The sequence below is a fragment of the Microtus oregoni genome, unplaced genomic scaffold, assembly GCF_018167655.1.
Source record: "Microtus oregoni isolate MIOR12 unplaced genomic scaffold, Mior012 000028F_ref0000031, whole genome shotgun sequence".
Lineage (NCBI taxonomy): Eukaryota > Metazoa > Chordata > Mammalia > Rodentia > Cricetidae > Microtus > Microtus oregoni.
In genome coordinates this window covers 4,768,239-4,882,385 of record NW_024543087.1, presented here as the reverse complement: position 1 = coordinate 4,882,385, position 114,147 = coordinate 4,768,239, and the positions used below count along the sequence as shown (strand labels likewise).

The window sequence follows — 114,147 nt, the reverse complement described above, 5'->3', positions numbered from 1 at the left end:
TGTGGAGAGCTGAGGATAACCCCAGGTATCAGCCCTAACCTTCCTTGTTTGAGGTGGAATGCCATTCACCGCAGTGCACCAGGTTAGGTGGCTTGTGAGCTTCAGGGGGTTCTGGCTCTGCATCCCCATTTTGCCTTAGTGTTGTGATTACAGACTGTGCTGCCATGTCTGGCCTACATGTGTTGCAGGATTGACACTTGTGGAATTGATGGCTTGCCCAGTGAACCGTCTCCCCAGCCCTGGAAACCGTAATTTAAAAAGAATGGCGCATGGAAACACCTTCCAAAAGCGAAAATAGTTTTCTCTGTTGAAGAGAACTTTGTCCTTTTTTGTAGGTTATTGCATATATTTTTGTGGGGGCATTACATGTGCATATGTCCTGGTTTCCTTTTGATATTTCTCTTTGTATCAAAGAAACTGTTCAGCTTAATAAAATTGTTTTTCTGTGGTTTGTTTAATTAAAAAAAAAAAGGAGGATGTGACTGTGGCAATCAGCCAAGGCTGGCTCCAGGCTGCCCCTGTGTCCTCACCTTCCTGCAGAGACTGGCTGCAGCCCGAGGGTCCTTTCAGTTTGGAAATTCACAAAGACCTTGGGGCAGCCGACTTACACGCTTGTGTGCTGAATTACGCTCGTGTGCCAGACCCTTCACAGTAAAGCCCTGAGTGTGCTGCACTGAGTCCAGGGCATGGCTGACCGCACACACGCTCTGGTTTCTCACCGTATGTTGGTTCGTGGGGACCCTTTCTTTCGGGTCTTTCAGGGCATTGCTGGCCGCACACATGCTCTGGTTTCTCACCGTATTTTGGTTCGTGGGGACCCTTTCGGGTCTTTCAGCCTATCCACTGTCGCATCAGCCTGTCGCCTTGTGCTCACGTCAGTCTGGGCGTCAAAAACGGGGACCTTTTTTTGTTTGTTTTTCGAGACAGGGTTTCCTTGTGTATAGCCTTGGCTCTACTAGAATTAACTCTGTAGACCAGGCTGGCCTCAAACCCGAGAGATCTGCCTGCCTCTGCCTCCCAAGTACTGGGATTAAAGGCGTGCGCCACCACTGCCTAACTACAAAGGGGAATCTTATATTTGCCAACTGTGAAGATTTCCTTGTTACAGTTTCTGCCCGTCTCCGACAAGTTCACATTCATGATGGTTCTGATTTATTTAGCCAACTGACATGTTAGCTGTGCCTCTCAGCTTTGACATTGCAGATTGAATAAACAGGCTTTCAGTGTGTTTGTTAAAAAACAACACTGATGGAGACAGAAAAGGGAGAGATCCTGTTGGTACAGAATTCATTTTACATAGCATCCCCATATCGTATTTCTCCCATTTCATGTGATGCTGTGCTCTGTTAAGTTCATGTTTGTTTCTTTAAAAAGGAAAACAATGACTGGGCCCTGCTAATGTGCTAGAGGCAAACGCTTAGTGGAGCTGACTCCTTTCTGGGGTTCCCATGGAATCCTGAAGATAATAGCATTACCTAGCAAGTCAGCAAAACTGAGCGAATCCTGTTGAGTCCTAGTGTCCATGTTCTCCAGTGGGGACCCAGGAATGCTAGAGACAATTGAGGGGCACTAGAGCAGCAGGCTGTGAGACCAAAGTCGAGCATCGCTGACCCTGTAACTTGAGTGTCCATGTTCTCCAGCGGGGACCCAGGAATGCTAGAGACAATTGAGGGGCACTAGAGCAGCGGGCTGTGAGACCAGAGTCGAGCATTGCTGACCCTGTAACTTGGTCCCTCAGTCACCATGCTTTAGGCTCTGCTGAGTGCCATCTCTGGCCTGAAGTGATCCTGCGTGGTGGACAGACGGCAGGAAGGTGGTTGAGTGTACTGAACAGAGCCCTGTGAGTGCTACAAGCCGAGCTAAAGTTAGATCTTCCGGCTGTGTGCAGGTGTGAAGCCCCACCCTCTCTCCTGCCCCTAACCTGGATCTCACAATGTATCTGTCCTTGTCCCCCTCCAGGCTCCCTTCACACAAGATGAAATGTCCTGCCTCAGCCACTGTCCGAGCCTTTCTATGGAGATGGCCTCTAGGACTGTAGGGGTGGGGGCAGTAGTGGTCGGTGAGCTCTGGACAGCTGGCTCCTGTTTGGTTATCAGGCAGCACAATATTCTAGTTCCCTCCCGCTGTCCATAAAAGACCCCTGCCTTCCACCGTACCTGCTGTGCGTCCCTTCCCCACTCTCAGCCACCTTGGAGAGAACCTTAGACCCTTGCCAGCCATTGCTGACATGGGAAGGAGACCTGCCCTAGTCTGTGGACAGATGGACACTGGCTGTCCTGTCCCAGGTTAGCGGAGCCAGGACTGCGTGACATCATTGTGCTCTTCTCCCTTCGTGAGTCTAAAACTCAGCCGACACAGTAAATGTTTAGCTGTGTTTGTCATCTGATTTCAGGTTAGTTTCCCTGCCTGTTAGGTAAGGAGATGGCTTAGACAGCCTCAAGGGAGCCTCCCAACCTGGTGCTCTTTAGCCACACAGGACAGAGCCTTCCTGGGGAAAGGCTGTCCGTAGGGGTGGTTGGCAGAGGTGGCACGGTGGCGCAGGTGGAGGCTGCGGGGGCCGAGTGGCTGAGGGCCTCTGAGGAGGTGTGAATGAGGGAGGCAGAGCAGGGTTGGTGTGGACAGCCCTGTCCCGGCCTTATCTCCTGTCCGAGACACCCTCTCCACACCCCAGCCCTGATAAGCAGGTGTGAGCCATGGCTGCCTTGTGACAGGCCCTTCGGCAGGGAGGGTGGTGGCGGGGGTACACTCCACTTCTGCACTCGGACGTCAGCATCTTTCTCCCCTCGCTCTTGTTTCCCTGCAGGACTAGGCAGGCCCAACGAAATGGCGTCATTCCTGACCCTCAGCTTTGACTCTTAAGATGTCTTTTTCTGCTGCCTGAGGTTCAGCGAGAAATATGTCTGCCCCAGATTTTTTGGCAAACTGCCAGGGGGTATCATCCCATCCCCCACCCCCAGGGACTGTTCCTGCAATGACCCCTGTTGCTGGGTTTGGCACATTCAGCATTTCTTATCACCTCAATGACCGGTCCTCTTGTCTCCTCAGTCAGCTGCCAGCTAACTCCCAGCCACTCTGTCTGGGTCCACATTTTCCTCTAAGGCCCTAACTGTTGCTCAGAAAGCCATTATCCAAGCCCAGCGAGCTGGCTCAGCATGTATCAAACCTGACAACCTCAGTTTAGCCCCCAGGATCCATACGGTAGAAGGGGAGAACCAGCCCTCATAAGTCGTCCTCTGAGCTCCACTTGTGCTATGACATGTACATGTGTGTGCATGCGTGTGTGCATGCTTACACACACACACACACACACACACACACACACACACACGAAAAAGATCAAGGCCCTTTCTTTGCTGGTAGGTTCATGAGAATGGACTGAGTAAAGAAGTCTTATAGAAAGAAACAACTTTGGAGCTCTAGAGAAGATGACGCAGGAAACCCTCAGGACTCAGGGTCTCTCCAGGCCCCTGTCCCCCTATGCTCTAAGCCCCCAAGGCTTAGGCTCTAAGCTGAGTGTTCACCTTCTGAAAGCCTCAGGTCTGAAGATTATCTTGATCTTTCAGACTGCAAACATTCTGCACCAAACATCTGTGTGTTATGGGCATGTGTGTGCGCACTCATGCATGGGTGTCTGTGTATGCCCGTATGTGTGTGTGTGTGCATGAGTGTCCACGTGTGTCCGTGTGTCCATGTCTGTGTGTGCGTGTGTGAGAGAGAGATTCATGCATGAGTGTCCACGTGTGTCCGTGTGTCCATGTCTGTGTGTGCATGTGTGTGAGAGAGAGATTCATGCATGAGTGTCCACGTGTGTCCGTGTGTCCATGTCTGTGTGTGCGTGTGTGTGAGAGAGAGACTCATGCATGAGTGTCCACGTGTGTTCGTGTGTCCATGTCTGTGTGTGCATGTGTGAGAGAGACTCATGCATGAGTGTCCACGTGTGTTCGTGTGTCCATGTCTGTGTGTGCGTGTGTGTGTGAGAGAGACTTGTGCATGAATGTCCATATGTATCCGTGTATGTGTGCATGAGAGAGAGGGAGAGGGAAGGAGGAAGAGGGGGAGGGGGAGAACATGGGAATGAGATCTGCTCTGAGTGCTCTGTGTGTGGCTCCATGCTCAGCTTTCTGCATGGCTCAGGACACAGTGCAGTGGACTGGCCAAGAGCACAGACTCAAGCCAGATAGGCTGGCGTGGTGTCCCTTCCTAGCTTTGTCATTTCAGCAGATAGGGAAGCTCGGGCAAGTAGCTTAATCACTGTGTGCTCTGTGCCCCTGTGTAAGCCAAAGCACCTGATTTTAATGGGGGTGGTGCTGTGTAAGACCACGTGAACACCAGGTGAATGCAAACAGCCCTCATGGCTTGCCCCATGTGACCTGGGCTACTAATAGTTTAGTACATTTTATTTGAATGTCACGTGCCTTTTATGCCAGCCGTTTTACTTGCTTAAGATTATCATTTTGTGTTCATGTATGTACATAGCATCTGCATTACACATCTGTGAAACAACATGTAATACGATGGCATACACATTTTTTCCTGAATTATTTAAGAATATGTTGAAGATAATTGTTTCTGTCCCCTCTAAATTCCTCATTACCTGTTGGTAAAGGTGTACCCTTGCAAAGCCACAGTTGCCCAAATGAGGGATTCTAGCATTGATCCAACACTGTCATCTAGCCCATGGTCCCTGCTCACACTCATCAGTCACCTGTCTTTTCTCCTTGACGTCTGTTACTCACTGTCCCCGGTCACCCATTGCATTTAGTCGTCATGGACGTCCAGCCTCCTCCAATCTCGGGATCATCACCCGTTCTTTGTGTCTTGCATTTGATGTTTTGGACAGCACAGGACAGCACTTTGGTAGAGTGCTACTGCCCAGGTTCTGGTGGTCTCAGGCTGTGCATTTTGGGTAAGATTATTGCGGAGGTTACGCTGGGTATTTCTGACGTCAGGCAGCACGTGGTGTCCTTTTCCACCCATTGGAAATTCTACCATTGGTTGCTTAGTTTCAGTGGCATCTGCCGGGTCCTCTCTATACAGCTCCTTTTCCTTAGCACTTCATTATGGGGAGCTGTGTTGATATTCCCTTCTTTCCCAACTTCCCCACTGTTTCCACCCCTGGTAAGTTCCTACTTGGCCCGTCTGAGCTGGCTCCTGTGTCTTTTGATGTCTCCATCAGTCTCTCAGTACTCTATGTTCTGGCATAACACAATGTTCCAGGCACGCTTGGTGTCTTCTCTGCTTTAACCTGAACTAACCATTTTACCGAGGAGTTCTAGTTCTTTTTAGTGGACAATACTGGAAACCAAGATTTAGGTGTTGACATGGTGGTCGACACTGGCGTGTCCCTGCTTCTGGCTGATGTTTCTATGTTTGTTAGCATGCAGTGGTGGGCGATGACTAAAACTGTAGCTTAGGAGAGGAAGGTAAAGGAATGAGATGGCCGTGTGAGGTTCCCCGTCCCCTGCTTCCCTTCCCTCTTCTGTCTTCATCGTGACCTCATCTCCCCTTTCTTCATCAGGCGTTCCCGTGGGCATTCCAGCTGTGGAACCCTCTGAAGCCGTTTCCCCGGCTGCATGTGTGCTATCAGAAGCAGACAACTATGTGACCTTTCTGTGTGAAGAGCCAAAGGCAAAGATAATTCCTGAGAAAGTTTGTGCTCGGGACAATCTGGTGACAAGGTGGCTGGGAAGACACATTTGGAAGGTTTCCACCTGGAAGTGTTCCTTTCTTCTGCATGAAAGTATTCAGACCCAAGCCCATGCTGAGGTTCCGAGAAGCAGCCAGGAGAGTGTCCATGCTGGCAATCACTCCCCTACCCACAGGTAGCAGGGACAGTGGAGAACGGAGGCCATTGGAAGGGTTTCCTTGTTATCTAACTGTGGGATGCTTGGGTAGCTGTGATTTCATCCCTGGTTAACTCTTTTGAGTTTGGACTCAGAGTTTCCTCTCTTTGAAGTCCCTGGCACGCTAAGCCATGGTCCCTGGAACAAGTGGACAAGGACCCAGGAGGCTCTGGGAGGAAGGCTGTTTTCTGGGATTGCAGTGAGGAGAACTGGGGAGACAGAGCCAGGCATCCACAGTAGATGCTCTCAACCAGGAGTCTTGTGTGGTGATGGAGGTCAGCAAGGGCCCAGCCTTGTTTCCCACAGGGCTCATGTTGAGTCTAGAGACCCCCCAGTGTTGAGGTCGAACTTTGTGCGTCGACTGTATAGTTCACAGAAATCCTAGAGATGAAGTGAAGTGGGGCTCCTGGGCTCTCGCTGCCTGTCTTCTGCTGTGTGGTCTGTGCTAGACCCAAAGGGAGATGGAAGTACTGGATAGACCTCACCCCCCCAGTATGCGCGTGTGTGAGGTTGTGCGCGTGTGTGCATGCCTGCATGTGTGTGTGTCAAAAGGCACCTTGCAGCAGTCACTGCTTTTCCACCACGTGGGTTTTAGAGATTGGACTTCAGGTCCTCAGGCTTAAGAGCAGGCACTTTTCCCAGCTGAGTCAACCTTTTCTGAATTTTAAACCCACGTTTTCTGAATTTTAAGACATGGGGCTGTGACTGTGTCTCAGGCTGGTTTCAAAATCATCATGTCGTCAGGCTGGCGTTGCATTTGTGGTCCTCTTGTGTCTACTTCCCAAGTGTTGGGCATGCATGGCGGTACCATGCCCATCTCTTGTGGCTCCTTGATTGGCTAACAGAAGACGTTTGCACCTTTATGCGGTGTGATGAGGAGGTGGTTAAAGCGGCTTGTCACCAGGGCTGCACCTGTGCCGCCCCCAACAGGGAACGCCTGCTGTGAGAGGCAGGGTCAGACAGAAGAGACTTCAAACCAGTTCTTAGAATACATCCCCAGTGGCTCACCAATTGCTCTTGCAGTCTCAAGGGGACAGTTGGGGTAGAGGGTCTGCCAAGGAGATAGTGAGGAGGTCACTGTAGCACCTTTTCATCTCTCCTAGGCCTAACCACCACTCTCTCCCTGGAGAGGCTGCTGGCTCATTTTCATCCACCATTCTTGTCTTGCATGATTCCTTTCGTAGACCCGAGGGTAGGTCTTGCCGAAGCACAGGCCTCATGGGCAGCCACACCCCTCACCCCCATAAATGAAAGGATTTACAGGAGTGAATCTTCTCAGCAGCTCCTTGTGCCTTGGGTCTTCTCCAGGCTCCTCGCCTGGCCCTCTCCAGCCGGCACCACCTCCTGTCTGCTGGTTCCACCCACACGGGCCATGCTGCCCTTCTGGAATGGGTCATGTCTCCTCCACCTCAGAATCTCACACTCACTCTCCCGTCTGCCTGGAAATACCCTCTTTAGGTCAGTTCCAACACGACACGTCACCCTGACTCTATCCCTGAATATTGTATCGGTTACTGTTCTCCTCATGACCAAATACCTGGCAAGAAACGGTGTGCAGAATTGGGGAGAGCTTACTTTTGAAGGTGCAGTCCCTCGTGCTGGAGAAGACAAGATAAGAATAGCCCTGAGCAGATCAGGAAGCAGAGAAGGGAACGTTTGGCTCAGCGTTTTCCCCTTTTTCTTTTGTTCAGCTGGGAACCCAGCGGATAGGGTGTGCCGATACAGTCAGGTGTTCCCTACCTCAGTCAAATCTTCTCTGGAAAAGCCCTCCCAGTCACAGCCAAAGTGTGCATTAGCGGTTTGTTCCTTGGGCGCCCTCTGTGGCAGCAGCAAGCTGCTGGGCGGTTACTCATCTCCCTGACTTGACTGAGCTATGTAAGGGCAAAAGCAAGCCTGACTTTACTCATTGTTGTGAGATGCTCCAAACATATTTGCTCCATGAAGAATGGGCAGATGCCTCAGTTTCCTCAGCGAGTTCCATGTTTCAGACTTTATTTAGTGACAGGAGGGAGGGGACCTCTCTGGCTCTGGAGCCTCTGGGCACCCCTGGGGTGGTTGCTAACGTCTTTCCGGACAGTCGGGCTTCAGCTCCACTGCCCAGCACATTCCCACCCTTCCTTCACATGTCATGGTCTCTGTAGAAGAGAAGACGCCTTGTCGGCCTGGCAAGGCAGGCAGGAGCAGAGGCGTGGCCTGGCGGCCCTAACCTGCCTGATCTCCAACTGGGAAGGACATTGTTTTTCAGGGCCTCTGAGGCTAGAGCCCCGAGGCAGTGGGTATTGAGGGTGGCACTCAGGAGGTAGCTGGGGAAGAACAGGGTGTGGGGTTGCCAGGGTGCCAAGAGTCCTGATGGGGAGCTATGGCTGAGCAGGGCTGCCCATAGTCAAGGAGGTGACCATGAGCGTGGAGAGCATGTTTAGTGGAGGTGAAGGGCTGGGAGGGGGAGGCAGAGGTTGATCTCACCCCTGCCTAGCTCTGTTCCTTGCCCTTCGTCTTCCTCACCCTTCTGTACCTCAGCCTGTGGGTGCCTCTGCTTCCCTCTGGCTTGATCATCTAGAGCTCCTGAAGCCCCCGCCTTGGAATACCTTCCTTCTGCAGGCTACCCACTGCACCCCAGCACCCCATCTCCACTCCTCCCTCTCCGGCAGCTCAGGCTCTGATAAGCTGCATATCCTCTCGTCACCTCACCTCCATGTCTGTGGCACCTGGCACCTGCCCCAGTTCTGCCCGTGTTGGTTTCCTACACAGCTGCCCTCCTCCCCACCCCACTGCCCCAGAGGGAGGAGACCCAGCCAGAGAGACACTTAAATTGGGGTTCAGGTTTCCTGTAGAAGTCACATGGGTCTCCACAGAGCAGGGGATTGACTAGAGGAAAGACATACGTGGTAGACAGGCAAGCGTGTGGAGCCTACAGGGTTGGAGGTCAGACTTTGAAAGGCCATTTCGCTTCCCCCAATGCCTTCTCCTTCTCCATTACTCATGGAGGAACTGAGTCCTGGGCCATCTGGGGATCAGGTGATGAAGTCAATTTCTTGCTGCTTTGTGAGCATAGCCCTCGTCCTCCCTGGGCCATGGAAGGGACCTGTTGGGTGTCTCTAAACAATAATTCTGGAACTCACTGGGTGGGTGGCACTGGTTTGGAGGCTCTGCTTGAATAGCTCTCTACCCTCTCTCTGTGAGACAACCATTTTAGCAAGGAAGAGCCACCCAGGAGCTAGCCATGATCATCACCATACTGGACGTTCTCAAGGTGCTTACACGATCTGGGGATTGCCGTGCTTTCCTGTGTGTGAGCAGACAGAGTCACGCACACCCTGTTTCACAGATGAGGAGGAAGAGACAGATCACACAGCAAGCCCCAGCACAGCCACAGAATGCTGTCTCACTTGGGGAGGCTGTTACTTCCAAATGATGCTGAAAGTGTCTGTGTCTCTGTAGAAAGTTCCCGAAACAGTGACAGGGTTTCACCAAAGATAGAACAGCCAATCACTGCATGAAAATAAGCTCAGTCATTAGCACCGAGGAAATTAAAATTCAAAATACTGAGATAGAAAACAAAAACCAGGCTGGGTGGTGGTGGTGCACGCCTTTAATCACAGCACTCTGGAGGCAGAGGTAGGTGGACCTCTGTGAGTTCAAGGCCAACCTGTTCTACAAAAGTGGGTTCCAGGACAGCCAGGGCTGTTACACAGAGAAACCCTGTCTTGAAAAACCAAAAGGGGGGGGGGGAAAGAAAAATGAAAAACACCCCACAACCTCATCCCTAAACAAACAAACAAACAAACAAACAACAACCAAAACCATTTATGATCTGAGTGTGATGTTCACACTCTTAAGCACAGCTCTTGGCAGGGGCAGGTAGACTGAGACTAGCCTAGTCTCTAAAGGGAGACCCCATCTCCAAAACAAGCCAGCAAATAGTTACAGAGACAGACCCACACAAACAGGTAATGCTAACAGAAACAGAGACACAACCTGGAGTGTGAGGGCTGGGGGGTGGCTGGGTAGTAGAGGTGCTTGCCTCCAACCTAATGATGTGAGTTTAACTGACTCCTACAAGTTGTCCTCTGACCTCCAGATACCCAGCTACACACACACAAACACACAGACACACAGACACACACACACACACAATATAAAAGCAGAAATGTTAAAAAGGGTGAATTCTATTGTGTAAATTATACCTCTCTAAAGAAATCTAATTTGAAAACAGTGGGCTGTAGAAGGGGAGAAGATAGGATGGTCGCGGTGTCACATTGTCATTACAAGAATGGAATCTATAAAATGACTTGGAGACTGAAGTGGATGAGCCTGAGTCCCTCAGAAAGCATTCTGGGCAGAGGATCAGCCAGTGCGGAGGCCTGAGCCAGGGGTGCTTGGAAGCCAGCAAGAGAGATGTATGGCTGGCTACAATAGGAAGCCCAATAAGGGCCGAGCAGGAGGTGGGGAGCCATGCCTACCATGCATGACCACGGGGGGGGCGGTCTAGAGAGTTCCAGCGAGCATGGGTATGAGCAGAGAAGGCTGTGTTAGCTGGTCCCCCGCTGACGGATAGGCTAACAACCAGGAACAAGAGCCCTTAGGAGGCCACTGGGAGAATGGAGAGCACCGTGGCGACAGCGGAGGTGTTGAGAACCGCTTGGACTTGGGATGTGCTCTGAAGGCAGAGCCAACAGGATTTCCTGCCGGATTGGATGTGGGGTGTGAGGGAAAGAAAGGAGGTACGAATGCCATCAGAGTTTTTGGCCTAGGAAGCTGGAAATCCAGCTGGGCATCCCCGTGGTGGACACTCAGTGGTTTTAACTGTCTCCTGGTCTGACCTGTGGGTGAAGTCAAGGCAGATGGAGGCTCACGTCAGCCCCTCTCCTGGCTCTGTCCTTGGGATGGGCTGTGCATCCTGGTTATCCCATTACACTTTATTTATGGCCTCATTGGCTTTGTCATTTCTTTGTCTCCTGTCTGGGGTGAAGGCTATAAATGTGATGGATTGGTACAGGATGCGGGAGGCCCAATGATCCCTGCTAAACTGGCCTCTTCTCTCAGGTCCTGCAGTGGAGATGGGGGCTGGCTCTGACTGTCCAAAAGAGGGGTGTTCCCCTGACAGGGTGAGTAGTGGACAGATGATTTCCAAGCAGAGATGGCCTTAAAGACAGATCCTGGAGGCAAGCCTAGCCCTGCTCTGCTCACACTGACATTACACAATGCCCCACATACCTCTGGGCACAGGTTGGGACAGATAGGACAGGACACACTGCTGGTCAGCCAGCCCACATCCGGGCTTCTGCTGGGACCTCACACGCTTCTCAGGCATCCGAGCCAGCCTGTCTCTCCACAGAGGCTGTGGGTGGGTTGTTTCTTGTCAGCAGCAGGTGCCTGGCAGCTGCCCAGGATGCCAGCCCTGTGAGCTGGCATGGGAGGAAGTGCTTGTTAGACTGGCCGTTGCTTGCACTGGGCTCAGGCTGGCTCATCTCTCACCGCTGTTGCCCAAGGTGGCTTGGGTTACCCACGAAGACTGATGCTGGCTGCTTGGCCTTAAGGCCCCTGTAAGATACCCTGCACCTCAGAGAACTGGGCAGCTGTCACCCTCTGTCATTCTGAGCAAAGTCCCCCAGCACCCTGTCTGCTCAAAGTCTCCCTGGCTTCTTTGCTGTCCTCCTTCCCTGGGAAAATGCAGAGGCTTGTGGCCTAAGAGGGTTTGGGATGGGAAGCCTGAGATTCATTCCTCACATTTTAGATATCAGTGAATCCCTGCAGGTGGAGATCCCGCATAGGCCTGTATCTGGCTTTCTTCCAGAAAAACGCAGAGTGGAGGTTAGTACTGCTGGGGTGGGGGGAGCTGGAGACCTTGGGAGCAGGCAGGGCTCGAATGGAGTGGGCCAGGTGAAACCACACGGTAGGTTATGATTGGCCAGGCTGCTGAGTCTGCAGTATCCTCATACCTCATTGTGCTGGGTGCCAGGACTATGGCTGGAGTCAGGGCTGAGCAAACATCCCGGCCTGGCCTGCTGCAGCCTTTAGTCTGGTCAGAACACTGGGGGTAGGGCACAGGGCGCTGTGGCAGCACAGATCCTGAAAGAAGCCAGGGTTGGGAGGCACTGGGGGGTTCCCCTGAGTCCATTAAAGATCTCTGTCACACCCTTGCCTTGCCCTTGGTCACCTCCCTCATTGTGGCCTCTGCCTCTAGGAGGGCCCAGGCATATTTCTCCCTGCCCCTCCCCACCTCCTGGACACTGAGTCTAGTGGCTGTCAGGGCTGATGGTAGAGGGTTGATGGCATGGGGCAGGGCAGCTGCCAACGCTGTGGCCCTGGGGCGAGAGCTGACGTCTGTCCAGGAGCATCTCTGTCCCTGCCAACGGCTGAGATTCTCGGCTGCATGCCTTTCCCCTTGACACAGGAGCTGGCATCTGCCACTCACAGTCATCCACTACCCAGACCCCAGCCTCACCCCCATTTGGCCCGGTGACAGCTGTAGCGTTTTAGTAGGCACAGGGCCTCCTCTCGCAGCCTCCAGCCCGGTCCAACCACAACAACACTCTCCAAGACAGGTGAAGGCTTACCTCAGGGAGCTGGGGAAGGCCCCACATAGAAGAGATTAGGAACCCTAGACTCGGCAGGGCGGTGGTGTTGCATGCCTCATACCTTTAATCCCAGCACTCTGGAAGCAGAGGCAGGCGAATCCCTGTGAGTTCGAGGCCAGCCTGATCTACAAGAGGTAGTTCCAGGACAGCTAGGACTATTACACAGGGAAACCCTGTCTCGAAAAACAACCCCCCCCCAAACAAACAAACAAACAAAACCCTGACTTCAAGAACAGTGAGAGAGGATCTAGCCTGAGGTACCGGGTATCCCTGGAGTGTGGGAGAGAGAAGGCCTGTATAGCCCTGTGGTGGGGCAGCAACCTCAGACTCCTTTTCTTCTCCGGAACTCTATGGTTGGTGCCCACCTTCCACACCCAGCGTCTGAGGGAGGGCTCCAGGACTCAGTGGTGAGGAAAAAACATGAACCCACTCCTGGTGTTTCTCTCATTCTTTTTCAGGACGTATGTCTGTGAACCACATGCGTGCCTAGTGCCACAGAGCTCAGAAAAGGGCGTAAAATCCCCTGAAACTATACTACAGTTACAGATAGTTGTGAGCCGCTGTGTGGGTTCTGGGGATCAAATCCAGGTTCTTGGGAAGTCACGGCTCCTAACCACACAGCCATCTCTACAGTCCCTCAGGTATTTCTTTTAAATTCTGTCCTGTGGAAATTTTCATGAGACATTTATTGGCCGTCCCCTGGCAGGGACCACACAGACACTCCCCTGAACTTTCTACATATGTGAGATAGGCTCCACTAAGTCACATGTCCCCACCACACAGGATGCCATGGGGCTTTGGGTTCTGATGCGGATTAAAAAGCCGGTTGTGGCCTACTGGCCTAGGATGTGGACTGCCCTTTGAAAGGCCCTGGTTGGCTGGAGGGAAGCCAATGAAGGTGACCAAGGGTGACCAGCAGTGTCAGGATAGCAGATTATCGTCTTTCACATGGGATCACTTATAAGGGAATGTCATTCAGACCCCTTAGTCTTGTCGAGGGTGGACAAGAGTCTGAGAAAGCCGAGCTGAGGGTTTCTGTGAGCAGGTTCTTTGGAGAGTCTTATTAGTGTTCTTTGTCCAGAACCCTGGGCCTTCTCTTGAGGAAGGGCCTGGCCGACAGGTGTGTGCTGCCTCCTAAACCTAGGCTTTCCGAAGGGGGCTTCTGGAGGCTTCTTGGGGAACTGTGATGTGTTGGACACGGAGGACAGGGCCTTGCTGGGCAAGCTCAAGTACATGGTGATTATCTTGGCTGGAGGCTGGGTGGTCCCACGGGTACCTAAGGACACAGATCACCAGGGATCGTGACAAAGGAGCATCTTGTGGGAAGCTGCAGAAGGCACAGCCTGATCCTCCTCACAGCCCACAAAAGTGTCCCTAACTCTACAGCTGGTCTGGAGAAGGCACCCAACCACTCTGCCCCTAGCACTGGGCATGCTCACGCCAGATTGAGAAAGTGATGGTAGTCTACTGTTCCCCAGGCAGAAATGCCACAGGCTCTGCTTTTTCTCACCCAGGCCCAGGGAGGGGCTTCCCACTGAGTGAGACAGCGAGCTGCAGTGAGGGGCAATGAGACTGGTTTCTGTTCCATCAGGGGTCCTGTCTGCCCACCACTCCGTAGGTATCTGTAGAGAGGGAGCTGGAGAGGAAACTTCAGGATGAGGGCCTGTGGGGTGGGGAGCTGGGGCATGTCAGGGAAGGCTCCCAAAGAACACTCCTGACCCTGAGAAGAGCGAGGGCTGTTCTGGGTAGAGGGAGCAGCAGCTGGTGAGGCAGGAAGAGCCCGGAGCCTTGAGGGCTGGAGAGATGTGGTTACAGAGGTCAGTGGGGCCAGAGCCCTTGATCCAGAGGTAACAGAAGCCACAGAGCAACTTTCTGCGGGGTTAGTTGTCTTGGACTGAAATATCACCCTGGTCACTGAGGGAAGAATGTGGAGTGCATGAAGTTAGCCAAGGAAATGCTTGGTGGTCTCCAAGAGGCAAGACAGACTCTCTAACCTAACAAGGAAGACAAGTGAGAACTGAGCAGTGGAATTTTGGAGCCACTGAAGAGATGGGGCCCCAAGGCTTGGACGAGGAGTGTTGGTATCAGTGTGGGCATTAAAGATGGCATTAATGGACCTGGGGCGAGGCAAGGGGTCGAGTTCAGCACTAGGTGGTTCTGGAGGGAAGGTCTAGAAACATAGAGCAGGCTGCTGAACACACCGGGCTGGGGCTCAGTACAGAGGTCCCGGCTTCTTCAGAGCCACATGGTCCACTTTTTCTGGGAGGGCGCAGGGATGGGAAGGCACAGCTGAGAGCCCGGAGGAGGCAGGACAACAAAAGAGAAAAGCAAACCCAGTCCAGCAACCCAAGGGTCCGATTATAAGGTCCCAAGGGCCGCTAAAGGCACAGAGATAGGGGTGTGAGGCTGTGGGAGGACCGAGGGCAGGCTTGTCGGACACATGCACGGTTCTACACAATGGAGCGGTCTGGATGTGGACAGTCGAGGGCTGGCGAGATGTTGACCATCACTGAACTACACAGTTAGTTAAGGCGGTGAGCTTAACGCTGTGTGCATATCACCACTGTTAATACATTCTGAAACAGAAGCCGGCCAGACTGACCTGGTTCCCAGGTATGGGAGGGAAGCACTTCCTTGGGCGACCTGCTGCACAGAGCTAGGGGTTTGCAGACAGGACAGAGGGCTTATCGAGTCTAGCCACAAGGAGTCCTGCAGGCTGGCAAAGCACATGGGCATGTGGAGAGTGGGCTGGCAGCATGGAGCCACAGTGGACAGAGGGACGAAGGGAGGAGTGGACCAAGAAGCCAGGGATCCCGCCCTGAGGCCGTCTCTGGCTTGGCACTTGCAGGGTGTGGTTTCCCCTCTCCACAGTGCCCTAGAGCAGGAGGTCCTCAAGGTATTCTCTTCTCCTGGGAGGGGGTGCTGCCCATCTGCACCCCACTTGTGTTGGTTGAATCCCTGCCTCTGTTCAAGGCATTCTTGAGTCCTGACCGCTCTCTCACCGCCACCACTGTCATTCTCCAGACCTGCTCAGGCCAAGGTCTCCACACAGCTCCCTCCAGCCTCTGCTGCCTCACCCCTTCCTTGGTGCCCCCTTCTGCTGCCTCGCCCCTTCCTTGGTGCCCCCCCTCTGCTGCCTCACCCCTTCCTTTGTGCCCCCCCCGCTGCCTCGCCCCTTCCTTGATGCCCCCCTCTGCTGCCTCGCCCCTTCCTTGATGCCCCCCCCTTGCTTGCTGCCCCCCCTCTGCTGCCTTGTCCCTTCCTTGGTGACCCCGTTACACCCCAGCCCAAGAACAGGCACAGACCAGGTCATGTAAGCCATTTATTAGTTTGTTTGAAAAATAATGTATTTCATTTATACACGAAGCTTGGTGAGAAGTGCTCGTTAATTTCAGATAACACCTGACATGTACGCATGTCCCTCCCACCTCCTGTCTATTCTCTTCTCTCCTCCTGCGCACCGCTGTGCCGTTCTAGAAAAAGAGACTGTGCTGAGCCAAGGAGTTGGGGCTAGCTGGCTCCCACCCTTGGCCATCCTGTTTGCAGCCAGCCCCGGGCACCTGTCTTAAGGCTCCGAGGCTTTCCACACACTCAAAACCACAGTGTCCTTCCGGCCAGCTGGGATGGCAGCCCTGCCAGCCCCAGGCCACATTCCTGCCTATGCAGCCCGACACGGGTGCCAGGGAGGGACACATATCTCTCCAAGCCTTGAGAGCAAAGCACAGATCTACAAAAATAAGATTTCCACTCAGAGAAGCGTCACCAGGACAGTTAAAACCCAGCTCTCCCCACACGGGACTCAATGGGGACACTGGATAAGTCTCCAGGGGTGGGTGGGGCTGGGGCTGGTTGCCACCAAGGGAACTGAGGTGGCAAAAAGAAACATAATACTTGACTCGCCCTCAGTGCCGCCCTTCGGCACTGCCACGAGCGTCCAGCCCTCCGACAGCTCGGCGAGGTAGGTAGGAGCAGCCAGCCTGCAGTGGGCAGGTGAGACTGAGGTGGCCTGTGAGGTGGGTGCCCCCCAGCCGAGGGTGGCTCTGCTGGAGAGCTAGACTTGGGCAGCCGAGCCCCTGCTTGCTCAGGCTCCACCAGCCAATCGCATCACCTCCGTGGTTTCTCTATATCGAAAGATTTGCATATGCTAAATAGGATTGTCAGCAGCTGAAGAGGTCACGGGGATAATTGGACAAGTAAAATTATTTTTTCCCTGAAAAAAAGCCTTCTCGGAAGACTCCTGGGATGGTTAGACCCCTGCCCTCAGGGATCCTGAGTCCAGACAAGTCCAGACCCTGTGCTGAGTCCCAGTGCCACACTGCCTCCTTCCCCAATGGGATCAATGGCTTGTCCCCTCCCACGGAACCACGTGGAACCATCCAGGGCCTTTCTCTAGGCAGGGCCAGGCTGCCCTCCTGCTTCCACAGTGTCTGACGAGGAGCTGGAGCCTCAATGGGAATCCTTTCCATATGCAGTCAGAGGCAGAGAGACCCCAGGGGTGCCTGGGAAATGGAGACCACTTCCTTTGTCAGATGGGCTGTGCAGCTGCCATGGCTGGGCACAATTCAGTGGCCCACGTGGATCAACCTTCTCTTCCCTTAGCTTGTGGGCAGGGCCTGCCACAGCCCTGGAGTAAGCTCCGTGCCTGGCTGTGAGTGGGGCTGGCCCTCCTCATATCCTTGGGCTCCAACATTAATACTCTTACAGGAGAGGGACAAGGAGCAGAACCTGAATGAGACCTAGGCTGCTCGTCGGGAAGCTTTGAATTTTCTTAGCACTCAGTGGAGTCTGAATAGAAAGGAAAATGGGATCCTGGGGACAACGGGGTGTGCGTGTGTGTGTGTGTGTGTGTGTGTGTGTGTGTTCGTGCGTGCGTGCGCGCGTGCAGAGTGAGTGCCACAGGAAGAAGCTCACGCTTCAGGGCCAGGGAGAAAAACTTGTCTCCCTTGGAGCAGCTCACACTTGCCCAAGGGGCTCCTGGGCCCCCGTGGCCTGTGTGTGGCCCCAGTGTGTGAAGTGTGTGCACATGTGTGTGTGAGTGAAGGGCTTAGGCCTTCCTGGCTCCTCAGCCCACATGACAGGAACCACATTCCTCCCTTGGGGCATGAAGACCCGAGGAAGCCACACTGGATCCCACTTAGCTTGGAGAGCAGAGTCCAGGCAGCTCCGCAGACACTCTTGTTCAGGGTTAAGGAGAGGCAGTGTGAACTGCAGATGTTCATGGAAAAAGATGTTCTTTGCTCAAGTAAAAAAATATCAAATATAATAAATCTATGAAAGCCTGTTCACAACATGGACAGTGTGTTTTCTATTCCACCTCAGAGGCTGGGAGAGAGATGCTGTTCAGAGCCTGGCCAGACAGGCTCCAAGGGTGTGCCAGGCCTCCGGGGACAGGCCTCTACCAATAGGGGTTCCTTCTGCTGCTCCTGGCTTCAGTGCAGACACAGAACTCTGCCTTGTGGTTCCTCCAACTCAAGGCTCATCTGTCACCTCTATAGTCCAAAGCCAGGAAGGCCTCAGCTGACAGTGGTTTTAACTGCATTCAGGTACGGCACGATTCAACAGGGTGTGTCACGGCCATCGGGGCCAGGCTCACACTATTGATTCTCGGTCCCTATCTGGAGATGGGGGGAAGTCGGCGAGATCCTCACTGCGGCTATAGTCCGATGCTCGCACTGGGAGGTTATCACTGGTGGCTCTCGTGACACTGTCGTAGGACGGGGGGAAGGATGTGGAGGAGATGGAGGAGCTGGAGGGCGGACCACTGCGCCGGGAGAAGTTCTCGTTCATCATGTAGGCAATGAGGCCCTCTCGCTCAGGGGCATCCTCGTCCGAGAGGCCACTGCCCGTCTGCTGGCGGAAGAGGAAGGAAGCATGCTTCACGGACCGCTGCAGTAGGTGCCTCCGGAAGGCCCGCTGGATGACCGTGGCTGACACCTCTTCATGCTTCCGCCGGAGGGTGGTGGTGATGGGCTCGTAGGAGATCTTGGAAGGATTGGCTGCCATGAATTTCTCCTCCATCTGGATCTTCAGCGCGTCCATTTCTCCGGACTCCCCGAGCACCCTCTTGGTGAAGGCGAACAGGATATCCATACAGTGGATGCGGTCCCCGCTCACCATGGGTAAGTCCATGTTGATGAGGCTTATCTGGTTGGGCTTGGCGATGCGGAGAGGCTCGGACAAGGCGTCTGCAAAGTCAGACAGGGCCAAATACTCAATGAACTGGGTGGCCTCGGGGTCGAACTTCTCCCAGATCTCATAGAACATGTCAAAGTCATCCTCGCTCAGGGGCTCCGTGCTCTCTTCCGTGGCCACACTGAAGTTCTCCAGGATGATGGCGATGTACATGTTGACCACGATGAGGAAGGAGATGATGATGTAGGTGGTAAAGAAGAGGATGCCCACCGCCGGGCTCCCACAGTTCCCCCGGGAGCCATTGCTGTTGGGCAGATTGGGGTCACAGTATGGGGGCCCTGTGTTGAGGATGGGGCTGAGGAGGCCATCCCAGCCGGCTGATGTGGTGATCTGGAAAAGGCACAGCATGCTGTTGGCGAAGGTCTGGAAGTTGAACATGTCGTCGATGCCAGCTTCCCACTTGACATAGGCAAAGTTGGCCATGCCGAAGATGGAGTAGATGAACATGACGAGGAAGAGCAGGAGGCCAATGTTGAAGAGGGCGGGCAGGGACATCATGAGGGCGAAGAGCAGCGTGCGGATCCCCTTGGCTCCTCGGATCAGCCTGAGGATGCGGCCGATTCTGGCCAGACGGATGACCCGGAAGAGAGTCGGGGAGAAAAAGTACTTCTGGATGATGTCAGAGAGGACAGTGCCTGTGGGATACAAGCAAGACTGTGGCCACCATGACATCTCTACCCTCCTTACAGCCCAGGTTCACTCAGGGCAAGTGTATCTGTATAGAAGGCCAGGTCAATGGGACAGTCTAGGACTTGGCCTCGGCTTGCTTCTATGATCTAGGAGATGAAGATCTACACTAGATGGCTTCTCAGAGCTGTTCTACTTGTAAGGATGCACCTGTACAATGGAGGTGTGCCGGGACACTGTTACATGTGTTCTGAGGCCAGAGGGTACGCACTCAGCACTGCAGTGGCCCAGCAGGAACCAGAGCTGAAGGTTTTCTGCTCCTCACGGCTTAAAGTATGGGTCAAGGACCAGCAACCTAGGGCTCTCCTGGAGGCTTACTGGAGATGTAAAATCTCAGCTCTACCCCAGCCCATTTCCTCTTAATGCATCCAGACACTGCCCTGCAGCTTCATGGGGCACACTGCCCTGCAGCCCCCTGAGTCACACTGCCCTATGACCCCATGAGGCACACTGCCCTGCGGCCCCCTGGGGCCCACTGCCCTCCTTATCTTCACCTGGGGCCTTGGGGGCATTTCTGAGCCTACTTCATGTTTTAAATGCCTGCCCATCACCGCCACAGCAGGGATGCTTGTCTTAACCTTTGTTTAGATGTAGATGACATTTATGGAGGAAAGGCAAAGGCAGGGTGATTCCAAAGGCAGATGTGCACTCATGGGAATGGAGTGGGGGGCCAAGCATTTGACTCTGAGCCCAGCAACAAAGGAAAATATATACGGTCAAAATTAGACTTCATTGAAGTTAAAACACCTGTGCTCCAACAGACATCACAAAGGCAGGAAAACAAAGGGAGAAAGGGAGGGAATAGTTTTGATTTGTATATTTGATAAGGAACTAGAAAGTTGAATAGATAAAGCACTCTTGCAATTCAACAATAAAAAAGATAAAATACTCTAATTTTTAAAATGAACCAAAGTTTTTGAACAGCTGTTCTCTATGGAAGACAAACGGAAGGCTAGTGAGCACAGGGAAGACTTTCAGTTTCACCAGCCACCAGGGCATTGGAAACAAACGCCAATGAGGAGCACTCTCTCCAGGACGGCTGTAGCCACCGTAAAAAGCCATCATGTGTGCCGGTGAGGAGGTGGATTAATGGGAGTTCCCATCACCAACGCTGAGTATGTGAAATGGTGCAACCATTTTGGAAAATGGTTTGATAATTCTTGCATATTTTAGATTAGTGGTTGCCAGGCGTGGAAGGACAGTGGACGTGGAGAGGGGTTACCAGTGGTGAGAGTCTCTCTTGGGGGTTGTCTAGTACTACACAGAGGAATGGTTGCTCAGTTTGGTGACAATCATGTTTCACATAACAGTTGTCAAGCCAGTGTAGGCCATAGCATAACAATGGTCCTACAGGGTTGTACTGCCCAGTGACCTTGTGGCTGTCTTTGTGTTAGACAAATTCTGTGATGCTCACACAATGATGAAACTGCCTAATGACACATTTTTCAGAACATATCCCTGGTGTGAAGCAGTGCCTAATGGCATTGAAATCCATCCACAGAATGTTCTCCATCAAGTGAATTTTAAGTTAACCTTCTGTGAATTTTATAGTACATGAATCACATCTCAATAAAGCTGTCACAAGAATTTGGGTTCTGAGGCTGAACAGACATGGTGAGGGCCTTGTCTGTTATGCTCTTATCCTGTGTGTTCCTCCGTGGGACTTAGCACACAAGTCAGACTGTAGGATTTTTATCTCCCAGGAATGAAGGAATGATCTATGTCTCCTACACTATCAGGCAATCTACCTCTCATTCTTAGGGAATCGACTTGCCTCTTCTTCCTTCAGCCTGGTTGTAAGCCTCTGTCTGGAGGGTAGGGGAGTCTCTACAGTGGCCACTCCTTCTCCTAGCCTCAACCCTGAAGTGTTCACATAGCTGTGTTCCAGGGAGAGAAGGGTCAGGATGGAGTATGGGCTATCTTCAGGTTGGCCACTTTGGCTTGAATGCGCTCTCCCAGAGAAGTTCTATTCAGAGTGATGTGTACAGCTCTGTGTGTGTGTGTTTGTGTGTTTGTGTGTGTGTGTGTGTGTGTGTGTGTGAGAGAGAGAGAGAGAGAGAGAGAGAGAGAGAGAGAGAGAGAGAGAGAAAGAAGGGGGAGGTGAGGAATATAGAGAAAGAGGGTGAGAGAACAGAGGGCTGGATTAGAAGCATGGCCTGGGCAGGACTTCTCAGTCCAGCCAACTTGCATACGCACCCACGATGGACAGGATGACCACCACGAAGTCGAAGATGTTCCAGCTGTTGGTGAAGTAATAGTGGCGCAGGGCAGCCATCTTGACAATGCACTCGCCTGTGAAGATGGCCACGAAGAGCAGGTTGATCTTAGCTAAGATGTTGACCTTCTCAGGGCTCTGGTCGTCTGTCTCCACCATCATGGTCACCATGTTTAAACAGATGAGGAACATGATGGTCACGTCGAAGGCCTGCTTGGTCACAATGTCGAATATAAAGCCTTGGTACTTGTTCTAGAAGAAGAGGTGAGGGGCTCAGTGCAGCAAAGACCCTAGGAGACTCTGCTGCCAGTCAGTCCAGACAACCTACATCCTACTCACCACCCTCTGAGGACTACAGTCCCCACTGTATCACACATGTAGAGGAAGACACCACGGAGGTAGACCAGCTGGCCAGCCTGCCTAAACCCTATCCCCTCTAGGCAGGCACTGAGGCCCAGTTCTGAGACTCCCCCCTCCACCAGGCCATCCTGGTAGACTTCAGGTGGACCTTCAGGTAGACTTTTATCCTGCGTTTCAGCACACCATCCACTGTGTTGCTCTTTTTTATAAAAAAAAAATTCTTTAACTCTATTTTTATGTGCACTGGTGTGAAGGTATCAGATTCCCTGGAACTGGAGTTATAGACAGTTGTGGGATGCCATGTGGGTGCTAGGAATTGAACCTGGGTCCTCTGGAAGAGCAGTTAGTGCTCTTAACCACTGAGCCATTTCTCCAACCCCCACTGAGCTGCTTTTTAGTATTATATCCTGAAGGTTCAAGGTCAAAGTTAAACTTCAATCCTAGTACTTGTATATGCCTTACAAATTAATATGCTTTTCTCCATGCTTTTTTTGTTTTTTTGTTTTTTGTTTTTGTTTTTCCAAAACAGAGTTTCACTGTAGTTTTAGAGCCTGTCCTGGAACTAGCTCTTGTAGACCAGGCTGGCCCCAAACTCACAGATATCTGCGTGCCTCTGCCTCCCGAGTGCTGGGAATAAAGGTGTGCGCAACCACCACAAGGCTAGTACATGATATTAACCACTGAGCAATCTCAGCTACTCTATGTTTATTGTAAATGAGCCCAGGTTATTTGGAAAAAGAGACAGGATTAAAACTACATTCTCTCTCTCTCTCTCTCTCTCTCTCTCTCACACACACACACACACACACACACACACACATACACACACACACACAGAGTCTCTCTTGCTCACACACACACACACACACAGAGGCATACTGTCTCTCTCTGACACACATATACATACTCTCTCTGTCTCACTCACACATGCACGCACACACATTCTCTCTCTCTCTCTCTCTCTCTCTCTCTCTCTCTCTCTCTCTCTCTCTCACACACACACACACACACACACCCCTCATCTAGCAGAGGACAGAATGAGCAGGGAGGAATCAAATGAAAGGTTTGAAACTCTGGGCCTGTCCAATTTGCTGGTGGTTTAGGGTCATTTCACCAAATTACTTTGAATAGTTCCCTGTCCCATTTTTTGTTTGTCTGTTTTTAGGACAGGGTCTCAGTATGTAGCCCTGGCTGGTTTTGAACTCACAGAGATCCTCCTGCCTTTGTCTCCCAGGTGCTGAAATTACACACGACTCAATTCCTCATCCCGCTTTTTAGAAGAATGGCTTGGTGGGGTCAAAGAGTCAGGCTAGCAGAGAGCCCAGTGCCCACCCTGGCTCTGTTCATAAGGGAAACGGTTCTCTGATTATCGCTGTTCTGAAGATGGGACTATGAGTCAGGGTAGGGATGTAAAAGCTCACTCCATTCCCTGGGAAGAGCCTGCACCCCGAAAGGAAGGAGGGGCTCACTGGAAGTGGCTGAGTCCCTGTGTCACGCTGTGTGCCCTTGGTGTCACTGCCTCAAGCCTTCCCCACTCTCTGTGTGGGTGAGAACCCGAGAGTGCCTCTCAGCTGGGCTGAAGACTGGGGCTCTGGATGGCTGGCTTCGGGGAAGGCTCCCAGGTCTCCTGAGAAGACCCTCTCTAGCTCTGCCAGGGAGCCTAGCTTACCAGGGGCCGCGGGATGGGCTTCTGGGGCTTTTTGGAGCCCAGCTTCTTCATGGCGTTGTAATACTTCTTCTGCTCCTCTGTCATGAAGATGTCCTGGCCCCCTAAGTATAGAAAGACAACCCAAGCATAATTTGGGGGTTCTCAGGATCCTGCCTCCCGTGTGAAGGTGCCAATCTCAACAACTTCAGACCTTCCTATCGCCCCAAATCTGCCTTTCCAGGATCCCTCCCTGTTCCTGTTCCCTGGGAAACCCTTATGGTTTTGTGACCTTCTTCCTTGGCCCAGTCAGCAGGACCTAGGCATCTCTGAGTATCTTGCTCAGTTTGGCTACAGCTTAATCGTGGCCTCTTTGGCGTGTCTCCCTGGGCCTCTGCACGTCCCTACTCTTGATCACAGATGGGGCTGCCAGTTCAAACTCACCCCCAAATCTCTTAGCTGGATGAGGGAAGGCAGAGATGGGCCAGCGTCCCTCTGTTCTCCATGGCCACGTCTGCACCCTCCCCACCGTATCTCCTCAGAATAGAGAAGAGGCTCATCCCCACGAGAGCACGCAGTCCCCCCTGTCCCCCCTCAGGTGGAGCCAGTGCTCTACGTATCTTTTTCTTCTGCTGGTTGAAGTTATCGATTATGACACCAATGAACAGGTTCAGGGTGAAGAAGGAGCCGAAGATGATGAAGACGACGAAATAGATGTACATGTAGAGGTTGTCCTCCCACTGTGGCTGCTCCTCATACTGCAGAGGAGAGAGCAGGCAGGGTAGGCACACAGGAGGATGGGGCTGCAGTGGGGCTGTCGTATATATGCGTGTGTTTGTGTCCAGGAGACTGTCACCATTGCAGGTGTATGGGATTCTGACTGGCTGTGATCAGAGCGGATGTGGTAGCCAGGGGTGAGTGGTAGACCTGTGTGCAGGTGACAGTGGCAGGCAAGGACATCTGGCGTGCCACGCTAAGGGGTGACTCATATTGGCATGTGTACAGTCCCTGAGCCAATGGGAAGCCCCTCTGTCGTCCCTCAGTCATCAGTATGACTGGGCTGGACACAAGGACAAGGACAAACTCATCTCCGTCTCTGCTGCCCCTCTCCTGACTTAGGATGAGTAAGCTACAGTGGGTTGGATCTGAGACACGTTTGAGAATCTGGGGACTCCACCGAAGACCACATGGTCTTGCTGGAGGGCCAGGCCTGGGCATCCCTGGGAAGCTGAACCTGAGGCTGACCTGAGCAAATCCTGCTCCTCCTCCCACGAGGCCGGAAGCCTTAGGTGCTGGTTTTGTTGGGAGCAGCTAGAGACCACCTACCCCTCTGGAGTCCACGGCTGCATACATGATGTCCATCCAGCCTTTAAACGTTGCCTGTGAGGAACAGAGAATGACAGTCACCAGGCTTGGCACGCAGCTTCAGCTACAGAGGAGGGCTGGAGACAGTCTCCAAAAGGCTGAGTGGCCCGGGGAAAGACCTTCAGTGGGGCTAGCAGAAACCCCAAGAAGGCGGTGTGAGGCTCCTCAGTTGAGGCCTCAGGACGGGTAAGGCCAGGAGAAGGTCCACTCAGGAACACACACTTCAGATTCTAACACATCACAAGGTCCAGACAATGGCCTTCAAAGACTGACCCCAGGGCTGACCTGACCAGCTGTGTCCTGCCTGGAACCACGGGATCCTTTTACCCCTGCTCTAGTGAATGGCTAACAACTTGTTTTCCAGAAGGAAAGAAAAAAATCCCTAACATATTTTCCAAATTCTCTGATGTAACTATTCCCACCATGACCTATTCCCACCACTATGGTGTGACCGGTGGGAGGAGATTCAAGAGCCACAGTGTTACAGAACACACACAGTGCAGGCAAGACAGAGGGCCCTCTCTCACTGAAACTGGAGCTTGCTGGTTTGGCGAGACTGGCTGGCCAGCAAGCCCCAGCTATCCTCCTGTCTCCACCTCCCCAGTGCTGTGTTACAGGCACATGCCACTACGTAGAGCTGGTTTCTGATGTGGGTACCTGAATCTGAACTCAGGTCCTCATGCTTGCGTGGAAGAGCACTTTATTGACCCAGCCATCTCCCCATCCCCGTGGGTTGATTTCACAGCAGGTGTTACAGTCGCTGTACCATCCCTCTCATAAAGTAAATGGACATCTCAGAGAACCCGCACATCAAAGATGGATCAAACATGCTCCTTTTGGGGTGGGGTGGCGGTCAGGAATCCAGGGCCTTGCACATGTCAGAAGATGTCCCCATCTCAAGTGTATTCCTTTAAACAGCCCAAGGTAGTTTATAATGGAGGTGGCTGATCACACTTTTCCTACCAGCTCAGTCCCTGGGGACTTGGCCGTCTTTGGTATCTAGCCTGTGCCACCTAAAGAGGTCCATTTGATTGGCAGCTAGGGAGCTGGTCCTGTCCAGCGCTGGCTTGATCCCCATGTCACACACCTTGGACAGTGTAGATTCAATCAGAGACTCTGGGAAATTCTAGCCTCTTTGGGCCCTGAGACCCTACTTCAGGGACCCAGGATGCCCTGCTCCTGCCCACACCGGGGTGAGGGACACATTTCCGAAGCACCAACGGAGGAAGGGGACCCTTGTTCTCCCGTACTCACCACCTGCAGAAGGGCCAGGTACCCAGCCCCCACGTTGTCGAAGTTGACCTTCACCTTGGTCCAGTACAGCTCCCCAGTCACGTTGAAGGACTCACACTCGCTCTTGTTGTTGACGATGGTGTAGTTGAGAGGCAGGTCGCCCTCCGTCTGGTTTATGCACCTCCCAAACTTCCCGGCAAAGAGGTTCACGCCCATGATGCTGAAGATGAGCCAGAAAATGAGGCAGACGAGGAGGACGTTCATGATGGAGGGGATGGCGCCCACCAGCGCATTGACCACCACCTCATGGACAGAGAACGGACTCGGTTCTTGGGGTGGCCTGGAGCATGTGCTCTTTCCAAGACCTCCCCCACCACCCGCTGACTAAACTTGCTGGCCACAGGTGGCTGTGGGGGTGGGAGTGCAGAGTCTTCCAGTCATGGAGGAAGCTGATGCCACAGCCGGAGCTCTGGCGGCAAGTGAAGGAAGTCAGAGAGAATCAAGAGGCCTTTTTATCTATGCCTGAATGCTGAGATAACTCCGGAATACACCAGCCTTTCCTCTTCCAGCCCTCTTTTACTAAATGCTGAGGTAACTCCAGAATACTCAGCCTTTCCTCTTCCAGCCCTTTTTTACTTTCAGCTATGATCTGAAAAACTCAACTTGCATAAAAATGGCGTCTCTGCTGGTTGAGGCTCCCAGGAGTCCAATGGGTAGGACAGGCTTAGAAAGAGCAGAAGGCTTAGGTCCTGTGTCAGTCCTGCTGGTCCTGAGTTCTCTGTGCTAAACTTCCGGTTTATTTTAGGGCTGCCGCTAGGGGAGAGGATGGGTGCCCTGAAGTACACCCAGGGGACCCCTTGCTATGTCTGCAGAGTGCTATATGACTCCGCACACTCTTCTTGAGCTTCCTGATAGATACATTTGGGAAACTTGGGGCCCAATCATGGTCCCAGCTGCCCATGAACCACGAAGCTATCGACCACACAGACAGGTGGAGCTGGGGTGGATTCTGTTGTGGTACCAAGGGTCCAAGTCAAGATAGGGATGACATTCTAAAGCAGATAGCGCATCCCGGAGCAGGTGGGAAACCCAGCTCCCCCAGGGCACCAGGCTTTCCGCAGAAACCCCAGGAGCTTGACTTTGGCTGGCACTGTAGCCAGCAGCCACATCAGAGGCATTCCTGGCACCTAGCATCACTCTGTCCCTCTGGAATCAAGTGTCCTTGGCTCCCAAAGAGACATTTAACTCTGGTCCGATTACTCTCTTGTGGGTGAGTTCCTGCCAGGACTAGGCAGTGCAATGAATTGATGGTGTGGGCAAGGTTCAATGCCATCAGCCAAATGGTGAGTTGTGTGTTAGTACCCGCTGGGGCAGGGGACAACAGACAGAGTTCTCCGAAGCCATGAAGAATTACATATGTTAAAACACACAGGCACACACACATGCTTGCACACGTGCAAACACGCACATACATATGTACGCGTGAGATTTCCTCCTTGTTACATATCATAGCTAATTCCTTTTCAGTGCAGGATGTCAAAACAAGAAGGCAAATACTCTGCTAGAGACACCCCGCCTGCCCTCACAGTTTTTCTTGGGGGCTTTAAAATTCACCTCATAAAAATGGATGGAACTGGAAGATATGAAGTGAGGTGACCCAGTCTCAGGCAGACAAATATTGCTGCTTCCCTCTCATAGTGGATCCAGCTTCTAACTTTCATATATGTCTATCTATGTGGGTGTGAGTGTGTGGAGAGACCTGAAAGGGGCCCGTGGGAGGTGGGGGAGAAGCTTTAAGGGAGAGGTGGGCACTAACAGACAATGTGAAAATGGGAAGGGGACAGAAGGGGACAAGAAGGGGTGGGGGTGGGGAGATGGGAGGGGGGAGCCAACAGGAACTAAGTATACGTAAAAATATCTGTTACTTTGCATGCTAAACTGAAATTATTGTTTTAAAAAAGAAACAGGGCCGCAGAGATGGTCCAGCCAATAAACGTGCGAGCCCGAAAACTTGAGTTTGGTCCCCTGAACCCAGGGTGAAAGGACACAGCCAATTCCTGAAAGTTGTTGTCTGATCTCCACATGCCTGCCATGGCCTGTGGGCCTCCATGCTCACGAGTGTATCACACACACGCACACACACTTTTATAAAGATATTAGAATTTCCCTTATATGCTCACATTCACTGGTAAAATGTGGCACTTTCCAAATGCCTGTGTGATCACAAAAGCATTCGCTAAGCCAGGGATTTAAACTCGGCAATCTGTCATCTGTAGGTGAGAACATGGCCTACTCCACAACACCTTCCTTGGCCCTTGCTACCCTGTCCTTCACCACCTCATAAGGACATGGGGAAGGCAGCCCAGACCTGCCAGGAAGTGAGGGACTCCAGGTCAGCCTGCAGAGTGGCACACAAGGAGGCAGAGAGCCCTGGTGCCTACGGGCCTGGGTGTCGGTGAGACTGTGCTCCGGTTCCACCCTGGAGCTGGAAGAACCCTTTGCAGAATGTTCTAGACCACAGCCTCAGAGGCAGCGGGGAGGCCCTCCCGGCTCCAGGCCAGGCCTCTTGGTCAGGAAGCTAGGGGTGTGTCCCCCTCATTCCTCCACCTGCTAGGGCGGTAGAAGTTCTACTTACCCTCATGCCCTCAAATCGCGACAGGGCCCTCAGGGGTCGCAGCGCACGCAGTGTCCTCAGTGACTTGATGGGACCCATCTCAGCAAAGCCTAAGGTGTTGGCCACGAGGCTGACCAGCGAGACCTAGAGAAGGGAGGGGTGGGGAGGCAGGGACAGTTCCAGAGACAGGCGGTGGACTCTCGGTTCCTCTTAGGCTGGTCAACTTTCTTTACCAGCCTGTTAACTGCTAGCTCAGGCTTCCAGGAGCTTTGAAGGCCTAGAGTAAGCCAAGACCATCCTGTCTACTGGCCCTTCGTCCTGGGACATGTTATCCCTATTCTACCATTTCTGTGGCTGAACAGAGACAAAACCTGGGGTTCTAAGTACAATGTTTGAGTTAATCCTCTTCTCTTCCAAAGAAGTCTATTTGGGGGAAGAAAGGTCAGTCCCGGGTTGCATACAAGCACCAGTCACGGGGTACTCCCTTAACTTTGTAACATTCTGACATCTTATGAGGACGTAGGTGGGGATGGGTGACACTGGAGCCTCTGCTCCCTCTATCCTTTCCCCAGAACTCCCCCCAGTGGACCCCATCATGCTAAAGGTCCAAGAGCCAACACCCTCATTTCTCCACTCCCTAGTGACCACATCCGGAAATGGTGTCTCACCTGGACCCCTGCCTTTTACCCTGTTGCTGCGGAGGTGGGAAGGACCGCACAGGAGCCAAAGCCCTAACACTTTCTCTGTGCTGGGAAGCACTAGGCAGTAGGGGTGGACAAGGGGCATGGAGGAAGAGACCTGGCTAGTCTCCCTCTTCATCCCAAATAAAAGCCCATGTTTTCACAAAGGCCTATGTGCCTTTTCCTCCTCATGTTCCCTCCACCCAGCCACTCTGGGGTGGCTTCTCAAAGATATCAGGCATAGTGTGTAGAAGGTTCTGACACACACCTACGGCGTTAACTCCCCTCAGATCTGTTTGAGTCACCTCAGGGGTCCCATTCCTGCTCGGTGATTTCAAGTTCTGCCTTGCATCTTCCCCTCCACCCTACAGCCTGGTGCCTGTACTTCTAACACCTGCCCCCGCCTCCCTCAACCCTCCGTATTTTCTCCATGCCAGTTCACCCTCAAACATAATACCAAATTGGGCCCCCCACCCCCTCTGTCTTTCTTTTTCCTAGACAAGGTTTTGTTATATAGCCCTGGCTGGCCTGGAACTCACAACAATCCTACTGCCTCAGTCTCTGGAGTCTCTGGATTTATAGGCTGTATTCTCATACCCAGCTAAAGTGCTTATTTATCTAAGAACATCTACATTTACTTAGCATGTGTGTGTGTGTGTGCACGTGCGCGTGTGCATGCGTGTCTGTGTGACAGTGCATGTGTGCATGTGCAGAGATCAGAAGACAGCGTGTAGGAGTTGGTTCTTCCATTATATAGGTTCGGGGGCTGGAACTCGGGTCATCAAGCGCCTTTACTCACTGAGCCATCTTGCCAGCAGCAATGGGGTTATTTTCATTTACTTTATTGCCTGATGTCACTCTACCTCTAGGTGGGCTGAGACTTCCAGACCTAAGAAAGTCCTTGAACATGGGCCTAGGACCACCACCTGGGACCTGGGACCACCTGGGACCTGGGACCACCGGAGGCCTGGGACCACCTGAGGCCTGAGACCAACTGAGACCTGGGACCACCTGAAGCCTGGGACCACCAGAAACACACACACACACACACATACACACACACACACACTGGGCTCCTGAGAGTCCCTAAGCGCACAATACCTGGGCTACCGAGACCCCTTTCCCAGGGATGCACACATACCTGGGCTCCTGAGACCCCCCTTCCCAGGGACGTACACACACCTGGGCTCCCAAGCCCCCATTCATATGGATGCACACACATCTGGGAATCTGAGCCCCCTTCCCTCACTGAAAGTAGATTCAGGGCTGCTCCTCACCCTGAGCATTGTCTCCCCCCAGTTCTCTCTGCCCCCCAACTTGACCCATCTGGCCTAAACTCATCCTGCAGTGCCCTGGAGTCCAGGAAGCTTGGGGAGAGGGTATTCCCACTCCATCTGCCAACTGAGAGCTCAGAGAACATGCTCGCGTCTTGGACTTGCCATCCCAGGACACACCCCGGGGCAGACAAGGTCTCCCAGTGGTCCAGGGTTCCATACAGCCACAGTACATACTTCCTCCTGTTCACACGACATGCCCACCGTATCTCCCAGGGGTCTCTGCACCTACGTCTACCCTTTATCCTCCCACAACCCGAGTGGGTCTGGAGGTCTCTGCCGGTCCTCAGTCTAGGGGACCTGAGTCGCTGCGGTCCACCCTTGGGGAGGATTTCCGCACAGAGGTCACCCTGTCAGCATGTCTGCTGTTGCTCCTGGCCCAGACAGGAACAGATCTCCACTCTGGATTGTCTCCCTCAGGTAGGTCCTGCTCTGAGGCAGGCCTCTGCTCTCAGCGGCCCTCTTCCTCCCAGACCAAGGTCTAGGCTTCTGACGCTTGGCTTCCTTCTGCTCCCCGGCCACACGACACAGCCGAGCACCCCACTGCTGCACGGTGATTCCGCCTGGCCCTATGGCTCCACCCTTTCACACGCCCACTCACATCCACGATGAGGAAGTCTAGCCAGCACCAGGCATTGGTGAAGTACTTCTTGAAGCCGTAGGCCACCCACTTGAGCAGCATCTCCAACACAAAGACATAGGTGAACATCTTGTCGGCATACTCCAGAAGAACCTTGATGGTCTTCCGCTCCTCCAGGTAGATGTCCTCAAAGGCCTGTGGGCAGGGCACACGGCGGGGGGGGGGGCTCAGAGTCCAGATCGCTGCCCAGCAGTTCACTCTGCAGGGGACATCGTTTCTAGCAACACCTGCTGCTTAGGAGCAGGGGCATTGAGGTGTGTCTCTCTATCAGTCATGGATGGGCCAGGCTGCTGGTCCTCACTGTGGGTGGAGAGCCGGGTGTGTACTCCCTCTACGCTAAGAACAAGTGTCAGTTCTGGGCTAGCACACTTTAGGGTCATGTTCTTGGCAGGGCTGGGTGCTGAAGGCCTGTAATCCCAGCTACTTGGGAGGCCGAGGCAAGAAGAAGACCATAAAGCCTGTCTTAGCTGAAGAGACATAGAGGGGGAGAGGGGATGGGGAGGGAGAGATACCAAGGCTAGCTTGGGGAACTTTGTGAGATCCTGCCACAAAATAAAAAGTAACAAAGAAACAAATGCTGGGTTATGCCTCTGTAGTAACTGAGCATGTGTGAAACTCCAGGCTCCATTCCCAGTGCAGGAAAGGGAAAGAAGTAAATAGTTTGAATTAAATAAATAAACAAGATAAATAAAACAATTAAATTAAGCTTTCCAAGACTTGCCCATATTAAGCCAGAGAGAGGGAATAGGCACTCAGCTTGCAGCCTTCCACCGGACAGTGTGCAAAATGGCTCCGGTTTTCCCTCCACTTTGTATTTATTGTATCCTGTGTATTTACCATTTTCCATGGGAATTTATACTGGACTCCATTCTAACAATGACTAAGATTTCCCTTATAATGAATACACTTAGATAAACAAAGCCCAGGAGCACTGGGCCTGAAGCAAAATTTCTGTCTTTTTGAAATACAGATATCCAGACATTCCCCCAAATACCAGCCACACGGCACTTATTATTTTTTTAATTGATTGATCGATTGATTGATTTCTTGTTTTGAGACAGGGTCTCACTGCATTACCCTTTCTGGCCTAGAATTTGCTCTGTAGACCAGGATATCTTTGAACTCACAGAGATCCACCTGCCTCTGCCTCTCAAGCGCTGGTATTAAAGGTGTGTGCCACCACACCCAGCCAAAGCAGGATTTTCAGAAAAATGACTTCAAACCCTCTGGGCTCTGACATCCACGACAAACAGGCTCTCCACAGAATCTCGGAGTCAAGTGTGTCATCTCAGCCTGGAGCTCCTGCCTGGCACGGCTGAAGCTCTGGCATCGCCTGTCCCTAGCACACTAAAGACAACAAAAGATTTCCCCCCTTTCCTCATTCCTGCCTCTACCCAGCATCCCTCGGGGCCACCAGGGACACTGCTACATTGCCGGGGCATCCGGCTGCCCTTCCTCCTCCAGCTACCTCTCCGACCAGAGCATGCTCTGAGGCTCCCTGTCTAGGCAACATGTCACCAGGGAGCCTGGGAAGCTGCGTCCTTCAGTCACCCCTGGGTCCCTGTCTGACTTCAGGGCCTCTGATGTAGTCCAGGGATGAGTACGGTGAGCGGTGCCTGGGGACACACAGCTGAGGCCTCTGGATGGCTAATTGGGCCTGTGTAGGCAGCACATAGCACAGTGCAGGCCCTCAGATGGACTTGGAGGCTTCAAAATAAAAGTGGGGATCTAGTCATCTACTTATGTCTATGTTTTTATTTTTTCTGAAATAAAATATGTGCTTCTTATAAATCAAACAAGGCCTGGGAATATAGCTCAGTGAGAAGCATGAAAAGACTCTGTGTTCAAGCTCAGAGCCCCAAACAAATACACAAATAAAACGTGTGCAAGCACATATACAGACACACCCACTCCCAAACAGAAATTATCAAAATTGGCATTTCTAATTTCACAATAAAAACAATGTGATTTTATATGATACATTAAACATTTGCTTTAGAACTGCTTTTTAAAAATACCTTATTTTTTTAATCATGCATTTACGCCTGGGTATGTGCATGTAAGTGCAGTGCTCCACGAGGCCAGAAGATGGCATCAGAGTCCTTGGAGCTGGAGTCATAGTTGGTGGTAAGCTGCCAGACATGAGAGCTGAACTCAGGTCCTCTCTAAGAGCAGTACAAAGCTGGGTGTGGTGGGTGCCATCCCAGAGCTTGGGGTGGTGAGGCAGGAGGCTCACCAGTTCCAAACTAAGCTGGGGCTACATGTAAGACCCTGCCTCAAAAACCAGCCAACTGGGCTCTGTAAGATGGCTCAGAGGATATGGGTGTTTGATATCCTTGGGACCTCCATGATGGGAGGAGAGAACCAACTCCTGTCAGCTGTCCTCTGATCTACACACACACACACACACACACACACACACACACACACTCCACGGAATGTGTGCACACAATCTATTCTGAACCTTTACTTTTTTTAAAGTGAACACATTAACACCTGCCAGGGGCAACACTAAAGCCAACAATGTGTCTGTCTGTTGAGGACAGATTTCTAGACTCCTGATGTCAGAACAAAGGTGTGGTTTGGGGACAGACTGTGAGCAAGCCCCCCCGAAGAGATCAATTTACAGCCCACCCACTAGCACCCTATTCTGGTTTGCTGTGTGCTCTAATCTCGCAGATCATAGTTCATTATCACAGCACTGAATACAGTTATATCATTGGTTACAATATCCACTTAGTACAGTCTTTGATATTGTATGAAGAAAGCCATCGCCGGGGTAGAAGAGATGCCCCAGTGGTTAAGAGCACTGGCTGTATTTCAAGAAGACCTGGGTCTTGTTCCCAACACCCATATGGTGACTGACAAACTCCAATAACTGCAGTTGCAGGGGTCGAAATGCCCTCTCCTGGCCTCCGCAGGCACCACACACACACAGTACATGCATGCGTGCAGGGAAAGCAACGAACACAGAAAGAAAAGTCTTTTGAAAAAATGTCCTCACCTATTCAGAGACTAGAAAAGAATCTTCCTTCCCCTGCTTCAAAGTTTTGTGGTTTGTTTTTATATTGTGATTTCAAAAATTCTTCTATATATTTGGTAAAGAGTAAATATACATTTTAATAAAAATTTCTCAGTGGCTTGTCAACTGCCCCAACATTTTATTAAAAAAATCCGCATAAAATCCACTAATCAGAAGTCAATATTACTGTATGTGACATTTCTCTGTTTGCTTAGCTCTAACCCAGGCCTTTCTGCTGTGAATTTGTTTTCTTCCTCCTGGTGCTGGGATGGAACCCAGGGCCTGATCTGTTTCTAGACACATGTTCAGTCACTGAGCTATGTCAAGCCCTTCCACTGTTCCTCGGATACTCTCTGTTCCCCTGGCCTTCCTTTCTTTTTGGAATTTTTCTTTTTTGTTTGTTTGTTTGTTTTTCGAGACAGGGTTTCTCTGCAGCTTTGGAGCCTGCACTGGAACTAGCTCTTGTAGACCAGGCTGGCCTCGAACTCACAGAGATCCACCTGCCTCTGCCTCCTGAGTGCTAGGATTAAAGGTGTGTGCCACGGCCGCCTGGTGGTTTGGGGAAATTTTGAAAATAAATTTTACTGATATTTTTATCAAACTCATTCAGTTCTATTGTTGGAATGTAGTGCTATTTTATTCTTTTTTTTTTTAAAGAATTACTTTTGTAATTTGTGAGGTGGGGATGTGGGCTGCCATAGCGCATGTGTGGAGCTCCCCACAGAGGACCTGGTTATCCGGGGCGCTCAGGCTTGGTGCAAGCACCTTTGCCTTTACTGAGCCCTCCTGCCAGCCCCGCGTTACCTGTCTGGGGACTAATCTGGAGCTTTCCTACCTGAGACCACAGTATGGAGTCTGTCTGTCTTCACGCCTTGCAAGATTCCATACTTACTGAACAGACCTCTCTTACACTCTGTCACATTTGTTACCAGTTATTTTTATATTTTCAACAACAGGAAAAGAATAAATAGCAGAGAAGTATTACAGTTTCCATCATATACGACAGCACCAACGTAACAGCTCTTCGTATCTGGCTTTACAGTTGGCTGTTTTTTATAGATGCAATTTCAAACTCCTTTCTTCCATTAGTTAAAAGAAAGTTGTGTGTTTGTGTGCACGGTATGTGTGCGATGTGTGTGTGGAGTTCAGAGGATGCGTCAGTGGAGCGGTTTTCTCTCTCCGCCTCTGCACGGGCTCCGGGAATTGAATTCAGGTCCTCGGCTTGCGTGGCAAGGGCTTCCTCAGCTGAACCAGCTCCTTTGCCCATGTAATGTTTTTAATGGTATTATACTTTTCCCTGCATGATTATATTATCCACAAGTAATATTATTATTAATTTCATTTTTTTCTTGCCACACTGAGAAGTGAACTCAGGCTTCATGCAGTGCTGTATTTCTGAGCTGCAGCCGCAGCCCTGCCTTCTACTGCTATGATACCTTTTATTTTTATGTGCACAAGTATTTGCTTGCATGTGTGTCTATGTACTGCATGCATGCCTAGTACCCTCAGAGAGCACATAGGATCTCCTGGAACCGCAGTTACAGATGGGCACTGAGAATTGAAAACAGACCTCCCGGCAGGAGCAGCAAGTGCTCTAACCACTGAGCCATTTCTGCAGCCTTGTCAGGATTATTTCTGTACCTTGCACTGTGTGTGTGCACTGTGACTGTGTGTGTTTGGGTGTTGCATGTTCATGTGTATGAGTGCAGCTGCACACGGAGGTCACGGAGATAACCCTGGGTGTCAGCCTTCAGCTTCCATGTTGTCTGAGACGGGGTTTCTAATTTGCTGCTGTGTGGGCCAGATGGCCCGCGAGCCTCAGGGGTTTTCCTGTCTCCACTTCCCATCTTGCTGAAGAAGGGCTGGTATCAGAGATGCGTGTAACACATCCAGCTTCCCATGAGTCCTGGGAACCCAAACTCAGGTCCTGGCTCAAGCACTCCACCCCCTGAGCCATTTCCCATTCTCTCTCTCTCTCTCTCTCTCTCTCTCTCTCCCTTTCTCTTGAGATAGGGTCTCATGACGCAGCTCTGGCTGACCTGGAACTTGCTATATAGAAGAGGCTGTTGTGGAACTCACAGAGACACATCTGCCTCTGCCTCCTGAATGCTGAGATTAAAGGTGTGCGCCACCATGCCCGGCCTCAATTCTTGCTTTATAGTCAACTGATTCTCTTTAAAATATTTAATTAAATACACTGGTAAGCATTTAAATATTATTATTATGATTAGTACTAGAAAGCAGTTAAATGGTTTTTCCATATTCTTAACTTTAATGAAAACGCTAAGTGATTTAGCACTAATGAGGACAGAAACTAACGATAATAGTTGACTTTTTCAGTAAATTAAGAATATGTTTTATTTCTATCGTCATCGGATTTGATGCCTTCATTTAGATAATTGTATGTTATCCTTTTTTTCTACTTACATAAAATAGATTTTGGAACATTATCAGCATTTTGACATTTTAGAATATATACATGATATATCTAATCTTTAAAATCTACTACTGGGTCCGGTTTGCATTTTACCAGGTATATGCACCATTATTTCTAAGTATGGAGTCTGAGGTCTGAAAACTGGTGTGTCTTCTTTTCAATATTCTGGAAGGTTTTGTAATCAGCTTTAATGTTAACAGAAATAATATATATATATATATATATTCTCCATTTTTTCCCATACTTAGTGGTGATATTTTGTTTGTGCTCTAACAAAGAAAGCTTGCCTGAAGATCAGAGGGTGGAAATAGCCACTGGTTAACCATGTAGGCCAGGCAGCAGTGGCAGACACCTTTGATCCCAACACCTGTGATCTCATGCCTTTGGTCCCAACACAAGGAAGTGGAGATGGAGACAGGATCTGGCCCCTTCCGGCTGAGAATTCAGTAGAGGTAAGAAGTCTCTCTAGTGGCTTGCTCCTTTCTTTCTCTGATCTTTCAGCAATACCCCCATATCTTGGCTCTAGCTTTGTATTATTAAGACCAATTAGAATTCATGTTGCGTCACATTAGACTATTTTTTATATTTTTATTTTTTTAAATATTTATCTTTTATTTACATATGTGAGCATTTTGTCTGAGTCTGTGTATGTGCACCATGTGTGTGCAGTGCCCACAGAGGTCAGTAGAGGGCATCGGATCCCTGAAACTGGAGTTACGGATAGTGATGAGTTGCCACGTGGGTGCTAGGAACCGAACCTAGATTCTCTACCAGAGAAGTGAATACTCTTAACAACTTAGCCATTCCCTTGGGCCCTATTTTATTTTATTTAAGATTGTGCATGTGTGCATGCACGTGCATGCGTGAAGGTACCCGTGGAAGCCAGAGGAGGGCATCAAATCCCTCTGGAGTCAATGTGTTTGTGCAGTGCCCATCATGAGGACTGGGACCCAAACTCTAGTCCTGTACGAGAGCACAGATGCTCTTAACCACTGAGCAGTCTCTCTCCAGCCTCCACATTAGAATATTTTAAATAGCAAAGAAATTATTTTCTTCTCTCAGATTTTGAGAAACTCCATCCTAGGAAATATGAGAACTTAAGTTAGCTAGTGATTGATGACTCTGTTTTCACGGAATTAGCTATAGAATTTTATGCCAATCTGCTATTTATTTTCTAATTCATAAATTTATATTTTTATTTCACTGATCACATCCTTTGGTTTGCTCAGAATTGCCTTGTTCTTACATTTCTATTTTTTAAACAATTTTATTGACTGATAATCGTGTGGGAGAGGGGGTTGGTGTGCTCTGGTGTGTGTGTAGCTCAGAGAACAACCATATGGCGCTGTTCTCTCCTTCCACCTTCACGTGGGTTTTGGGGAAAGAACTCAAGTTTCCAGGATTGTGTGGCAAGGACCTTTAACTGCTCAGCTATGTGTCTGGCCTTGTATTTCTAATTCCTTGAATCAAACAATTAATTGGTCACTCAAAAATCTTGAAAAAAAAAACCCTTGATGTTGTAGAATATTAGTTGAAGAGGTGTTACATTTGTTGATGCTGTGGTACATTTGTTTAATGATGCAAAGATGTGCTGCATTCTTTTATGCTGTATTTGTTTAACTCTGAGAAGCTCTGCTACTTTGCCTGTCTAAAACACCTGATTGGCCTAATAAAGAGCTGAATGTCCAGTAGCAAGGCAGGAGAAGGATAGGTGGGGCTGACAGGCAGAGAGAATAAATAGAAGGAGAAAAAGATAAAAAGAGAAACCAAAAAAGGAGAAGGAGAGAGGTGGCCAGGGGCCAGCCACACAGCCACGCAGATAAGGCAAGGAAGGAACACAGAAGGGAGAAAGGTAAAGCCCAGAGGCAAAAGGTAGACAGGAGAATTTAGTTAAGAAAAACTGGCTAGAAACAAGCCAAGATAAAGCTGGGCATTTATAAGTAAGAATAGGTATGCATTTATTTTTGGGAGCTGGGTGGTGGGCCCCCAAAGAGTCAAAGAGTTAAAAAAAAAAAGCCAACTATACCTTGCCAATAGGATTCAGTAACAGATTTAAGATACTCATTATATTAGATATATCCTAAAGTGTCTGAATGGTGCCTTGTTAAGAAATCTATTTATGTGAACAAAACAAAGATTTTTTTAAAAAACACATTATTATCTCAATGATTGTGAAAATGCTTGTGAAAAAACTGATAGAAAAAAATTCTTAATTATTTTCATTTACTGATAAAAATGTCTCTAGGAATTGCCCTTTGATTGCAGCATTGGCGGAATCCCACACACTATTCTCAGCATGTTCTATCCAAGTTTGCCACCCCACAGTGTTTTTCTCATGTATGTATGTATGTATGTATATATCCATCTGCCTGCCTGTTTATCTATGTGTCTATGTATGTATGTATGTATGTATGTTATATCCATCTGCCTGCCTGCTTATCTATGTGTCTATGTATGTATGTATGTATGTATGTATGTATATATTCATCCGCCTGCCTTCTTATCTGTGTGTCTATCTACATATGTATGTATATATCCATCTGCCTGCCTGCTTATCTATATGTGTATGCGTGTATGTATGTATGTATGTATGTATGTATCTCCCTTGCTCTGTCTCTGTGTTGGGGATCAAAGCAGAGTTTGCATATTCTAGGCAAATGCATCCCGGCCTCTAGCTTTGGTATCTGTAGCAGCTTCTTCACCTATAGAACTGTCTTAACAGTGGTGCTCATTCCACAGGGCTCCTGTGATAATTAACTGAAATTAATATTTATAAAAGATTTAAGACAGTGCATGGCACGTACTTCTATCTATCTGAGTCTTAATTATTTTTTCACTTTTTAAGGGTCTTTCGCTGCCTTGTTCCTTTTACCCGTCACCACCCTGTCAGGGGGCAATCTGCACCCTCGCACTTGAATGTTCTTTTCTGCGTTCCCTCAGTGATTTTTTCTTTAGTTTTAATTGCTCTGCAATCCCAAGCAATAATCATAATAGTTGTATTATTGATTTTTAAAAACTATTGTATTTATTTTCCTGTGTATGGTGTTTTGCCTTCATGTGTCTGTCTGTGCACAGCTCACATGTCTGGTGCTTACACAAGATGGAATCACATCTCCAAGATCAGGGTTACGGGCAGTTGTGAGCCACCCCACGTTTGTGGGGGAACCAAAATTCCTCCGAAGAGCAGTCAGTCCATGCTTTTAACTGCTAAGCTGTCTCCCCAGCCCCAGTAGTTGTATTTTAATCGTAGGTTGGGGCCTTCATTGCCTTATTTCAAGCTTTTTAGTTTGAATTCAACATTGTTTAATATTAACAAACCAACAAAAATGCCCTGATTTCTGTTGTCATGTCTGTTAATAGAGAGAAAATAATTTGTTCTAAGAAAAGAAAATAATTCTATTGCTATTCAAAATGTTTTAATGCAGGCAGGGGCGGGAGAGGTGGCTCACCGTTTGCAAGCATGCATTGCTCTCATAGAGGACCAGAGTTTGGTTCCCTGCACCACACTGGGTGGCTCCCAACCACATGGAACTCCAGGGGGATCTGATGCCCTCTTTTGACCTCCATGGACACCTGCACGCAGACACATACATGCAGTCATGCACAGAAAGACGCACACATACATGTGCACCACACACACACACACACATACAAGATCTTCATTGTTAAGTGGACTGGATCTAAAATTACCACAGACACATCTCTGGCCACATCTGTAAGTGTGTTTCCAGACAGGACTAACTGAGCAGTTGATCGGCTCACTCTGGAGTAAGTAGCATTATTCCCGCAGGTTGGGGGGAAAGAGAGAAGGAAGATAAAGCAAGCTGAGGGAAAAAAGTAACCTCTCTGCTTCCTGATCAGCCCAGATGTGGGTAAGCAGCCTTGTGCTCCAGCTACCGTGCCTTCAGTGCCTTCCCAGTCACGATGAACTGCGCTCTGACGTGGTGACCCTAAACCAGACTTCCCTCCCTTAAGATGCTCTTGGTCAGGTATTTTGTTATAGCAAGGAGAAAAGCAACTAGCATACACCCCTAATGCAAAATAAAATAAAATCTAAAACTTCTTGAGAGCTGATATGACACCAAATTTCAAATTTTGTACATTTATGGAATTTGCGTTCAGGCTACTCAACTGGTTATGCAAATAGTCCCAAATGACCAAGCCTCCAAGATCTGTAACACTTCTGGACTCAAGCATTTTGGATAAAGGATATTCAACTAGCTTAAATTTTGTTTCATGTTTAGTATTTCTGAGTCACTTTTTCGTACAAGGCTGATACTTTTCAAGAGCAGAGTCCTTTTCCTTTTAAAAAGTGAATTTTATCCAGTTACATTTATTATTAAAATATGCTTGTGATCTTGCTTGGCTGTACTGTTTTATGTTTTCTATACTTCCTTGTTGCTTTTTTTTTTCTTAAAATCTCTGTTTTCTTTTTTTTTCACCCTCAGCACTTTGGAAGGGATATATGGTTTGCTTTCTCTTAAACAAGCTCAAACCTTTAAAATAACACTTGCAGACTCCTTTTTCCCCCAATATATCACTGACATGGTTTTTTAGCAACAGTGCTTGGCTGTCTACACTGATTAGATTCGCCAGATGCTTGCCAAAACTCCTCCTCACTTTATGCCAGCCTGAGGTTTTCCTGCATCGCCCAGACTAAATGGCTCTGGCTGCCCTCCTCGGTGGCTGTTTAAAAACAAAACTTGTTAACATATTGTCAAATCATACTTCTCTCAAACCTACGGAGACTTGGCTCGAGCTGCCCACGGTAAAACAGCAGGCAGGCTGCAAGTCATGGCTCCAGGCCCACTCTAAAGCAGGGAGGGGGAGGGGCGTGCCAAGTGCTCCCTAGGAGGGTTCTCATGTTGCCAACAACACAAGGGCTCGCTCAGCTCCGCACTGCCTCTGGTTTATTCCCATTCCTTGTCACCAGCACCTTCCAGAACCATCGCCAGGGCTGGCCCATCCCTTTGTAGAAGACCCACAGGCTCAGAGCGGTGTGTTGCAAGCCAGGTGGGGAATTTCTGGAGGCTCTCTCTGCTCCTCCTTGGCCAAGCTCCAGTGTGAGCCTCTAGGTGACTTACTCCAGGGAGTCTTCCCTAACTGCCCCAGCTCTTGGGTTGATCTTTGATATCTCAAATCTGCTGAATCTGGTTTCTCCAACTACAGTGGAAGACCCTGAGGCCAGAAACACAGAGTGCTTAGAAAAAAAAAAAACCTACTAAATAAATGAAAGGTCAAGACAGCGGACCTGGGAATCCGACTGCCTGGGGACCTAAGGCTCTTGAATGGTGGAGCTTTGGGTAAGCCACTGGTGTTTCCACAGAAAGTGTGCCCTACACGGTTCTGCCAGGGGCCCGCGGAAGGCATGGGTCATGGCTGTCGTCTAATGGCCTCACGGCATGGCGGATGCAAGGCAGGTGGACGATTTCCAATGTGGGAGGCTGAAGAGCCAGAGAAAATAATCTCCCTTTCGTGGAACAAGGCAGTGGGCTGGACACAGGGCACACGCCAGCCCTCTCGCTCTGGCCTCCGTACATGCTGTGGGTGTTAGGCTCACGAGCCTGCCCAATCCCACATCCCCAGGAGGTACCAGTGTCCCACTGCTTTAGATGGAAGCCTGGCCCAGCTGGAGGCCACGGAGCCCGGGACCCGGTTTCCCTTCCCAGCGCCCAGCTGGAGGCCACGGAGCCCGGGGACCCCGGTTTCCCTTCCCAGCGCCCAGCTGGAGGCATTGAGCCCGGGACCCCGGTTTCCCTTCCCAGCGCCCAGCTGGAGGCCACTGAGCCCGGGGACCCTGGTTTCCCTTACCAGCGCTCCACTGCTGAGCAGGATCATGAAGATGATGAATGTCTCAAACCAGCTGTGCTCCACGATGCGGTAGCAGGTCTTGCGTAATCGCCACCAGACCTTCCCTGGGGCCTGTGTGGTGTCCACTGTGCAGCAGGGACAGCGCCGGACACAGCCTGTAGGGGAGGGTGACAGGGCCCGTGAGCACTTGGGTCTGACGGCAGAAGGTTGGTTATTTGAGGGAAGGACTGAGAGAGAAGGGTTGTGACAGCATGGTACCAGGCGTGAGGGATCACAGCGTGGGGGGACTCTGGGTGCTCTCTGCAAAGCCACAAACTCAGCAAACGCTCTGTGCAGAGACTGGCTGGACTGGGCCGTGGCAGGGCTGGTGATGGCATGGGGGTCAGCCCGTTCCCCTCTGGAAACACTTCTCTCTCACAATCTACCTCATCTTCGCAATGTCTGAGCCTAGGGAGTGGCAGAGCCCTAAGTGACAGCCAACATTGCAGCGGCACGTGATGCATTCCAAGTGTGCCTGTCAACATGCTGCAGATGTGATGCGAGACCACAGCTGCACTCTAAATGCGCCCGTTGACACGCTGCAGATGTCAGTGGCCAACATGGCCATATACCACCCCCACAGGGGTAGAAGGGAAAGAGTCCTAGATGTGGGGCATGGAGGACCTGGGTTAAACCGGCACCACAAACACGGGGCTATCATCCTTTAGTGATGCTGTCCAGTCCTGCACCAAGGGCCGACCCACTATGACCCACATTGCAGGGGACTGGTAAAGGAAGTCTGACTTCAGCTCCGGGGTGAGGCACGACATGCAGAGGAACTCCTGGTCCCCTGAGGCTGAGGGCTGCTCAGTACCTTCAGTGAAGCAGTCTTCTGGGTCCTTGACATCCTCGCCAAGGTCTGGGATTTGCTCCAGGAGGTCGGCAGTGTTGGTCATATCAGCGGTGCTACCCTCTGAGTAACTGTCCTCAGGGGCCTGTGGGAGAGGAGGCGGGATGACCACGAGCCGAGGACAGCCTCCAGCTTAGCACCTGGGGGAACCTAGGGTGGGTCCAGATGGAATCTGAGGTGGAAGTGGTTGACACTTCTCACAGAGCCCTTAGTGAGGATGGAGTGAGGACCTGGCTTCAGGGCGCTTGGGTGTGTGGGTCTGGTCTACTGGATTGAGGGCTGGGATGTGGGAGAGTGAGGAGCTTTGGGAGAACTCAAGTAAAGAATCTCTTCTAGCTTGGACAGGACAGACACGGTGGGGAAGACAGCGGGAAGCCCGGTACACAGACACACATCCTGAACAGAATCCAAACCAAGACACAGGCACACAGCAGCAGGTCAGACATGCAGAGAACATGCCAACAACAGCCCATGCTCCCTACCCAGCTTGCATAGGTGTTGGGGTGGGGGCAGAGCCTGGGGTGTGTCTGAGAAAACGCTGGAAACTTCCCTCCCTGGCACTAAACCTTGACAACCTACTTGGTTCCCGGGGAGGCTCTAGGTTAACAGTTCCTGACCTGAGGGTTGTGACTCCTTTGGAGTTGAACCACCTTTTCATAGGGGAAGGGGTCACCCAAGACCATCAGAAAATACAGATATTGATGATTTGTTGTAACAGTAGCAAAACCACAGTTAATGAAGTAGCAACAAAAACAACAATTTTAAAATAACAAACATAAACAATTATGTTTGGGGGTCACCACAGCATGAGGGTGGCAGAATTAGGAAGGTTAAGAATCTCTGCTCTAGGGTATCAGATAGCGTGTGAGCGGCTGGGGGTAATGCCAGCATCTGTGGGTAGGGAGATCACCCTGCGCTAACACGGTGAGCCCTGTGGCTTAGCTGGCCCCTCCAGAACAGTTTAGCTGAATGGCCAGCCTGGCAGTTACCACAGGCCTTACGGAGGGACAGCACAGGAGTCCAGCTTGAGGCTCTGCAGCTCCCCACTGGCCCAGGCCGAACTGCTCCTGAGAACCTGCCTTTGGCCTTGACCTAGCTCACTTCATCTGCTTCTGGTGTCCCTCCTGGCCTCTCTGGGGAGCACAGCCCCCAAAAGTCCTCATCCCTACCTCTGCTTCTGGGGAACAGAACTTTAAGACCAAAGAATCAGAAGGCTTCTGTGGAGAGAGGAACCCCCACCTGCTTCCGCCCAGTCTCACTCCTATCTCAGCTCCCCAGCTGGCTGCCTCAGGCAGGCCTAGGCGCAGGCTCTTGACTGAATGCCAGGGCCTGACTGTGTGGCTCCCACTGCCTTCTTCCCCTTCCTTGGATGAGTAACCATGCCCATATCTGCGCCTCCTGCTTTTTTTTTTTTTTAACTTCTGAGGTTTATGGCAGTAAAGAACTAGGTCTCAGGGGAGGAAAGAGCCTGCTGGAGTGGACAGAGGGTTGGGGCTCTGTCTTGCGGTCTCCATGCTCTTGAGGCTACACCAGGCAGGGTCTTGCAGACATAGAGCTATCAGGCAGGAGAGCAAGTTCTCAGGATTCTACTGCAGGAGGGAGGAAGCCTCCCTTTCCCGCTTCTCTCTCTTCTGAGAAGGGTCTTGTGCAGCTCGGGCAGCCTCGAATTCACTGCACAACTGCCGTTGACCCTGAGCTTCCAATCTTCCCGCCTCCAGCCACGGGTCACCCAGCTTGTGTAGTGCTGAGGATCAAACCCAGGGCTTTGCGAGTGGTAGGTGAGCATTCTACCAATCCAGCTACATGAAAAAGTCCTTCCCCTGGGAACATCCTAGCATTTCTCTCTCCCTTGTCCAGAACCATACACATCTGAAGGGAAGACACCACAAAGTTCCGGGTAATTTCCCACTCCCTCCTGAGGCTTTGTATCCTGAATCCTCCAACTTCACATGATGTCAAGTGTTAGACCACCCAGGGAGGGGGCTGCGACCTGCAGTTGGGACACGGTCCGCCAGGGACTCACGCTTCATGACTGGCCATGATGGTGAAGCATCCTAGGGCCCTTCTTACAGGACCAAGATCACAAGCACTGGGATGCAGAGTAAGGTCAGATTCAGGAAAGCAAATGGTACCCAGCACTCTCTGAACGCATGGTTCCCCTTCCACATGCCTGAAGCAAGTGAGGCCGAGTAGTGTGACTGGCCATGGCACAGGTCCCTGGGCTTGGGGGCTCAAAATGCATATGTGCAGAGGAGCCGGGCAGGCCACATATGCAATCAGGAGGGTGATGTTAGAACAAACCGGAAGGCTCCAGCCCGAGGCTGGGGCATGGCTGCCACCTGTCTACAGCACGGCAGCACCACTGTCAAGTTTTCAAGCCAAACAAGAGAGGTGGATTTTATTTTATTTTTAAGAGAAGTGCTCCCAAATGTACTGTAGAATGTTAGTTTAAGATGTGTTACATTAATTTATGCTGTGGAAGGTTTGTTTAATGATGCCAAGCTGTGCTGCATTCTTTTATGTTGCATTTGTTTTATTCTGTGAAGCTGTGTTACTTTCCCTGCCCAAAACACCTGATTGGTCTGATAAAGAGCCAATAGCATGGCAGGAGAGAGAAATGGGCGGGGCTGCCAGGCAGAGAGAATAAATAGGAGGAGAAACGGAGGGAAGGGAGCGAGGAATGAGAAAAGGAGGAGAGGAGGATGCTGGGGCCAGCCACAGAGCCACACAGCCACATAGCCAGCTATGGAGTAAGAAGGAAAGAAAGACATATAGAATAAATAAGGTTAAAAGGCCCAGAGGCAAAATGTAGTGAAAGAGAAACAGGATATTTTACATTAAGAAAAGCTGGCTAGAAACAAACCAAGCCAAGGTTGGGCTTTCATAAGTAAGAATAAATCTTCGTGTATTTATTTGGGGGCTGGGTTTCAGGCCCCCCAAAGAGTAACAAAACCAACTGTACAAGCGGGTGGTAGTTAATTCAGAGTAAAGCCTGTTTGTGGCCACAGAAAACCCTGATGGCAGGCTGGGGTCCCCTCTCCCCTTTTAGCTTTTGCAGGGAAAAGGCAGCAGGTGATCAATGCAGCCAGGACAGTCCTCTGTGAATTGGGGAGTCACAGGACAAACACTTGCCAAACGGCACAAGAACACAAGAACAGAGTGCGCGGGGAGGACGAACACACGGGATGGAGGGCTTAGTCCTGCCTCAGAATCCTGAGCTGGTTGGTTCCACAACTTTCCTGTGGCCTTGGGATGGGTACCATCTCTCCCTGTTGGGACACTGGTTTACCACCCTCCTCTGCCATGGGTCTCCATACTGCCTATGACACTGACTGTGGTTCCCCTTAGCAAACGCTGAGCCTGCGCTGTGGCCTCTCACAGCCTGGCTTTGGCCACAGCAGCAGAGCCCACTGTTACCTCACTGCACCCCGGGGCCCGGGGATCCGCTTCCCGTTCTTGCTGCCAGTCTGCCTGAGACGTAATGGCCTCAGCTTCAGAGGACGCGGTCTCTGACACCTGGCTCCAGGCCCTGGGCTCCTGAGCGGGCTCTTGGCCACCAGACACAACCTGGGATTCCTGCTGAAAAGACCCCATGAGAGCCTAAACACCCAGGCAGAGGGTCTCCAGGGCCCTGGCTTTGTGGATTTCAGTCTCGGCCCACTGCTTCCTGGCATCTTCATGAACCTCCGTCTACTAAAGACCCTTCGTCAGCTGACTTTGGTTAGTCACTGAGAGGTTCTTGGTAAGTACGGGTAAAGGACCCTTAGCCAAAGCTCAGCATAAACCACTCCTCTTCAGACACCCTGAAAGGGTGTGGCTGGACCATGAGGCCCTACGAGTGCTGTCACCTCTACTCAGAAGGTCGTGCTGACTTCTCAAGTCCCCAAGATACTCCAGTTTGCTGGCACTGATTCCCACAAGTCACACACAGACATGTGTGCAAGCATTCACACATGTGCACGTGTGCAAACACAGCACACATACACGGGGCGCGCGCGCACACACACACACACACACACACACACACACACACACGTATGCACGCACTCATGCGCATTTGTGCTGTTTCCAAAAGAAAGGGAAAGGGAAAAATAGCCAGAATTCTGTTCCATCTCCTGTGCAGGAGATACTGGAGACTGTGGTCCTAGTACCCCCACCCTCCCACCCTCCCATCCTCAGCCACGACGGTCACCCCCGACTCTCCCACCTTCAACCATGATGGTCACCCCCTACCTTCCCACTCTCAACAATGACGGTCACCCCCACCCTCCCACCCTCTACCACAAATGGTTACAGTCCTACAACTTGGCTAAAGAGCCAAGACAGGACTCAGGCCATCTGAGGCAGAACCACGCCTAGCTGGAAAGGGCCACTAACATGGAAGGGAACCACTAGGTATGCTTGACCCAGGGGCCTAAGGAACAGCCACAGAGCCCAGCTCAGGTCAAGGGAAACCTGAGGGGCAGACACTCTGTTTTGGCCAGACTCTGGTCCCAAGTGTTAAAAATAACAGGTTTGGAGATAAGATAGTGCTGTCCCTGACACCTTCTGCTCAGGGGTGCTTATTTTTAAATCTCAGAATTAGCCTCAGGCATGGGAGGAGGGGAGGGACAGTTGCGAGGTCACCAAGCCATAGCCCTCTCTCACCCAGACACTTGTCCCTGCTAGTCTTGGTGCCAGACAACCGTTAGGGTCGGGGGTGGGGGAGACAGAGGCTTTTGTGAAGGACGCCTGTCCATGCCTCACTTTCCCAGGGATGAACGCTGACTAGTAGGGTGGGTGGACAATAGCTGGACACGGACCTTTCTGAGAGGCCAGCTGTTGTGGGGCTGGCCTGTCTTCTCCCACCGTGCCACTGCTGAGGTAGTCTGGTTGAGGCTAGGAGCTGTCTCTGTATAAGCAGGTGGCTGCCCCATCAGGACACGGGCTTACCTGTTTGCTGGATTCTTCGTCGGAGCCAAGGCTGTCCTCTCCATCCTCCTCCTGGTCGTCGGTGTCTGACTCAGCCATGGCGATGGGCACACACACGGGCTCCGAGTCCCCAGGAGTGCCCTGACCGGGTCGCTGGTCTTCCTCAAATCGTGTTTCCTTGCGGGCTGGGGGTGCCTTCTCGCCCTCTGGGGGTGGTGGGGACCTGGGGGCAGCGATGCAGCTGGGCAGCTGGCTGTGGGTGGCAAGAGCCACCGGTTTCTTGGGTCGCCTCCGCAGGAGCCCACAGCAGAAGTCCCAGGTGGTCCGCTTGACAAAGCGCAGACCCCGCTGGATGCGGGCCAGGGCCAGCTGGAGGTTGTTCATCTCCCCATCCTCATCAGGGGCGGTGAGGTTGTCCGCACTGAAGGAGCTGAGCAGCAAGGCCAGGAAGAGGTTCAAGACCTGTTGAGGCAATGGGTCAAGTTCACCCAGGCTCTGCTGAACCATGGAGGGGAAACTGAGGCCCTAAGAGACTCTGAATACTGCTGACGGCAAACAGAGGCACCGGGCCCTGGGCTCTCACCTACCCATCTCCTTCTCCTGCATATGGGAGCTTCTGAAGAAAAATGAATTCAAATTCTTCCTGCCAAAGGCTCAGATAACCAGAGTGAAAACGTTCAGATCCCGGCCCCTTGTAGCTCAGGGTCAAGGAGGGAGCTACAGATGGCAACAGGGTGGGACTTGCCTGGGGAAAGAGTCTTAACCAGGCAGCAGCAGCAGCCTCCACAAGGGCCTTCTTCTACCTCCCTCTTCCCCTCTGGCCTTTGGACTAAGTAGGTGGGGCACAGCGGGGTGTGATGGCCCAGGGATCCTTCCTGGGAAATGGGGAGTCAGAGACAAGGCAGAGGGCCCCCAAAGAAACTACTCCAACCTCTAAGGGCTTCGAAAGGGCTGAGTGTGTGGGTAAAAGGGAAGTGATTAGCTTTGGCTCAGCACAGAGCGGGCTACAGCTGGGCATGTGTGGCTGCTAACCAAGCAATCTGCCCATGTCTTAGGATGGTCATGGCACCTTTCCGTGTGAGGGTCACAGGAAAGGGAGCAGAGAAGGCATCAGCATTCAGATGTCCCAGACCAACTGTGTGGCGTGTGACAAACTTGAATGGTGTCATGGGAAAAGGTGTACTGCCTAGCCCCACGGAGGAGAAATGAAGACGGCACCTTCTCTCAGTCCCCAGGAAGGAGCTCAGCGGAAGGGGCCCTTGAGCAGGGTGACCAGACGCCTCGCTCTCTCAACTCTTCGGGGATGTACCCTGCCTCAGGGACTCCATATCTGCCAGAATACTGGGGGTGAGCATTCTGAGGAAGGTGAGGACCAGGCCTCTGTAAGAAGCCACTGATGAAGAAAGCAGCATCTGCTCCCATGGCCAGCAAAGGCTAAAGGTGCTTTCTGTTGACTCTGGAGACGTGACCGCCTCTGACACCTGGCCGCCTTTTCCATGTCCTCACCAGGGACCGGGGATTCAATATTAATCAAAACTGCTGTCAAGGCTGACCTCTAGCCTGGTCCCTGGCCTCTGTTCCTGCTGCCCACTGAGGGTCCTCCCTGTGGCCCATATCCCTCACCCACGCCACACAAATCCAGACTCCCTAAGAGTCCTGGGTCCAAGCTCCAGGCAAGGCAGGAGGCCTTGTCTACCCACGCAGGACCCAAGGGCCTCCCGTCTCCAGCTTTGGAAATTCGTTCTTCTGGGGCTTCCCCGTCAATCACGTGTGGCCCTGGCCTTGCCCATTTCAGCAGCAAGCTTGCTTCCACCCACGCAGCTGGCCCCAGCAGCAGCCCAGTTCCCAGGCGAGGCGGCAGCGTGGGTTGGCAGCTTCCCTCCTCCAGAGCCTCTAATCTTCTGTCCCCAGGCAGATCCGCTCAGAAATGGCAGGGCTCTGGTGAGGGGCGGCTCAGCCCAGCATCGGGCTGAGTGCTGGCAGCGGCTGAATACTGGGCACATTTGCTTTCTTTTTGGAGCTGAGTCTGGCAGCTCCTGGAGCCAGGTAGAAACTAGGTGAGGCTCTGTTCTGATGGGAGGCTGCTTTGAGGGGACGGAAAGGGATGATGGGGCTGCTGACGCTGTGTACGCATGCTCTGATTCCTCTCCGGGCACTGAGCTTTAGGCTGGGGACTGAGGGATGGGCAGTATGCTGGGCTCTATCCTGGCCTGGCTGAGGCACATGGATGGTGAAAACAGGCAGGTCAGGGAAGTGGAACCAAACCTCCCTGTGTGCTGGGGTGACACTGTGCTGCCCATGAGGGCATGGTATTCACAACGGGGCCCGACCATGCAAATGTTGGTCCTATGTTGGTCTCTGATGTATCCACTAAAGAGGTTCCTGTCCTGAGCCAATGAGTCACTGTGACCTTGTCCCTTTTGGGCTAGAAACCTTCCCTAACTACTCTAGCTGGGTAGGAGTGACACTCATGGGCCCTTCCTGAGGGGCACTGACCAGTTGTTTCTCTCTGAGGGTCATTTCTCCACATCTCTCAGGCTCATGTTCACCCACCAGCATCTGGGCCACGCCATGCAAGTCTGAGCAGAAAGTCATATCGCCATTTGCCGGTCACAAGGGACGAGTCAATAAATGAATTATTAAAAACAAGCAAAGCCAGCCATGAACACCCATGCAGACGAGTGTGCAGATAGAGGGATGAGCAAAACGCAGAGAATGAGGGGTGAGTGGAGGGGTGGGTGAGCCGGTGGCTGAGTGAATGGCTTGTTGATTGATGAACTGGGTAGATGGGAATGGTGAACGCAGGATGTATGGGTAGGCTGATGGGTGAGAGGATGGTAGAGAAGAGAGCAGGTAGACAGGTGGGGGATGAATGAGTAGGTGGGTGGGCATGCGATCAGGTATGAGTGTGTGTGTGTGTGCACGTGCGCGTGAGAGAGAAAGTGAGAGAGAGGGAGAGAGAGAGAGAGAGAGAATGGGAAGTTGGTAGACAGATGAGTGACCGGATGGACGGGTGGGAAAGCGAGTAGATATGGCTAACGGGTGAATGACTGATCAATGAGCGAGTGGACGGGAGGACTGGTCACTAAGCCGACAGACTGATGAACAGGCGGGTGGTGAGCGGGAGACCAGGCGGGTAGACGGCGGGATAGGTGAGCACACTGAAGAGCAGACAGAGGCAAGACTGAATGGGTGAATGATTAGGAAGTGCTTACGATAACTGCCTGGGTGGACGGGTAAGCGTGTGCACAGGGGCATGAGCGGGTAATAGAGCAGAAAGGGAGAGATGGGGAAACGAGCCCAGGAATGAATGGTCGCCGGATCAGCGGCTTATGGGAAGGTGGATGGTTTCCTAGGTGATTGGCTAGAGAGAAGGAAGTGGAGATAAACGGATGGAGGGGTGTCTGGGTGGGTGGGTGGTCAGTGTGCATTACGAGGCTATGGCTCACTCACCACAAGGTTGCCAATGACCATGACAAGCAGAAAGACCAGCAAACACAGCGACTGCCCCGACACCTCCATGCAGTCCCACATGGTCTCGATCCACTCCCCACAGAGGATGCGGAAGATGATGAGGAAGGCGTGGAAGAAGTCCATCATGTGCCAGCGCGGCAGCAGGTTGGAGCCGCTGATCTGGTGCCTCAGCTCTGAGTAGTTCTTGCCGAAGAGCTGCATGCCCACCACAGCGAAGATGAAGACGATGATGGCCAGCACCAGCGTCAGGTTGCCCAGCGCCCCCACTGAGTTGCCGATGATCTTGATGAGCGTGTTGAGGGTGGGCCAGGACTTGGCCAGCTTGAAGACCCGCAGCTGAGAAAGAGGGGAGAGCAGGCAGGAGCCTTTGTGATGGGGTGTGGGTCACACCGTTATGTCCCCAGCGCCTGCCTAAAAGCCCTGAGAGGCCTTGTTTCCAATACACACCCAACTAATTTCTCCTAGGGATCAATGCTGAATTTTGGCATAGTCATTGAAAGTCTCCTGAGCTCCAGTCCATCTTTTCCGCCTTAGCTCTTCTCTGCCCCCACACTAAGCTCCTACCTTCCTCACTCTCATTTCCAGGGAATGCCCAGTGGATTCTCCCCGCCTGGGGTGCCCTTCCTCTATCAGACCTGTTCCCCCCAGAGACTCCAGGCCACCTCAAGCCATCTGACTCCTCCAATCTCCACCATTTTTCTTTCCTCTCAGGAAAAGATGGCGGGCACTTCCTATTTATTGGGCACCCAGCGTGTCCCAGGCCTGTGCTTAGGAGGGATTGACTTAATGTGAATTTCAACATGCAAGGTTGGCATGGTTACCACCCTCCTTTGGTCCTTAAAGGTCAAGTGACTTCTCTAAGTTCCTTGGTGTATAGGAATGGGATCAGAATTAGAACCTACAGAAGGGCCCTTCCTTACTGCTCACACATCCCCACCAGAGCTGCAAATTCTTCCCCCAGGAAGCCTTCCCTGGCCACACTACCAGCCCCAGGAAGTCCTCAGGTATTCTAAGTTCCAAATGTGAGCCACACACAGACGATTCTGCGACATCTGAGACTCACTGAATCTGCCTCTGGGGTTTAGCAAGATCCTAGATCATTTAAGCACTTCCAAGTTTTAAAAGATGCCATTCAGCAGGCAATGCTCTAAGCGAGCCACCCACAGACCTGGTGGTGACTCTTAACTAGCCATAGGACCCCATTCTCGGATCTTGCTAGGGCCCGAGATACATGAAAGCCGTGCAATGGTCAGTTGTTCCCCGAGGAATGTCTTCCTTGTTGCCCCCCTCCACCAGATACCTCCACACTGTGCCAGGCACCCATTGCCAGAACAGGACGGAGCCAAGCAAGGTGGCTTCCTCCCTCTCTGCGGTGGGCGCATGCGCGTACCAGGCGGAAGGACCGCAGCACCGACAGGTTGCCCATGCGGGACAGGCCCAGCTCCATGAGGCTAAGGATGACAATGATGCTGTCGAAGATGTTCCAGCCCTGCTGGAAGTAGTAGTAGGGATCAAGGGCAACGATCTTGAAGGTCATCTCCGCTGTGAAGATCCCTGTGAAGACCTGGAGAGACAGAGCAGGGGTCAGCGGGTCCTCCAGCGCTGGCCAGAGACCCTGGGCGGCAAGCACCCTGCTTCCTGACTCTTGTCCTGTAGGTGTCTCCCCCGCCCCGCACCTCCTCCCCGGGCCTCTGGGCTACTCTCCAGGCTCATCAGCTCAGAAACAGCCCACATTCATCATGGGTTCTGCAGACATGATATTTAACGGCCACCCGCAGGGGAAGCCGGGGCAGTTACAGCATCCTCACAACACCCCAGGAGTTCAGAGTCTTTGCTTCTGCCCTTTCTCCTCGTCTACAAGCCGACTGCCTCCCTGTACTAACCTCCAGCCACTGCTTCCCCAGGGGGCTGGCACTGTGCAGGCATTGCTCTAGAGTACATGTGGCCTTGTTTTTAATGTGTGTGTGTGTGTGTGTGTGCGCGTGCAGGGGGGGGGGGCTGTTACGTGGTATACACACGTGTGGAGGCCAGAGGACATCAGGTATCCTAATCTACTGCTCTATTCCCTTGAGACAAGATCTCTCACTGAACGTGTAGCTAGGCTGGCATTCAGCAAGCCTCAGCCATCCTCCTGTCTCTGCCACCCACATCACTGGGGTTTTAGGTGCATAGGGCCACACCCAGCTTACATTTTTTTTTCAGATAAAGATTCTCACTATGTAGCCTTGGTGGTTCAGAACTCTCTTTGCAGGCTGACAGGGTATGGTCTCCAGAGGAGGGTATGTCTCCTGAGGTTAGAGCTGTAACCTCAGGGGTCCATAGGAGCAAGCTTGGCCATGGTGAGGAGATGGTGAATGGCCCAAGGAGACACTCAGGAGGCTTCTGGAAGGGGAGGGCGGCAGGCAGAGTACCCTGGGGACTGAACCAGGCCCGCAGCAGGCATGAAGACATGGGAGCTACAGGTACAGCACTGGGGTCAGCAGTTAACAGGGAAGTCGTCTGGCCTGGGTACCCTCAGGGAACTCTGCTAGAAGCAGACACTGTCATGGCTTCCCATCTCTGCTCAGATGGGGCTCTGAGGAAGTGGGTGAGGGGGACCTTGCCACATACCAGCCCCATCTGCAATGTACAGAAAAAAACGTTTCTCCGAGGGAATCTCAGGCTCCACTAAAATACACGGGCTGTCCTCTGCCCCTCCCCCAGCACACAAGCCCGTTCCGCTATTTCTCCATGTCACAGACCCCCTTGAGGCCTCCTCATCTCTCTACTCCACCTACAACACTCATCCCTTTAGGCTTGTTCAAAAGTCCGAGTCCACAGCTCCCTGACATATGGAATAGGCCACTTCAGACACATCACTTAGTCCCTTCCCCTCTCATCGTAAGTACCCTGTGGGTATATGTATGGAGTCTTCTCTCTTTGGAATACGGCAGCAGTTAGGTTTTAACCTGAAGGCTACCATGTTCCCCATCTGACACCACTATGCTCATTCCCATGCCTTGTGGGAGCCTTATGTGCCCAGCCTTGGTCCTCACTCGGCTGTGTTCAGACACCTCATAAAGTGCTCAGCTTCCCTGAAAGCCCCTAAGAGCAGCCACTGGCTACCCCCTCTGTCAGCACCCAGGCTTGGACTTCCCTAGAGCCTGCCTGGACACATGAAGAGTAAGGACATTTCTAAGGCCTGTCTGATGGGCTCCCGAGTGTTATTTCCTCAGCTCAGGGAGTGGTGGTTACTGTCAGCAGCAAGCACCCTAACTCCCACGTGGGGCTGAGAGCACCTGGCCTAGGCAAAGGCTGCTTCAGATCTGAAAAGCTCTGGGTGTTCAGTGGGTTCTGAGGATGACTTCCTATTACCCTATCAGTACTGATGGAAACGTCCCAGCAAGTGGGAGACTTCTGGGGAACCTTAAGCAGTGGGGTTTGGGGCTTGAGAGGTGATTCTACTTATAAAAGCACAGACTGCTCTTTTAGAGTATCAACTTCAATTCCCAGCACCCAAATGGACTGAGCAATACGTCCACAAAACAGTATTCATTATGGCAGTCTTTCTAAGAGAGGAAATTGTCTGTCGTGGAGAATTGGTTAAACTAGCATGGCTAATCTCTGCCATAGAATAACAACAAGAGCAGAAAAGGACACTGGATCGTTTTAGTTAGCATGGAAAGGGGCCACGGTGTCACATGTTAAGCTCAGGTTTACAGGTCTCTAAAAAGAGGTCAAGACTGGCCTGGGCTATGTGAACCCCCTTTAAAAACTTACAAAAAAGTTTTTTATCTTTTGTGTATGAGAGTTTTGCCTCTCTGTCTGTATGTGTACCACATGTGTGCAGTTCCCAAGTCGGCCAGAAGAGGGCTCAGATCCGTTGACCTGGTGTACACATACAGACAGAGAGGCAAAACTCTCATACACAAAAGATAAAAAACTTTTTTGTCTGGAGGACCCTTGTATCCCTATTCTCTCCAAGGTGGGCAGTCCTTGGGCTTCCCACAGGTCAGGGAACCCTGATTGCTCTTCGAGCAGATGAGGGAGGGGGAATTGATCGGGGGAGGGGGAGGGAAATGGGAAGCGGTTGTGGGGACGAGGCAGAAATCCTTAATAAATAAATAAATTTAAAAAAAAAATAAAATAAAAAAAAAATAAAAAATAAAAAAAAAAAAAAAAAAACTTTTTTGTAAGTTTTTAAAGGGGGTTCACATAGCCCAGGCCAGTCTTGACCTCTTTTTAGAGACCTGTAAACCTGAGCTTAACATGTGACACCGTGGCCCCTTTCCATGCTAACTAAAACGATCCAGTGTCTTTTTCTGCTCTTGTTGTTATTCTATGGCAGAGATGAGCCATGCTAGTTTAACCAATTCTCCACGACAGACAATTTCCTCTCTTAGAAAGACTGCCATAATGAATACTGTTTTGTGGACGTATTGCTCAGTTATTTCCACCAGGTAGTTTTAGACCTGAAATGGTGTGAACAGCCATCGTTAGGGATTCTGATGTGGCTGACTGATCCACAGAGACAGGTTTTAACCAGTCCTGCGAGCAGTGGAAGACAACATTCTCCCTCTAACTGCTCATCCTGTGTTTCTGTTCCCAGCACACAGCTGGTTTATCAGCCATTCCTTTATTTTTGTATTTCTTTTTTGCCAAACCTGCTCTTCATAGCCTTTGCTAACTGTTATATTCCAGTGTTTGTTATTTTTGAACTGTATATAAATACACTTTTTAGATTAGAGATGCTATATGTCCTGCTGTGACTTTCCTGGCTTGTCATTTATTTTTATTTTTTAAATTAAGAAATACTTTAGGACTTGGGTATGATGGTGCATGCCTATAATCCCAGAACTGAGCAGGGAGAAGGATCAGGAGTTGAGTGAGTTCAAGGCTAGCCCAGGCTACATGAGACTCTGCCTCAAACAAAACAACAAAACATTGACATCCTTCGTACTTGCTCCTAATGCTGTTTTACTCGATCTCACACAACAGCAGTAGGAATGGCGGAACTGACGTTTGCTGTACGCTATGGCAGGCATCCTTACAGTGTCTCTCCTAAGTTCCACTGTTTGATCCCCACAGTAGCCCTATGTGATATGCAATGCTTATTATTTCCATTGTGTAAGTAAGAAAACAGATATAAGACCCAAAGGACGGCTCCCACTGTGGTTTGGGCTCCCACTGCCCACACAGCTAACTCACAAAACCACCAATCGTGGTGCAGTCGCTCCAAGGTGATCACTACCCCAAATATGGCGTGTTGTCTGTCGTGTTCTTACATAGTAAATAAATTGAGAATATATCATATATTTTATTATATTAAACTTTATGTAAATGGTTTGTGTGAGTGTTCTTTTTTCAAATATATATATATATATATATTGTGTACAATATTTTATTGTATGAAGCAGATGTAATTTATTTACCATCCTGCACCTTGGGTGGTTTTTTTTTTGAGACAGGATCTCTCTATGCAGCCCTGGGTGTCCTGGAACTCACTGTCTAGACCAGGCTGGCCTCAAACTCATCAGATATCCGCCTGCCTCTGCCTCCTGAGTGCTGGGATTAAAGGAGTGCACCACCATGCCTGGTTTTATACACCCATCTCTTGAGTTCTTTTTCTCCGTTTGGAGGTGTGGTCTCCCTGTAGCCCAGGCTGTCCTCTGCTTCCGTCTCCTGAGTGCTGGGACTACAGTGTGACCCACTGTGTGCTTGACTGCACCGACTCAGGCTTTAGTAGATAAGACATTTATGTTCATTCTCACTCCCCTCTAACAAGAAATGTGAAGAACTTCCTTGTACATGTTAATTTGTACCCATGCATGAGTCTTTTTTTAAGGATTTATTTTTACTTATGTGTATAATGTCCGTGAGTGTATAAACATGAGTATGTAGTAACCACGGAGCCCAGAAGAGGGCGTCAGATCCCCTGGAGCTGAACTTACAGGTGGCAGTGAACCACCTGATGTGGGTTCTGGGAGCCAAACAAGTCCTCTGCAACACCTGCAAGTAATCTTAACCACTGAGCCCTTTCCAGCCCCCAACGCGAGCTTTCTTAGGATCTCTCTCTCTCTCTCTCTCTCTCTCTCTCTCTCTCTCACACACACACACACACACCTACCTGACATTGTAAACATCAACATGAACTGTCTCCCACGGTGGATGTATAGAAACCACACTCCCAGAGTTGACGTCCTAATGCAGAACCTCATTTTGATTCTTTTGTGTGCGGGAAATAGCATATTAATGTAGCTTTGATTCGTATTTATCTATTTCTCTTCATATTTATAACCACCCGATTCATCTGTTAGTTTCTTTCTTCGTGTTATGGTTGTTGTCTTCCCCACACCCGGAGTTACCTGAGAAGGGTCCCTCAATCAGGTGTGTAGATCGGACTGGCCTGGGAGCACGTCTGTGAGGAACAGTCTCGACTGTTAGTGGATGTTGGAGGGCTCATCTCACGTGGGCATCACTATTTCTGGGTTGAGCACCAGCCCGTGTGAGCCATCTGGCAGCGTTCCTCCATGGCTCCTGTCTCCAGGTTTCTGCTCTGACTTCTCTCAACAACGGATTGTGACTTGGGAGTGTACACCAGTCAAACCCTTTCCTCCTTGTGGTGGTTTGAAAAAGAAATGTCCCCTGTGGGCTCATGTATTTAAATGTTTGGTCCTCATTTGTGAGGTTGTTTGGTGAGGTTATATAGCCTTTAGGGGTTGGAGTCTTGGAGGAAATACATCACCAGGGCAGGCTTTGTCCAATTTACTTGATGTGCTTCCTGTTTGTGGGTAGAAGGGTGACCTCTCAGCTTCCTGGTCCTGCTGCTGCCAGGCCTTCCCTGCCATTATGAGTATCTAGCCTACAGGAACCATAGGATAAAATAAACTCTCCCTTACATTGCTGTTGGTCATGTGTTCTGTCACAGCTGCAGAAGAGTATCTCATACACTCCCCACCTTGCTTTTGGTCCAGGTGGTTTCCACAGCAACAAAGCGAAACCAGGACCGATGTTGACTGTCCTTTCCCTTATTGATGTGTAAGGGTTCACTATGGCCTGAGTTCTGTGTCCTTCTAGAAGATGAATGTGGTAATGCTAGTGTCTACAGTGTACTAGTGACTTCACCGGGTTTACACACAGAACCATACATTTTAATGCAAGCAAAGCGAGCAATCTTCTTAGGTATTGAAATATATATAATTATATATTGAAATATATATAATTTTATATATAATAATAAATAAATTATAAATTTATTTATTTAGGTTTTTTGAGACAGGGTTTCTCTATAACTTTGGCTACAGCCTGTCCTGCAATTAGCTCTTGTAGACCAGGCTGCCCTTGAACTCACAGAGATCCTCCTGCCTCTGCCTCACAAGTTTTGGGATTAAAGGCGTGTGCCACCACTGCCCAGCTTGAAATATATTATTATCTGCCCTTCTTACATATTGCTATGGTTCTCTGTCTGTCTAACTATCATCTATCTACCTACCTATCTATGCACTATATACATAAGCTCCAGAATGGGGACTCAAATATCCGTTAAATGTCTGAAATGTGAATTACGTATAACCAGTCTATGTGACATCAATCTTGTGAGAATCCTGACCCTGAACAACAGCAACAATAAACTTTTACCTTAATCATTCATCTTCCTGCTGAATAAAAGGTAGCTGAGGATTTTAAAGGCAATGTATTAGATTCTCTGTTTGAAGTCATGGTTCACGTTGGGGACTCTTTAACTCGGCATTTGGGTTGCACTCCCTCCACATATACCAGATGAGCTGAACCCTGATGCCCTGGTCGATGGTTCAGAGCCACACTTTTCCTTTGGAGTTATAGCAGATATTCAATATGCTGATTTGGAAGATGGATTCAATTATCAAAGAAGCAGGTGGAGGTACTACTGACACTGTCTTGTTCACTTAAGGGTGCCACTGAAGACTGGAATAAAGAAAGCAGCGTGCCCTGCTGTGTCCTGCAACTCAGAGACATCGTGGATGGCTCCGATGCACAGTATAAAGTATCAGAAAAGTCTCTAGAACTTGTTGTGGACACATTCAAAATGCACAAAACCCCAGTGCACCACACATGGGGAAACCATCAACTCTGTAACTTCAGTAGCGACTTCTTAGCTAACTCTAAACTTGACAGCAAGTTTCTAGAAGACCAAACTGTGCAGCACCCTGAGACCATGCCGTCAGAGAACTCTTAGCTGATCACTTTGTACCACTCCCTAACTTACAGTTCACTTTACTGGATGCTTATGACCTGAGTGTCTTGGCCACAGATCAATCTTCCCCAAAGCAGGAGCAGTGTATAGTTCAGTGTTAAAGTCAGTTCCTCAGTGTCTAATTGGTGGGTATGGCATGAAGTAGGAATCGAACTTAAGTTTCTTCCATGTAGATCAACCACCGTTCCCAGTATCATGTCTGGAGTAGGTCATCCTTTGCGCACTGATTTATATACTGTTACCAAGTCCCCAGTAGGGTTGCTTTATTTCCAATATTTCAGTCTTAAAGCACTGATTTCATTTAGATACCATTTTTTCTTTCTTTAAAAATAATTTATTTTTATTTTATTTACATTGGTGCTTTGCGTGCATGTGTGTCTGTGTGAGGGTGTCAGATCTTAGAGTTATAGACAGTTGCTAGGTGCCATGTGGGAGCTGGGAATTGAACCTGCGTCCTCTGTAAGAGCAGACAGTGCTCTTAACCACTGGGCCATCTATCTAGATCCCATATAATATGTGGTAGAAAATTTGCCACCTTATTATTTTTCCTCAAGATTATCTATCTATCTATCTATCTATCTATCTATCTATCTATCTATCATCTATCTATCCATCCACCCACCCAGCCACCTGTCTACCTATTTATTGTGTGTGTGTGTGTGTTATGTTTGTGTACATGCAGGTGCCTGCAGAGGCCAGAAGGAGGCAGATCCCCTGAAACTGGAGCTTCAGACAGTAGTGGAAACAGAACCAGTGTCCTCTGCAAGAGTACTAAGTGCTCTTAACCACAGAGACATCCCTTCAGCCCCAGCCCCAATCTGCTGTATTATTAATTCTTTCATAAGGGAGACTTTTCAACCTATCTTCTCCAGATTTTGCCTCTGATTAGGTAATGGGCTGAGCAGTTTAGTCTCCCAGTCTTCTCTTTTATGGACTCTGTCTTTGGAGACACGCTTGGAGAGTCTGTCCCCAACCAAGATTACCCGCCTATGCTTATTTTGGTGATTTCGTTTCTTTACATTAATATTTAAACCACCTGGACTATATTAAATAGAATGAAATAGAATTATCATTAAATTAATTAAATAGAATTAAATTCAAGAAAATCAAAGCCTTACATTGTAGCAATAAAGCTATCCAAACAGCACAAAACACAGCTGTTGCCAATAACCGAGTGACAGGTTTGGTACAACTGTCATTCAGTCACAAGTTAAGTTTGGCAAAGCCACTTAAACCTTTATCACATCCAACTGCTGCCCAGTCCTACCTAGGAAAACTACACTCCACTTAAAGCCACAACCACCACCTGACGGCTCCTTAACACCCACAGGTGCACCGTGAGAATCTGCATGCTGAGATATGCCAAAGACCACCCAATATTCCCAGCTGCACCATGAGACTGCATGCTGAGATGTACCAAAGACCACGCAATACTCCTGGCTGCACCACAAGACTCTGCATGCTGAGCTGTACCTCCCCCTCAATTTGCAAGAAGGAAAGTACAAGAATAGCCAAATGGGCTCAAATGATTAGAAAAATGTTGGGAAAAAAGTCTGCAAATGACCACTTAACATTCTGGGTCTATAAAGCAGTAATGGAAGAAAATATCCACAGACTGCAGTGTGTGTGAGACCTACCTGTCTGTGTGAGCCACCTGAGAAGCTGTGAGACAGACCCAAGCCCCAGCTAGTGGCCTCCCCACTGGCCAGAGCAATGATCCCCGGGGACTCTGGCCAGTCCTGCTGAGGGCCCCTGGCACGGAGCTGGCTGTATTCACATGTCAGGATATAGCAGATGAATACCTGATTTCATGTCCACCATTCCACCCTTTCTGCCTCAGTTTCTCCATCTGTACAGTGAAGAGGCAGAACTCAATGTGGTTTCAAGAAAATTATCCGAAGGAACCCAGACATCTTGACTTCTGGGATCAGCTTCTTTAATAATAACAACCACAGCACAGCCCCCATCTCTGCCGAGGACTTGTTCACGCAGGCTGGAGGAACGCATGATATGGACATTATCTTATTCGGCCTTATTAGCTTCCTACGAGGCTCACATTGTCTAATTCTTGCATTTATTAAATTCAGAAAATACTTATTGTGCCAATTACCAGGATTAAGTGATTTGCTTGAGGTATCTAGTTAGTAAGAGTTGAGTCAGAATTCAGATCTGGTTCTCCACATCCTTGATTGACTCACTGCATCCAGTTATCTGTAAGTCCATCTACCCACCGATCCAGTCAACATCTGTTCATCCACCCACTAACACAGACATCATCTATCTACCCCCACTGACCCAGACATCATCTATCTACCCCCACTGACCCAGACATCATCTATCTACCCCCTACTGACCCAGACATCATCTATCTACCCCCTACTGTCCCAGACATCATCTATCTATCCCCTACTGACCCAGACATCATCTATCTACCCCCACCAACCCAGACATCATCTATCTACCTCCACTGACCCAGACATCATCTATCTACCCCTACTGACCCAGACATCATCTATCTACCCCCTACTAACCCAGACATCATCTATCTACCCCCACTGACCCAGACATCATCTATCTACCCCCACTGACCCAGACATCATCTATCTACCTCCACTAACTCAGCCATCATCTGTTCCCCATCCACTGACCCAGACGTCATCTTTCCCATCCAAGTACTAACCAGGCCTGACCCTGCTTAGCTTCCGAGATCAGACGAGATCGGGCGCGTTCAGGGTGGTATGGCCGTAGACCAGACGTCATCTCTCTATCCATCCCCTGACCCAGACATCATCTTTCTCCCCATCCCCTGACCCAGACGTCATCTCTCTATCCATCCCCTGACCCAGACGTCATCTCTCTATCCATCCCCTGACCCAGATGTCATCTGTTCACCCACCCTTTTCTTCCTCTTCTATTTAAATGCCCGCCTGCCTCCCACTCTCTAATCACCCACTTTCATCACCTACATATCCATTTTTCTTTCTCTGCCCCCGTCCTATTTAATTATCCATGCCTGTCTCTCATTCCACATCTCTAATCATCTGTTCATCGTTCTGTCCTCCTTTCCTCTCACCATATTTAATTATCCATCTGTCCTTTCTTTGTAGTCTCCTCTCTAACCTTCCTCCCACTCATCCAACCATCCATTCATCCACCCATCTCTTTATCCCTCACGACCTCTTCTTTCCAATAATCCATCCATCTCTCTATTCTTCCCTTCTTTCCCTACCCAGTCACTCATTCTTCCTTTTCCCCAATCGACAACATGGATGCTCATCTGTGCAACTCTCTACCTTACAGCAGCCCCATCCTTCATGCACTTCCCCTCCATTTATTCACCATCGAGGCTCGCGTCTCCACGCATATCAGATGCCCCTGCTCACTTCGGTTTCGTAGCATGCTGACAAATGCAAACCCTAGTCTCCCACTGCAATCCTACACACCTTTGCTTCCCTAAACCTGACTTTGAAACTTTCTCCTCCAAGACATCTTCCATGACTCACACCTTCAGAAGCCCTCGTGATGTTCAGAATGCCCTCCCCGTGAAAGCCACGGCCTTCAGAGATGCCCCTTTGAGAGTCAACGGCGTGTGGTCCTTACCAGGTTTCCGACCTGCAGCATCTCCTCAAACTCGACGGTCATGTTGTAGTGCTCCAGAGCCATGAAGAGCGTGTTGAGCACAATGCACATGGTGATAGTGAGGTCGGCGAACGGGTCCATGACCACGAACTTCACCTTCTGCTTGATGGACATCCAGAGAGGGCAGCACTCCCAGATTAGATAGCGCTGGGCAAAGCGGTTCCAGCACGGTGGACACTTACGGTGGGACTCCTCCAACTCTGAGAACAGTCAGGGAGTTAACGGGCTTTGCTGATCAAGTTGTCTGCATCTAGTGACGTTCTAGAAAGGTCTTGGGACTTGCACGGGGGAGATGGCGAGGTGCTAAATGACAGTGGTACGATGAGGGAAGGCTAGGGCGATGGGTGGCCTGTGTCTCATTCTTTGCTCTGGCAATATGGGAGGATAGGAAACTAAGATGGATAAGGGGAAATTAAGGATATGACAGATTATGACGAATGTAGGTTCATGTAAGCTAATCGCCTCTCATAGATATGAGAAGGCTCAGAGCAGGACAGGCTGCAAATGAGGGCAGGAAGCAGAATAGCCAAGTTCTGATACAAGGGTACACGGGACAGACTGGGATGGGGTACTGGGATAGGCTACAAAACATAAGCATATACACCTGGGACAGGGTGACACAAAACAGGGGACCCAGTCTGGCTTGGAAGGTGAGTGGAGTTGCCTTGCCTAGTGTGGGACCAGCAGAGATGGATGCAAGATGGCCGTACTAGTCTAAGTGGACTCAGCTGAGAATAGGTTAGAACAGGAAGGACATGCAGGAGACAGGCTGGTTCTTGACAGACTGGGGTATGCTTGGGAGAGGGGTGGGTGAGATGGAGAAGGGCCTGGGTCAGTCCAGAACGGATGTGGGAACACCTAGAAAAGAGGGAGCAGAACCAGAGAAGAGCCCGAAGAACAGGCACTAACGTTCACAGCGGGACAGACGTTTGTGTCGGAGAGGTATGGGGTCTGAGGGTGGGGCAGACACAAGACAAGTCTGGGGGAGGTCAGGGGTTCAAAGGTGGAGACAGACAGAAGTCTGGGGGAGGTCGGGGGCCTGAGGGTGGGGCAGATGGAAGAAGACATGTCTGGGGGGGTCAAGGGTCCAAAGGTGGAGATAGACAGATGTCTGGGGGAGGTTGGGAGTTTGAGTTTGGGGGCAGACGGAAAAAGACATGTCTGGGGGAGGCTAGAACGGAGGTAAGGTTGCTGGGAACATGGGGGTTTAGGACACCAGAGACACTGACCTTCCAGGGCGCTAGTGAGGACACTGACAGCACTGAGCGCCCGCTGCCGTGCTCCGGGCTCCTCAAAGCCATCTGCACACGGAGCCTGCGGGGTCAGCATCTGGGGACCACCTGGCTCCTCTGATGGCGTGGTCTGCGTGCAACCAGGAGACATGCATCAGCCTGGGATGGGGCTCAGGCTGGGCAGGACTCAAGAAGGCACAGCAGAAGTCTTGTTCTTGTGTTCTTTCAATTTTAAAACGGCATTTATTTATTTGTTGACTTAATATGTGTGGCACATACAAAGGTCAGTTCTTTCCTGTCAATGGGTTCTCAGGGACTGAACCCAGGTTGCAAAGGCTGGCAACCATTACCTTTACCCATTCAGCCCCTCCCCCCTTTCTGAGACAAGGTCTCACATAGTCCACACTGGCCTCGACATGTAGCTGAGGATATTCTTGAACTGCCGATCCTTCTGCCCTTACCTCCCAAGTGCTGCTGGGGGTTACAGGTGTGTACCGTCACGTCTAGCTCATGCTGTGCCGGGGATCAAACCCAGGGCTCTGTGCACGCTAGGCACACACTCCAGCCACTGTTACCATGGGACTACATCGCAGGCCCAGGGATGGAGGTCTTGATGGGATCCTGAATCCTGAGTAGGAATTGGAGAACTAGCCCTACTCCAGCTAACAATTCCCAGAGCCTCGTTCCTCTGTCTGCCATCATCTCCTTCTGTGTTCTCAATGTACATATGCCATATGGGCCCTGCCAGTGTCAGAGGCTGCCACAGAGTACACACACACATGATCTTAATTAAAGTTCTCTAGAGTTAAAGGTAGAAGGAAGCTGGGGAAAAAACCAAACCCTAACATATGCTTGGATGACATTCATAGAAAAACCAAAACAGCATGGTGCTTAGCTGAGAATGGTGGCAGACCATGTCCCTCAGAGGAAGTGTGGCTGTACCTACTCAGAAACCCTTAGTTTTTCATGATTATTATTTTATGTGCATAAGTGTTTTGCCTGCATGCGTGTGCCTGTGCACTGTGCGTGTCTGGTGCCTATGAACACTAGGAGAGTGTTGGAGTCCCTGGTCCTGGAGTTACAGAGTTGTGAGCCTCCACCCAGTTGCTGGAACTCATCCGGAAGAGCAGTCAGTGCTCATAACCACTGTGCCATCTCTCTTCAGCTGCTAGAGGTTCTCAAATGGTCCTGAGAATCCTCGTCTTGTCATCTACCTTCATAAATACTTTCACACGCACACCAAAACTGCAGAGAAATGATGTTCATTGCAGCACTGTTCCTAATACCGAAACTAAACAACCAGTCAACAGGAATATTATTAAAACCAATCATGGCCACAGACCAACCCTGACCTCTGATACAGACAACAATGACAAGCTGGCCTGGGTACACTCCCATGTTAGACAGCTGTGAAAGACAAAGATCTGGAGGATGAACGCCCCGCTGTTAAAGCGCTGACACGTGTGGAAAGGGACACACAGGTCCCTGTCACTCTATGAACTTTTGCATCACTGGGTTGCCTTCCAACAACCGCTTGCAAGAAGAAAGACGCTGGCAGCAGAGCTGCAGGCTGTCTGAGGGCAGCAGCTGGCAGGCAGGCCTCTCTGGGCTCATCCAGAGTCACCCTGACTGAAGAGGGCTCCTCCTGCCTCCCATGCCGCCTGGACCACTATGTACCCAACATCGGGCTCTGTTTGCAGACTAGAAAGGGGCTCACTGGGGACCAGCTAGGAGTGGGGAAGGCACTCCCAGGGGCTTCTGCCTGCTAATCCCTTTGACTTTTAAAATGTCTCCATCTTGGTCGCTAATTCCTTTAACCTTACAAACGACTCAGTCTTGGCCTGCTAATCCCTTTAAAGTTACAAATGGGCCCTGCAGAAGTGAGAATGGGTGAAGTCAGAGTTCCCGGTAATGAAGTGTGTGAACTTGGATTCCTCCCGACATGTGCAGCACAATGAGATGATTTTCTCCCTAATGGGATTAGGAAATTCTATTAGTGCTCCTGGCTGCTGAGCTCTGCCTGCCTGAGGCTGGGGCTCCAGAGCCCAGGGCCTGCCTAGCTCAGAGCTCCTGGAAGCCAGATACCCTGCTCTCCAGGTGATCCTGAAGGTCACTGATCCTGAAGGTCACAGAAGACTCTGCAGCCCTCTCCCCCCCCCCCCCCCGTCTCGAAGTTCCTCCCCTTCACTTCCTATATAAGACTTGGATGCTTGGCAATGTATCCCAGAAGCCTCTGCTCACTCACATCAACAACACACAGGAACAGTGACATGCTCACGAGGCGAGATCTGGCCTAAGCCCTGGATCTGTTTCAATTCTCTTGGTCCTACCCCCTGCTGACGTACATGCAAAGTCTTATTTCCACTTTGCAGGAAATTGAGGCTACAGATGGTTAACCGTATAGAGTCCCATAGCTAGTGGCCATGTGGGCCGCCACCCCCCTTTACACCTCTGCCGTCCTGACCAAGATTCCTCAGACAGCCGCTGTCCTCTGTCCTGGACATGTGTGAGACACCCTTCACTTTGCTGAGTGGGCTCTTCAGGCACTGTATGTGGAGCGACAGGGGCCAGCATGACCCCTGTGGCCAACTGGGCAGTCACCAGTGTGCCACTGACAGGCCTCTCATGACTAGTGCCTTGCTGACAATGGCTCTAAACATGTGCTTCCTCTGCTGGGAGTCATCACTGACCTCACGGTGCCACAAGCCAGACAGGCTCTTCCCCAGGCTGTTTGCAACTCTGCTGTCTGTGACACACTTTGGGATTGATAGCACGGCACGACGACATTTTAACTGTGTCAACCGTGTCCTATATGCCTTTAATCCTGTCCACCATGAGCCATTTTCATATTCCCAATGGTCCCAAGATGGGTCTTTTTCACCCACTATACGGATGAGACACCTGAGGTGCAGAGGAGTGAAAAGACTTGTCAACAGCCACCCAGGTGGCAACCTGCAATCTGGAATCCAAACCTAGGTTAATGCCCGGGGCTTGGGCACTAACCACTCAGTGCACCTGTCCTCCCCGCTGTAGAAGGCAGCCTGACTCCTCCTCTTGTAGCCACTACTTAAGTGCCCCCTAGCAAGTGTGTTGGGAGTTCCTCTCTCCTTTCCCTGCTCCCCACTCCCAATACTTATGACCCTGGCTGCCCTGAGTTACCAGTTAGCCAAGCGCTAGTCAGTGCCCATTTCTTACTCACCCAATAGCTGCCGTCTAGAATCCTCTGAGTGCCCCTTTGCCACCTAGCCCGGATTGCTTGTTCCAGACCCACAGATCCAGAAGGCACCCGAAACAGTCCATGGTCTCTGGAACACTGGCCTAGGTCTACTGTGGCATCCAGAAATTGATACTCCATCAAGTGTGAAATATCCAACTCCCTTCTCACTATATCACCCTATGGGTTTATATATACATTTTTCTTTCTTCCCTCTCTCCTTCCATTCCCCTCCCTCTGACTTGTCTGCCTGCCTGTTGGCATGGAACTATGCGGGGAGAGATGTTCTGGGAGTGGGGCACACAGTAGGTGTTTTATCAACATTTAGAGAGTAGATTTGGAACCTCGCACTCATCACCAGTTTGGGAGACAAGTCTGGGCTGATGCCTGGAGGCCAGGGGTGGGCTCACCGTGTCTGGGGGCCGATCCAGCACCGTAGGGCTAGGGCGGAGAAGGTGGCTCCCTGGGGAGGTGGCCTCTGCATCACCTGCCCCCAACAAAGAAACTACCCCATTGCAGTCCACGGTGCTATTCCTTTTCCCATTGAGGACATGACCAGGAGCTGAGGTCCCAGGGCTGGGCTGTCCCTGGGCACTGGGACGGCGCAGGGGCCAGGGCACCAGCAGCGATGTGCGGTGGCTCTCGCTCTCCCCCGCGGTACTGTTTTCATCGTCTGCAAATTCCGCCTCGGAGCCCTGGTCCCGTCTTCGAAAGGTGAAGATGCTTCCTCGGCTGGAGCGGGCCTTCATCGATGTCCGGCTAAGCCCATGGGCAAGGCTGAGTCGATTCTGGGGGCACAGGGAGGGCGCTGTAACCCACGTGGCTCTGCCTACATTTGCGCCTAATTCTCAGGGTGTCAGCACTGCTCAGATTCTCAGGGTGTCAGCGCTGCTCAGATTCTCGGGGTGCTGATGTTTTTGCTGGCAGCAGCGCAGCAGGTGGACGAAGTGGGTGCTTGGGAGGGGTGGGGGTGTCTTCTGCATCGCCAGGGTCTCTACCGACTTCACATCTGTATCTCTGGGCCTGAAGGGGACTAGACTAGGTAGCAAGAGATAGAACCAGCACCAGGGGACCCTATCACCCACACCTCAGCCCCACCCCCAGACCTGACCCCCATACTTGAGCACTAGCCCCAGGAAGGAGGCACTGACAGGCAGACTCCCCGGCTCTTCTCCACTTTAAGAATGACTATGGGAAACTGGAAGGGTTGGGAGGGGTTCAATGGTGCTTTTCTTGGAGACCAAGCTTGGGGCTGTGACCATGCCAGGGGCCCACCATGATGGATTTTGCAAGGGCCAGGACCACATTGGGATTACCAAAGCTCTGGGACCATCTTCCGAGTCAGATTTGGGGAGCCGGTCATCCCCACCATCCTCTGTCCCGGAAGACAGTCGTTTCCTCCGCTTGCTCCTTCTCTCGTGGTTGGTGACTGGGGCCAATGGGGACATCTCCAAGGAGCTACGCGACACAGTATCCACACCCCTGATAGTGAGAGCCTGGGAAAAGACGGAAGGAAGGGTGTTTCGGTCATGGAGAAGCCTAGAGTAGCTGCAGGCTTAGGTTAAGCCATGGATCTCTCAGTGTCTTGGTGGCAGACTCCCATACTTGACTCAGATGGGAGACACCTGGAGGTCATCCCAGGGAGACCCACAATGCCTTGAGAAAGATCAAGAACCTGGAAGGGAGAACAAGTACCAGGGACTGGATTCAGATCCCCATGCTTGTGTGGCAAGCACTTACACAGTAAGTGAGCCATTTCCCCAGTCCCTTTATTTTGGTTTCCAGCTGCTTCCGACAGCTGCCATGGGGGAAGATGAACGTGGGGAGCCAGGGCAGAATGGCCAGTGGTCAAGTCTCCAGCCTTGTGCTTTATTCACGAATCACCAGAAAGAATCCTTGGACTAAACCACCCGTGGACGCGGACCTTGAACCAGACATGTGTGGTGCCCACAGAGGCCACATTTACTGAGAAGCCGTCCATGCACCCAGCTCCCACTAACCTTCTACCTAGAAAACGTGGTGGACATAGGGAACAATTTTATCCAGCGTACACCACACTAACAGGCCAACCTTGCCCAGTAAGTACAAAATGCACCATCTGCTGGCCTTACCCAGCATGCACCACACCTCTGGGCATGGCTCACTCACCTCGTGTTCTTTCTTGAGCATCTCCATGGCCTCCTGGAAACGCTTCTCCTTCTCCTCCGTCTCAGCGATGGTGGCTTGGTTTTGCTCCTCATAGGCCATGGCCACCACAGCCAGGATCAAGTTCACCAGGTAGAAGGAACCCAGAAAGATGACGAGCATGAAGAAAATCATGTAGATCTTCCCCGCGGACCTCAGGGTCTAGAGGAGCAAGGGGACACAAGTCACCCTCACGGAGGCTCCTTCTGGGTTATGGCATTTCTAAGTCACTGGTCTGGCTATGCCAGGGGCTCCGTGTCCTACAGCCCGCAGGTGGAGAAAAGCATGTGGCAGGGCATGTGTGAACCCACAGGAGAGAGCCCCGCTTAGAAGGAGGCAAGTAGCTCACCTAATGGGGAAAATGTTGTATCTAAAGAGAATCATGCAGGGTGGAGGAATATTTCATCCGCAGAGTGGAGCATCCTCTGTAAGGACTGGAACTTAGTCACCAGCCCTGTCCTCTGTCCCCTCTGGAACTCTCACCAATGGAAAGCCACTGGGAATGTTCCTGGCTAGTCATTTGTGCAGCCTGACCTGGAGGCCATGCCTAGCTCCCTCCACCAGCCCAGGCACCCATGCACCTGCTGGTAGAGGCGTTCCCAGCAATCCTGTGTCATCAGGCGGAAGAGAGCCAGGAAAGCCCAGGCGAAGGAGTCGAAGCTGGTGTAGCCGTGGTCTGGGTTCTCGCCTGCCTTCAGGCACCGGTAGCCCTCAGGACATGTCCTGTAACCAGACATACACACTCTGTCCCATGCTGTGAGGGGCCCTGGCTTGTTTCCCTGGGCAGCCCAGCCTGTGACTAACTGCTCTGAGGCTGGGTCACCAACAGTGCCAGGCTTCTGGAGCCTGTCCCCAGGATCTTGCTCTTGCCATGTTCATGGTGGGCCAGGTTGCCATCTTCCTCTCTCCTAGACCCATTGGAAATCTCTAAGGCCCATATTCGGTTCCCTTTGCCCCACGGCACATCCTTCCTGGTGGCTGCTGTTGTTTCTGCTGTTGCCTCCTCCCAGGGAGGAAGTGCAAGTTCCTTCCTTGGCCTATCACTCCATGGGGATCTGAACACAGTGGGAGCCCCAGAGGCAGAGGACAACCAACAAGGTTTGGCTAAGTGTAGGCAGAGGTAGGGTCACTGGGTGAAGCGCTGGATGGGGTTACATCTGGGAAAGTGCCTGTTTAACACAACACACACACACACGCATGCACGCACGCACGCACACACGCACACACACGCGCGCGTACAGAACTACGGTGGGAGAAATTGGTCAAATGCCAGGATACTCCTAAGGGCACCTGAGCCTCATACCAAGAAATCCCAGATATCTCTCCCATGGTGGATGGAGACAGCAAACACGAGCCCAGGGCCTCACACCAGAAGCAATCCCTCCCACGATGAGACTGTGAACCCTCACCCTGTCCCAGACTGCCATGCACACCCTGGGAACTGTACCCAGAGACAGGAAATGTCAAGGCACCATAGTCAGGCTGCAGGCTCGCGTTCTGTTTGGGCTTGAACAAAGTCCAGCCACTAGACTGAGCCCACACTCGCCCCTGAAGGGTGGAACAGCTGAGATGGAGGCCAGGTCTAGTTAGGATACTGCACGGTACCGTGGGTGGCACCTTATCCCAGCCCATCTTTAGGGCTCTCCTGAGCCCACACTCGCCCCTGAAGGGTGGAACAGCTGAGATGGAGGCCAGGTCTAGTTAGGATACTGCATGGTACCGTGGGTGGCACCTTATCCCAGCCCATCTTTAGGGCTTTTCTGCTCCTCCCTGCAGATCTGTCCCTGGTCTTTCTTTCCCAGCTATCTCCTGTGGCAGGGGAGGGGTATGGAAGCTTCCAGGATTCTGGCCAGGAATGAAGACCACGAAAGGTGTCGCTGTCTGGGGCGTCACCAGATGAAGCAGCTGGAAGAGAGCCAAAAGCCGTTCGGGGAGGCGTCCTACCTACCCGGCGTCGGAGCTGTTCCCACACAGTAACACGTCAGAGGTGCCATTCTTGAGCAGGTAATTGTCTGCAAGGAAGAACCTGGATGTGAGCAGCACGGGTAACCCCGCCTACGGGTGCCTGCCTTACCCTGGGTTTTGGGAAAGTCAACGTTGCCGGTCACTTTCCTTCCTTCTCTTGCCACGGACCTAACCCCCGTGCCTGGCCAGGACTCAGTGGCCCTGGCTGCTTCTCTGGACTCATCCTACATTCTTTCTTTGCCACTCCCCTGCCAGGGTCTCACACACCCCTGAAAGCACAGGAAGCCCCGGGCAGAGCTCAGCTGTTTCTATAGGCAGTTTCCGCACCCTGCTGGAAGGGCAGCACTCAGGGGGGTAGCCAGGGCCAAGAGAGGCCCTGAGCCAGGAGGCAAGGGTCTGGGAAGAGCTCCAGCTTGGCTGCTGTGTCACTGTGTGGCCCACTGCCACACCACAAACTGGAGGAAGAGATGCCTGCCGATCGCCATGGCAACAGATGGGGCTGGGTCCAGAGCAGGTGAGACATAGGACACCTGCCCTGGTCATCTCCCCATCGGTCACCATGAACCACCTCTGTCTTGGGAAGCCTTTATCTAAGTGTGGGCCTGACCAGTAACATTAGAGTCCAGGAATGGGTTGGGCCATAGCCAGCTACACTTGACTCAGAAGCAGGCCAGTGCCTGTAGTCTGTTTTCTGGAGCCTTCCAGGTGACTCTGGTATAGGTTGAAGTTTGGAACCATTCATTTCTATGAGGCCACACCTGGGCCATACCCACTTCAGTGACTGAGCCTTTGGCCTGCTCGTTTTAGGGGTGCTAGTGTTTGTATGTAAGGAGCCCTCACTTTACAAGAGCCCTCTGTATCCTGCGGCCTGACATCTACCTTTGATTTAGATGAACGGGGTTTAGGGAAGAAGGTGGCACCCAGGAGCCTGGAGAGGCTGAAAGGGAGGGTGCACACAGCCACACAGGTCAGTTCACAGCCTTCTCGAAGGACCCCAGGGTGTGTGCACACTGGGTTAACAGCCTGGGCACTCGGCAAGGGCACTGAGCCGAAAGAGCTTAACCAAGCATGGTCCACTCAGGCCTCACAGGCGTCCAGGGAAGCTGGTCTCCTCACCATTGCCAAACCTGGACTCAGCCTGTGCTCAACCATGTTGCTGGGTGGTGTGTGTGTGTGTGTGTTTATGCATGCACGCTCTTGACTGTCAGGTGTCTTCCTTAACTGTTTCCCATTTTTCTAATTTTTTGAGACAGCCTTTCTGTGAACCTGGAGCTCTGGTTTGGAGAGTCTGGCTGGCCAGCAAGTCTCAGGGACTCTCCTGTCCCCACCTCTCCAGTGCTGGGATTACAGGTGCATGTTATCACAGGTGGCTTTTAAAGTCAGGTGTGGGAGTTGAACTTGGGTCTTTGTGCTTGTGGCAAGCACTTCGCTGACCAAACCATCTCCCTACCCCTAACGCCATCTCTCCAGCTGGCCTGAGAGCCTAGGAAGGTAGACCGCTGGCCTACTTCTGACCTCCAGCTGGCTCGAGCCCCAGCAGTGGCCGGGTGGTCCTGGAGGACAGCCTACCCACTGGTGAAGTCTGGAGGGAAGATGCCCAGTTTTGATGGCCTCCCAGCACCCTCTCCGAAGGCACAGCGAATCCATACCTGGGTCGTTGAGGTAGAGGTCCAGAGAGTCCCAGACTTGGTCGTTGGACATCACAGAGCCATTGGTGCCATTGAGCTCAGTGAAATTACGCACACACTTGTGCCTCAGGTTGCCCATGAAAAGCTGCAGGCCAATGAGGGCGAAGACACTGAGGCAGAAGACAGTGAGGACCATCACGTCAGCCAGCTTCTTCACAGACTGGATCAGGGCTCCCACGATTGTCTTCAGGCCTGGGAAAGTGAGGCAGGGTCACCCACAGACACTCTGCTTTATGGTCCTCTGGGTAGAGGCTGGGCCCGTAGAAGGGCACCGAGCCTCCTGAGTCCTGCACTGAACAGGGCTGGGGACAGGGAGGGCGACCACAGTCAGGGACATAGTGAAGGTGGCTTTCTGGGCCTTGAAGACCAGTGATCACCTTTTACAGCTGAGTCCCTTCCTGGCTGCCCAGGGCAAGGCAAAGCCCAGCTTTGTATTTCTGGAGGGACTTGAAACTCTTTATTCTTCACAAGACCAGTATAGGAAATGGTGTGCCCTAAGGACCCCACTATGGCTGGCCCCAAAGTGTACCAGGTCTGGCTCTTTTTTTTTTTTAATATTTTTATGGTTTATTTAACTTTATTTTATGTGCATTGGTGTGAAGTGTCAGATCCCCTGGAACTGATCTACAGACAGTTGTGAGCTGCCATGTGGGTGCTGGGAATTGAACCCGGGTCCTCTGGAAGAGCAGTCAGTGCTCTTAACCACTGAGCCATCTCTCCAGCCCCCAAGTCTGGCTCTTTTAACATAGCCCACAGAAAAGGAGGCTGAGGCCCAGACCCATTTTGAGGCTATGCAGGGGCCTCAGTCTGACATGGAAATGGTAGACACAGCTGCTCCTGGCAGGGGGTCTTCCTGCTCTACTGCTGGGGCCAGCTATCTTGGAGGATTTCACACAGGGAATTGCCACGATTCGAAGGAAACTAGGGAAGCCAGGGTCTGGCTTTGGCTGGGGCTGATTGGTGGATCGGGTGGATACAGGGCTCTGGGGGAAGGCAGGGTGGAGTCATGGGGTGATGCTGTGGGTTTGGAACCATCTTTGGGGAAGGTTGCAGGCAGGGGCTCGGTTGGTCTATACCCCTCTTCTTCATTTGCCCTGACCCCTGGGGTCCTCCCTATCACTCCCACTTCCCCAAAGCAGAGTGATTGTGATCTGTTAGTCGCATGGTCCAGCTCCCTGCAGAAGCCAGTGCCATACAGCGGAGTGATAAAAAAGCAGTGTGTACACACCCCTCTGACCCTCGGCTACTGTCCTAGGGCAAGTGCGCAGAGTGTCAGGAGCAAGGGGCTCCCCTGCCAATGGCAGGGCCCCGCCCTCATCCCCACCCCCCAAAGCGGCCAGATCTCAGGTTAAGCTCCATCCATCCATCGTCCAGCCTGTTACAATGTTAGGAGCACCTGTGACTACTGCGTCCATGGCCCAGAGATGGAGAAGCAGCGATGGGCAGACAAGAGAGGGAAGGGGGTGGCTTCCCCACAACAACGCCATCACTTCTGCCTGCCCAGGGCTCTGGCACTTGGCACTCTATGGAAATCATCCTGGCACACGTTGGCAACTGCCCAGTGGGTGGGAGAGGGGGAAGGAGTCATGGGTCCTCCTACTGGGAGACACATGGGGATCTGGTCCTCTAGCTTGGAGACTGCTTCATTCCAGGGATACATGCCAAGGACGGTGGTTGTAGCTTGGATGCCCACCTTGGACTGTACCTCAATAGTCAGGCTAAAGGATCTTGGGGCCAAAATAATCTATGCAAGGCCAGGAAAGCAATCCTGCTCTGGTCTGCGGAGACAGCAGCAAAGGTCCCCCACTCTTTAAAGCCTTCCCTCATAGTAAAGACAAAGTTCACTTAAGTCAAGAACGGATTCAAGCACATTGCAGGAGTTTGGGGTCTGCCCACTCTGACTTCACTCCTGTGTTATGAGAGGAGACAGAGGCCCAGATAACTGGAGATTCTTAGGAGGCAGCCCCCAGGACTCCTGTAGGCAGCATTCCAACAGGCTATGAACGGACACCACTTTCCCCAGACCCTTTGGGGCTGCTTTATTCAGCCTTGCCTAGGGACTGGCAGCTTCAAACGGCTTGTTAATATATTTCTGCACCTTGTGCCTTTCTATAGTACTAGGGAATCAACTCCGGGGTCTTTTGATATGCTAAGCAAGCCTTCTGCACGTATCTGTACCCCAGTTCTTTTACCTAATTTAAATTTGATTCAAGGCCCTGGTCTGGCTTTGACCTCATTCTGTAGCTAAGGAAGGCCTTGTCTTCCATCTCAGTCTCCCAGGAGGCGGAAACTGCAGACCTCGACCCAGCTGGTGACACTTACTTTCATGGGAGCTCCTGAGGGACTTCCCAGTCACAGCAGGGATCTGGGACACTCGTGCAGACACCGGGAAGGTATGGTTCTCCCTGTGCACACACTAAGTGGGTTCAGAGGCCAGGAGAGACATTCGAAGACTTAGTCTAAACACAAGAGGATCAGGAGCTATGCTTATAAGATTACTAACCCATGACTCTGGTTTTCTGAGTTCAGAGCTGGGCTCCTGAGGCCTTGAGGGTAGCAACAGGTCTGGGAGTCACCAGCATTGTTCTCTAGGAGTAGAGACAATCATTGGTCCAGAGAGTTCTTCAACTTTGCACACCTATGGACGCAGAGGCAGTCCGACGTCCTCCTCTACTGCTCCACACCTTAATTTTTCAGGGTCTCTTACGGAACCTGAAGTTCGCCATTTCTGTTAGACTGGCTGACTAGTGACTCCCCAAGATCCAGCCACCTCGCCTCTCCAGACTGAGATGGCAGGCACATGTCATCATGACCAGGTCTTCAAGGTTGTGCAATAAGCACTTTGCCCACTGAACCATCTCTACATCTACCTTCTGAAAAAGTCCTTGCCCAGTCCTGAGGACAGTGAGTGTATTCATAGGGGCTCCGAGGTTCTGGTCACTGTTCCTCCAGAACAAGCCCATAAAAACTGCTTGAGCTTGCTGGGAAGTGGTGGCACACACCTTTAATCCCAGCACTTGGGGGGCAAAGAAAGGAGGATCTCTGTGAGTTCGAGGCCAGCCTGGTCTACAGAGTGAGTTTCAGAACAGGCTCCAAAGCTACAAAGAAAAACCCTGTCTAGAAAAAAAACCAAAGCAAAACAACCCCCCCCCCCCAACAATCAAAGAACCAAAAACCTCAACAAAACCAAAAGCTGTTTGAACTCATGCTAACCTGGGAAGAGTGAAGTAAAAGGAGGAGGTAAGAGGCTCCAGGGGTCAGGGTGTGCAGGGTGTCCCCTTTTTAGCACCAGCCTTGCACACAAATGGGCTTCCGGGTACTTTCCTGCATAGGTAAGTGGAATGGGCTTAGATATCCTGGGGAGAGTTGCCAACATCTGTCAAGGAGGATTTCTTGCCGAGGCTACCATGCACGGTTCGCTACACCTCTACTGCGCCATGCAGCGAGGGCTGGTAGACGCCAAGGCCCGATGATGCCTGTCTACAGAGTACACTTGGTGTCAAGATAAGGGCCGAGGCTTCCACGTGTCACCGCAGGGGACACGATGCTGGGATCTGGCACTCAGTCACAAAAGACCACTAGGGGTCTGCCGAGTTCCCTCCAAAACGATCCTTTTTAGTTTCCCACATTGCACATCCCAGCTTTCCAGGAGGAAAGCAGCTGGGCTCAGTTTGGAGAAACAATTGAATATTTTGAGAAGAACAGGGGATCAGTCCCATCTTGTCCTAGGTTGTTCTGCGCTCCTGGTGTCTGAGAGTGGGCTTAGCTGGGATGGACAGCCCAGAGCCCATTCTAAGGTTCCAGGGCAATTCTTCTACCACCCCGACCTCTGGGAAAGGTATTCTGGTGACAGGCACATCTGAAGGGCCTTCCTGGGGGCAGCCATGGCTCCCAGGTTCCTGGAAAGGCCCAGGCGTGTCCCTCCAGCCTTGGCGTTTAACCTGTTGTTTTCACCTGAAATGACTGATATAGTTTTCAGGGCCCGGAGGACTCGGAAGGTGCGTAAGGCAGAGACATTGCCCAGGTCCACAAATTCAGTTGTGTATCTGTAACAAGGGAGATTCACACACGACACAGTGACAGCAACACCAACAGGAGACACGGTCAGAGGAGGAGGGGGTGGGAAACAAAGAGAGAGTCACTTGTGGCTGAGGTTGGTAGGCAGCCCTGCTCTTACCTGGAATGACCGAAATAGTTTTCAGAGCTCTCAGGACTCTGAAAGTTCGCAGAGCCGACAAATTGCCTAGCTTTATATTTTCTGATACATACCTGTGGGACCAAACCAGTTATCGCAAGTTACAAAGCGGAGAGCAGTGTGCCCACCCTCCCCTCCCCCTTCTCCTGCAGCGTGCCCACCCCTCCCCCTCTTCTGGTCCCACTGTGAGGGGGGGTGAGGTGGCAGGCTTGGGTCCTCCCCTGGCTTTTCCTCTGGTCACGTGATCTCAGCCCGGATGTCTGAAGGATGCTCACAGCAAGCTTCCAGATGGCTTTCTCCATGATGGTGCTAGCAGGCAGCTACTCTGGGGATTGAACACGAAATTCCACGGCCAGGTCTGAGGCTGGGGATGCACGGGTGTGCACAGGGCAAGGCTCCAGGAGGCGATGCTGGAAGTTTGTGGGCTCGCTAGGGTCACCAGTGTTTCTCTGCCTTTCAACCTCTGCCCTGTGCTTAACCGACTCTGACGCCCCCAGGGAGGCTACTTCCTTTTCCTAACCACAGACCTCTCTATGTAGGGAATAAGTAGAAACTGTGGAAACCATTCCTGAGATAGAGTTGTTAGAAGAGGGAAGGGAGGCTGTCTCCATAGGCTCTGTCCTGAATGGGTCTGAAGGATGCATGGCAGAGTTGAGAAGCTCTGAGACTCCTATCCTGAACCCGGACAGTGGTTTATCTCTGATCTCTAGAGGTATAGGAGGCACCTGTCTGCATAAGGCAGGGATCTGCCCAAGCAGGACATGAGGCCATGCATGCACTGGGCAGGTCACATGACCACAAAGAGATTGGAGAGGTGAATGCACAGTACGTGACCAAGGCCATAGGGACGGTGGCAAATGATCTGTGATATTTAACCAGAGGCCTCGCATCCAGGGCATCTGACATTTAACTGAAGGTGTCTGGTGTTTAACAAAGGATGTCAAACTCGGGGTGTCTGATGTTTAACCAAGTGTGTCTAGCCCAGGTGTCTGGGTGGTGTCGGGCCAGGTCGCCATCCCTGCAGGCCTTGGTGAGTGTCTAGTCTATTCACCCCCCCCCCAATAGTCCAGACCTGCAGAAGTCACACTTCTGAGCTCCTCCCGGGCTGTTGGTGTCTACAGGTAAGGCTGTGAAGAGACTGCAGCTTGGCCCAGCTCTGTTCATTCTTGGGATCCACCATGCGGACGTGTCTGCTTCCTTTCCTGGGGCATGGCTGCCATTCCACTATCCAGTCTGGTTTTAGTTTACAAAATTCCAACGATCCCGTCATCCACGGGGGAGCGGAGGTCACCTCCCTCGTTCTGGTCCACATACACAGCGGTTAATTTGATACAGACTCTTCCTCTTGTAGCTTCAGAATTCCTCCCTTCTCCTGCATAGTTCAGATTCGCCAGACCTCTGTCTCCATTTTCCTTCTCCAGTCTCTGTCCGGATTACCGCAGGGCTTTGACATTGAACCTGAAATCCTGCTGATGTCGTCCTTGCGTAGAAGATGTGGCTCAGATGATCAAGAAACCGGTCCCCACCGCTGGTGTCCTGTCAGGCCAGCTCCTCTCCCTCCCCTCGGTGCTTTTGAGGCTATGTCTCCTGGTTACAGGGAGTAAGCAGAGCAAGTGTACGAGGCAGAGAGGGCCAACCACCTTGCTTTCATCCTCCTACCTCTGAAAGGCCTGGTTTGTCTGCCGATGTCTCAAGGAAGGCCCTGCCTGCCCTGCCTTCAAGAATCCCAGAAGACAGTGAGTGTTGAGTATGAATGAACCAGGACCCCGCGTGATAAAGACAGGCTGGCGACCGCATAGGGGCGCACAGCTGTGCCCCTGGTAGGCTTGCCACCACAATATGGCTGGAAATGAAGCTGCTGGTGCATCAGCCTGGGGTCAGAGGAAGTCTGGAAGGAGGAAACAGAGCTGAGTGAGGGGCAGGTGTGTCTGGGACAACGGTGGCTCACGGTGGCTACTGGCTGATTTCACTCTACCTACATAGAATTTGGCTACCTCCCACCAAAGACCAGCTTTCCACTAAGGCTTCTCCTGGAGCTCCCAAATGTGGCAGAACAAGGGAGACCCTTTCATAGCAGACAGCCGGCTTCATAAGTGATGTGGATAGAATGGGTAAGGGGTGGGCAGAACTCTCCCCGAGCTAGCTAAGTGGCTGGCCAGTGGCAGGCAGCTGGGTATGAGATGGGCCTGACACAGAAAGAGCAGAGGGTGGCGGGTGAGAGTTCTGCACTGTCACATAGGAGGCTTTCTGGGGGCCGAGAACCTCCGAGGAACAGCACATACTGGCCTTCCTCCTGCCCCACCCTTATCCCGTGACAGTGGAGCCCACGCTGTTAGCTCCTGTGGCGACTGGCCCCCTCCTCTGTGCCCTCCCTCCTTTCCCTCCAGGTTTGGTTTCCATAACAACCCCAGAAGGTGGGAGGCTGTTAACTGGCAGGTAATGCCCAGCTTGGGAGGGGGCAGAAAAATCTCTGGATGTTGGGCTGTGATCTGAGTTTGGCAAGGTTCCCAGCACCCCCTGCACCAGCTTCTAAACTGGATGGGGTGTCAGAGGGAAACCTGGTAAGGAGAGTTAGTGGGGGAGGGGGTCTCCCATCCATCCTTGGCAAGGAGCTGGGACACCAACCTTCAGTCCCAGAATAGCTGCTGACTGTATCATTATGAGCAGGTGGGTTCTCTCTGAGCCTCAGTTTCCCTGAAGGAAAGGGGAAGTTTGGATTTTGTTTCACGTCATTCAACTTCTGCACCACCCAGGACTCCTTTGATGGTCCCGAGGGCTCGTTTTGTTATAGCGGTATATATCTCGGAGGTGGGAACTCGTTGGTTTTCATGAGGCAGAAGGGACATCAATTGAAGCTGTGAGGCAGGTTTGGCTAGTGACAGGAAGCTGGCATTCCAGCAGTCTGTGCAGTCCTGGCAGAAGTGGATAGGCTATTTCTCAAGATGCTCAGGAATGTGCCTATACAAAAATCGAGTCTGGTTCCTCTGTCATGACTGTTCTTGGCACAGGTGCTGCTCTGGCAAGGGTCCCCTGCTAGAAAGGATGGCTGTGGTGAAGGTTTGGCTCTTATCCGCTCTTGGCACAGGTGTGGCTGGGTTCATTGGGACGCACAGCAGATTTTCTTCATGGCTCTGAGAAGAAGGAGTGCTTGGCCATGGAATCCATGGGGGAGACAAGAACATGCCAGGGACAGGAAACCACACAGAGAATCCTCTAGACACCAGGGCTGAGCTTGGGGCGAGCTGGTCCTGGGTGCTGGCTTTCCCTTGACCACAGTATCTTGGTGGTGATTCTGCAGGCTCCAGGATGGGGAAGAAGGAGGGGCCCAGGCCGACGCTGACCACTTCTCTGCCTGACGTTCTTTATGCCCTGTAGATTGCTGCTCGCCCCACATCCTACAGAGACCCCCAGGCCCAGCCTGCCACCACACTCCGAACACCAGGACAGTGAAACCTCTGGTCTGACAAGTGCTCCCTCTCAAACCCCAGCCTCCCCACTCATTCTCACTGATGATCCGACTTCTTATTTCAGAGAAGAGGCAATCAGATGAGAAATTCCTTCCTCTCTCTTCATCAGCTCTACCAATCTACCTCCAGCCAGAGCTCTGCCTTCGCGAGCTGAAGGTCAATGCTCCACCTCAGCACCTGGATTCCCGCTTGCTGAGGAAGCTGAGATCCTCAGTGCCACCCCTCCCGCCTTCATCAGAGGCCCCTCTCTTTAGGATCATTTCCATCAGTCTCTCTTCTTTGGAAGGCCTTTCTTGGCCCTCGTGCCCCTGTGGCCACCATGTCATTTTCTGTCTTGTTTCACCAACACTCCATGAATTAGACACCTGTATTTCACACGTCCTTACCCACCCCAGACGCTCTCTCCCCAGATGCATAGCCTCCCACCCCACTCCTTGTCAGGGGCACCAATGGCCATTCACAGCCAACAGCCCATCTGCTGTTCGGTCTGGCCATCTGTCGTAACCATCACCAGCCTCCTCCTGGTATGTTCTACGTGGAACTTTCTTCCTTGCTGGCCTTTGGGTACCACTCGCCTAGGTGTCCTCCCTACAGCTAGCCAGTTCCCTCCAGTTTTTGTGCAACATTCCTACTTTCATGCATGTGTGTGTTTTGCTCATATGTATGTCTGTGTACCATGTGTGTGTCTGAGGCGCCCACACAGACCAGAAAAGGACATCAAATCCCCTGGAACTGGAGTTACGGACAGCTGTGAGTCTCTGTGAGTGCTAGAAATTGAACTTAGGTCTTCTGAAAGAACAGTCAATGTTGTTAATCACTAAGCCATCTCACCGATTCCTCCGTTCCCCCCTGCTTTTTTAAAAAAATATTTACTTATTTTATGTATGTGCGTGTGCCTGGCTATGTGAATGTGCACCAAGTGTGTGCAGCGTCTGTGGACACCAGGAGAGGGCACCGGGTCCCCTGGAACTGGTGGTTGTGAGCCACTCAGAATGGGTGACCTGAACCCCATCCCTCCTTCTGAAGAGCATAAATCTTCCAACACTCCCCACCCCCATTTCTTGACCTCCAGATGCTGGCATGTTCCACAGAACAATCTACAGACGTGTTCGGACCTAGGTTATCTTGTCTGGCTTTCAATGTCTTCAGCTCCCCAGCCGCTTCTAATCGATTCCTCCACCTCGATTACTTTCCCAAACTCCAGACTGGAAGATCCTGCCACCCTTCCACACTTAGGACACCCCCAACTGTGTGTCTGACGCCCTCCTTCCTTCAGCTGGCTCCTCCCTCTGAGTCTCTATTTCCACCCATATGTTACAAGCAAAATCCCTCAGTCATGCCTTCAAAACACCCACCACCAACCAGGGCTCCTCTACCCTGCTCAGACACCATCTTAGCCACCCCTCTCTATGAAAGCAGAGTGTCCGTCTCTGCTCATCCCATCTCCAGTCTGTGGTCCACGCAGGACCCAATCATCTCAGCTCTGCCAGCTCTTTTCCCCTAGCGGGTCTCATCTTCCTTGGATCACACGTGACCTTTGAGGACAGACCTTGAGGACAGACCTTTGAGGTCCCAAGCCACCACTCATCACCTTCATCCACTATTCTATCCTTTGCTCATTCAGCTCCACCTGGGTGTGAATCTACACTTCAGGGAGGTCTGTTTCCCGGTCTATAAAGCGGGAGGCCTGCAGTCAGTTTACAAACAACTAGAAAGAGTCTCAGATAAATTTCCTACCCACCCAGCTCCCCATCTGGCCTGGAAGTGTCCCAGAGCAGCCTAAGAGCCCAGCTCCTCTTTCAGCTCCCTCTCCCCTACAGCATAGCTCAGGCACATTCAAGAATTCAAGACAGCGAAAACTGAACGGAGCTCTGGTCCCACCGCGCTCTTCTGCACCACGGAAGCCAGGATGTGCAAGGGCATGGAGTACCAACTCCCAGTGCACGCTCTCTGTTGAGGGCAGAGCCCAGTTCAGCACACACCGGGACTGTAGCTCACATAAAGGGTCTGCCAGCTCAGTTCCGGACCAGGGTTTCCATACAGCAGCCCTGTTCTGATCAGTTGTCCACTAGAGACGGGCACCTGGTCTATGACATCCTGTGTGGGGAGCGCCTCAACTCTGAGAGCTCTGCAAGTATCCCCTGGGAAAGGAAATGAGGCCGTATGTGGACTACAGTAGGCCTGGGAACACGATCACCTGTGGTGGGCTCCCTGTGTGCCCTGTTCCAGACACTAGTCTTCTTGCTGGTGAAATGGGACTAAGAGAGACATCTAAACCTACAGGTCATGAGGCTGCATGCTGCTGCATCTGACCCAGGATAATAACGGATGGGGCTCAACAGAAAACTGAAGACTTTCTTAAACTATCAAGACAGCATGGTTTGGAGCATGTGCTTTATAGATGACTATGTCATCTTGCAAAGTCGAAAGACTGCACACGGCTGGTGGTCTCTAGTGTAATCCCTAGCTGCTGGGAGCCTCTGAGATGGGTCAGTGGCTTTAAGAAATGCCAAACATGAGTTCTCCTGGCACAAGTTCTAGCATAGAGGATGTTGAAGCAGAATCAACACCCCCCCTGCCCTGTCTTCTGAGGTACAGTCTTGTTAAGACAGGCTCCCCTCAGACTCACTATGTAGCCTATGTTGATCTTAAACTCATGGCAATCTTTCATCCTTAGCCTTCTCAATGCCCAGAGAAGATCCTTCACTTGATCGTGCCCAAACACCAAGATGTAGAATATTAATAGTAATGTTGTCCCTTTAACACGGGTCTGTCATGGTCCCCATGTGAGCCAGGGTGCTCAAGCACTTTCACTCCCTTGCTAGAACGAGCTGACTTCAACTTGCCATAGAGCAAGGCAGGGACCGCTCTGTGGAATGTGTAGCTCACATGGACCACAGCAGAGATGCCCAGAAAGCCTGGAACATGGGGCACCAAAACCCTACTCCCACCCACACAGCCGGTGTGAGGCGCCCGGCGCGATACGCTGGATACTTACGCCATGACTATCACGCTGAAGTCTAGCCAGTTCCACGGGTCCCGGAGGAAGGTGAATGCGTGCAGGCAGAAGCCTCGAGCTAGAATCTTCACCAGAGACTCAAAGGTGTAGATGGCAGTGAAGGTGTACCTGGGGAGGAGAGGTCAGCGGGGGCTCTTAGGGGGCTGGAGCCCACGGACTGGGTTCATAGGCCTCCCAACATGCTGTAAGCCCTGGGGAGACCTCAAACCACAGCCATCACAATAGGCTGCACCCCGTGATTAAGCTTTAGGAAGGGCTGCAGGTCTGTGGCAAACATCTAGCTAATAAGTCCACCAGGCCATTTGCTTTCAAGAGACTATCACATGTCTAAGGAACTCTTCCCTTTCTCCTTTGCTGGAAGACCCTGACAGACTCCTCACTCCACCTTGGGGTGGAGTGTTCACAGGCATATGGTGACTACCAGGTCTGCATCATGGGACATCAAGGATAGAGAGAGCCACTGACCCTTACCCATGTTTGTGGGCTCTCCATGGGGACCAGTGACACCCTCAAGTACCTGCAGGGCCAGGGTTCTAGCTGCCTACCCTGAGTTGAAGGGAATTCAGACCTTTTAGTATATAGTCCTGGTGGGTGCTTTCAGCCTTCGGCCGGCTGAGGCATCCAAAATGCCTGTGTGCTGGGGCTGGCCCATGGGCTGGGAGAGGGTGGTATCTTAGGCTTCAGAGCATCTAGACACAGCCATGGCAACACCAGCCCTGAGTGGTCCTCTGTGCAGGCCACTCTTGTAAGAGAGGCTGTTGCACCTTCTAGTTCTGTAAACCAGGAGCTGAGTGTGGTACGGGTGTGCAAGTCTGTTGAGACCTGAAGGAGTCGGACACTTCAGGAAGGGAAGACCCTAAAGAGTCTTCTAAAGCTGCAAAGGGTTATGGGAGGCAGGACTCAGGTGGGCGCCAAGGCGTAGCAGGGACTGCCTGTCAGGTCAGCCAGACTCCAATTCTCAGTGTGTCCATCTTCCAGATGGGGCAGGAGCTGTGCTGACCCGTCAGGGGGGTTAACGGAGAGGCTGCTTACTGATCTCGTGTCAGTGTCTGGCATATCGCTCTTGAGGGGGTGACAAAAATTCCCCAAATCGCCAATCTGCAGAGTTTCCACCTCTGAGGCTACAAACTGAGAACAAGCAGGTGGCGGGGATGAGAACACAAGAGGGCAGAGGCTAGGCAAAGGCCACCCTCCACAGGGTGGGACGACAGGCATGGCACAGTCTCTGTCTCAGACAACTCCAGGATCGTGGCATAGGACAGAAGAGGGAGGAGTGGGACCCAAGGAGGGCCCTCGAAGATACTCACTCAACATATTTGGTCCAAGGCGGAGGGTCGTGCTGGGCCATGAAGACACAGTTGGTCAGGATGGTACACATGATGAGCATGCTGAAGAGCGTGGCACCAGCGTTAAGGAAGCCACGGGAGGGCTACTGACAAATCCACACGGGGGACCCACAGAGAAAGCCGTGGAAAAGAACACAAAAAACCATGGGAGAACTCTACCCAGAAAGCCACAGAAGGGGCTCCCATAGAAAGTCATAGGAGGGGCTACAGGAAGCCATAGCGGTCTCATCCAAAAATCCACAGAGGGGGCCCAAAGAAAGCTGTGGCAGGGGCCTCACAGAAAGCCACAAGAACGAGGGAGCCAAGCCGCCACAGGCGGGGGGCGGGTGGGCTACCCACTGATGGGCTGGCTGGTGTTGTCACTGCCAGGCAGGCTCTGTGACTCTTCTATACTCCGCCCTCTCTACAGAGCCGTTTGGGTCCCCTCCAGGCTCTTGCACAGCCCACGCTTTTCCATAGCTCTTAGCAAGCACCAGATAAGCTGGAGACCATGTCTTCCGCAGGGCTCTCTGTGGGACCCAGGATGGAGTGGAGACACCCCAGACTTAGGGTTGACTCCAGCCCCAGGTCATACGTGAGGGACACAAACTTTACCAATGGCTCTGCAGTTTGGGGCAGGCCAGGAGGATAGGCAGGGTCCCAAGTTCTCTCTCCTCAGGCTTGAGCTTCAAAGTGCACACCTGGAGGTAACCTGCTAGGTGTCTGTGGGGGAGCATTTCCTGGGTGCTTCTGGCCATTGTACCTGCATCTCAATCTGGTTCTATGCCCTGAACTTCTTGCTCTTCAAATGTTCCCTCAGCAGGAGCTCCCAGCCCTCACAGACCACCCCACCCTTGGCTGTTGCTGCTTTTCACCCCCAGCCGCCAGGTAATACCCCTTTTAGCCTGTGGCTTCTCACTGAATGACAACCATCTGACTTTTGCCAGAAAGGGGGCACTGCAAACACTAGCACTGAGTCCTGGTTATCTTTGTGGGACCCTAGGTGTTATCTACCCTGCCCCAACTCTGGCTGTGTGTCCTTGCTACTGCTTCAGGCTGCACAAAGCTCTGTCTGATCTCCTCCATTCTTTCTCTTGCCTCTGCAAGATGGAGGAGCAAGGATCACACCCTGGGCCTCGGAGGGGCGGGTATCCCAGGGGCCTGGCTGCACCGACCACTCCCTATGGCTGCCTCCAGGCTTGGGACACCACGGCCCAGCCACAGCCCTGAGCATACAGCTGCCAAACAGAGATTCCCAAGGGCAGCCCCAGCCTGACTGCAGGCTGGCTCTTAGTGATGCCTGCTCTGACTGCAGAGCATATGCATGGGGATCCAGCCAGGTGGACACCCCTGCTGCCTCCAGGCTTCTGGAAAACCCAGTTAATTAGAAAAGCAGCCTCCTGTCTATAATTAATTCTCTAGCCTCTGATAAAAAAATGAGAAGTGATTGGGCCCCTTTATCAACTCAGAGCTGCCTTCAGGAGTGCTCAATCCAGGGAAGGCAACTCTCCAGGCCTGGGGTTCCCACCTCAGGGTGACATACAGCTGCTGCAAGGCCTTCGTGATGGTCAGCTTTAACTGTCAACTTGACATAGCCAAGCCATGAGAGGAAAGCCTCAACTGAGGAACCAAGATCAGACTGACCTATGGGCATGTCTGTGGAGGGCTGTCTTGATGGACCCGTGGTGTAGGAGGGCCCAATTCACTGTGGACAACACCATCCCATGGGCAGATGGAGGTCCTGGGTTATATAAGGAAGCTAGCTAAGCAAAATCTGTCTGCAAGCCAGCAGGCAGCCTCCTCCGTGATTTCTGCCTTTAACTTCCAGCCCTGACCTCCCTCAGTCGTGGACCATAATGCAGAAACTAAAACGAACCTGTCCTCCCCTAGAGGAGGTCAGTGTTTTATAATAGCAACCGATCAACTAAAGCAGTTGCCATAGCCAGGCCCATCTTCCTGTCCTTCAGACACTCATCTCGACATCCCATCCCTGTCTCTGACACATCTCCACGTCAGGCTCACTGGGAGAACCATTTACAAGCTCCTCAGTCAGCTTCCTCCATCTCCAAGGGGTCACTGCTGAACCACAGAAAATCACAGAATGTTTCTGAAGTCCACACGGGATGGTGCCCAGAGCAGATATCCACTGGGCCCCTCCTAGGAACCGGGCTCTGTCCATGAACCAGTCTGACCCCTAAGAGCCCCAAGAGGTGGGACCTTTGCCTCCATCGGGAGAGATAAGAAAACTGATGCCTGAATCTCTGGCCACTGTCCCTCTGTTTATTTACATGGGCTAAGGCATTGCAGATCTGATTCAGTTAAGTGGGAAGCACGGTTTTCCAGAATTACCTAGTTAGGTTCAATGTCATCACAGGGTCTTTATGGCAGAGAGGGGCAGAAGAATCTGAGGCCCCTGACTGGCTAGTGCTTGCTTACAGACAGAGAAGAGCTCAGGAATGTGAAACAGCTCTGTAAGAAGAAAAAACTCGCAAACCACCTCACCCCGAGAGCCTCCACAAAGGAACAAAGCCCCGCTGATCCTTGATTTCCACCCAGCGAGAGCCTCCAGAGCTGTAAGATGATAGATGCATGCAGTGTGAAGGGAGCGTGTCTGTGCCCACGGATCTCAGCGGCACCAGGAGCCACCGACCACAGAGACACGGAGGGAGGATGGCGTTGGCCCCGTTTGCACCGCATCCCGTGTTCAGGGGCCACCCCTGACAGACTTTCTGCAGGAGGAACTCAGCTCTGGTCGGCTCTCTGCCTCTAGAATGGAGGCCCTCGTGTCAGTTTGGGCACCTCGACCCTCGCTGGACGACAAATATGTTAGTCCTGACCTGCCACCCACTGTGCTGTCAATCAAACCAGGTGGCAGGTGGGAGAGTGTCACATGGGAGGGGCAGGGGAATAATGCCAGTCTGTGTATGGCATGCACATGTGTGTGATGGTATACGTGGGCATGTGCAAATGATCATAGGATGCATGTGAACTAGGGGACTGTCTTGGGGGACACTGCTAGGTTTTCCAGATCCAGTGATGAGCTGGGGTGGGGTGAACCAGGCTCCTGCCCTTCCCTTCGACATAGGAAAAGTGTCACCCGGCTTTCTTGTCTTTGGAGATGGCTCTGACGCTACTCTGAGTCAGCTCTCTGTGTGCAGCGCAGCGAGAGCCATTGCTCCCTACCTAGACCAGGATCCTAGTTTTCAGGCCTCCTCCCTAAGCACCCAGGACCCCAAGGAGCCCAGCATGGCCAATGCCAGACTTATAAGTTAACCAAATCCCTGGACAGGACACACCCATTTATACCACTTGCTAGTTTCAGGCCAGTATCAAGCTGGTCTTCTGTGTGGGCAGCAGCAAAGGCCAGCTCTACAGGCCTGTGTACCGTGGAACATCTTCAGTCCTGTTGTGTCATTATCCCAAACACCCACTCCCAGCCTCACAATTAACACGCCAGCAAAGGCTGCCTGTTACCAGCAGAGAATGCCTGACACTTGGGCCACTTAAGTCTCCAGCTCTAGGACTCCAACCTCCCAAAGAGGAGGGAATTAACCCTGGGCTGATATTGTCTTGGGTTTGTGCTATTCATTGAACACGCACACATGTACGCACGCACACACACATACACTCACGCTCACACACTCACTCCTAATTTGATTGCCCATTTGAATCTGGTAGAGAAACATGGGAGGTTTTGAGAGCAGATCCTGGGCACTGCGAAGACAAAATGCTTCTTGGCATGGGCATGAGGTCTCTCTGAATGGGGCTGTGGTGGAATCCACAGTCCCATTAGTTTCTTTTATTTAATCACAACAGGGACACATTCTGCAGGGCTATAACAAAAACACATAGGAACAAACCAATTCTAGATGTCCATATTCACTCTGCCAGCCTTTTGCCAGGGATACACCACAAGCTCGTAACAAAGACCAGAGCCAAACAGAACGATGGCACCAGCCGGTCACACAACAAGCCTCAACTGTCACAGGAGACCAGGCTGCATTCTTTCCTCTCTATGTTCGTTCGTCTGTGCCCAGCCCGTCCACAGACCATTCTGTACAAGCACAGACGGAGTGGGTATTCGAATCGATGTGAAAACTGGAGCATGGTGCACGTTCCCCATTGAAAGTGTGAGCTAAGACTGCTCACTGCGAGCCAGGTACAGTGGCCCATGACGACCTGGCACTCCAGATATGAAAGTCAGGTCAACTCTGAGCTCTAGGCCAACCTGGGATAGATAGTGAAACTCTCTGCAAGAAGCTAAAACCCTAACAGAACGGCTTTGTGTTTCAGGGAATGGTGGATCACATCTTTAATCCCAGCATTCGGGAGACAAAGGCGAGTGGATCTCTGTGAGTTCGAGGCCAGTCTGGTCTACACAGTAAGTCTCTGTCTCAGAAAGAACTGCACTATGGTTGCTAATGGACACAGGCTCGGTCCCCTTTGGGGAGGGGGGGGTTGATGGAATCTTCTTGATGTAGGTATTGGTGATGATTGTGCAGCCTTACAGATACATTAAGAACAATCACTGAATCACACACTTTAAAACACGTTTTATGGGCTGGAGCCATGGTTCTTGCAAAGGACCCAAGTTCAGTTCTCAGCACTTACACTGGGCAGCTCACAACCACCTGTAACTCCAGTTCCTGGGGGATCTGAGCAGCTCACAACCATCTGTAACTCCAGTTCCTGGGGGATCTGATGTCCATAAACACACACACATACACACGAGAGGGGCAGCAAAGAGAATTAAAAATAAATCTAAAAAGTTTTACGATATGTGAAGTAGATCTCAACTTTTCAGGAGTCAGGGGAGAGCTTTTGAACTCCTGGGTGTCTAGCTGGTGGCCCTGGTCTAAAAAGGCCTAAGAATCTGCCTTCTAAACAAACTTCCTGGGTGAGACGGAGTGGAACAATGGAATGCAGGTTCTGAGGTGGGTCCTGGGGGTCTTCGGTTTCTACAAAATCCTACTCCTGATGCTGGAAGGCCTGTGGGTACATCACTCTGAGGGGACTGAGGCCTGGGGGGCGGGGGAGAGGTGGGCTTCCAATTACCACAGATCTCAGCCCCTTCTTCCACTAGGTGGCGCTGTCAGAGATTATCATGGCCACTCCAGGTAGTGGAGTACTACAACAGCTCCAGGGCCTAGGGTAGGGCCTCTCTCACACAGATGCTCCCCTGGGGTGGCAGCGGGGGCGGGGGGGGGAACGGGGGGAACAGGCAGGCAGGCATCAATGGCTCTCAATGCTGGTCTTGCCAGATTAACAATTCACAGCTGCAGAAACACCTCTCAAGGCACCCTCTAGGAGAGGACCCTGGTTGAGGATCCCAGCATCCCTACTGTCTTCCTCATCCACCTGCTATCTAGCCCCTCATCGGCCTAGTGAGTCCCAGCCCAGCGCCTGGAGAGAGCCATGGGACCCAGGCTGCATCCCGGGAGATTTTCTTGGCTGCCAAACACTGTTGGGTTGGTAAGCTACTTGGAGAAGCAGCCCCGAGTGAGCCTGGAGGATGCTTCGGGGTGGCCACACCCCTAAGGCAGGTTAGAGACCAGCTGAGCACTAAGGAAACCGTTTTTTTCCCTCCTCCTTCAGCTCTGCTCTTCCTACAAAGCTGTGACCATACTCTGGAGGGAATGGCAATTTGCTGGCTGTTCTACCATTCTTAGGGAGCTCTCTGAAGGAGGTATGCCCATTCAGAGTGGGGGGAGAGGTGGCTGAGGGGGGCTCGGGGGAGCTCTGCCCAGCTAGTTCAATATACCCACAACTGGTCCCAAGCATCGTCTGGAGCTCAGCAATGTAAATGAGATTCACAATCTCTGGGCCTTGGAGTTGGCTCAGTGGGCGAGGGTGCCATGTCTGACCACCTGAGTTTGATCTCCGCATCCACCTGGTGAGAAGACTGGCTTCTGCCCCCTGACCTCCACATACACACCATGGAGTACACATGCTTCCGCCAACATCACATGTAAATAAATAAATGTAATAAAAATAATAATCTAACAATGACAACTGCAGAAAGCTAAAACTGACCAACCAAACAATGGCACCGCCTACAGCCATGCCCTCATCCAGGTCACCAGTGGCCACAGATAGGGCTTCACAGGTCCTCGTCGTAAAATGTGGATGCCTCTGGCTTGTGGGCAGTGCCATCCCTCTCTGTGATTCCACAAGTCCCTTCTCCAGAGACGACTGGGCCGGTGAGCTGGCGCAGTGGCAAAGGCACTCGCTGTCAATCCTGACCATGTTTGATCCCTGGAGCGCACGCAGGGAAAGGAGAAAGGTGACAGTCTGCAGTTTGTCCTCTGACATCCACACTCCCCACACACATAAAAACACGGTATGTCGGGGCTGGAGAGATGGCTCAGTGGTTAAGAGCATTGCCTGCTCTTCCAGAGGTCCTGAGTTCAATTCCCAGCAACCACATGGTGGCTCACAACCATCTGTAAAGGGGTCTGGTGCCGTCTTCCGGCCTGCAGGCATACACACAGACAGAATATTGTATACATAATAAATAAATAAAAAATATTTAAAAAAAACACGGTATGTCTCACTGAATGAAATGCAGAGATGGGCTGACACCCCCAATTCGGGCGCTGCCTGAACTAGGACCCCGAAGCTGGTTTGGCGCTCTTGGTCCCACCGCTCCATTCCAACAGCTCTGTCAGCAGGCGGGAAGCATTTTTAGGCTGCGGTTTATGTAATTGGACGCTAACCAGAGTTCTCTGAGAAGCTCTCAAACTGCAAACATTTTGTCAACACCTAGTTCAGAAGCGAGCGCTGCTTCCTTCGAAAGATGCCCACGTGAGAAAAAAAAAAAAAACAAAAAAACGAGAGGCCTTTTAACCAAGGAAAGGCTTTTCCTTGGTTGAACCTCTGCAAGGGGCAGCAGGAGGTGTGTGTGTGGGGGGGGGGGGCAGGGGCTGTGGTGGGTGGGGACGTTTGGAGCCATCAGAGAGGGGAAGGTGAGGATATCATTTCTTCTCAACAGACTATTTTTCCTCTTGAAGAAGCAGAGGGGATGGAAGGGCTTCTCAAACGTCCTATACCTCAAGAACCCCCCAGGGATCTTGTTAAAAAGCAGGTACTAACTCAGCACATCTCGGGTGGAGGTCGGGGTTCTACTTTTCTAATCTGCTGCTGGCGGTGACCATGCCACTTGTCCCAGGGGCAGTGAGGGGCTCAGCACCTGTGTTATGAGCCCAGGACAGATGCAGACGACACGATTACCAGCAAAGGATATGAATGTACTAGAATCTTCACAGCCGCTCTGCGCACGGGGTGGAAGGGGCTGAGGATGTACAAGGCCTTGGTGGCGCTGAACCGGAAGATGGTTTTTCCCTTGTTCAGCACGATGAAGGTCTGTGGACAGAGGGAGACAGCTGTCATCTTACAGCCCTTAGGTCATGGCTAAGGGGTGGGGAAGGAATAAAGAAAGTGGGTCCTCCCTTTCCTGTGGACCCCTGTGCCTGGGCCACAAGTGGTGAGGGGCCAGGTGGAGTCAGGGGGAACATCAGGCTGGCTGAGATTTACTTCTGTTTCAGAATTACCATCTCAACAAGGGGCTTCCAGCCGGGTGTGGCAGCACACGGCTATAATGGCAGCCCCTGGGAGGCCTAGGCAAGATGATTCTTCTGTTCCATGCTAGCTGCTTCTAGAGTAGAAGCCTGTAAGACCCAGGGAGGTTTCTTCCCTTTCCTTCTCCCACACTGCATGGAACTTTAGCAGAGAAGGCCCGCTTAAAGCCGGGCCAGCGCTGACATACAGGTGGGGAGGGAAAAGAAAGTTAAAGAGTCATCCAGGCTTTCCCTGGGACCCAGTCTGCCTGAGGTCAGCCAAAGGTCAATCTCCTTCTGGCACACAAGCTAGTGTCTCCCTCTTGGAAGGTTGTGAACAGCCTAGGGTGGCCTGGGCTTGGAGGTCTCTATAAGGTATGTGCCTATCTGGCATAACAGGGCGGGAAGGTTGTGAGCAGCCTAGGGTGGCTGGGGCTTGGAGGTCTCTATAAGGTATGTGCCTATCTGGCATAACAGGGCGGGGCGGCCGTGAGAGCCTGCAGAGTGGAAGCCAAAGGCAGCCAGCATGTCAGAAATGATCCGAGATCGCTCACCTTCTTGGGCTGAGTGGATGGGACGAAGCTCTATAAACATTAAAATTTGGGCTAGTGGGACAAAGTAAGCAGACAGATTAGAGCCAGAAGTTCCATTGGGGTGCCTCCCTCAGCCAGGGTCAGCAAGGGGCACAGGATGGAGTCTGGGGCACTAGGCAATCTCTGATCAAACATTCCTTGGCTCCGCCCACATGGGGCTGCTGGAGGGGCAGGGCTTAGAGACTTGAAGCCCACCCAGCCTGGAACTCCATCCTTAGGCTCATCTGACTCCAACCTGCTTTCTGCTCCTCTCATAGGGACATAGACTCTCTCCCGGCCGTGTCCCTGAGCCCAATCCCACTTCTCTCCATAAGCTCTGACCGACCGTGACCAAAGCCTAACCATTCGCTCACCTAGATTCCACCTTCTTGCCTAATAACTGTCACACTCACGCCCAACCCTGACCCTGCTCCAGTCACTTGAATCAGCGAGTTCCGGAAGCCTCAGAGGAGGTCAGCTTTCCTGACTTGTAGATTGAGTGTGTGTGGGCTTCTTCCCATCCACAGCTGATTACACATGAAGCTGTGTGTGTGTGCATACACACAGACAAGCATACTCGGGCTCTTGGTCTCCCAAACACTGTCTCACACCATGGCGACCGACACACTGACACACATTGCCTAGATCCTCACACTGACTACAGTTCCCTTTCTGGTCCCACAGGGGTTGCTCTGCCTTTAGCTTGGAGCTGAGCACAGTAACCCAGCAGCCTCCTTGGTCTCTGGTGCCTGGCCTTCAGGAAAGGCCACGCCCTAGATTCCAGTCTGTCGTCCCACTACCAACCCCTACAGTTAGGCCCAGCAGTGTGGACAGCGGAGTGGGGATCGTATGCCTCTCTAGGATCTCTGCATGCCTGTCACCTTGTTTGGTGCAACATGGTGACCCGTGGTCTGAAGAGGAGGCCAGGACAGGGCCTTGTGGAGAAACAACACTCCGTCCATCTCCCCAGGAGCAAGAATGACAGAACCAGTCTTCCCCACAAGGCCCAGGAGACTATGGCTGTGGCTCAGCTTGAGACAGCTGGCTCTGATGATGATGTCGGCTAATTCTCTGAGCTACAAGAGGGAGGGAGGAGTGCACGCCGCTTTTATTTAGGAGAGAGACCACTCAGGGCTTCCTTCCAAGTGCCCACACATCTGGGGACAGGGAGGAATCCCCTAGAGGTGTCTACCAAAGCATTACACAAGAAGGCAAGAGTTTAGTGGTCCACCCCTCAACTTAGGGATACAAACATCATTATTTATGTCTTTACCCCAGAACTCCAAATTAAGGTGACTGGAATACAGATCAGTGGTGAGTCACTACCCCAAAGCCCAGGGGAGCCGGCCCCACAGAACTCCACATAAGCAGAACCCCATCTGCTGCTGCCCTTCTGGTAGCTACCTAGATGGGTGAGGAGGGTGTTGGGGGGTGGCAGTCACCTTCTGGGTACTGTAGAAAGGGTCCAGGTCTTCCAGGGGCTCCCCAATGAGTTCTCGGGGCGGGTTGCCATAGAGATCCGGAAGCTTTTTGGAGGCCTGCAGGTCCAGCTGGGGCCGGGGAGCCTCCTCCTCTGGCAGGCCCTCACGACTCTCCTGTGATGTGGCCGAACCTCGGGCCTGCTTTTCCGCCATGCGCTTCTCGATGGCCGCCAGGGACTCCCGGGTGAACCTACGGAAGCTGCTAGTGCCCCGAGGTAACAAGAAGTTTGCCATCTTCTCATCCTGCTTCTGGGGGCACAGGCTCTCCTTAGGCTGCCTGGGGGTACGCTGGAAGACACAGACATGTGTGTGATGGGTTGCCACAGACAGAAGGCAGGGTGGTCAGTCAGCTATGCTGGAGCAGGAAAGGACACAATTTACCAGTGGATACAAGTATCCCCAGTTGCCAATCGCTGAACAGGCCACACATGATTGACAGTGACCAGGGGTAAATACCTAAGCTCTCCCCCGTGGTGTGTTCGAGGGATGGCACTGGAGTGGCTTCTCCACTCCTGCCCCAGTGCGTGGGTCTGAACACCAGTGGCCAAGGGAAAGTGTGTCATCGTGATAGTTTTACCCTGCCCACTCTGCACCAAAGAAAACATTCCAACTGTGCTCTTTTAAGACATGTCCCATCCCCTAGCCCGGATGGAGTATAAAAAAGGTTTATTTATTTGGGGAAAAACTCACGGAAAGAGTAGAGATCCGCAGTCCTCTGCATGCACAGGGAACTGGAACCCAATCCAGCAGCCAAGGGGCTCGCACATGCCCCTACATCTGCATTTATAGTACAAGAGACCACGCCCAAAGTGGGCTAGCATCCCAAAGGTCATTGGCTGAAGAAGCACCTCCCCCTTTTGTCTAAATATGATGGCTCCACGGAGCAGGGATGGACAGAGAGGCCATTTGCTTTATACCAGACCCCGACAGAATGGGTCTTCCGCTCCCCCATGAAAGGTGAAACATGCATATGCCAGGAGTTGGCCCTGGATGGGTCAAGGAGTTCTTCCTCCTCTCCAGGAAATACTCCCAGAATAAGTGGTGTACAGTTCCCAGTCCCCATGCCCTCACATGAGACCTGGGCACAGGAGGCAGCAATTGAGAGGACATCAGCGTTTGCCCCAAGGGACCCAGGAAAACCTGTGGGTTTTCAGAAATAGCTGGGCAGTAACAAAGGAGATGGCATCCACATACTGGCAATCCGGTGTGCATAGCCATGCAGACCTCTGATGAGCATCTCGTGGGAATCCCCTGGGGGCAGCCCATCACTAACTAGGCTGATTCCAAAGATGGGAAATGTGAAGGGTGTGCCTCTGGCTCGTCACACTGTCCCCTCTTCCCCCACAAGAGCGGACAAACAAATGCCAGTCCCAAGGGGACAGCAACACCGGAAGACAGTGACCACTACTGCAGAGGACATCCAACAGGCACATGCATGTGACGTCAAACCGGGAGAATGTGGCCCCTGGTGGCCTCAAAAGATTCAGAACCTGGTGCAAACACACTCTGTCTATGACAGCAAGGCAGAAGAATGCATTCCTGACTGCCTCACCAAAACAGGATGTGGCCAGAGGGCTCCTGACTATGACACCACGCCAGGGGGCTGCACTGCTAATTGCCACATCAAACCCGGGAATGGCTGGGCACCAGCTCAAGAAGGCAGACTGGACACCTGCTGGAGATCGCTGCCAGGGACACTCTCCCTTCCTGTCAGCCAAGGGCTTTGCCCTGATCTCACTCCTGTGGATCACGTCATGAATGACCCCTATAAGCTGCTGTGGCACCCACCCCAGCACACGGCCAACAAGGACCCAGGGTGGCCTGAGCACCTTGGACTGCAGATATTCAACCAGGTGGCAGGTAAAACATGAGCAACACAGCCTCAATGGGCACCTTGGGAGCTGTTGAGATGGTTCAGCGGGTGAAGGTCCTCACTGCCAAGCCTGATGACCTGAGTTCAATCCTTGGATCCCCCAAGATTGGGGGAAGCAGAGTTGATGCCTGATGGTCATTCTTTGTCCTCTATGTTTGTTGTGACAACAAAGGCACACGTGAGAGGGGGAGAAGGAGAAGAAAGGGGTGAGAGGGAGGAAGGGAGGGAGGGAGGGAGGGAGGGAGGAGGGGGTAGGAGCCAGGGAGAGCATACATGAGAATATAAATGTAATAAAATTAAAAATCATGGAGGGGGCACCCCTAGGGACTGGGGAGATGGCTCAGTTAGTAAAGTGTTTGCCGTAAAGGCTTGAAGATCTCAGTTTGGTCCCTAGTATCTACATGAAAAGCTGGCTTTGATAGTATCTGCCTGTGATTTCAGTGCCAGGGAGTCATAGACAGGAAGACCCTGGAGTTGGCTGGGCTATCAGCCTAGCCCAGGTCCTAGAGAGAAACTCAGCTCAGAAAACAAGTTGGACGCCTCCTGAGGAATGACATCCCAAGTTGACCTTTGGCCTCTACACACTAGCACATATGTGCCTTTGCACTGGGACACACACAAAGCTGAGTATAGAACACACACACAGACACAAAGCTGAGCATACCACATACACACGCACACACAGACGAAGCTGAGCATACCACACACACACACACAGACACACACACATAGACAAAGCTGAGCATACCACACACACACACACAGAGCGAGTGAGAGAGAGGGTGCATTTGTGTGTGCGTGTGCGGACACACACAGACGAAGCTGAGCATACCACATACACACGCACACAGAGAGCGAGTGAGTGAGTGTATTTGTGCATGCGCATGCACGTGCATGTGTGCATGTGTGTGGACCCTGGGCAAGCACAGCACGAAACAAGCGCCACAGAAGCAGAAGGCAGAGGTTCCTTTTGCCGCTCCCCGGTCTGTCTACAGCTTCTTGTTTGATTCACGTGAAGTTAAAGGACCATCTCTGTTAAAAATAGCAGATGAGAGAGTAGGTCCCCGCTTCATAAGAGCCTCTCCCTGTCTAGCTTCCACCTCTAACCGAGCAGAAGGCTTGGTCTGCAGCACTTATTGCTAAACATGAATGGCGATTTTTTTCTTCCCCCTTGTTGAGGAGAATTTGGGTCATTCTAAACTTCCTTTACACCTTCCCCCATTTCCAGAATCCACTATGATGAACTTGCAAAAACAATAAAGTCGTTATTCATTTCATGTTAGAAACAAGGAGCCTCGCTGGGAGGACAGTGGGGCAGCCCTCTCCGCGGTGAGCAATTGCTCCTTCTGTAAACTGGGAAGCCACCCCTTAGCTTGGGATTATTTGCTAAAAATAGTGTCCTCCGATCGCGGTATCCATCTGTGTCCACACGCCTGCAAGGGTGCTGGAGACACGTGGAGGCCCAGGGAAGTGCACACGCTGGCAGAAGCGTGTGTGTGCAAGCCCGCACCTGCACCTGCCTCAGTGAAGGATGCTGGCAATTTGTATCAAAATCCAGGATTCACGCAAACAGATGCCAGGGAGCACACAGGTGGGTGCATTCTCACACGCCGAACCTCTGTGGTAACAGCGCCCAGATGGAGAACCAGCCCACCACCGCTCTCATGTGACCCTCCAGACAGCAGCAGCAAGGGCAGCTACTCACTCCCTGACTAAGGACGTGGGTGAGTTCTGTCTGTTTATAGAGTTCGGGGGTTCTTGGAGGGACGGGAGAGGAGGAACGGCATATCCTCGTGAACTCAATGAAATATTTTCTTTATCTATGAAGGTAGCCTTAACAGCCATGACCCAAAGGTTTGGTATCACAACCCTGTCCCATCACAGCGACTGTGGGTACCTCAGATATTATTATTGCCCGCAATTTCAACGTCATAGTACTTCCAACTCCTGCTTGCTCCCATTTAAAACATTAGGGAGGCCCACACACTTTGAAAAATCAGTTTGAAGTGTCCCAGCAGCTTTCTTCCATACCAAGAATTTCCCGTTTAATACTATTATTTTGTCTTGAGAACTGGGATTCCAAGCTGAGCCTCTCTCCGTGGGCAGAGAACTCCAAGACTACAACTCAGTCCTTGGTTAGGACTGACCGACCCTGGTGTCCACCCTTGGCTGTGGGTGAGAGGACCCTCTGCGTGCTTCCTGGGGTCCATATTCCTTAGCTGTGGGCGAGAGGACCCTCTACGTGCTTCCTGGTGTCCACCCTTGGCTGTGGGCGAGAGGACCCTCTGCGTGCTTCCTGGGGTCCATATTCCTTAGCTGTGGGTGAGAGGACCCTCTGCGTGCTTCCTGGGGTCCATATTCCTTAGCTGTGGGTGAGAGGACCCTCTGCGTGCTTCCTGGGGTCCATATTCCTTAGCTGTGGGCGAGAGGACCCTCTGCGTGCTTCCTGGGGTCCATATTCCTTAGCTGTGGGCGAGAGGACCCTCTGCGTGCTTCCTGGGGTCCATATTCCTTAGCTGTGGGCGAGAGGACCCTCTGCGTGCTTCCTGGGGTCCATATTCCTTAGCTGTGGGCGAGAGGACCCTCTACGTGCTTCCTGGGGTTCTTTGATACCTTTCCCATGATCCACCACGGTGGGTGTTAGCCTCTCCCTGGCTCACTGGTCCAGGACTTTGGGGCATCCCTGGACAGGGTTGGGGACCAGCACTGCTGACCCTTCTAGAGAGAAGCTTAGCCTGAGGACCTGACGGATTCCATAAGGAGTCCTACTGGGTTCAAGAGTGAGAGACAGAACGCTTTTGGGGAGCCAGGAAACTTCAAGAACAGCCCGAGGTCAGAGGACAGTAAGTTGGGGTGTCCAATCGCTATCATACCTCCTGTCCCCTCCACCCCAAGTCTGGCCAAGTGACAGGGTTTGGGGTCCCAAAGAGGGTTAGCACCCACACCCTAGGGAGGCCCTGGCATCAGAGGCCTGTCTGAAACTAGATTCCAGATGAAGCTTCCCTGCCTCCCAGCAGCGGGGCAGCCTCAGGTTCCAAAGTAAACCTGCCAAGAGTGGCCTTTGTGTCTGGGTTACTCCTAATGGGCGGGCGGACTGGATCGGCTTTCTCTCTTGTTCTCCTGCCTGCACCTGGCCCTGGCCCCGCCCTCCCTTCAGCAGCTCAGAGTCTACACCCTGCTCTGCCTGGTGTACCAGCCCAGCTACAGGATTACAGGCTGCCAGGGTGAGGTGGGCTCCAGAGTGGTCTGAGCATGCCAAGGGTGAGGGGGCATCCGTGGCTGTGGAAGGCAGGAAGGAAACACTGTTGAACAACCAGCTCCCGAAGCTGGAGACTGTGGTGGGTGCAGAGCAGGCAAGGTCCGCAGGCCACTCCCCTGCTCCAGGCAGCTTTCCCTCTGTTGGTGCCCCTCTCTCCCACTGGGCCTCTGGCTGCTCTGGAGACTGGGTAGCTTCTTGTAGCTGACCCCTCTGCCCGGGCACTGGCAGGACTCTTGGGAGTCCGCTCCATCCTAATACATCCCTCTACATCAGATCATAAGGCACATGTCTCCCCGTGTCCCTGCAGCTGTGGAGTTAGTGGGAGCAAATGGTTTGGCCTCCTTCAGACTAGCTAATACTGGCACCCTTTAAGGTCATATGCCCTGCACCTTCACTCAATGCTTCCTCCTCCATTTGCAACAGCCCAGGACAGGCTCCTAACTACCACTTGGATCGCTGGGACTTAACGTTAATAGCGCCAACTTGACAGCGTTCAGAATCACCTAGGAGACATGTCTCCGAGCATACTCGTGAGTGATTCTCTAGACTGAGTCCACCAGAGTGGGAAGACCCACCCTGCATGTCGGTGGCATCATGGGATGAAGTAAATGAAGAAAGGTATGCTGAACACCAGTGCTTGTCTCTGTTTCCTGACTGCGGAAGCAATGTGACCAGTGACCTTGTCTATGCTGCCACGTCTTCCCCTCTATAATGGGCTCCATCCCCTTGAACCGTGAGCCAAAACAATCCCTTCCTTCCTCCGACTCTTTTTTGTTTAGCATTTATCACTGCGGCAGGCAGGCGTCGTAACCACTGCACTGACTGTGTCCCCACATGGCCACACTCCTCTCCTTCCCAGTCTGTGACAGCCATTCCCAAGCGCTGTCTGTGTCCTGTGTGACTGCCTTTCCCCCTCTGCACCCCACAGATGGCTTTTTCCCCTTCTAGACGTCTCCGAGCACTAACAGTTTCTGGGGATAAATCTGTTTAGCCCAGTTGGCCTGAATGTCTCAACTTAGGGCAGGGAAAGGATTCTACTTTAACCTGTGGGACAGGAGTGGGGAGATATGGTGGCAGGGGTGGGGTGAACACCATGGATGCTTGGTGGGGTAAACACCCACCGCACAGGCCTTCCTGAGGCTCATGTCAGTGGCCAAAGATGTCACTAAAACGAACACAATCTAGAAAGCAGATGCGGGTATTGTCCCCCGTCCTTAGGGTAGGGGACCAATGTTAGGTTGCTTGTCCAAGTCTGCACAGGACTTTGCTGGCTCTGGCAGTGAACTCGCAGGATGCCCGCCACGGAGTAAGGAGCCCTTGTGTTGTCTAGCTCCGTGCAGCCCCTCCCTGCCTACTTCAGTCCCAGTGAGGAGTGAGGAGCTCTGGTGTTGTCTAGCTCCGTATAGCCCCTCCCTGAGCCTGAAGGCAGGCTCACTTCAGCCTCCTGCCTGAGTCATGTCTGGCATTTTGGTCGCTGTGGAATCAGAGTCTCTGGAACCCAGCATGCAAAGAATATTCTTTGCCATGTAAATTTATGCGCAGCCCTCTGTGGAAGGGGCTCCCAGGCTTCCTAGGAAATCTCCACCGGCTTCCTTGGCTCTGCGCTCCTTTTTCCTGCTTGGCAGTCCCATGATTGCTGGGCGGATGACCCACCACCCTGGCACCTATCCATCCTACCCAGGTCCATCTTCCCTGGCCCCGGTACTGCCCTTCTGCCTGCACCTGGGTGCTGAAGAAGAGGTCTATGCAAAGGGTAACCTCAGAGAGGGAGGCCAGGGCACTTGTGAACCCCTGAACATGTCCCTTGTCTTCCACTCAAGTGGATTGTGTGTGCCAAGTGGGATGTTCTCTTACCCAGTGGATGTCAGTCACCCCATGACAGCTCCCACCCAAGCCTTGTGGCCCATGCATGCACCAGGCAAATTTGATTCTTCCTTCAGGAGGACATACTAATTAATACCTCAGCTCACTCATTTCGTTGATTCAACGAGCAGGCATTCGGTGCCCACTGTATGCATGTCCATACAGCAGTTTCGGATAGTACTTTCCCAGGTGACGGTCCTCAAGTCAACTGGTGGTGATCGGACAGGAAAGGACGCCACAGTACAGGTTCCATGCTGACCTGAAAGGGCACTGTCCTGCCCAGGTTTGCAGAGACTGGCAATGAGGAAATGACCGTGTCCAGAGACCCCTGACCCCATATCTATCTCTTCCTCTTCTGTGGCTCCTCTCCCCATTCCCTCTCTTGAGAGATTTCCTGTTCCTATATGGGACAAGGAAGTGATCAGAACTGGGTTAGGAAGTCAGCCCACACAGGTGACCTGGACCTCAGTCATTTGCTTGCCACAAGTCCTAGGGTAAGTTAATCTCTGTTTTCCCATCGGTCAACAGTTCCCCGTGGGGCTAGGAACTTTCCCAGAGACAGGACATGTGGTGCATGCCTTTAATTCCAGCACTTGGGAGCAGAGGCAGAAGGATTTTTGTGAGTTTGAGGATAGCCTGGTCTACCTAGGGAGTTCCAGGACAGCCAGGGCTACATAGTGACATAGTGAGACCATGTCTCAAAAAATTTGAGAGAGACAGATAGACACAGAGAGACAGAGAGAGAGACAGACAGAGAGAGAGATCCTATTTCAGAGGGCCGTCCTAACGTGTGAGTATCTTGCTGATCCTCTCCCAGGTCTCAACCACTGTACAAACGCAGTGATCACGAGCTGCTGTTGTCCTCGTGGGCTTTGCTGTCATTACCGTGTGTCCTTTAATCCTGAGGAGCCACAAGAATGACATCACTAGGCAATTCTGTCCTGTGAGCATCAGTGTGTACTCACACATACCCAGATGAAGCAAATCAGTCACTTGCTATGGCCACTCTTTTTCTTTCTCATGCTAAGGGGCTGCTCTACCATATAACAGCTCCTGAAAAAGAATATCCCTACACTCATGTAGCCTCAGTGCAACATGGAGTGGAGACACACACGGACCAAGTGAGGCAGCAGCCTGCTCTTCCTAATCAGGAGTGCACAGCGCACAGCACAGCTGCAGAGGTGGTTCAGTGCTTGAGGGCATGTGCCGTGTGTTCTTGCAGAGGACCTACGTCTGGTTCCTAGCACCAAAGTTGTCTAACTCCAGCTCTAGGGGATTTGATGATGGCCTCTTCTGGTCTCCCTGGGCTCCTGCATGCATGTGTGATCATAACCTCACACAGGCTCATACCTATACACGAGTGATAAATTTAAAAAAAAATCTTAAAAGCACACAAGCTAGTAACGTCGTTACTTACTGTTGTCAAGTATCACACACTATACATAACTGCACCTATACTTTATGCCTGCAATATAGGTTTGCTTCCACAGCAACACACCACACACACACGCACGTACACACATGCACACACACGCACACACAGCAGTGAACTGTGGTGTTAGGATGGCTACAGCAGCATGAGGTGGTAGGTGTTTTTCAGCTCCTTCAGGATCTCCAGAGACTGTGGTCCTCTGTGTGGCTCGCTGTTGCTGGGAACACTGTTACACAGCATGTAACTGCCTCATTGTTCTCATGGAGACCCAGCTCAAGGGGCCTCCTTCCACACCAGACCTCCCTCCCTCCTTCCCTCCCTGTCTGTCTGTCTGTCTCTTTCCTTCTAAGCCCCTGGTTACCTGAATCCCCACATCACCTGGCAGAGAACTGATTTCCACATATACCTCGGCCCCAGCATTCAACATGAGCTTGCAGAGAAGAGCGAAATGGACTGGCTGGGTGGAGGAAGGAATGCAGAGTAAATGCTGTCTCGCCATGACTCTGGCCCCTTTCCTGGGGGTGGACATGGGGCTAAGGGCCACGCCAGAATTGTCTCATGTTCTCTATGAGCCTGGCACACATACACACACACTCTCTCTCTCTCTTTCTTTCTCTGTGCATGCACACACACTCATATCTGCAAGTGCTGTTTGGGATCACGGTATTTTATCTTTGCTACAATCCCGCGAAGGGAGGAGGGAGGGTATTATCCTCTTTCTTTCTAGGTGAGAAACCTGATGCCCAGGGATTAGGAAGCTCTGTCTCCTACCTCTGTGGTCAGAACCAGGAGGAAGGGACATGGCTGGCCTGTAAACACCCATCTGGACCGAGTGTGTGCGAAGGGGCTGGTTCAGCCCCAAGGAGGCTGGCCTATGCTCACACCGGGTAGATGCCTTGGGTTCTTCTGCTGACAGAAGCGATTCTCTGGCAGTTCTCTCAGCTCTGGCACTGTCCAACAGAGTAGCCACTCACTGGCTGTGTGTGGCTATCAGGACTGAGGATAGGGCTACAGGGGACAGACACCCTGTGTGTGACCACCCCCTCCCGTGCAGGCTCAGTAGGAGATACAGAATGCCAAGCGGTCGGTCTGTCCATCATTTCTAATGTTGATTACAGTTAAATGCATAATATTTAACTTGATAAAATGCCTGATCAAAAGAAACATGTTCAGTAACTTGTGACTGACATTCAGGGTTCCTGTTCTATCCTGTTGGACATTGCTCAGCAAGTAGAATCTACACGGCCCTACCTGCTTTGGCATCAGGCCTCAGGCTGGCCTCTGTAGGTGGAGGTGGGGGCCACAGGAGGAACTAAAAAAAAACTTGTCCTGGTAGGCCTCCTGGTCTCTGGCAGTGGTTATGGGCAGCCATGGAGCTAAAGCCACAGGTTGGGATGATGGGGGACCACAGGGGAGGGGTCGACAGCATGTTCATTCGTCCCATTCCGCCCGCCCAGGCAATTATCCGTACAGCTCTCTGGGTTAACTGCTTGGACAAAGGCTCCATGGGGGTGCCAGCTGGTGCCCTGGCCTCTGCATTCAGAGGTCCCTGTTCCCAGATCAAAGGCACATTGACACGTCCTTGCACCCGAGCCTCAGCTAACCTGCTCCCTGCTGGCTCCGCTTCTTTGAGGCTGCTGCAGAGGCATTAACCCTGCCTAGTCCAACACACAAAGAGGAACAGGGCAAGTTTGAACAACACCCTCGCCCCCCACCTCCAAAAAATCTCGGGGAAGTATTGGCCAATTGTGCCCATTCCTCCCGAGGAGAACACGCCCACCTAGCTTCTGGGGATGCCCTAATTTACACACATTTGCATCTCATTTATTCCAACACCAGGCTAAGTCTGCCGACAGGAAAATCCTACCAGCTTCAGCTCTGCAGAAGTGAATCCCCAGGCAGGGACAGAACAGGGCTCCTCTTGAGGACAGGGCTCTGTCCAGGGCTGGGTGCTGGAGTGGGGTCTAGCTTATCTGGTCCTAACTTGGTCTCACCCGCCTGCCAAACACAAACCAAGAGTTCCCTCCTAATCTTGCCTTTTTCTCTTCCCCCTCTCCCACAGCAAGCGTGGGGCAATGGCTCCTTTCCACCAACTGCTTGGCAGTATCTAGACACCTGGTCAGGGGAATGTGGAAGCCCCGGGATTCCCACAATACGCACACTGCAGCACACAGTGAACACAGCACCCTTGCCCCTGCCCAGCTTTCCTCCTCAGCCTCTGCAAAGGCCCATCCACACAGCATCTTCTCTTCTCCAAGGGTCCACTGCTGCCCAGCCTTGGGTCTCCAGAGCAGGGACATGGATGATCTAACACCCTGTGACAGTCACAAAGGGGTGCATGTACCCCAGACTCTGAACAGGTATTTTTCCCTGCACAGTGGCCCTGCTCCTGCTCCCACAGACCCTCACAGTACATGAAACAAGAAGACAGCCACCAGCATCCCAACTCTGCCTGTTCGGTTCCTTCCAACTCCTCTTTCTGATGCCTTAGCTGAAAAAGGCTTCGCAGGGTGCCATGGCAACCGAGACTCCTACTGTGTGCATCAAAGGAGCTATACGTGCCTCCAGGAAACCTGGGAGGCTCTCCCTCTGAGGTCTCTTGTTGCCCAGAGGGAGATGGAATAACCCACAGAAATGATGATCTATGCCACAAAGGCATCCAGGACAATACTATAACCAAACATGTGACACTCTTAATGCGCTTTTGAGCTGAAGTAGAATTTAAACTCAAGCAAACACACTCATCAAGTATGTTCAGTTAGATAAGTTTTGACAACTGCACACACATGGGTAAAATGCCACCCCAACTAAGACAGCAAACATCCCCCTTGTCCCCTAAAGTCCCCCTTCTGTCCCTGCTTAATGCCTGCCAGGTAGAGTCACTTGTAACATCAAAATGCATATGGCTGTTTTAGGCAGGCTGTGGGTGAGCACGCTTTTAAGCTTCCCCTGCACAGGAGCTAGCAGTGACCCATGTGGGCACAAATCCTTAATTCCATCAGAAAGACGAGGACTGGAGGTGCCTGGTGCCCACTCTCTCTGGGGACGGTGGGCTGCAGAGACTCCTTAGGAAGTGCCTGGTGCCCACTCTCTCTGGGGACGGTAGGCTGCAGAGACTCCTTAGGAAGTGCCTGGTGCCCACTCTCTCTGGGGACGGTAGGCTGCAGAGACTCCTTAGGAGGATTTGTGTCTCCTCGCCTCGGACAGATTCTGAAACGGAAGCTCAGCAATTATACATCTAATCGGCACTCAGGCTCAGCGAGCGAGTGGGGGCTTTCCCTGGGTTTCCAGCGCTGTTGGCAACTAGCTGTCGCTTTATTTAACTGGCAGTCTGTGCTGCATCCGACCCAAGTGCAGTGGCAGGGTGGGCGCTGGGCGCCTGCGCCTTCTGCTCAGGTCTCTGGCTGTGTGGGTAGGCCTCTGTCCCTCAGCCTCCCTGCACTTCCATGCCAACTGGTGACCCTGGTCTTGCAAAGGAACGGGCTGGACTTCTGCTTAGCTGGGTAGCCAGGGGCGGTTTTCTGGGTTCCCTGCCTGGACCAACGAGGCTGGGCTTCAATTCCAAGCAGCAAGGACTGATTGCTGAGGCTGGTCCCTCCTATGTCAGGATACCCCTGCCCCAAGATCAGCTCTCTCACCCAGGTTGCCTCAGATTCAGCCTACAAACCACTCTCGTGCCTAAGCTGTGGGGCTGCCTCTCCCTACCCTATGATCTCTTTGAAAACCACCTCTAAAGCTGCTTCTTTCTCTTCCTGGGACTTCTAAGAATCCAGACCTGCCAGAGACCATTTTCTGCCTTCCCCGTTCAAGATGAGCCGCCACTGTTCAGAAAGCACCATTCGAGACCTAGGCGCTGACCGACTAAGGCCTGCCTGTGTCTCTGGTGACCTTGAGACCCTAGGATAGCCAGCACCGTCCCTGGCTCCAGGGGACTCAGTACACGGGGCTCTCTGAGTGGGTAAGAGAGCAACCCAGGGCCACACAGACATTGTAAGAAAGGCTCCATCCCTGGCATCAGCAAATGCCCCTGGGGGGACTCCACTTTCCACTGCCTTCCTGGGAGATTTAAAGAGAAGGCACTGAAGAGGAGAGAAAGGACTCAGCCTAGAACATAAACACTCTCTGCCTACCTACTACTCTGACCGACCACAGGCAGCAGACCCAAGCCCAGCCCTCCCCTGCAGTCTCCAGCACTAGGCTCCAGGCCCATCCCCTCCAGGCAGGCTTCCTCTTGATCAGCCCTGGAGAGGGGAGGCTGGACCTCCATTCCAAGTTTGCCTTCTGCTTGTTCTGGGCAGGTCTTTCTGGCCCTGGAGGTGATGTTGGGAGGCTCCAGGCTCCTCAGTGCCTCTGTCTATCCTTTGAGAGTAGAAAGAAACTGAGGAGTAGATCAAAGAGCCTATGTCTGTGATGCCTGTCCCCGGAAAGTCTGGGGGTCCCAGGCCCCAGGACTTGACATGGGGTCCTCTATAAATAGTGCCAGCACGTATTGATCATCTTCAAAAGACACGGTATGTTCTAGGCCCACAGGAGAGGAGAGCCATATCTAAAAATAGCTTCATTCCCAGGAACTGCTGCCAGCACCAGCCCAAGGAGGGTAGTGTAGGCTCACAGAAGGGGCAGTCCACTGAGGGGGTGGGGTTAGAACAGAGGCTCGGTGTCTTTCCATCCCCGTCCCTTTCCCTTTGCTCCAGGCACAGCGTGCATTCGTGGAGCTCCTACCCCAGGGCCTTTGCACAGGCAGCTCTCTCTTCCATACGCTCTCCCCACATCTGTCCTGTTATTCAGGTCCTAGATCAGTTGCCTCATTCAGACGGTCTCTGGTCAGTGAGGCTACACCGACTCACCATCTCTCGTCAGGAATCCTTCCATGGCACTTGCCACTACCTAAAACGATCCTCTCTGTGTTTCATGACATAGTCCCTCTTCCCCGTTACTACTCAGACTTCACAGGGCAGGGATAAAGCCTGTCTTAGATTCCTAGAATGCGCCACGGCCCAAAACAGATGCTGAAAGTCCCCACCCTCCAGGTTTGACACCCCTGCCTCTGAACTCTTTATGAGACAAGCCTGGCCATCAGACCTAAGCCATTCCTACAGCTGCCCTGCTGCACCCCCAAATGTCCAGTCTCCGTCTGTATCCTCCCCTCTCTCCCTACCTTCCTGTAGTTTAGCCATGTGGCTTTGGTTGCAGCCCCTCTTCTTCAAATTCTGTCACCATGGACACCTGCTCGAGGCAAACCCATCTTGTCCCCTGTCTCCCAAGACAGCTTTCCTCCCTAGAGAAAGAACCCACTCTCCATGCTGAGACAGGAATCGGTTCCCACCATCACCTTCCTCTCAGAGGCTTGCAGGAGCCTCTCCGACCGGCCCAGTGAGCAAACTGTGACGCGTGCGCCTCACAGTTGCAGTTCTGACCCAGAGGCTTCTGGTCCTTTACTTGAGATGTTCCCCATAAGCCCTTTCTCAGGCATGCACCGCAGGACCCCACCTCTCATGCGGTCCCCTGTCCCTCTCCTACCCCTCCAACCATCAGACCCTTGGAAGTGCTGTCTGCCCATGCTCCCACATCATCCCCTCCTGCTCACTCCTTAACCCACTCCAGACCAGCTTGCATCCCCGACCCATTCCTTCAGCAGACTCCACCACGCAGGGCATCACAGCGTGGGCTCAGAGTGCTGTTTCTCTTGCCGAGGTCACCGGCACCCTTGCTGCGGCTCAATCTAATGGGCATTCTTTCTAAATTATTCAGCCTTGCTCATCTGTCCATGAACGGTGCCAAAGGTACCTTCTAAAAATCTCTCAGCAGAAATGGGGGATTTCCCTCTCCTGGGAGAGCGGCCCTTTCTGCCTCAGGTCAGTGCCAGCTACTCTCCTGGCCTTCCTCCTGCCTGGGCTGTCCAGTGTCTCTGAGCATCTGGCTCCAGCCTCGTTCTCTAATGTCATCAGAATCACCTGTTTTCAGAAGGACGGGCGGGCGGCCTGCTCCACCCCAGAACCAAGAGAATTAGCATGCCTGGGGGTGGAGCTTCAGAGCGGACGTCTTTATGTAAAGCTTCCGAAGTGCTGCTCTGGTGGCCAGCCAGGCAACCCTGGCTCCAGGGTCCAGCTGCCCTTCTGGAATGCCTACCTCCAGCCCAGGTTGCCTTCTGGAAGCTTCCTTCTTAGATCTTCTTCTCTAATGTCCAGATGACGTGGTATTGCTCAGGTCACTATTGTCTACCTATGTCCCCCACTGTGCATATAGGATAAGGGGTGGTTACCTCTGGGTACCCTGGAGGACACCAGAGTGTCACCATGGCCTGCTGACACTTCCTCAGCTGAAGGACTTCCTAAGTTTGCATAGGCCCTGCCCACACTGGGGAGGTGGCACAGGTTCTGTCTACACTGAGGAGGTGGCACAGGTTCTGTCTACACTGAGGAGGTGGCACAGGCCCCGTCTCCACTGGGGAGGTGGCACAGAGGTCACTGACCAGCTGCTGATCCCTTCACCATTTACAACACGGCTGTGACTGTGGTCCCCACCTCGGGGGCTGATGTGGGGATAACTGGGAGATCTAGCACCCCATGAGTACCTGCCGTGGTCTAGTCTACACAAAGCACTCAGGGCCTGTTCACCATTTTTAGAATCATTACTGAGGATAAATTCCCAATTCCTGAGCAGAGGTTGCCAACACCCCCGTCGGTCTGTGACTGGGACCTGGGCTCTTCCTCATGTCACGGGACCCAACAGATCACTCAACTAATGGCTGCTCTGTCCCCCTGTGTTTGCATTGGTTGGTCAACGACCTGAAAACTCCTGTTCATGCGTCAAAACCCAGGTGGAAGTTATCTCTGCTAGAACAAGACTTTTGACTCTCAACTAAAATTCTGACCTCTTTTGTGTTCCTGGGGTGACACTGGTATCACTGTGCCCTCCTTCAAAAGCCCCCTCAAGGGCTCACGGGAATGAACCTCCTGGGAAGGAGACACTGCTCCAGGTTGCCCCTAGGATTCTCTTCTGGGTGGACTGCCTGGGCACCAGCTTCCCCTACTCCCCCATTCCCAGCTGTCTCTGTCTCCCTCTATGCCAAGTGAGTCAACTGTGGAATCCGTCCAGGGGTGTTGTGGTCACCTCCATATACAGGGACTGGGCAGTCTAGAGGACAGCTGCCCTAGCACCTCGGGCTTTGAAGACAGCTTCTTAGCACCCGAGGGCCGCTCTTCTTTCTTTCTTTGCTGTCTTTGTTTTGTTTGCTTTATTCAAGACAGGGTTTTCTTGTATAACAACCATGGCTGTCCTGGAACTCACTTTATAGACCAGGCTGGCCTCAAACTCACAGAGATCTTCCTGTCTCTGCCTCCCAAATGCGGGGAATACAGGGCCACTCCTCTGTCTATTTAGACCCTCTCTGGTCAATTCTAGGCCAAAGCGGCCGCCAGGAAATAGAGTCCAAGGCCTGTTACCCTAAGTGTCCTCCCCAGTCCAACGATTAAGTGTGACCTTGGATTAGTCCTTGACCTCCCTGGCTCTTAGTACTTGCGGTGGAGAGGGGTGGATGAGATGGAAAGCAAGCAAGCCGAGGCTCTTTTCAGAACCTTAGGCATTCTAGCAAAGAAATGGTGTCCCATGTTCCAGCTGCCCCTTAATTTCCCTTGCTTCTGAGGCAGCAGCCTGTCCCGCCTTCATTTCATCTTCCCGCGTGTGACCGTATTTATGTGCATCTGCCCAATTTTCTAACGGGAGGGGACAGGGACAGGTTAGGGAGTTGAGGGGAGGACAGAGGGCCTCGGCTCCGTATGGCCCAGGCCTCAGTTCTGAATGTTGGTGAGTCTACAGAAGGTCTGGGGTTCGTGGGCGCGCCTGTTCTGTGCTTCTCTGCAAGGTGCTTGGGGTCACTGCTGTAAAAGGCAGCTCAGGACCCCAAGGCCACTCCGGTCCCATGGCCCAAGGAGATTGAAGTCGCTAAGGAGACAGAGTGAGTTCCGTGGTTGGTGGTTGTATGCTGCCCTCCAACAGGTGTTTAAAAGGCCTGCCTCCAGCCAGGGCCTGGTCCCTAGCATTTCCCGCATCATAAGCACCACTGCCACCAGTCCCCACTACATCGCTGTCCCCATCAATACTCAGACAAGGCTAGGCACCTCCACTTCCTCTCAGGGCGCCTCCAAAGACGGTCAAATAACACAGAGGTACGGAGCTGCCTCTCTCTCCCGTTAGGTTGAGCGAGTCTGTCCAGGTCAAAGCAAGGAGAACGAAGAATTCTCCAGAATTTCCATGTCCAGACATCTGTCCCCTCTTAGAGCCCACAGATACAGGAGGAGATGCGACTCCTTCAAGGCGACAACAGGGCACTGAGATCTCGGCATGGTGGGAGCGCCCAGAGGCAGGGCACACTCGTAGATCTGACCCCCGATAGCGCGCACAAATCCCTTCCTGGGGTGCAGAGATTTCGTCTAATCCAGGGCATAGCCCGGGTGCCGGGTCCCCCCACGCTCCCGGGCCCAGGGAAAACGAGCGCTTGGCCTGCTCCCTAGTCCTGGCCAGTGTCCGCTCAGCCCTTTCACCCCCAGCTCTAGAGAGGCACATTCTCTGCGCGCCTTGTGGCTGCTCTGACCTTGGGGTCTCCGGCCTCGGGAATCCGGGTCCCAATTCCTGCCCCTCGGCCAGCCTGCGCCAGCGATGGCCCGGGAGTCGGGGCCGAAGCTCCCCATCCCCCGGCCCTCGACAGCGCACGGGAAACCCGGAAGGAGAGGGGACGGGAGGAGACCCGCGGCGAACAGGGACGCCCCAGGGAACCCCCGGCCCGGGCCACCTGCGCCTCTCCCGCCCCTCCCCCCTCTGGGACAGCGGCTGCCGGGTGCTGGGTACCCGGCCGGGCGCCTCCGGGCCATCGGGGAGGAAAGTTGGGCGGCGGCGGACACAGAGGCGCGGGGGGCTGCGGGACACGGGGGGCGCTCGCTCACCTGGTGGTCTCCGGCCCGCGCCCCGGGGTGGGCGGCTGCAGCGCGACGCGGACTCGGCTCGGCGCTGGGCTCGGGGCAGCGGGCGCCTGCTCAGCGGCCCCGGGGGCGCGATCCCCGCATCTCACGGGCGCTGCCGCCGTCTCGGCTCCGCCGCTCGGTTCGGGCTCCCGGGCTCGGCGGGCGGCGCGGGCTCGGGCTGGGGGCGGGGTCGGGGGCGGGCCCCGCCTGGGCTCGGCCTGGGGCTCCGGGGCCCCGGGCTGGCTCCGCCCCAGAGCGACGCGTCCGGGGCTCCGCACGTGGCGCTGCGCCCGCCCGGCTTAGCGGGGAGAGCCACCCAGCCCCGGCGGGGCGCACGCCCACCGCCCCTGATCCCGGACGCGCCCTGTCGGAGACGGCCGCCCACGCAGACGCGGACAGACAGACACGCGGACGCACACCGACCTGCGGACGCTTCGCCACAGAGAGCCACCCACGCAGACCTGGACAGGCGCACGCCGACAAACATTGGCACACACGCCGCCCAAGCCAAAGTACACAGACACGCCCCTCCTCGCTGCCTTGGGGACCCTACCCCAGACATCCCATTTATCCACATGGATACGGGCATGACCTGGCACCCATGCTGAGACAGTAACACACACATACCTATATTGACATACATGCACAAAGATACAGATGCCTACGCACAAGTTATTCACATGGACATAGACACCATTAACACATGTTGGGGTTGAGGAACACATACTGATAAACTTAATGACACCTTCGTGACTTAGAGACACACATCCACTTACACATTGGCATGGGGACACTTAGAACCACATTTCTAGAGATACAATGACAGTACAGAAACGTGTAGGTATCTGTGTGGACACGCTGACACACAGCTGCGGTCAGAAACAAAATACACAGATAGCCCCAGTATCAAATACACAATCACCAAACACTAGGACTCCCACGGACGCCTCCCACACACCCTCTCGAACCGTGTTCAGCCTTCTTGACCCACACAGGGATACCAAGTTCCATGTTGACACAAGCGGTGACTGTCCCACAAGGATACTGTTACACGCGCACATATACATCCAGACAGATAGCT

At 52.1% G+C, this 114,147-nt stretch overlaps 1 protein-coding gene and 1 pseudogene across 4 annotated transcripts; one reads left to right on the top strand and one right to left on the bottom strand.

The window, feature by feature from the left end:
• Window positions 1-15,732: 15,732 nt before the first annotated feature.
• Window positions 15,733-113,185, bottom strand: Scn5a (sodium voltage-gated channel alpha subunit 5). Of its 4 annotated transcripts, none has more exons than XM_041676895.1 (28): window positions 113,049-113,185; window positions 95,641-95,967; window positions 93,314-93,432; window positions 86,053-86,142; window positions 84,725-84,853; window positions 78,019-78,110; window positions 74,026-74,256; window positions 72,360-72,423; window positions 70,993-71,134; window positions 70,376-70,573; window positions 69,544-69,723; window positions 68,638-69,015; window positions 65,011-65,143; window positions 63,743-63,981; window positions 53,321-53,494; window positions 51,910-52,266; window positions 48,478-48,918; window positions 46,963-47,124; window positions 43,510-43,630; window positions 42,657-42,811; window positions 31,348-31,521; window positions 28,754-28,876; window positions 26,140-26,421; window positions 24,847-24,900; window positions 24,141-24,278; window positions 23,545-23,649; window positions 21,497-21,767; window positions 15,733-19,248 (listed from the first exon to the last, which is right to left on the bottom strand). In XM_041676895.1, the coding sequence occupies exons 2-28, from the start codon at window positions 95,911-95,913 to the stop codon at window positions 18,011-18,013; spliced, it is 6,063 nt and encodes a 2,020-aa protein (XP_041532829.1). In that variant the 5' UTR covers window positions 95,914-95,967; window positions 113,049-113,185; the 3' UTR covers window positions 15,733-18,010. The 4 variants fall into 4 exon arrangements, with proteins under 4 accessions (XP_041532829.1, XP_041532832.1, XP_041532831.1 ...); XM_041676898.1 differs by having other exon boundaries at window positions 21,497-21,725; XM_041676897.1 differs by having other exon boundaries at window positions 46,963-47,121.
• On the top strand, window positions 59,685-60,243 carry LOC121464266 (annotated as a pseudogene).
• Window positions 113,186-114,147: the final 962 nt, after the last annotated feature.

Bases quoted from the DNA above. Each gene is read 5' to 3' on its own strand.
- Scn5a (XM_041676895.1), bottom strand. From the start codon at position 95,913: ATGGCAAACTTCTTGTTACCTCGGGGCACTAGCAGCTTCCGTAGGTTC. The intron at 86,143-93,313 runs ATATCCTTTGCT...CGCTGGTGCCAC, and splicing joins GTGAAGATTCTAGTACATTC to GCTCTTCAGCATGCTCATCA. The intron at 78,111-84,724 runs GTAAGTATCCAG...CCCTTGTTACAG, and splicing joins TTCAGCGTGATAGTCATGGC to ATACACAACTGAATTTGTGG.